This window comes from Bufo gargarizans, chromosome 5 (assembly GCF_014858855.1).
Source record: "Bufo gargarizans isolate SCDJY-AF-19 chromosome 5, ASM1485885v1, whole genome shotgun sequence".
In the NCBI taxonomy this organism is placed as follows: Eukaryota; Metazoa; Chordata; class Amphibia; order Anura; family Bufonidae; genus Bufo; species Bufo gargarizans.
The window spans coordinates 47,750,771-47,894,949 of NC_058084.1; the positions used below are offsets into that span (position 1 = coordinate 47,750,771).

At 45.4% G+C, this 144,179-nt stretch overlaps 1 protein-coding gene across 1 annotated transcript; it reads right to left on the reverse strand.

The window, feature by feature from the left end:
• Nucleotides 1–36,624: 36,624 nt before the first annotated feature.
• Nucleotides 36,625–71,977, reverse strand: TRHR (thyrotropin releasing hormone receptor). Its single transcript, XM_044295281.1, has 2 exons — nucleotides 71,189–71,977; nucleotides 36,625–37,050 (listed from the first exon to the last, which is right to left on the reverse strand). The coding sequence occupies exons 1-2, from the start codon at nucleotides 71,975–71,977 to the stop codon at nucleotides 36,625–36,627; spliced, it is 1,215 nt and encodes a 404-aa protein (XP_044151216.1).
• Nucleotides 71,978–144,179: the final 72,202 nt, after the last annotated feature.

A 144,179-nucleotide genomic window follows, 5' to 3' on the forward strand; every position in this document is an offset into this window, starting at 1 on the left:
TGTTCTAAAGCCCTTTTTGGCATGTATTAGTGGCAAAAAAAAGTATTTGCGTTGTGTGGTGAAATGAGAAATTTACAGCCCCTTTTGGCGCTTATAGTGGCAAAAAAATATATATTTGCTGTTCAGCGGTGCAGTTATATACTCTAAAGCCCTTTTTAGCGTGTATTAGTTGCAAACAAATATATATTATTTGCTGTTTAGCTGTGCAGTTATATGTTCTAAAGCCTTTTTCTGGTTTGTATAAGTGGAAAAAAGTAAGAGATTATTTGCCATTCAGGGGTGCAGTTATATGTTCTAAAGCCTTTTGTAACATGTATAAGTGGAAAAAGTAAGGGCCCATTTGCTGTTCAGCGGTGCAGTTATAAAGCCTTTAAGTGGTCAAGTGAGAAAATTACAGACTTTTTGTGGTGTTTTAATTTCTTTTTTATTTGTTTATTTGATCTAACAGTATGTCAGACAGAGAAGTGCAGAGGCCTAAATGTTTCTGGCACAGGCACAGGTCGTAGTAGAGTAAGGGGGCGTGGCAGCAGGAGTCGCAGCGAGAGGCCTGAGCTCCCGGTGTCATCTAGTGGTTGTGACTTGACCAGCAACCCAGCGGTTCTTGAATGGTTGACTTCGTCCCAAGTGACATCAGACACCCAGAGCCAAGAGTCGGTGGGTTCATCAGACACAACCCTTGGTTGGCATGGCCTGGGAGCAGGCCCTGTGCCCTCACCTGTCCTCAACCTGCCTCTGTCCTTTTCTGTTCCCTCAGCCAGACAAGTAATATATGCTGTGGGCTCAGCTCCACTATACAGCGAGGACGAGCTACTAGAGGATGGTCAGCAGCTACTTGCCAGCCAAGATGTGGAGGAGACATCCGCTGCTTCCTCTGGTAGGCGGGCAAGTAATGATGAGGAGAGTGGCGTGGGAGCTGGTGTTGTGAGCGGTCACGCTCCTGACCCAGAGACCGTTGAGGAGGACATCAGTGACGTGCAGACAGTATTCGATGATGATGATGTAACTGATCACACTTGGGAGCTGCGTGAATTAGGGGCTTCATCATCTCTGTGAGAAAAGGGGGGCAGCTTGTCTGTGAGTTAGCGGCGGGGCCAGCAAGTCGCTAGCATGGCCGGGAGTCAGTAGGGTGGCAGCAGTGGGAGGTCGGGAGCCAAACTTGTCCGGGGTAGACCACCCGCTTTTCAGGAGCCTACCTGCCCGGAAAGTAGTGGTGCAGGGGTTCACGGAAGCAGCAGCGGTAGCAGTTAGTAAGTGCGGAGTGTTGGGGGTAAAATGACCTACTTAGCAGTGTGGCAGTTTTTTGTTAAAACGCCGGAGGAGGTGAACATGGCCATTTGTAAAATCTGTGGGAAGAAGGTGAAATGTGGCCAGAGTGCCAATGTTGGCACCACGGCCCAGCGTCAACATAAGCAGCGTCACCATATGGAGATGGAGGCAGGGAGTCCCTCCAAGTCACTTGCTTGCATAGTGACAGCCGAATTGTCAGCATTCGGCAGAGGGATGACTTCTGGCTTGTTGGACCCTCGCTATCGGTCCAAAATGGGGGCCTTTTTTTACACCCGACGAGAGGGAGGACAAACTGAACTACTATAGAGACATCCTATGTAGTAAGTTGGCCGCTGCCTATCTGCGCCATCGTTTATCCTCTTGCAGGTCTGACTGGGGGGCCCTCTACGCTTACGTTCCTCTGCCATGGCTGCTGTGGCAGGGTAGGGGGGTAGGAGCAGTTCCAGCTTCATCATCAGCAACTTGAGTCTCCAGTCGCTGATGAGCAGCTTTCTTTACCGCCTAGTGAAGAAACTACTCACCAGCAGCAGCAGCAGCTAGACCTGGAGCAGGACCTCAACCAGCAGGTGGTGGCATACTTGGACAGCACCCTGCCACCCCACATTGAAGATCCACTGGACAGCCAAACTGGATTTGTGGCCGCAACTGGCAGAGTTTGCCCTGGAAAAGCTGTCCTGCCCGGCCAGTAGTGTGGCATCAGAGCGGGTGTTTAGTTCGGTGGAGGGCCAAAGTTACCCTAAGAAGAACTCGCCTGTCCACCCAAAATGTGGAGAAACTGACCTTTATCAAGATGAATCAGGCATGGATCAGCCAGGATTTCCACCCACCAATGCCTGATGCATCAGACTAGATCATCCATGGTGCCACACCAACAAAAGAGACCAGTTTCTTCTGGTTACCTGCCTCAGCTACTATTCTGATGCTGCCACCCACCTGATGCCACACATCTGATGCCAAGTGCTCCTTCTTTCACCCACCATCTTCAGCTGGTACTGGTATTGCAACCCACCTCCAAACTCTGTCAACGGGTCACTCTGTGGTCTCCTGATTCTGCTGCCACCTCACCACTCAGGTCTCCTGATGCTGCTGCCACCTCCACACTGTCATTGTGTCACATTGTGGCCTCCTCCTGATGCTGCTTCTGTCGCCACATCCACACTCTGTCATTGTTCCACTCTGTGGCCTCTTGATGCTGCTGCCACCTCCACACTGTCATTGTGCCACTCAGTGGCCTCCTCCTGATGCTGCTGCTGCCGACACCTTCACACTTTGTCATTGTGCCACTCTGTGGCCTCCTGATGCTGCTTCTGCCATCTCAACACTGTCATTGTGCTGGCCTGTGGCCTCCTCCTGATGCTGCCGCCACCTCCACACTCTGTCATTGTGCCACTCTGTGGCCTTCTGATGCTGCTGCCACCAGACTTTGTCATTGGGCCATTCTGTGGTCTCCTCATGCTGCTTCCACCTCACCACTATGTCATAGGGCCACCAGACTTTGTCATTGGGCCATTCTGTGGTCTCCTCATGCTGTTTCCACCCTCCCCACTTCATGACTGTCCACTACTTTGCCTTTCGGCCTGGCTGACATCATCATTTATTTGACCCTTTTTCTGATCTGTCAGAAGAAAGAAAAATGAGACGCACAACGGGTCCTGTCTGTGTAGTAGCTGTAAGGCCTGTATGGTCCCATCAGAATTGGCTTATGATTTCGTAGCCAAAAGCAGGAGTGGGTACAAAACAAATATTCCATTCATGTGTCATCTCTGTTTTGGATCCACTCCTGTTTTTTTTGCATTAGCAATACTGATGGATTACTGACCAAATGCTGACCGAGTGAAGGCGGATGCTCAACAGACAGGATCTGTTCTTTGAGGGGTTATTGTTCTGACCGATCAGAGGAAGGGCAAAATAATCAGTGACGTCAACACAATCTTACTGCTGACACCCACTCCACTCTGTTGGGGGGTCTCTACTTGTATAAGCGTTTAAAAGAACAGATTCTGTAGAAATCTATGTGGAATCAGTGAATTGGTGTAAAAGGAGTGCGCTCTTTCACGCTATTTTAGTATCTTGGGCCTCTGCACGGTTATTTATACCTGGCGTTAACATTGACCTGTAAGGCTGAGTTCACACTTGAGGTATTTGGTCAGTTTTGGCCCCGTAACTACCCAAATAAGTGAAGTGTGCAGTGATTCTAAGAGCGACGCCTGTCATCTACATGTTATACTGACTCACAGTATTGTTTCACTATCACAGCAGACTCCCTATGCGTGTTGCTGCAAGGCACAGTGATCTACACCACAATACAAGCTCTCTTTAGTTATTTTTTAACGCGGTTCACCACGAATAAATTCGGAACAAACCAAATTTTTTCGGAAAATTCGGCGAACCGTCCGAATCTAATTTTTGAGAAATTCACTCATCTCTACTGATGACTAAAGAGTTTTCAAAAATTCGTTTTGCCAGCTTCACCGAACTTTGTCAAGAAATTCGATTTGTTACGAATTACTTTGTCACAAATCGATTTTCGTTATATGGAGCGGGCGCAATGACGGGAAACGGTGATCGTGCCTCCCCCCTGTCATTTAACCCCTCAGATGCTGCGTTCAACACTGATCATGGCATCATGACTCACATTCAGGTGCTCAGGGGGTTAATCCGGGGTTAAAAAAAATATTTAAATTATACTCGCCTCATTTACTTGATCGTGGCGGGACTGTCCTCATGCGTGACGTCATCACTGATGACGTTACCCCGTGTGACCAGCGTGATTACATGGTGATGTCTTCACGCTCGCCACAGGTCCTTTGGTGGGTTTTCTTAAATCAAGACGAGAGCAGACGGCCTCAACCACCAATTTGATAAATTACCACGAAGCGCAAGGAATTTTTGCTTTGTGGCAAATCAAATTTTTCCTAAACTTCGGATTGAATTCTGCTTCCGATGCTTAAAAAAAACACTCAGCACTACTAATGACTAGAGATGAGCGAACTTGTGTTTTATATTCGGCGTCTAAAGTCCGGCTTCCGGTTAGCGGAGAATCCCGATATGGATTCCGAATACCGTTGTGGTCCCTGGTAGCGGAATCAATAATGGCCGATTATTGATTCCGCTACCACGGACCACAACGGAAGTCGGAATCCATATCGGGAACCATATCGGGATTCTCCGCTAACCGGAAGCCGAACTTTAGACGCCGAACTTAAAACAGAAGTTCGCTCATCACTACTAATGACCTATCCTGTCTTGTGTCAAAAAATTTTTTTTTTTCTAATTTAATCATTGCATAACCCCTTTAAGGTGTAGAAGAGCTTGCAAGTATTCCAATGAAGAGGACAGGAGTGGCGAGACAAAGAAAGATGTCAGCCATACAGTTATGTGGAGCGGTCAGTGTCTGGTTGCACATCCTCTATCGACACCCATTGCTTCATTAAGAAAAATAAAAAAACATTTCAAAAACTGCCCAAGGCTTCCAATGAGATTCCAGCTCTTCTAGGCCCTGACTTGATTTATTGCTATAGGCAACGTCACCACTTTTCTATTTATTAGCTTTCATAAAAAAAATTCCCACAAACTTATCAAGCCATGCAACAGAAACAGTTAACTGACAAACTGAGCTCTGCTACATCTGTACATTAGAAGGCATGTTTATAGCTGAGCTGCGCTTTATTATTCACAACACATCAGAGTATGAACAAAGACCAAGCCATAATGATTACAGAGACAAAACATAATTGAGTTTCTGCTGAAATAAAATCTGTTCCATAATTATTTCAATAGCAAAGCGCATTTAAAAGTCACTTTGAGCATATTTACTCCAGAAACAAATGGAGTCAAAGAAAATCAGGCGCTGTTCAGATGATGTCAAATCTAACCCCAGGAAACAACAGCAAACTGGTTCATAATGTGTTGTGCCCCAGAAGAGAAGGATTTGTCACCCGCATCCTATATGCAGCAACTTGCTATTATGAAAATCAATGCACTGCACTGCCTGTACTGCCGCTTGTCAACACACCGCCACATTGTGTACACGCTCAGGGATTGGTTTTGTTAGTTTTCACCCCATGTGGGAGGTTTATCACAAGGGGAGTCCGTTTTGCAGGAGTCTTTGTTGCCGTCGTTTGTGCCAAATTTATTAAATGTCACACACTGTCTGATAAATTTGGTGCCTCTTTAAAGAGGACCAGTCCCCTCTCCTGACATGTCTGTTTTAGTGACTACTTGCATATTCCCCATGTAATAACAACTCTGGTGTATCTATTTTATTGACTTTATGATGTGCCATTCCTATATTATTCCTGCTAGAACTTGTGAATGAATTGATAGCAGTTTGCAATGAAGGTTCAGCTGGGTGTTAGCAGTTGAAGGTATGTCCCTGCAGAGTCTGACCAATCAGTGCTGCCAGTGTCAGACTGTGCAGGGACACACACCGCCAACTGGTAACACCCATCTGGACCTTCATTCCAAACTTCTTGCAGGAATAATAAAGGAATGGCACATCATAGTGTGAGGATTTGCTCTGGTAGGCAGGGTAAGCGGACGCAGAACAGAGGCAAAAGAAGCAGTTTGTAAAACAAAACTTCAGTGTTTATAAACACACGAAAAATGCTAAGCAACAATTTCCAGTCTTAGTGTTTGTTCACACCAAGGAAAGTCCAAAGCACAAAACAGTCACCTTGTTAGCAGGTTTTTTCCAGTGCCCACAACAGGCTTTAGGGGCCCTGTTTCCCTGCATGCGGCTCTCAGCCCTCTAGCACAGCGCCATGCCACAGATCCCAAGACAGAGAGTGATTCTGAGCCCAGCTGCCTATTTAAAGGACAGCCAGGTGCTGCAAAAACCCGGACTGGCCCTTAAACTCCTGTCTTCCCAAACAAAACCCCTTGCTATGTAACATACCCCCCCTTTGTTCAACCCTGAGGGGGTGAACACAGGCCAAGCAGTGTACCCAGGACAGGGCATCCCCGTTTCCCTGTAACCAGCCTGCCCTGTGTTCTACTGTAAACTTAAAGTTTTGCAAGGACAAGAACCATCTGGTGACCCGAGCATTCCTCTCTTTAGCCTGGCTCATCCACTTGAGAGGAGAGTGGTCGGTCACCAGACGGAACTTTCTCCCCAACAGATAATAGCGGAGAGACTCGAGTGTCCACTTGATGGCCAGGTGTAACACCCCAGATTTGTGTTTCGAAACTCTTTTACCCCGCTACAACCTGTTAAGGGCATTAACTTTGTCATCTAATGTAATTTCACATCATATTCTCACAAATGTGCATTATAAGCCTTGCTAAATGTATTTTGTTGTCGTTCTTCATGTTCACCAGCAGGTGGCAGCAATGTTAGCAGGGACTTAAAGGGGTATTCTCATCTTGCTATTTCATCCTCACCTGCAAGGCAGCTCATTCACTTCCTGCTTTCCAGATTCTAAGGCTGGGCGGGCTTAGCCAGTTCAAGTGAAGACCAGCCACGCCTCCTTATGACATCACACTGAGAGCTCAGTCCTACGTGCTCGTTCATGTGAGTCATCAGTGTAGCAGCCTGCAGAGTGTGAGGCCCCTCCCCCCTGCTGGGGAATCGTCACTCAGAGAGCACTGGTCAGTTTATTTACACAGTGAAAGGTCACTGTCCTGCAGTCTAATGCAGTTTTACACATAGAACCTGTCTTATCTTTTACAAACCCATTCTGTGCAGCAAAACAATAATTCACTACAATACATTAGCCCACAAGCATGTCAGCCAGTAGCTATATGATCTGTTCTTTTGACTCCCATAAAACATGACCATCCCCCACCAACCAGCACTGATGCAGATTTTTTCCAATACAGCTCTACTACAGTTGTGTATAAACCATAGACCTTTTATCTGCTACATCTATCTTCTCCTCCCCAACCAGCACTGTGTCAGATCTGCGGCATATTCAGCTCTGCTACATCAGTGTGTTTCTCTATTCCATCCAGCACTGTGTCAGATCTGCGGCATATTCAGCTCTGCTACATCAGTGTGTTTCTCTATTCCATCCAGCACTGTGTCAGATCTGCGGCATATTCAGCTCTGCTACATCAGTGTGTTTCTCTATTCCATCCAGCACTGTGTCAGTTCTGCGGCATATTTAGCTCTGCTACATCAGTGTGTTTCTCTATTCCATCCAGCACTGTGTCAGATCTGCGGCATATTTAGCTCTGCTACATCAGTTGTGATTCTCTAATCCAACAACACTTTGCTTAAACTGCAGCATATTCAGCTCTGCTACATCAGTGTGTTTCTCTATTCCATCCAGCACTGTGTCAGTTACACAGAGCAGTGCAGCCCGTTCTCACCATTTACTGACCCTGGCTGCGCTTCTGAACGCTGACAGCTCCCCTCCTCCTCCACCACCTGAAAGGGGGGGGGGTCGGCACAGTTACACACAGCAGCACAGCCCTGTTCTCCTCACCATTCACTGATCGGAGCTGCGCTGCTGAAGGCTATGATGACTGAGCGGCAGGCAAGAAGAAAGAAGAGGAGCTTATGCACAAGCGCAGCCCAGGGACTCGCTCCAGAGAAGGTGGACATTTCTAGGGGAGACCAAAATAAAACACTGGGGTACAATCCACAATATTTGACCTAGAAAGGTAGACATTTAATAATAGTTTATATTGGCAAAAATTATAATTGGCACATACTTAATGAAATAAGGTATGATCATTAAGATGAGCATACCCCTTTAAGCCAGTTTAGTGTTTCTAGACTGGAATAGTACATTCCAGTTTAGCTCCCCCTCTGTGAGCAGAAATGGGCTGCGCCCACATTCTGCCTCATGGGGAGGGAAGGAAGTTGAGTTAGTGTGTCAGCCACCCTTGCTAGTGGAGGGCTGTGCGTGTAGGAGCTTCCAGATATAGGGATCCAAGCCAGGATCTTGTCTCGGCTGAGACATTTATCATCATCCCCAGCCTGAGCCTTGCAGCCTCAGCTGGAAGAAAGCAAGCAGACAACTTCAGTTCCAGGAAGAAGCGTACCCTGAGACAATAGCTGTGAGTACCGTCCAGAGACCCAGGAGAAGCCATATTCCTCCTTAGCTAGTCAGTCCCCAGACAGCAGAAGATAGAAAGCGCAGAAGCCACATTCCTGCCACATTACAGAGCTACTAAGCAGATGTCCTTTCCTGCAGAGCTCCAGGCACATGATAGAGCAGAAGATAAATTCCTGCCACACATTGCCAATACCTGCTGGGACCAAAGACTAATGCTGTACCTTGCTTGGATGAAAGCTACAACCAGTAAAGACAAGTTTGAACTTTACCAAAGGTCTGGATCTCAATTATTGCTGCAAATCCCTCTGTTACTCCTACTAGCACCACACTCATTTTATTGCAAGTGAGTCAGGATCCAGGAGTCCAGCCGTTCCCAGGACTTGCCGCCGGGTCCTGAGTTGGCAGACCTCTATGTCTCCAGGGATAATTTTGGTACCGCCCAACCCCGGGACCCAACACTATCCCGAGCCTGGGAAAATGTATTAATAGTAGATGGTGAACCACAACAACCAGGGGCAGAGTTGGTGTTCCCCCATTTTGTGGTTCATCAGGGTATGTTGTACCGGGTAAACCAGCTGCGAGGTGAATCCATTGAACAGTTGATGGTGCCCCAGGCTTATTTCAAACTCATGTTAGAGTTAGCCCACCAACATGTTCTCGGGGGTCATCTTGGAATGCAGAAGACACAGGACCGGATACTACAACGGTTTTACTGGCCCAGTGTGTTTAGGGAGGTGAAAGAATTCTGTGAATCTTGCCCAACCTCCCAGGCAACTAGCCCCCAACACCTTTTTCGCAGTCCCTTGGTACCTCTCCCGATCATTGAGGTGCCATTTGAGCAAATCGCTATGGACCTCGTAGGCCCAGTACCGAAGTCTGCTAGAGGACACCAACACACCTTGGTTGTCCTGGACTATGCCACTCGATACCCGGAGGCGGTGCCACTGCAACATACATCAGCGAAGCTTATAGCTAAGGAGCTAATGGAGATGTTCTCCCCAGTGGGGCTACCTAAAGACAGGGCCGGCACCAGGTTCATGTGGGCCCTTGGGCGATAAATCCCAGTGGGCCCCCATGAGGCATTTTTTTACATTGACATGTCCCCCTGTGGCTCCCACATGGTATAATGACCCCCAGTGGCCCCTATACAGTATAATGACTACTAGTGGCCCTTCACACAGTGTAATGAACCCCCAATTCCCCCCCCCCACACACTGTATAATGACCACCTGTGGCCCTGCATTCAGAATATTAACCCCCAGTCTCCCCCATTCAGAATAATGACCCCCAGTAGCCCCCACACTGGGGGAATACTGTATGGAGGGGGCTCTGGGGGGCATTATACTGAATGGAGGGTCATTGGGGATCATTATACTAAATGGGGGACACTGGGGGGTCATTATACTGTGTAAGGGGCCCTCACAGTGTGATGAATGACCCCCCAGTGGCCCCCTCACATACCTATCATTGCTGGAGAGCAGGGGAGTCGGCGGTCCTGTCCATCACTAACCGCAGCTCCCTGCGCTCCTTCTCTCCGGCGGCCCGCTGCAGCAGTGAGCCAGGCCTAGAGGAGAGAAGGAGATGTGCAGTGATGTAGCTAGAATTGACTGGGCCCCACAGCAAATTTTAGTACGCCCCCCTCCCCCCCATGTGTGTTCACATCACGTTTTTCCTATCGGTTTGATGTATACAAATGTGCAGCACTCCATTTTTTTGTATCCTGCAGAGTCAAGTAAAAAATGCATACGTTAACGTATATGTTTTTTCTACCATGGAACTGTATGGTGAACGGACGCCACTGTACGGCATCAGTCTGAGGCATCTGTTAATGTACGCATTTTTGGTATACAGTAAATGGATAGTACAAATGGGATGTGAACCCAGCCCTAGTGTCAGAATAAGCCCCAGTACACAGCGGAGCAGCGTGGCGGAGAGGGGAGGCCGCCATGTACTGACAGAGCGCTACCTGGTCCTGGTGGTCAGGGATGAGGATTGTGTTTCCCAAGGATCATTTTCTACTGGGAAATCCAGGGCACAGTATAATACACTAGAATCGATATACTATAAAGATATTAGCCCTACCCCCGAATAATAATACAATTAGGTGGTCATTTATTATTATCTAGGAATACTTCTATGTTAGGCGTATTTCTGACACAGATTGTGGCGCAAAGGTCCTTAGCACCGCAATCTGTATCTTTTCCCGCTCATGCCAGGTCTAAAAAAAGTGGTGTGGACATGGAAGGGGATACAGTTATGGCCATGCAGTTATTGGATACCACCGCCATACAGTGATAACACCTCCATACAATGATAAAACAACCATACAGTGACCGGATAAAAGGGTATAAGAGGGCACAGTACAGGGAATGACTAGGGGCACTGCAGAGGGTGTGGTAAGAGGACACAATGCAGGGTATAAAGGGGGTACAGTACGGGGTGGGGGCACAGTATAGGGTGGGGGGCACAGTCACATGACCCTGTGACGTTAGAAGATCCTTATGGTGAATGCGGTTCAGATGCCACCATAATGAGAGGCAGAGGAGTGAGACAGGGGCCCTGGATGGACAGGAGGGGTGGACACGTAGGTGGAAGGGGCTCTGAGGGAGATTCATACAACAAGTAGGGTCAGGAGGTCTGTGCGGGGCAGCAATAGGAGATAGGAGGGTGAAACAGGAGCTCTGGATACATGAGGGAGGAAAGGAGACAGCAGGGGCTCCATGAGGATGAGATAGGACAGGATATGGGGGGGGGGCAGGTGTCATGGAGACAAACTGCTTAATGAAACAGTAAAACAACTAAATAGAATGAAGCAGCAGCAGATCGAAGAGTCCCCCCCAGGGCCGGACTGGGACAAAAAATAGGCCCGGGCATTTTTGACTGAGCAGCCCAATCACATGACCCCAACAGGCCCCACCCCCTTGCAGTCTAGGGGCGGAGCCAAACCCGGAAGCACAATTGAGGGGCAGGGCCAGCCACCAGTAAGATAGGAAGGCTTCAGCCAACACACAAGCTTTGCAACAATATAGGAAGTGTAAGAAGGAACAAGGAGCCGTCTTTGACGGAAGATACGTGTCACCGAGGTTCCTGGCCTCGGTGAGGTAAGAACCGGGTTTTTTCCTGAAGTGTCAGGTCTGTAGTGCAATCTGACACTTCAACTGTTAGAATGGCTGTAAAGCCAATCCGGGCCGGTTCTTATTGGGAGCAGCCAAAGAGCAGGGTGGGTGGCTGTTCCCCACGGTCCCAGGCCGGGTTTTGGCTGGAATATAAAAAACCCAGCCAGCATGTTCAGGTGGTAAATTATCCTCCATGACAGAGGAGCTGAGGAGTCTGTGGTTTGAGACACTGAGGGATCTGTTTGTGTGAGCCATAGGCTGGGGAAACAGGCCACTAAAGACTGCTGCGGACTCTGGGTGAAAATCATCTTCTGACCAGGTGACGTCTTTTTGCACTGTGAACTTTGTGTGGTGTGAACAGGCACCAAGACTGAACACTTTCTTTTGGCTTGTTTTCTGGCTATGTGTGAATAAACACTGAACTTTGATTTAAACCTTGTTTTTTGCCTCTGTACTGCGTCCGCTTACCCTGCCTACCAAAGCGAATCCCCACAGAAGCTACAGAAAAGTCTTATAATATCCTCAGTGGATCTCAACCTCCCCATCCTCCACACCCTGTACAGGTCAGTGCCCCCGAAATTGCACTCACAGTTCTCCAGCAACTCTGGCAAATACCACCTATTCCGTACAGGGTGGGTTTACATCTGCGTTATGCCATTCCGTTATAGGTTCCGTTTCAAATGGAATATAACGGAATGGCCAGAGGGAATGAAAAACGGAAACCTTTAAGGGTCCATTCACACGTCCGTTGTTTCTTTCCTGATCTGTTCCGTTTTTTGCAGAACAGATCTGGACCAGTTCTGTACCCATTCATTTTCAATGGGTCCTGAAAAAAAATCAGACATTGAGCTGTCCGATTTTTTTTCAGGACCCATTGAAAATGAATGAGTCCAGATCTGTTCCGCAAAAAACGGAACAGATCAGGAAAGAAACAACGGACGTGTGAATGGACCCTAAGAGACATTCCGTTTTGCTCTGTCCTAATAGAAGTTTATGAGAAAGCATAACGGATCAGTCTGGGTCCCCTTATGCAAGACGGAAAACAAAGTCCTGTCGACAGGACTTTGTTTTCAGTCTTGCATAACAGTAACCAGATGGATCCGTTTTGATTCCCATAGACTTTTAAGAGGACGGAGAGCAAACTGAAAGCCTCTTGCAGAGTCTGCACTGTATGAGAGGTAGCAGTGGCTGTGAAGGGAAAAGTTCCAGAGCACAATGACAGCCCCAGAGCCTTTTTGCTGCCTGACCAACTGTATGCTGCCACAGCGCCAGCCCAGCCTGCAGGACATCAGAGAGGCCTGGGGTCCACATTATAGCACCACTACATTTACTTATTATCAAAAAGCATCATACATAACCAAGCAAAAGCCAGAATATAATAAAAGACAAAAACATTAAACTACATTTATAATAAAACAATTTACTTACAAAAGAAGCTGTTCAGTCGTCTGCTGTACCGTCCTCTGCTTGCTTCCACTGATTATTTGCCTTCCTTTCTGTCTCTCCTCAGTGCGCAGGCGCACTGTTATGGGGGATCTGTGGATGACAGTATGACACACTGTTATGGGGGACCTGTGGATGACACACTGTTATGGGGGACATGTGGATGACACACTGTTATGGGGGATCTGTGGACGACGCACTGTTATGGGGGATCTGTGGACGACGCACTGTTATGGGGGACCTGTGGATGACACACTGTTATGGGGGATCTGTGGGTGACACACTGTTATGGGGATCTTTGGATGACACACTGTTCTGGCGGACCTGTGGATGACACACGGTTATGGGGGAATCTGTGGATGACGTACTGTTATGGGGGATCTGTGAATGACACTATTAATGGGGCATCTGTGGAGGACACTCAAGTGTTATGGGCATCAGTGGATGACACACAGTTATGGGGGCATCTGTGGATGATGCACTGTTATTAACAGTGCGTCATCCACAGACCCCACCCCATAACAGTGTCATCCACAGATATCCCCTTAATAGACTGTTATGGGGATATCTGTGGATTGCATGGCACTGTTATGGCGGCATCTGTGGATGACACTGTTATGGGTGGCCGGGGGATCTGTGGATGACACACATATATGGCAGCGCAAGCATCTTGTGCTATATATATGTGTCATCATCCACATGATCCACAGATATCCCCCCCCCCCATAACAGTGTCCCTCCCTATTGTAAGACAGACCCCGCCGTTCCTTATGTAAGTGAGCTATTGAGCTTGTAAATAAACTTGTGCAAAGTATATGAGTAGTTAGTAACTACTCATATAGTTTGCAGTTTGCACAAGTTTATTTACAAGCTCAATAGCTCACCTCACTTACATAAGTTACTATCTAATATAATCTATCACTATCATCACTAACTTACTGCCTGGGACAGTCAGGAGGACTCCAAATTGTATTCACAACTTAGTACAATTCACTGTTTTTCACAGAGAGTGCAGTAGTCAATGTGCTGCAGTGCACAAAAGACTGCCTGTCAATCATTCACGGTTCACAAGTCCGTCTGTCCACAACATCCATTCACTGTCTGTGGCCGACTGTGGGCATGGGCAGGCGCCAGGCGGCAGCAACAGCCAGTTGGGCACTACTGGGGCGCAGGGGCGGGCACTGGCAGGCAGAAGCTGGTGGCGTGGCACTGGCAGTGCTCCAGTCCCGCTCTTCAACATTCAAACTTGGCGGCTGGCGGCAGCGTAACTGTAACGTGATGTGACGTCACTCACTACGTTACGTCGCACGCGCTGCTCCTCCCACACTGAAGGCGGAGCAGGCGCGTGACGTCGGAGTGAGCGACGTTACGCTGCTGGCCGCCGGAAGATGGGAGGCAGAGCTCGGAGGCGGAGCACAGGAGGCAGAGCACAGGAGGCGGAGCACAGGAGGCGGACTCAGTCTCACACAGTCAGTATATGTGTCTGCTCTTTGTGTCACAGTGGGCGGCCGGGGCTGGCAGGAGGCGGAGCAGTCACAGTGACAGGGGTGTGATTAGGCCATACCCGGCCGGCAGTCACGGCACACCCACTCGAACCCTGAGGCGGCCCCCCTGAGGCGGCCCGGCCCACCGGGCAAATGCCCGGTCTGCCCTATGGCCAGTCCGGCCCTGGTCCCCCCCCTTCTGTCCCACAGACAAGAGACAGTCACAGTGCAGACTCACTCACAGACTGTCTTCACACTTCTCTGCTCCAGCCCTCCGGTCTCTGTCCTCAGGCAGCATGTGTCCTGTGTAGAGGGGGCGTGTCCTGTGTAGAGGGGGCGTGTCTGAGTCTCTGCAGCTCAGAAGGCCCACCAGGGGGGTACTGCGCAAGTGAAATGACAGCAGTGAGAGCTCCCATCTGTATTGATGGGCCCCCCCCAGGAGCATTGGGCCCCGGCACTTGCCCGGGGATGCCGGGTTATGATGCCGGCCCTGCCTAAAAAGGTACTGACTGACCAGGGGACCCCTTTTATGTCCAAGGTCATGAGGGAACTCTGTAAGTTGCTGCATATCAGACAGTTACGGACGTCGGTGTACCATCCGCAACGGACGTCCGGGTACCTCTGAACTACACAGGTCACTCGCATGACCTTGATTTCATGTGGGGTGGAGGACCTCATCGTCCTCCACATCATCTTCCACCCAGTCTTCACCCCTGCCCTCCTTGTTGGTCTGCACACTTTCAAAAGCCCCAGCAGTTGGCACCTGTGTTTCGTCATCATCCGAGACGTGCTGAGATGGTCCTCCCAAGTACTCATCTTGAAACATAAGTGGTTGGGCATCAGTGCACTCAATCTCTTCCACATCTGGGGCAGGGCTAGGTGGATGGCCCTGGGAAACCCTGCTAACAGAGTCATCAAAAAGCAGAAGAGACTGCTCCATGACTTGGGACTCAAACTGCTTGGCTGATTTGCAAGGGGGTCAGATGAAAGACTGATGGACTTCGGCTGCAGGTGCCAACTCTGATCTTTCAGCAGGAGACTGGGTAGGAGACAATGTGAAGGAACTGTAGGCACTGTCAGCAACCCAATCTACTATCGCCTGTACTTGTTCTGGCCTCACCATTCGTAGAGCCGCATTAGGCCCGACCAAATACCACTGCAGGTTCTGTCGCCTACTCGCACCTGAGGAAGGTGTTTCACTTGTGCGTGTAGCTGGCACAGATCGACCACGTCCTCTCCCTGCAACAGGAGCTCAACCAGCAGCACCACGACCGGGGCCACGTCCCTTATGTGACGCTCTCCTCATATTTCTCAAATTTAGGATCTTGCCCTAAATGGGTGCTTTTTAAATAACCGAATAGAACAACAGTATCTAACAGGTGTATCTCAAAATGACAGATGCAGCAAAGGCTGCAAAATTAAGATTTTTGCCCTAAATGAGTGTTTTTTTAATACCAGAATAGCACAGCAGTATCTAAAGCGTGTATCTCACACGTACAGATACAGACAAGGCCGCAATCTAAGATTTTTGTCCAAAATGGGTGTTTTTATAATAGCAGAATAGAAGCACAGTATGTAAAGGGTGTATCTCACACGTACAGATGCAGACTAGGCCGCAATTAAAGATTTTTGCCTAAAATAGGTGTTTTATTAATAGCAGAATAGAACCACAGTATCTAAAGGGTGTATCTCACAATGACATATGCAGCAAAGGATGACAATTTAAGTTTTTTACCCAAAACGGGTGTTTTTCTAATAGCAGAATAGAACCACAGTATGTAAAGGGTGTATCTCACACGTACAGATGCAGACTAGGCCACAATTAAAGATTTTTGCCCAAAATGGGTGTTTTATTAATAGCAGAATAGAACCACAGTATCTAAAGGATGTATCTTACAATGACATATGCAACAAAGGCTGACAAATTAAGTTTTTTGCCCAAAATGGGTGTTTTTTTAATAGCAGAAAAAAACCACAGTATCTAAAGGGTGTATCTCACAATGACATATGCAGCAAAGGCTGCAAAATTTAGTTTTTTGCCCAAAATGGGTGTTTTTTTTATTAGCAGAATAGAACCACAGTATCTTAGGCTGAGTTCACACGGGCGAGATTTCCGCGCGGGTGCAATGCGGTAGGTGAACGTATTGCACCCGCACTGAATCCTGACCCATTCATTTCTATGGGGCTGTGCACATGAGCGATTTTTTTCACGCATCACTTCTGCAATGCTTTAAAATCGCAGCATGCTCTATATTCTGCGTTTGTAACGCAGGACAGGCCCCATAGAAATGAATGGGGCTGAGTGAAAATCGCAAGCATCCGCAAGCAAGTGCCGATGCGGTGCGATTTTCACTCATGGTTGCTAGGTGACAGTCTATTCACTGTATTATTTTCCCTTATAACATGGTTATAAGGGAAAATAATAGCATTCTGAATACAGAATGCTTAGTACAAGGTCAATTGAGGGTTAAAAAAAAATAAAAGAAATTAACTCACCTTGTCCTCTTCATCGCGCAGTTCCCGGTCTCTTCTGATGAGCTGTCGGCTAAAGGACCTTTGGTGACGTCAGCAGATCACATGCTCCAATCACATGGTACATCGTGATTGGAGCATGTGATCTGACGTCACCAAAGGTCCTTTAGCCGACAGCTCATCAGAAGAGACCGGGAACTGCGCGATGAAGAGGACAAGGTGAGTTAATTTCTTTTATTTTTTTTTAACCCTCAATTGACCTTGTACTAAGCATTCTGTATTCAGAATGCTATTATTTTCCCTTATAACCATGTTATAAGGGAAAATAATACAATCTACACTACAACTAACCCAAACCTGAACTTCTGTGAAGAAGTTCGGGTCTGGGTACCACAGTCGGTTTTTATCACGCGAGTGCAAAACACATTGCACCCGCGTGATAAAAACTGAACATCGGAACGCAATCGCAGTCAAAACTGACTGCAATTGCGTACCTAATCGCGCGGGTTTGCCGCAATACACCGGGACGCATCCGGACCTAATCCGGACACGCCCGTGTGAACCCAGCCTAAAGGGTGTATCTCACAATGACATATGCAGCAAAGGCTGCAAAATTAAGTTTTTTGCTCAAAATGGGTGTTTTTTTAATAGCAGAATAGAACCACAGTATGTAAAGGGTGTATCTCACACTGACATATGCAGCATAGGCTGCAAAATTATAATTTTTTGCCCAAAATGGGTGTTTTTTTTTATAGCAGAATAGAACCACAGTATATAAAGAGTGTATCTCACACGTACAGATGCAGACTAGGGCGCAGTTAAAGATTTTTGCCCAAAATGGGTGTTTTAATAATAGAATAGAACAACAGTATATAAAGGGTGTATCTCACAATAACATATGCAGCAAAGTCTGCTGAATTAAGTTTTTTGCCCAAAAAGGGTGCTTTTTTGACTAACAGAATATGACAGCTGTATATAACGCTTGAATTTCATACGTGCAGATGCAGCAAGGGTTGTAAAATTGTGTTTTTTAAAACCCAGAAAATTATAGCTGTATTTCTAGCTTAAATTGCACACTGACTAATGCGGCAGAGGCCCCAGATGGAGGATATTGCCAAAAATTTGTGTTTTTGCAAAGACAGAAAATTATTGAAGTACCGTATTTTTCGCCGTATAAGACGCACCGGCCTATAAGACGCACCTAGGTTTTTGAGGAGGAAAATAAGAAAAAAAATATTTTGAACCAAAAGGTGCACTTTTGGTGGGTTTTGAACTAATTGTGGTCTGTGGGTGACACTTATGGGGGATCTGTGGGTGACACTTATGGGGGATCTGTGGGTGACACTTATGGGGGATCTGTGGGTGACACTTATGGGGGATCTGTGGGTGACACTTATGGGGGATCTGTGGGTGACACTTATGGGGGGATCTGTGGGTGACACTTATGGGGGATCTGTGGGTGACACTTATGGGGGATCTGTGGGTGACACTTATGGGGGATCTGTGGGTGACACTCATGGGGGATCCTCTCTGGATGGCACTGTTATGAGGATGAGGATCTGTGAATGACAGTTATGGGGGGGATCTGTGGATGACACATATATAGCATCTTATGCTGTCATCCACAGATCCCCTCCATAAGTGTCCCTGTAGTGAATGACCCTCAATACAGGGGCTGGGGGTCGCATCTGCTTTAATAATGACAGCGGGGCCCGTGCAGTGACTATTCTACTACACGGGCCCCGCTTACTGTATAATCATATCTCTCTAATAGTTAATTGCTGTATGCATGTAATCGCATAATGAGCGCTAATGAGCGCTGTGTATTACCGTACTTAAAACTAGCAGCGCTCGCCGTTCGGAGCAGAGAGGAGGCAGAAGGCAGGCCAGGAGGACGGGCACTTGCAACGTGAGTCATACGTCACGCGCCTGCGCCGCCTGCTTCATTCATAAGTGGGCGGTGCAGGCGCGTGACGTATGACTCACGCTGCAAGTGCCCGTCCTCCTGGCCTGCCTCCTGCCTCCTCTCTGCTCCGAACGGCGAGCGCTGCTAGTTTTAAGTACGGTAATACACAGCGCTCATTAGCGCTCATTATGCGATTACATGCATACAGCAATGAACTATTAGAGAGATATGATTATACAGTGAGCGGGGCCCGTGTAGTAGAATAGTCACTGCACGGGCCCCGCTGTCATTATTAATGCAGATGCCGCCCCCAGCCCCTCCTCCCTCACAGCTGATACACCCGCCGCACGGCATCGCGGCGGGTGTATTATTGAAAACTGGGCAAAATCAGCTACATTCGCCGTATAAGACGCACTGCTATTTTCCCCCCACTTTTGGGGGGAAAAAAGTGCGTCTTATACGGCGAAAAATACGGTATTTCAAACTTGTTTTTAACAATCACAGATGCAGCAAGGCAGAGGCCCAAGATGACCGTATTGCCAAAAATGGGTGTTTTTTAAAACCGAGAAAATTATTGCTGTATTTCTAGCTTAAATTGCACAGTGACTAATGCTGCAAAGGCACCAGATGTAGGATATTGCCAAAAAAGGGTGTTTTTTTAAAACCAGATTATTATTGCAGTATTTCAAGCTTGGATTTGAATGTCACAAAAGCACATATGCAGTGCTGGTGCACTGAACTTGCATAAAATGGCCGCCGCCACCCACCTAACTAACAGACGGATAAAAGTAATTTTTCTCTGTCACTGGTCTCAGGGCAGGGTAAAAAGATTGTGCACTGCACCCACACAACAAAATCTATGTAGATCGCTGAGTTCAATTGGAGTTCTGATTATAGATTCTGTCCTATTCTCTCCCTGACAGCAGCAGCATCCTCTCCCTACACTAAGCACAGCAGAGTGACATGCAGCACTGGCCAATCACAGCCATTAGTAGGCATGGCTGTGATAGCTTCTAAGGGCACACAGTTAAATGCTTGTTGATTGGCTGCTCTGCAGCTTTTCAAAAAGCGCCAAAAAATCACTGAACCTGAAATTTTACAGAAATGTTCGGGTTTGGGTCCGGGGTCCAAAAATCCTAAAGTTCGAAATCCCCGCTTAGCCGGCAAGCAGGGAAAAAGAGACTCTCAATTGGCCGATTCCCATCACGTGACCGACTGGAGGAAGAGTCGATAACATGAGGGACGTCGAATTCTGATGGAAAATATCGCTCACACAAGAATAGAGGTGATACTCAACGAAATAAGGTTGGAAGCGGAGGTAAGCAAGACCCACACTGAAGATTAGTGTGGCAACGCTCTTTATACACATACCTCGCAGAGACCGACTGAACAGTGAGTACCTCTGGAATATAATCGTGTGATATCGAATATACGTTAACCGCTAGATCGATACGATCCCTAACCGTCTAAATATTTAATGCTATAATTTCGAGAGAAAAAGCAAAAGGTCTTATTAATCGAAATAATATAACTAAGGAGAACTGTTCTAATGAACTATTTGTCTTGAACTACCTCATCGATTTTATAGATGGACTAGATAATGAAAAGCACTGAATAGTAAGAGGATTAATGTGTATCAATGGACTAAATACCTTCCATACCAGGGTGGAGATAATTCTATATACATCGAGTTTATGGAGTAATCTAATATTATTTATTTTTATATTTATTCCTATCTCATTCATCATTTTAATTGTTCTTATAGATTGTTGTTATATTGTTGTGAATAAAATTGTGTATGCTGCATATACTCTAGATGTCCGTGTGCCTATCCAAGAAGTATTATAGTTTTTTAAGTTAATAGTGACTGAGGGGGCAAAAAGTCACAATATGAGCACCGGTACCATTCACTTGGAGGTAGAGCCACCCTAAGATTACATACATAACAAAGGTCCTTAGGAAAAATTGGAAAATACTTTCCCAATCCTTTCTGGAAATAGAAGAATTCCAAATGCCACCGTTGATGCCATACATAAGACAAAGGAATTTGGGAGATACATTAGTACGGGCAGATACACAAAATAATACCAAACAGAAAACCCTCAGAACAGGCTGTTTCACTTGTTTGGGCTGTTGCAATTGCAGCAGTCTCATCAAGGGCAATGCATTTTTCCATCCCCCAAACGGGCAGACAATATACTATTAAGGATTTTTACACCTGTTCCTCAGATTTTGTTATTTACACATTGCAATGCCCTTCTGGGTTGCTTTGCGTAGTGGAAACTACACAGCCATGTAAATTAATAATTAACCAACATAGGTATTACATGCTTAAATTATTGACTGGAAAGCAGGACATGAAGGAAGAGAATCAGGTGGAACTATCGGTACCAGAGCATTTTTTAAATTGTAAAGACAATGTTACACAATTTAGGTTCAGGATAATCGATGGCAGAGGTGGGGACCGGGAATGTTTGTTAAAGAGATTGGAATTAAAATGGATATTTGAATTGGATAAATTGGAACCTAAGGGCCTCAACCATGAATTCAAAGTGGGCTCCCTCTTCTAGATCCCCTTAAATCTGTTGGTTTTAATGTAACAAGTATAAGCCCAGCATAATGCTGTGTTTTTCTGTTTTAATGGCTTTTATGTTTTTTTCACTTTTAGGGATTACCAGACCCATGTCTACTCTATGAAACATCTGTTGTGGATTTTATATCTTTGGACATTCTCCCACATGGATTAAAAGGATGAACTACCCGCAAACAAACAAGGGAGGCTTGATACTTCTTTATCTACTAATTGTGAACACAACTCACTTGGAACTACTGATTATGGCTCCTCATTTAGTGGGTTTATATGACTGGTTCGTACTATTTAATTATCCTTGGCTAATTAGCAAATGAGGGTAATGGAATGTCCATTAAAGTGGACTACCTACAACTTACTCATAAATAAGGTTAGACCAATGAATGAGTATAATCTAGGCTGCTGGACTGTGTGTGCGAAATGCGTAGGTCGACCCCATGAGGATTCTCCCCCCGTAAATTGGGTGGCGGATCATCCTGCAATAATGGAACAACCCGGGTGGATGTCGTGATGGATGAGTCCTTATGTCCACGATTCAGTTCACTGGACAGTTGGAATTTTCCAAACTAATCATATCACATGAATGTGAGCAGCTTACAATATGGTCTTAGCCTCAGCCTAATTTATATATTTTTATGCCGATGTATATAACTCACTATTAAAGCTATATCCGAGTTCTTTCCATCTAAGTTGTTCCATATAAGGAAATTTTATTTGATTACTTTTTCATGAAGTATTACCGCCTTGTGAGAATAGAGGAGATTAATATTGTAGTAATTGTCACAAGAAATCAGGGATTATTTCCAGTGATCTTGGCCATGACAGGGTTAACATTGTTGTATTCCTGGAGTCAAAATTTCCTAAGTTGCACTAGAAAACTTTGATATAAAGATTACCTATGAACTTTGGCAACGCATATGCAATGGGGATTCAGAGACGCTGAGAGACGCCTTAAATGTCGGCTTTCTATGGGACATGGGGAACAAGTGTGGTATGTAAAATATATTATTTGATATACTGTATATGCACAAAGTGATTTATATTATAAGTTAAACACAGGTGTTATTTTATTATTTGGTACTAGGTGTATATAGGTGGGCTCTTCACTGTTATAATTCATATGCTTGAAAAAGACGAAGTCGAAACGTCGCACAGTTGGTGAATAAACCATATATGACTGAAGACAGAGAGGGCTGCAGTAATTATTCAATTCTATGGATTGCTGGGGGTCTGTCGGGTTTGGATTTAACACCGCTGGCACGGCCACCATTGGGACAGATGTTTGAATACATCCAGTGAGTAGTGCTGTTTTCTTCTCTAAATTTATTGTATGAAAGACCCATTTTTTCCCGCATATTCACCGTATATACTTCATACTTTTCTTTTACACAATAGCTCAAAAATTATCTGAATACAAAAATTTTTTGAATCAAAATTGCATCAAATAATGAAATAATATACAAGACAAGGTCCAAAATACCGATCAGAACCAGACAAACACTTTCTGGATCAAGATTGTAAATGTATTAATGCAAATCTATATCTCGGATCAAAAAGAGGGACATTTAAAGGCTATGTATATCTTTGGGGGCAATTGTTTTTTATTATTGCATTGTACTAATTTTGAGCTAAAAGTCATTTTTTCAATAGGTCTTTCTTAAAAATGTTGAGCCCTTTTCTGTGTACAGCCTTGAGATTCTCTAGTAGCAGGATCTGTATTTTTATTGTTTCCCATCAGGCAGCTCAGCTGACGGCTACTTATCTCTGATCCCTAACCTCCTAAACGCTCATTATAGCTCAGATCATATCTTACTGATAAGAATGTGGCTTAAATATGTGGTTATGGCCTTTTAGCAATTTAGAGATAAGGTTTATTAGATGTCCGGCACAAAGTTAAAGTACGATTCACACTGCTAGACAGTTAACCCTTTGTGTCTGAAAGGCTGAATATTTTTAATAAAGACCAATAAAAAAAATGATTTTAGCCCAAAATTAGTACGTCTAATTTCACACTCACATCTTGGCTTTCCGTTTGTGAGATCCGTTCAGGGCTCTCACAGGCGTTCCAAAACTGATCAGTTTGCATTTTGATGCATTCTGAATGAAAAGGATCCGCTCAGAATGCATCAGTTCAGTCTCCATTCCGCTTTAGAGACGGACACCAAAATGCTGCTTGCAGCGTTTTGGTGTCCGTCTGATGAAACTAAACCAAACGGATTCGTCCTGGCACACAGTGTAAGTCAATGGGGACGGATCCGTTTTCACTGACACAATCTGGCACAATAGAAAACGGATCCATCCTCCATTGACTTTCAATGGTGTTCATGTCTTGGCTATGTTAAAGAAAGTTGCATTACCTGAACAGATCCGTCCATTACGGATCCGCACAAAACACGAGTGTGAAAGTAGCCTAACATGCAATCATAAAAAAATTGCCTCCGAAGGTTACATAGCCTTTAAGGAGCAAAGAGGAAAAGAGGGACTTGGGTCAAAAATAGGGACTACCCTCCAAAAGAGGGACACTTGGGAGGTCTGGTCACTGCTGTTCCATGAAGATACACGTATAAGGCTACTTTCACACTAGCGTTCGATCGGATCCGTTCTGAACGGATCCGATCATATTAATGCAGACGGAGGCTCCGTTCAGTACGGATCCGTCTGCATTAATTACTTAGAAAATTTTCTAAGTGTGAAAGCAGCCTGAGCGGATCCGTCCAGACTTTCAATGTAAAGTCAATGGGGGACGGATCCGCTTGAAGATTGAGCCATATTGTGGCATCTTCAAACAGATCCGTCCCCATTGACTTACATTGTAAGTCTGGACGGATCCGCACGCCTCCGCACGGCCAGGCGGACACCCGAACGCTGCAAGCAGCGTTCAGCTGTCCGCCTGTCCGTGCGGAGGCGAGCGGAGCGGAGGCTGAACGGCGCCAGACTGATGCAGTCTGAGCGGATCCGCATCCATTCAGACTGCATCAGGGCTGGACGGAAGCGTTCGGGTCCGCTCGTGAGCCCCTTCAAACGGAGCTCACGAGCGGACAGCCGAACGCTAGTGTGAAAGTAGCCTAAAACTTATTGTTCAGTTATAAGTTTTGTCACTTGCATGATGGAAGGGGGAGCCTTCTCGTTATATAACTGTCTATTTCCAGAGTGTAATGGAGCTTGTCATTTGCATGATGAGTAACTCCTGACATATTTTATATAATTTACAATATTGCTATTAATACATCTTGTATCCTTCTATGAAAAGCAACAACAAAGTAGATTTTTAATAGAATATTATGCATCTGATGTCTCTCTCCAGTACATCATGTCATTCATTTGATTACAACTTGCTTTCTTTAGCCCAAGTACTAACCTGGTCAAGCAGGCCTTTAGTCATTGTCAATGATGAGAAAGGTAGAGACACAGCTGAGCTTGTCATTTAATATAATCTTGTATGCATTGTATTAAAGGGGTTTTCTAGGATTTTCATATAGACTATCCTCAGGAGTTGGATCCCCGCCGATCACCTTTTTGCAGATGCCACAGACCTTTGGTGAGTGCTGCAGCCTCATCACAGCTTATCATCCACAGCTCTATCCATTCGATGGCGACAGTGTCTGTGCAACATGCCGCCCCCCAGGGCTGATTGTGTCCCCGGTCTATAGGAATGCCGAGTTGTGTGGTGCGGCCTTAAGAGTCTCTGTGTGTGTCACGGTGCTCCTATCTAAATATCATCGCTCCCCAGGGCCTGGCTCCGAAGCAATAAAAGGAATGAGTAATGGTGGAGGTGGAGAATATGTCGAGACCAGACATTTATAAAGTTCAACAGCTTTACTTGCATCAACTGGTATTTAGGCTTTCTCTTGGTTACAGCAGGCTTTGGCATAAACTGGCAGGCAAACTTGAGTACTCTGCTTTCTCTTTCTGCTGTGCTAAACTTGGCTCTATTGCGGTAGCTGGACTTTAGGACTGTTCTGGTACCTCTGGAGTGGGAGGCCTTTGGCTGTTGACCCCATCTCAATATTCTGTCTGTAAATCTGTAAGGAGTCAGGGTGCTTTATGAGCTGCTTCACTCAGAGAGACTCCTGCTGCAGGAGGGGGGCCTCCCCTCGCTGCTACATCTTTGGCACATCTGCATCTGACACTAGCTTAACTAAGACTGACTAGACACTTCCTGCTGTCCCTTTGGTAGGAAATGGGACTAGCCCACTTCTGCCAAAAAAGGGGGAGAAGGGAATGGTGAGTTCCATTCTATCTAAAGATCTCTCTGCCATATATCTGCTGCCACCTGATGGTGGACCAGGCACATTACCTGTAGTAAACAGTTGCATAAAAAGATTATGAATGCACAATGTAGGAGGACCTGGAATAAATACACAGAGGATAATATGGTTAGCCCATTAGAGACAGTAGCAGGGTGTAGGAATGGTAATACCACTCTGAAGTATTACACATGGCAGGGGCGTTGCTAGGTTAAACCCTGATGTTTTGTTCGAGGCCCCGAATGTACTGCCTGCCAGATAGATCCAACTGTATTGCCATCCTCAGGACAGCAATACAATTGAATCTAATGCCCTGCAAGAGCTGAAGGACCTGTGATGACCTCACAGTCCATGTGATCAGTTCTAAATGCAGTAGCGGAAAAGGACCTGCGATGATGTCACCATCATGTGACTAGTGCAGGAGAGGACGACGCAGCAGTGATGAGAAGTACTGGGAAGGAGCTGTGGTGAGGTCTGCTACATCAGGAGAGGTAAGTTAAGGGGTAGATTACTTAGTGTGAGAGGCAGAGCAATGTTGGGAGTTATACTTATTTAACTGGGACTGTATGTTAGGGCTGAAGTTATTTACGAGGGACAGTGGGGTGGAGTGATGTTATTTACATGGGACTGAATATTTAGGGGTGATGTTATTATCATGGGACTGTATGTTGAAGGTGGCTGGGAAGGGGGTAATGTTATTTACGTGGGACTGTTTTTTGGAGGGGGCTGTAAATAGAGAGGGATGTTATTTAAATGGGACTGTATATTGGAGGGGCTGGGGAGATGGTGTGATGGTATTTACATGGGACTCTATGGCGGAGGAGGAAAATAATATTATTTACATGGGACTGTATGGTGGAGGGGCTGAGGAATTATAATTTCTGAGGACAGTAAACAGAGGAATATAACTACACGGGGCACTGCAAGGGGCATTATAAATACTGGGGGCCCTGCAAGGCGAGCATTATAACAGTAGGGGGCAATATAAATACTAGAGGCACTGTGTGGGCATTATAACAGTGGTGGGTGATATAAATACTGGGGCACTTCAGGGTGAGCATTATAACAGTAGGGGGTATTATAAATACTGGGGGCACTGTGGGGACATTTTAAATTCAGGGGACATTAAGCGTTGTTATTACTACTGGGGGCTCTATAGGAGGGACTTATAGATCCACATTATTTCTATTAAGAGCATTATGGGGGGCCTTATTACTACTGAGGGGTCTGTAGAGAGCTTTATTACCACTGGGATAACAATAGGGGGGCCTTATTTCAACTAGAGGCTCTGTAAGGACATTATTAATACCGGAGGGCTCTTCTACTAATGGAGGCACTCTTGGGGAGCATTATCACTGTTGGGGACACTGTAGGGGGCAGAATTACTAATGAGGGCATTCTAGAAGGGAATTACTATTGGTGGGACTATGAGGAGTACTATTACTATGGGGGTCACTCCTTTTTCTTCAGGATAGTATTTGGGGGTAGAGAAAAGTGAGGAAGCTCAGATGTCTGTGTGTCACACTCTGCAGAGACGAGGCGCGGCTGATAGAAGTTATCCGGATTGAATGGAGATGATGATGACAGAGAAGATCTACATCAGAGGAGATGTCACCTGGGAGGCACTGGATGTGAAAGGTACGTGCTGCTGTATAGCAATTACAGTAAAATGTCTCCAGTGCTAGTGTTTGCCAGCGGAGGGGTTGGGGAGGGAGATTGGTTGACTTAGAGAATTGGACAATATTCATTGGGGCTTGGGTCCCAGATATTTTGAGACCCTAGCAACGCCCCTGACACCTGGTATTGTGCTCAGCCCCAAATTCCCATATTCACGTCTGATATTGATGACCTAAGGATAGGTTATCCATAAGTTCATCCTGGAAATCGCCTTTCAGGCACTGTAATGGGTTTTTATGCCGTTCTACCCCTGTCTATGCTGTCATGTGTCCTATTAACATGCCCCATTTATACAAATCTTTTCCCAATCATGTCAATAACATTGATCTGGTGTCACCTAAATACTTACAGTTTAGACACAGAGCTAATAGATCTATAGTTCATATACTCAGGATTGTAGCCAGACTTCCCTTTACCCAGGCAAAGACTCAATTTTCTACCCTAGATCCGTATAAAAATACCCTAGATAAGTGTGCATTGTTTGCAACCCCCTTTCCCCTAGCGCCCAGCATGCAGGGCACATGCATTAAAGCCCCCTCATCATTGGAACCATCATTAATTATAAAAGGGGATTTTACACCTTTGAAACCTTTTTGAGCACCAGCCCACTCCCCACCAGATTTGTGGAGGGAAGCATCCTTACCTACTCCCCGCTGCTTGGTTTCGACTCCTTTTGACTGCCGCTGTTCCCCGCTTGTTAACTTCTGGAGTGGATGGTGTTCACATGTGCCGCTGCATCCAATTTCTGACTGACGAGTCTCCAAGTGGCATGTAAACTAGTAATGTGACCCTTGGGGGACACATCATCGCTTTAGCCAGTCACTGGCTGTATCCGCACACGTGAACCCCATCAACTCTGGAGGTTATCGAGCATGAAACTGGAGGACAGCAGACTGAAGCAACCGGAACCGAGTGGTGGGGAACAAATCAGTATGCTTCCCTCCACAGGCTCTGCGGGCGGAAGGGCTGCCTGTAAGGGTTTCAAAGGTGGACTTCCCTTTTGATAATTCCTAGCCTGAGTCTTCTATAGCTTTTATTAATGTCTTAAAATCTATGGACATATTTGAATACACATTGTATTACTGTATTGTACTTATTTTGACCTAAAACCATTTTTGCAATAGGTCTGTGTATTCAGCAGCTTGCGTTCTTTCACCTTCATGATGAAATCTGTCAGATAACCTGCTCTGATGGCTCGATCTGTACCATTGTGCTCTCCTAAGAGATCTTAAACACTCTTTTTTAAGCTTAAATGTGTTGTGCACCATTGGAGGGTTTTTGGCAGCTCCCCACCCTTTTGGCAGACCTGTGAAGGGAATTATACTTAGCTGCTTCCTAGCGTTGGCTCCCAGTTTCTTCTTTTCTTGGCCTCGGCTTCTCCACTCGACTCCACAGGATGTAAACTTCAGTTTTGATGCCACTGCAGCCAATCGCTGGCTGCAGTGTCGACCTGGCCTCTTTGCATAACATGTCTATTTGATATGATATTAGGGGAGCAGGTCACCTTCATGGCCAGCGATTGGCTGCAACGGCATCAAAATAGAAGTTTACAACCTGGGAGCCGAGCGGAGAAGCCGAGGCCATGAAGAGAAGTATCGGAGCCAGCGCCGGGCAGCCGGTAAGTACAATTCCCTTCACAGGATTACGAAAGAGTTTTTTTTTCCCAAAACCCCCAATGGTGCACAACCCATTTAATTCATATCAGTGAATCGCCTGTAGTAACCAATTAGAATGTTTCTTCAACTGTGTTCTACCGATATGTCTTCAATTTCTCTCAAGAATAATCCCATGATAGTGATTGTAAGGGTATTTTTAAGCACTGATTGGTTCTGTCCCCTTTAATTCTGTCCTCTTTTACATTATGTTTAATACTCTGTGTAATAATTTACAAAGTTTTTCTTGTAATGTAGTGGGTTAGAGATAGTACCCGTCCTCCATTGTGCTGATAAGAACACATTTCTGAGTGATCTCAGAGACATGAGTGATGCACACAGGAGGATGGATAGAAGAGAATAACTGTGGTTTGCACTAACAATTAATTGGGATTCCAACTGGAATTTCATCCTAGGTAGGATGTAAGTATTAATTTACCCTATCTCTTGTACACTTGGGGTGTCGGTTATGTGTCATAACGTGGTAGACAGCCTTGTGTTATAGCATAACAGAGTAATATCTACACCCCATTTAGGATAGTGATGTTTATTTACTTTTTATTATTCAGTATTGTATATTTAATCACACTTAGTAAATACATTTATTCACTTAGCCTGTGTAAGCTTATTCATTCTCAAATCTTTTGAATTCACATTACATTACAGTGGCATATCCACAGGGCATGCCAAAAATGTCACCTCTATTTCTCTCACTGCCGCAGTGAGGTAGCTGCAGGCCTTGTGTACTGCCTTCTCCAGTGGGGTCTGTAGGAATTACTGAAAAGAGGGGAGCAAGGAAACTCCCATAGACTTTAAAAGATGGGGACCGCCACTTTGCTATTGCAGCGTATAGAAAATGCAACACTAAACAATAATAAATAAAAAAACAGACCCGTGACATCATCTTTTCTTTTATTTTATAGCACAAACATAAAAACTCCAGGATGTTCCACAGAGAAGCATATTCAGATTTATCACACAGGGATATTTACAGCAGGGCATCACATCCTCATCACCATACAAAAGTATGTTTTCTGCCAATAAAATGATTTGGATCTTGGCAATTACATAGGAACTCATACATTTTTTTTTTTTTTACAATTCCTATATTAACCGTCAATTTCTATAAAACATAACTAATGCTAATATTTGATACTTTCAAAGGCTATTAAAAATTGGCATTAATGCTCTCCAAGTAGTGAATCCCCTTCATAGTCAGGGATGCAATATCCACAGGACTCCATCAGATCACTCAGTATCACCATGGTCATACATTTATTTTAATGGGCAACATGTAATACCGTGAAAAAGAGGATATTTTCTGGCTGGCCTCTGTCCATAGATGTCATCTCAGCCACCCCATGTGTTTAGAATAGTAAATTGGGTGAAATTATCTATATGGACATAGGCTGGTTGAGCTGCTGTACGCTGCCTGTAATGCAGTCAGTGTGCCGTGCCATGTGCCACTTGTGCCGGATGAGAGGTCCGGGGGCTATAGAGGAAGGGGCCCAGCCTTCCCTCAGGACCTTTAGGGGAAATCACCTGTTCCCCTGTGGGCCAGTCCAAACCTGAATTGGTATATCAAAGAACCTATGGTGATGTGCTTGCAGATCTTGCAGTTTCCAAAGGAATCTTGTGTCAGTACCTCTCTACTACCGACTGTCGACACTTTAAGGTATCAATGCTCAGGGAAATGATGGGGACGCCTTTCAGTATCTGTGAGCATATTATCTGGCGATCAGTCAAGGCCTGAGTAGAAGAAAAGTGACTGGTGATGAGGATTGCTATCAAACAAGTCAAAATTTATATTAATTTATGTACAATTTTCAAGTTACCGTTTGCCATATCTTAATTTACGTTAAACCGCAAAATAATGCGTCATTTATGACATGAAGATTGAGATAGCTAAAGGGGTCGTCTCACTTCAGCAAATGGCTTTAATCATGTAGAGAAAGTTAATACAAGGCACTTACTAATGTATTGTGATTGTCCATATTGTCTCCTTTGCTCTGGAGTTCTCTGGTGGCCGGGACCGTGGAGCGCGCATAGGCACGCATGCGCAGTAGCTTCTGTCGTATCTGCGCTGCAGAGGTGGCCGTAACTAGAGAGGAGCGAAGTACTGTATTCATAAATTCAACTCGCCTGCTTCGACGACTTTTACGAAAAAATTTGCTTTGTGATGAATTACTTTGTCACGAAGCGCATTTCTTTGTAAGTAGCAGGTGCAATGACAGGGAGCGGCGATTGCGCCGTTCACATCATTGTACCCCTCAGATACCGCGTTCATCGCTGATCGTGGCATCTGACAGTAATAACAATAATAAACATTAGTAAAAATGTAAAAAATAATAAATTACATCATACTTTCCTCATCTATTTGCTCGTGACAGGTCGGTCACCGCCATCTTGCTTGAAGATCTGGTGCAAAATCTTGTGTGGCCCGTGATGATGTCATCACGTCGGCCGCCGTGGTGACGTCATACGTCACTGCGCACAGGATTCTGTGCGAGATCTTCAATCAAGATGTCGGCGGCCGGCCCGTTGCTAACCAATAGATGAGGTAAGTATGATTATTTTTTGTTTGTTAAACCATCTCAGGGAAAATCGATTCGCTACCACGAAGCACGAGGAAATTTGGCTTTACGGAGAATCGAATTTTCCCTGCAATTTGGATCGAAGCCCACTTTGTGGACTTCTAATCGCTAAACACTAGCAATAACCTGTGGAAACGAGCAGTGTATAACGTGATGGAAAAATGAATCAAACCAGCAGAGGAGACAATATGGACAATCACAATACATTAGTAAGTGTCTTGTATTAACTTTCTCTACATGATAAATGCCATTGGCTGAAGTGAGAGACAACCCCTTTAACTCTTACTGCAAACAGTGAGGCAACAAGGCATAAAACTAAATATACATGGGACTAGGATACTTATGTGTTACCTAAACTTCACTAAAGTGAAACATAGGACACATTTGTCCTCAGTAAGACAGATCGATAATGCACTTTCATTTCATGACTTTAAAGCAGCATCAAAAAGCAGATAAAAGGTCATAAGCAAGATTTACAAACCGAGCAACACATAATAAACCCGGGAAATTACTTCAATGATGTGTAAGTCCAATGAGGTATCGTCACACAACCACTTCTATCACTTGTCACATGTACGGTATGTATAAATCCATAAATGTCTCCACACACGTAAATACAGAGAATATATTAGAAATACTGGTAATGACCTCCCGTGCCCACATACACATCAGGTGTGCACTTTCCTACATCAGGGGTTCTTAACCTGGACTCAAAGAAACCATTGGGGCCAGTTATAAGATATTTTAGTCCATGATCTTCTATATTGTGTCATTTCACGTAATTCTACTTATCAGGTTTCGTTACATACATGTACAGGAGACTGTTCATTAAAACCATAAAAATAATCATACTACATCAAAAGAGAAATTAAATTGTGTGACCCACTAGCTAGTGTTCACCAACTATTGGTTCCTTAGAGGGGTATTCCAGATATTTTTATTTTTTTCATTTATTTGTTTATATAATAGGAAATCATACGATTTTCTAATATACATGTATTTACAATTCTGCATACATGCCTTTCTTATATTAGGTGGTTGACCCCTATAGGTAGTAGAATGGTATAGCCCATGTATCAGTCCTGTGTAATGTATCCATGGTCATGTGACACTCTTTACATCATATGATCCCTGACATTTACTAAGCAGCGGTGTTACATGACATACATGTGCAGCGTCAACACACAGGACACATTCATGTGATAACTAAATAAGACTAGGGGTGGAATCATGAGTTTTATTGGGGTTATTACAGTAACTACATTATTGTGTGTATTTACATGGCTACCGCTCCTTAGGTGATGTTATCATGTTTTTAATAAAGTTTAGTTAAAAAAAAAAAAAGATCCTAACACACAGAACTACATAGACACTGACAGCCATGATGAGGAGCTTCTGGAGGCAGTAATACTGTATATACTGTACAAGTTATGCTCTGCAAAACACTACTATTCACCTGATAGATAACTAAGAGCCAGGTCACAGAATACTTGTGAGGGCCATGTTTAGTCCTATCCAGCTCTCCTATGGATGCATTTTACATGACTAAAATGGACTGTACCATTTTTCTTCTTTAGGGGAGGCTACTTTATGGATATAATAAAGGTCTGCGAACAAAAGTTTAAATAGATGTATATTCGAAAAAATTGTTCAACATCCTATTCTCTAAATAAATAAATGTAATCATTACAATTGGAATACCTCTTTAACACTTGGCTGCCCTTAAAGGGAATCTTTCAGCAGTTTTGATCATGCTGAACTGCTGTCAGCACTAGGCTGGAGCTTGGGAGAGTAGGACAGACATACTCTTTATAAAGGTGTTTTTGTATCAGTAGTGTGAATGTTAACTTTTATGCTGCCAGATTCTGCTCCTGCAAGTGCTCAGGAGGCAGGGCTTCACTATGAAGTGCTCTCTGTATTGAGATCGTTCATGGTGTTTCCCCTCTGCTCCTGGTGGGATGCTATAGCTGTCAGGGGCAGTACAGCAGCTTAATGCAGAGAGCACTTTACAATGAAGCTCTGCCTCCAGTGTGCTTACAAGAGCAGAATCGGCAGAATAAAAGTTCATATTCTCACTACTCCTGATGATAGAAATTTCACAGAATGTATGTTTGTCCTGCTAGTGCTGTCATAAGTTTAGCATGATCAAAAATGCTGACAGCTGCTGGGAACCCCACCACTAAGCAAAGCAGAGCAAATGGGAACCCCACCACTCAGCAAAGCAGAGCACATGGGAACCACATCGGTCAGCAAAGCAGAGCACATGGGAACCACATCGCTCAGCAAAGCAGAGCACATGGAAACCACACCGCTCAGCAAAGCAGAGCACATGGAAACCACACCGCTCAGCAAAGCAGAGCACATGGGAACCACATCACTCAGCAAAGCAGAGCACATGGGAACCACATCGCTCAGCAAAGCAGAGCACATGGAAACCACACCGCTCAGCAAAGCAGAGCACATGGGAACCACATCACTCAGCAAAGCAGAGCACATGGGAACCACATCGGTCAGCAAAGCAGAGCACATGGGAACCACATCGCTCAGCAAAGCAGAGCACATGGGAACCACATCGGTCAGCAAAGCAGAGCACATGGGAACCACACCGCTCAGCAAAGCAAAGCTCATGGGAACCACATCGCTCAGCAATGCAAAGCACATGGGAACCACATCGCTCAGCAAAGCAGAGCACATGGGAACCACACTGCTCAGCAACATGGGGATCATTCTAATTTAAAGTGGTATTATACCTACTATAAATGGAAAAATGGAAGCTCTTAGCGCGCATTTTTGATCAAACGTGTGTCGGGCCCATCTACCAGGCGTCAAGGTGGTCTCCGCTTCTGCGGAAGCCACCTTGACGCCTGGTAGATGGGCCCGACACACGCTTGATCAAAAATGTGCGCTAAGAGCTTCCATTTTTCCATTTATAGTAGGTATAATACCACTTTAAATTAGAATGATCCCCATTTCTCAGGTCTATTGTTTGTATGTGTAAAGTTGTGCAGCCATTTCTTTATCAACCATGTTTGCTTGATGGATATGCTCCTGTGACTATGTATATGAATGTGCTAGTCTAAATTTTCTTGTAGTATTTGTTGTATGAGCATCATTTATTATTTAACTGGATTTGGAAAAGATGCACAACATAGATAGCAGAGCCATCAATGTCACCCCATATACTGTACAGTACGAACACAGCCAAACACTGGGTCCCAGCGATCACTGATTTGTCGATAGGGGACCAGGAAAAAAAGATCAGTGAAGACCCAGTAAGTGCTGGAATGGGAATAGTGGGGGATCAGCAAATGATTATCTCATTTTTAATATATTTTTTTTAACCCACTTTGAATCCTGTGCTACAACCAAGATTAGGGGGAACAAACTACATATGGATGGGAGCTATAAAAAATCTCAGTGCAGTGAGCTCCCCCTAGTGGTGGCTGCGTTGTTATAAACCACTGGTGCTAGTGAGACTGCATCTTGGTTTGCAGTTTTAAGTAGCAACAGGTGTCACGGTTCTTGGACTCATGGGTCAGTTTGCAATTTAGTGATTTTAATCCTGATTTCTTGGCTACATTACGTATATTTAAAAAAAAATTAGAGCAGCTCATGTGCTACTAATTTTGTAATAGCAAAAAAGTCCCCTTTGTGGTAAGAGGCAGCCTACAGCGCAAGCCGAGATTGTTTCATACTAGACTAATGATTGTCGCCATTTTCACTAAAATACAGAGGTAGCAGAGATAATCTTTCAAGAGAGAAGTGCATGCAGCTCTCAGGGTGAGCTGTGTATAAAGACATCACTGTATGGAGCTTGTCCTGAGATCTTCATACACAGGCGAGGCTATTACACACACAGGCATTGTTTCTTCAGAGAGACCCAGGCTATTGCAGACAAAGAATGGCCCCAGGAGCGCAGTGCTCTCAGGGAAAGCCACCTCAACTGATCACTACATCTGAGGTATTTAATGTCTGCAATCGGTGTTGTCGCCGATTGCAGACATTAGCCCAGGTGTCTGCTTTTTAAAACATTAAAAAGTCACCAGTTATGGTGCCTGCTGAGCTAGCAAGTGGAAGCCATCTTTTACGACCCAACTTCGTCTGGAATGGGTATATTCCAGACGAATATGGTATATCGTTAGTGGTGAACAGTGGGTGGCCGCATTTTCACCATGCACTCTCCTACTTCAGAGGTGGGACCATTTTGGAGATAGGAGCAGGTCTCAGAGGTGGGACCCACACCTGCACCTATCTAACATTGATGGCATATCCTAGCGATATGCCATCAATGTCTGAAATGGAATTACCCCTTAAGATCATCTGTCGGGGGCGAGTTGGGACACTCTTCCACATACGATAATTTTCAGGTGGGTTCAGCCACTTTGATCTTATGTTTTTTTCTAGAAGAAGAAGTTAAAGGGACCCTCCAGTTCAAGAAAAAGAATCACATTACCTGGGGAATGAACAGAATACCAAATTACACCTCCTACTGCGTCAGATTGGCCAGCTTTGCTCATGTGAATAGTGCTGGCCAATTCAAGAGCAGGGCTGGAAAAGCAGGAACTACCAAATGCACACTATGCATCAGGCAGTCTGAGAAGCGTTGCAACCATCTTGGATGGCAGAAGAACCCAGAAATTGGCGAATCTGCAGCTCAAATGATGGTAAGGAGGTCACCATGTAAGGGTTCTGTTTAGGGATAAGCAAACTTGTTTTTCAAGTATGACTTACAAGGTTTGGGTTCTGGTTCTCTAAGAATCCCGTTATGGATTCTGCTACTACGGACCATAAGTTATAGTTTCTGGTAGTGGAATCCATAATGGAGTTCTTAGAGAACCTGAACCCGAACCTTGTACACCATACTTGAAACACAAGTTCGCTCAACAATAGTTCTGTTTATTCCCCAGTTAATGTGAATTTCTTTTCTTGAACTGGAGGGTCGCTTTAATACTTCAGGTTTCCATTCGACCTTGTGAGTTTGCACGCAGTCCCATGTAAAACCCCAGATAACACATTGTAGTACTACCTTAAGTCGTGACACATTATAAACTCAGTGCTCCTGCATCTGAGAAACTCTGCTCTGCTACATCTGTAGATTTTAGGCTGGTTTCCCTGGTATTTTTAATAAACAACCTTCACGTACAGTGGTTGCCTATGTACTTCTGTAGGTGACATCTGCAGGCAGGCACGTGTCATCAAAGGACATTTTTGCACCAGACAAGTAGGTGTCTGTCACAGTAATGTCATCTAGCTCCGTGCTGAAATGATCTGGACTTCCTCCGTTTGACGATTCCTTGATAACGCTGTAATTAAGAGCCACCCCGTAATTAGCAGGCTTCTCTGTTCGCTTCTTGTTGCACTTGCAGAGTTTCTTGAAAGCAGCTCTGAACTTCTGAGACATCAGGTTATAAATCACAGGGTTGATGGCGCTGTTCAGGTAAATACAAATTCTGCAGAATAAAACAAACCAGTTTTCAAGGTAGGGGCTGGACAGGAACGAATTGACAACGACCAGCGTCCTGTAGGGCATCCACAGAAACGCAAACAGGATCACCACGACGGCCAACATTTTGGTAACCTGCGGAGATAAAAAGGGAGAAAAGAGAATAAATACTGCAGGGATGAGAAAGGCACAGAGCTATGGTTAGACATGAGCGATTGTTCTCTGACAGTTCTTGTCTCTTCTTCTGACAAGTAGAACAAGGTATCAAATCATATGGAACATAACATAATAACGTAACTAATAATAATGCAAAAAATAAATATGTTCTGTATTTTTCGCTTCATAAGACACACTATTTCCTCCAAAAAAGGGTAAGAAATGGCAGTAGGAAAATACTAATGAGCGCTTTCATTATGGAAGTGCTCTTTAGTATGTAGGAGAAGCAGGGAGTGGTGACTGTAGAGCTGCTAACACTGGCTGTACTCACTGCTCCCTGGTCTTCTTTTGGGGGTCGCACTGTGTCCTGAGTGTTAGGACGTAATACATGTAGTCGCGCACTATGACCTAGCGCTATGACGCCGGCAAAAGACAGGGGAGTTGTAAGTGCAGCAAGAGCGCAGTGGATCTGCCCAGTGGCGGCACTGTCCAGAGCAGGAGAGGTAAGTTTGTTAATTTATTTTATGTCTGATGAGGATTGGGGGTCTGATGCAGATTTGGGGGGTCTGATAAAGTTTTGGGGTCTGATTGAGCTGGTCTGATACAGACTGAGGGTTTGATCTGTGGGTATGATAAAGATTTAGGGTCTGATCTGGGGTCTAATAAAAATTGGGGGTCTGATAAAGATTGAGGGTCTGAATTGAGGTGAGATGAAGACTGGGGTCTGATGAAGACTGGGGGTTTGATCTGAGGTCTGATGCAGACTGGGGGTTTGATTGGGGGGGTCTGATCTGAGATCTGATAAAGTTTGGAGGTCTTATTTGGTGGTCTTATCTGAGGTCTGATAAAGTTGGGGGTCTGATTGGAGGTCTGATACAGATTGAGGGTCTGATCTGAGGTCTAATAAAGACTGGGTATCTGATTTGGGGGCCCTATGAAGATTGGGGTCTGATCTAAGGTCTGATGAAGATTGGGCGTCTGATCTGAAGTCTATGCCGTCTATGAACTGTCTATGGCTCTTTAATACAGAGCTGCAGGGACCCCACACCCTTCTGTACAGCCTTAACTTGACAGGTGATTTTTTTTTTATAATTAGAATTTTGCTCAATGGAATAAAATGGAGGTCATTTCACCTGCCGCCTGGACACACAATGGCCATTTGCAAATTTCTCTGCCACCAAATAAAGCAATGACTACCAAAATCATAAAGATAAAAGAATGGATTGTAATGTGGCTCCAGAACAAGCACTTTTCTTAAATGTACCGCAATAATAGAATTAAATGTACCGCAATAATAGACTTAAATGTACTGCAATTTTAGCAGCTTGTGCCAACTCTAAACGGTATAATCGCTCCAAATACAATCAATCCCGGCTTCCTCGTGTCTTCTGAGCACCGCTTCATACCTTCTGCTGTGTTTCTATGATTCTTGGGAACGTGGCCAAGAGGCTTTCATCTATAATGGAAACTTTTCAGCCAAAAATTAGGATAAAAATGTGTTTAAACATGATTTTACCCCCCATCTTATCGGGAAATATAATGGATTTGTTACAATTGCTGTACCCAAGTACTGTATATCGCCCTGTATATCCCTTGAATAAAGTGTATACCTGCTGTCAATGGTGTGCAGGTTATCATAGGTTAACAGTGATCTTTAACCAGTTCTATTATAATATTACGGTGAAGAATGGGCTATATATAGAGTAACATTGTTCACTGTGGTGCAGATATTTCAGGTTTGCATGGGGTTGTACCTGCATAGGAGAATGCATTATAGCACAGGGGAAGCAGAATAAGCCTTCCCTGTAGGCCCGTGAGACTAGTCAGTGAGGGGAATGGGGATCACATGGGGCAATGGCGGGCGGCATCTAAGCTCATCTTCTGCAATATAGTCACCAGTGCGCCAATTAAAGGGGCTGTCCAGCTTTTACTAAGAGATGGTGTATTCTCATCATAGGCCATCACTAGCTGATCAGCGAAGGTTTGAAGCCCCGCACCCCTGAGAAAAAACTGTTCGGGCATAGATCTGTTGCTAAAAGTTGGGTCTGGAACTACAGAGTTGCGTCAACTGTATAGTGACAAGTGGTAATTGCAGCGCTGCTCCCATTGGGCTGAGTAGTTCCAGAGCTGATTTCCTGTGCAAGTGCTGCACCCAAACAGTTGATCAGGGGTGTTGACTAGAGATGGCCTTGCGGTTTGCCCAGTGGTCATTTTGCGGCGAACTTTGCGTGTTCGCGATGCGATGCGAAAATATGGAGAAATTTGCGCCCGCCATATTCTTTTACATTGTAAAGAACTTTGACCCATGACACATTCATCAGGTGCTACAGGACAGCCAATTGAGACGTTTCAGCACATGGACATACCCCCTACCTTATAAATAGACCTGATCTGGCCGCCATTTTACATTCAGTGTTTTGCCAGTGTAGGGAGAGGTTGCTGTGTGGAGCAGGGACAGACTGTTAGGGACACCAATCACTAGCTAATAGGGCCACAAAAGTTTTTTTAAGCACTAGTATAGGTGTACTATCGATATGTGTGATACACAGAGGGGTGCGATATACTTATACATTTATAATGAGTCAAAAACACATAGATCTATATAGTGATCACCTGGAAGTTAGGGGCCTAGGGGCTAGGGGCTTACTAGGGCCATTTTTATACAGGGTAAGGTTCCGGACAGGGTCGCTCTTATCAGGGCGGGTGGTCTGTGGTTAGGCTATCAGGGCCAGAATAGCACCCCCCATTAGGGCAATATCAGGGACAGTTCTTTGCCCACCCTGTCCTTCAATACCACATCATCATTGAGCCCAGGGATAGATGTTTTTTGCTTTCCCTCTGGGATTCATGGATGTGCACTGGAACCCCCCGGATTGTGGTAGGACATATGGTTTCTGATTTAGTGCCGTCGAGCACTTGTTATTGCCGACCACATCTATGCTTTTTGCTTAACTTTAAAATTTTTATTTATTTTCGTTTTGAGGGATATCTGTTCCATTTACACGTCCGCAAAATGGGTCCGCATCCGTTCTAAAATTTTGCGGAACAGGTGCAGACCTATTTATTTTCAATGGGGCCGGAATGTGCTGTCCGCATCCACATTTGCGGATCCACATCCGCATTTGCGGATCCGCACTTCCGCATCTGTGCTTCCGTTTCCGCCAAAAAATAGAACATGTCCTATTCTTGTCCGCAATTGCAGACAAGGGTAGGCATTTTCTATTATAGCGCCGGCGATATGCGGTCCGCAAATTGCGGAATGCAAATTGCCGGTGTCTGTGTTTTGCGGATACGCAAAACACTTAGGGACATGTAAATGGACCCTCATAGTAACATTATTAAAGGTTACGTTTTATCTTTGTGGTCGTGGCAACCAAGAGAATGCACCCCGTCCCACCTGAGACTACCCTGCCCCTAAGCGGTTAGAGTTATGCCGCAACCGCGCCGTAGTAGGGACACCTGAAAGAGGGCAAAAGACATACTGAGTAGCAGGAGTAATTATTACAGCATAGATCACAAAACCAGACTTTGGAAAGCCATTGACATCTTAGTTTTGGGGTAAGGTATATAGCGGCTAAAAACACGAGGGGCGCCAACGGCCCAACTTCTGGATGGCATGCGCTAGTACCTGATTCTTGTAGGCTGTGGATGCTGCACCTATACGAATAGATGTCCTGAGATCGTAGCTGGGTCGCCGCCCAAACTGGCAACTGAGGAGCGTATGTGAGACATGAACTGGTGAGAAGCGAGCGGTACCACCCCGAATGGCAATAGTGGACTATCTGGCCTGAACCTGCAGCTGATGAAGAACTCTGACAGGGCACCATCGATGAGACATAGGGAACTAGAACGTTGGGACTGGGGGACCTGTCTGCGAGGTCTTGGTTGTCCTCAGCAGCAGCACGTAACCCTCGGGACCCTGGACCAACTGGCTGACTGTGAGAAACTTGCTACTATCCCCAGGCCTCAAGAAACCATAGAAGGCTAAATAAACAGCGGATTTAAGCACCAGGCTGGGCAAAACCCCGAAAGAGTTCCTATCCAGGATGTCAGATAGGTTACGAAAAGCAGTCCAGTAACAGCTTGTCTGCGTACTTGGCCTCCTGGTCCACATCTGCTCAAACCCTTCAACGTAGCTTTGACAGCAAGCACAGAGAACGCCGATGCCCGTTCAGGATGACTGACAGAGAGGAAATGCTGCACCCCCGACAAGTACGACTTCACCGTGTTGTGGGACAGCTTGAGCTCCGAGTGGCAGTAGCCAATGAAGGCAAGGATGTATTCAACAAAACTGGACTCCCTTTGAGGGCATATTCCCTAAAACCTGCAAATGCCCTCCACCCACTGCGATACGCCCTTGCGAAAGGGGCTTGGCTAGTAAGGAGTGTGCCGTCTCTAGGTGACCATTTAAACCAGTATTAGTGACTCGTGAAGGGGGACGGTAGCGCCCACAACATCCGCCTATGCCATGACCTGCGAAAAGGGAGAAATTAGCCCTCGATAAAGCATCAGCTGCCACATTTTGAGAACCTGGCACATGCGTACTACTAACACAAAAATGATGTCGCAAGGAGAGTTGAACTAGACGTCTCAAGAGACATATGACATAAGACGACTTAGACAACCCATTGGTTAAGATATCTACCACCGCAGCGTTGTCGGTTACAAACAAAACAGTGCGATTTACCCAGCTGCTGCCCCAAACACGGGCGGCCACCACAATGGGGTACAGCTCGAAAAGTGCTGAGGTTTGCAGGAAACCTGGGATTTGTCTCACCTCAGCAGGCCACTCGCCTGCGACCAAGTGGGTGCCAAAATAGCAGCAAAACCTGAGCTAGCAGGTCTCTTGGGGGAGACCGGGACACCTAACTGGGAAAACAGCTCAACAATCTCCCCAGCCCTAAGGGGGCTGACCCTGGCCTCTAGATCAGCAGGAAGTCATCTAAATAATGAATAACAAATTCAGAGCGTACCTTATATTCTAAAACCCAATGGAGGCCTGAGCCAACTGATCAAAGAGCCACGGGCTGCTCCTAGAACAGAAAGTGAGTTTGGTGGAAAAGTAGTATCGGACCTTCCACTTATCAATAGAAGAATACCTCATGCCCACTTCCTCTGAAGGAATGAGGAAGTTAAGACTAGGGACGTGTGAACCATGTGGGGCTGACAGGTCGATGATAAGTCTCTCCTTCTTGCTAAACTTACCTGTGACCACCCCATCAGGACTAACTCTCCACCGCTGAAAGGGGGGCACTTTAAAAGGACCGATCAAAACCCTTCTCCAACTCGAACAGACACCCAGAAAGTAACACCCAGAGGGTGACCATGCACTTACCTGCTCAGAATACCTACGGACTGACAACCGCAGAACGGTAGTAACACAGCACGACCTGGACGTGAGACAGTGCATGAGACACAAACCAAGCTTCCTCCCCCCTCCCCGACGTGTACCCCTACTACCTTGCCGATAAGCCAAATTTCAGGATGTAAATTGAGACAAGGTTTGGACCTAGAAACAAAACAATTAAGGCATCAACACTGGATTGTGCACATTGTCGTGAGGAAACCCTGCAAATGTGTAAAACGTGAATGATGGAACAAGAGCAGCATTTATTTTATTTTTTTACAAATTAACCCTTTACCAATTAAAATTTACTTAACCTGGAAACCTAGAGAGGGTAAAATACCATGGGCAAGCCGCATCTACTAAGCCCCCGTACTGGCTTAACACTGACACCAGCAAACCTAGGCCCCTGACCTGCAGCCTTCGCTAGGATTGCTCACAGCGGACCAGGCCTGTAGACCGTGCGGTACTCTGTAACCCGCTCTTCCCCATGGAGACCTTGCTTCGCCAACTATGAATTCCCTTTTTTAAACCCGTCCCTACTAAACCAGACCCAACACACCCGTCTAAGATCCCTGGTAATCACCTGCATGGATTCAATAACACCCTGTACCTAAATAACTCCCTGGGAAACCTTATGTACGGGTAGCAGAAGGAAGCCAGCCACCGCCTATGAGCTGTTCCACCTGACCGAGCCTAGTTCTCCCAGCCACGATCCCTGCCTAACTAATGGCACGGCGGACCGTGCCAGACTTTGTTGAAGACAAGGAGCGGGGACATGCTGTCCCCTGTACTTTTACGCAATTGCCGCACGGGGAGCTCGCGCTGCTCCATGGCAGAATGCAAGACGTGCGGACAGCATTATTATCTTTTTTTTTTTTTGTTATGAAATCAACCCTTTGCAAATTAAAATAAATCACTTGCATGGACTCATAACACCCTGTATCTAAATAACCCACTGGGAAACCTTATGTACGGCTGGCAGAAGGAAGGCAGCCACCATCTATAACGTGCTCACCCTAACCAAGCTTAGTTCTCCCACCCCTGAAACCTGCCTAACTAACGGCATGGCGGCCCGTGCCAGACTTTATCCAAGCTTGTGACTTCTCTCCTCACCCCCCCCCCCCCCCGACATGTACAAGTCGATGCCGCGTGGGGAGCCACGAAGCTCCCTGGCAGAGTGCACCAGTGCGGGGGTGCCCCCCATCAGCCAGGGGCCGACCCACCGCCGGCTGGTCACTCCTGCCGCGTGGGGAGCAGCGCAGCTCCCTGGCATTATGAACCCTGGCATTTTGAAGTCAATGCCGCGTGGGGAGCCACGAAGCTCCCTGGCAGAGTGCACCAGTGCGGGGAAGCCCCCATCAGTCAGGGGCCGACCCACCGCCGGCTGGACACCCGTACCGCGTGGGGAGCCGCGCAACTCCCTGGCATTATGCTCCGGTGCGGGGGAGCCCCCCCCTCACCTAGGGGAACGAGCCCCCCGCTGACCGGACCCTAACACTGTGCGCTGCAGAGAAACAGCTTCTCACCCTCACCGACGTCAGGATATCCAGATATGCTGAACTCCTCTCACTGGGAAGCCAGGTGTGGCTCATCAAACGCTGTAACGACGTACAGAGTGAGAGGGACGCTGGCTGTTGAAGTAGGCAGCCATGCCCCTCCCACAAATACAGGCCAATGAATCGGCCTTACACTTATGTATATTCTAATGGATTGCCTTCCTTGTACAATGTTGTAATATACTTTCTATGTTATAGTGCATTTGTATTGTGCAGCAGTTGTGTGCGGTTCTGCTGCGATACTGCAGGTATATAGAGGGACAAGCGTTATTGGAACAAATAATTTCTACTGGTGTGATATACCAGTCCCCCCCAAAAAAAAAACTGATTGAAGCGGGGTGTTATATACCAATATACTTTCTTTATAGTGCATTTTGGTACTGTATAGTGCATTTGTGCATGCGCGTACGCAAAACTTATATTGCCGATATTTCGGATTGAAAAAAAAAATGAATGGAGATCGGAAATTCGAATAATGCATCTGGTATGTCACTGTCCATGTTGTGGGACTATTTGTGCACTTCTAGTAATTATTTTTTGGCTGCAAATATGAGCTGAAGGTTTTTCAGGTTCGCCTGCCATTAAAATGAATGGGACCCGCCGCAAACTTGCGGTTTGCAAACATTTGATCGTGTTCGCGAACCGTCCCGGCAGATGTTCGTCCATCACTAGTGTGTACTTATCACGAGGATAGAAAGCTGGACAACCCCTTTAATTGCACTACTCTATCCCTTATGTACTTTTTAAATTGCAGTTTCCATGACTAACTCATTGTTGACCTATCAGATCGCCAGTGGTCTTACCCCCACCACCCTCACTGATCAGCTGTTTGACACTGCAGTTACACAGCGCCATGCATCGTGCAGAGGCCGTGCCCGGTTACTCCAGCACTACTTCCACTGCAGCATATATATAATACAGGAGCCCATTCGTATATGGAAAATTCTACGAACATTCTGTGGAATATGTGTACTTATGTTGTAAATGTAAATTCTATGAAAGGGAATGGTACAGTCTCCTTTTAAGTACACAATTTTGAATCCTTGAATTTGGAAAAGTGCATTTGCATTATCATTATGGTACTGATGATAATTGGAGATAATTAGAGATTCTTTTTTTCTACTAAATGGAAATGGAAAATTTGCAGTGAATACATGATGCACTTGCTAATTCTCATCTGCTGTATTAGATCTGCTCCTTATGAAGAAAGACTCCAGTGACGTCCATAATTCTCTGCTTATAAATTCTTATGTAACTATTGGAGATGGGGCCACTGATGGCGCTAGACTGGTAAAAATCGTTTAGTTTTTTTTTTTAACTTTCCAGACTGCAAGGTCGAGCCATACGTTTTTTGTTAACCTGCGGCTCCCCAGTTAATCCATCCAATGGTTTTCTTGCTTCATCCGTTGACGTTGAATTGCTGCCTTCATTTCCTGCTTGTACTAGATATTTCCGAGCACCAGACTGAAGCTATTTTGTTCTATTCAGTTTTAGGTTCCATGATAAAGACGGGTACAGGCTGAGCCACATGCCATACTAGCGTATGTGCTGTATATAGAGAGAAGGGCGTCTTCTGCTTGGGACTCTTGCAGTGTCCTGAAAGACCACTGCAAAATGCCCATGTATTGTATTTAATGCATTTTATGTGCCCAAAAACTGTGTATGGAAAGGGGGGGATACCCAGTTAGTAGCTAGGCAGGGCTGGCTCCACCCTTCCTCTCTAGGAGAAATTAGTTACTCAAGTGCTGACTGCCGACAAGTGGACACCTCGGAGCAGTAAAGAGCAGAGTCACAGGAAATCTCTCTGCCCTGTGCATCACCAAGTAACAAACTTGCCAGCCCCTTGTGGGAACAGAGTTACTAAAAGCAGCAGAGAGTTCAGAGACCATAAGGAGGATTGCAGAGCATTTGTCAGAGAAGGTAACTGCCTATACTGAGGTTACAGACAGTGTTACTATGGCACCCAGGACGCTATTAAAGTCCTGGTTGCCATAGTAGGAGCGAGGGAGCGGTATACTTACAGTCCGCGCGGCTCCCGGGGCGCTCCAAAATTACGTCAGAGCGCCCCATGCGCATGGATGATGTGCCATGCGATCACGTGATCCATGCGCTTGGGGCGCCCTGACGTCACTCTGGAGCGCCCCGGGAGCCGCACGGACGGTAAGTATGCTGCTCCCCCGCTCCCCGCTACACTTTACCATGGCGTCCCGGCAGCCATGGTAACCATTCTAAAAAAGCTAAACGTCGGATCCGGCAATGCGCCGAAACGACATTTAGCTTAAGGCCGGATCCGGATCAATGCCTTTCAATGGGCATTCATTCCGGATCCGGCCTTGCGGCAAGTCTTCAGGATTTTTGGCCAGAGCAAAAAGCGCAGCATGCTGCGGTATTTTCTCCGGCCAAAAAACGTTCCGTTCCGGAACTGAAGACATCCTGATGCATCCTGAACGGATTTCTCTCCATTCAGAATGCATGGGGATAATCCTGATCAGGATTCTTCCGGCATAGAGCCCCGACGACGGAACTCTATGCCGGAAGACAAGAACGCAGGTGTGAAAGAGCCCTAAGGGGGCACCAAGGTCCCTCTGTTACAAAATAAACACCAATATTATAAAAGACTCACATCTCCTCAGCTGTCACCTATATGGGGATATTCTGGGGGCTTCTTTCAAGGATTAAAAATATTTTCTAACCCCTACCAATAAGCCTAGTTTGCTACAAAAAAAGAACAAACTGTAATATACTGTACTTACCTTTTCAGTTCCAAACCTTCAACACCCTAGTATGTCTACATTTACAATGGTGTATTGCACATGGACACATGACCACCGCAGTCTATTGCTGGGTCTGTGGGTCAGTATGCATGATATGTTATCTATGTGTCCATCGTTCCCTTGCACTGCCATGTAAAAACTAAAGCTGCCAGAGGACCATAGCACTGGTGGCAAGAGGACAAAAGGAAAGAAGACAAAACACTGTCCAGCCCCCCACCAGGGTACAGGGAGTCTTTCTGTGCATGGTAGGACCAAGGGTAAGTAATATAAACAGATAAATCTAGCAAATTATAGGGATTCCAATAAAACAATTCGTAAACATTAAATTATTGAATACAAACAACACAAATTTAACCCTTTAACTATTTCCCCCATGAAGCCCTCTTTATTGTTATACGCTCTTCAACATTGAAATTGCAACATGATAAGTCATCAATATTAAATACCCAGAAACCCCCTTTAAACCTCCTGCATATAAATAGGCAAAGAGAGTCTTGGTAATCAAGAGACACAAGTGACATACACTCACCTAAAGAATTATTAGGAACACCTGTTCTATTTCTCATTAATGCGATTATCTAGTCAACCAATCACATGGCAGTTGCTTCAATGCATGTAGGGTTGTGGTCCTGGTCAAGACAATCTCCTAAACTCCAAACTGAATGTCAGAATAGGAAAGAAAGGTGGGCTACAACAGCAGAAGACCCCACCGGGTGCCACTCATCTCCACTACAAATAGGAAAAAGAGGCTACAATTTGCACGAGCTCACCAAAATTGGACTGTTGAAGACTGGAAAAATGTTGCCTGGTCTGATGAGTCTCGATTTCTGTTGAGACATTCAAATGGTAGAGACCGAATTTGGCGTAAACAGAATGAGAACATGTATCCATCATGCCTTGTTACCACTGTGCAGGCTGGTGGTGGTGGTGTAATGGTGTGGGGGATGTTTTCTGGCACACTTTAGGCCCCTTAGTGCCAATTGGCCATCGTTTAAATGCCACGGGCTACCTGAGCATTGTTTCTGACCATGTCCATCCCTTCATGACCACCGTGTACCCATCCTCTGATGGCTACTTCCAGCAGGATAATGCACCATGTCACAAAGCTCGAATAATTTCAAATTGGTTTCTCGAACATGACAATGAGTTCACTGTACTAAAATGGCCCCCACAGTCACCAGATCTCAACCCAATAGAGCATCTTTGGGATGTTGTGGAACGGGAGCTTCGTGCCCTGGATGTGCATTCCTCAAATCTCCATCAACTGCAAGATGCTATCCTATCAATATGGGCCAACATTTCTAAAGAATGCTATCAGCACCTTGTTTAATCAATGCCACGTAGAATTAAGGCAGTTCTGAAGGCAAAAGGGGGTCCAACACCGTATTAGTATGGTGTTCCTAATAATTCTTTAGGTGAGTGTATAATTTAGTGGAAAAAGCTCAGTTCATGGAAACAGAGACTGAATTGCCTACATTTATTGCTCATCAAAATCCCCGGTTATCACAACATCCTAAAGAAGGAAATGTTTATTTTATTTTTATTTTTTTTGTTAACTTTCATAATAGAAACAAATCTTTTTGCTATTTTGTATGATGAATGCTGAAGTGATCTGCTTTGTATATCTAAAAGTATAAATGGACTACAGTAAGTAAATGTTCTCATATCAAATTCCATCTACAGAAAAGAGCAGAAGTCAAGGTCCGCCCATCCACTTAGTTTTCAGTCAAAATGGTTTTAAGTACAAGTTATTTATTCTTCTAGTTAAAATAAAGCTGGAAATGTACATTTATACACATAAAAAGTTATAAAGTCTTCAATATTAAAGTGTGTTTACAGTCTATAGATATTGACTCCCGACACCCTCGCTGATCATCTGTTTCGGGCAGCTGCCCCTTTGATGTTCACTGCCTGGCCCTGTCAATCATTGTGCAGAGGGTGCGACAGATGCAGAGAGATCAGAGCCTCTGGGTGTAGAGACTCATTTGCATATAATAAAACACAATTTTTCGCAGCAATGCGGACACATATGGACATGGGACCAACAGAGACGCCTTCAGCTGCCAAGTGCACATGTAACAGGTCAGCCAGTGTTATAGGTACAAATCTGCTGACAGGTGCCCTTTAAAACTAGTGCATACCATTGATTGTTTCTTTGTTTAGTTTTTGCTGTGGTTTTCATTATGGCTTTTCCTAGAAGCAGTAGCTGACTATTTTCATTAGTCTGTGTGAATTATGTGAATGACAGTATCCATAGGCATTTACATTTTTTGCTGCAGCTTTTTAAGCACAGCAGTGCGGAAACTTTCTGCCATCTCACTGCTAGTGATGAGCGGCAGGGGTCATATTCGAATTCGCGATAGTTCGCAAATATTTAGTAGAATATTTGCAAATTTGAATATTCGTTATGTTCTACTTCAAGATTGTGAAAACTCAGATCCAATGGTATATTCTAACCCCCAGGCATTACCATGGTGACGGGGACGCTTGTTGGGGAGGAGTATGCCGAAGTGGAACAACTGTACAGATTGATTAAAAAAAAAGACGAATATTCACAGTCCTCCTTCTGCGGAGGACTGTGAAGAGCTGGTTCAGGAGCCATAAGTGATTGGTTAGTGTATGTCCGGTCAGGTTCCTGCATGCAGTTTTGGAAGCCATGAAAATGAGGATAGGTTATATGTGTCCTTCATACTATCTCTCCTTTTAGGATCTACCCTGGATCTTGGCTTCCAAAACTGCATGCAGAAACCTGACCATGTTGTCGTACATTTAAAGAGGTTATCCCATGATTAAAGGGCTTCTGTCACCCCACTAAACCGTTTTTTTGTTTACTTATAATCCCTATACTGCGATTTATGCCTATATAATCTAATTCATCATTTTGGTTCAGTAGATTGTGTTAAAGGGTTTCTACCACTTCGGTTTCACATATTTAGCTGTCAGACACTAGCGATCCGCTAGTGTCTGCTCTGCCCAACCATCCTAATATAATTGCTTTTGGGGCAGCCGTTTTGCTAAAAAAAGAACTTTTATTAATATGCTAATGAGCCTCTAGGTGCTATGGGGGCGTCATTAGCACCTAGAGGCTCCGTCTACCTTCAGAAACTGCCGCCGCCCAGCGCGTCCCTCCAGCCCGCCCATCTCCTCCTGAATGCGATCCTCCTTGTGAGCGTATGTATTCTGCGCATGCACAGTGAATGTCTGACAGCTTCCCTGCTCAGACATCTCCACTGCGCCTGTTCCTCGGAGCATTATGGCGTCATCGCGCAGGCGCAGTGGAGATGTCTGAGCAAGGAAGCTCATTAGCATATTAATAAAAGTTCTTTTTTTAGCAAAACGGCTGCCCCAAAAGCAATTATATTAGGATGGTTGGGCAGAGCAGACACTAGCGGATCGCTAGTGTCTGACAGCTAAATTTGTGAAACCGAAGTGGTAGAAACCCTTTAAAAACGTGCTTTTATAATATGTAAATTACCTTGCTACCAGCAAGTAGGGCGGCTACTTGCTAGTCGCAGCCGCATCCTCCGATCCTAAAGACGCCCACTCCTCATGTTGATTGACAGGGCCAGGGAATGGGATCGTTCTCTGCTGGCCCTGTTTGCATTCAAAATCTGGCGCCTGCGCTGTACCTGTCTTCAATCGGCGCAGGCGCACTGAGAGGCAGACGCTCGCTCGGCCACTTTATCCGCAATGCGCCTGCGCCGGGTGTAGATGTGACGTCGTCGGCACAGGCGCATTGAGGATGGAGCGGCCGAGCAAGCGGCCGTCTCTCAGTGCGCCTGCGCCGATTGAATACCGTTACGGCGCAGGCGCGAGATCTTGATAGCAGACGGGGCCAGCAGAGGACGATCCCGTTCACTGGCCCTGTCAATCACCATGCGGAGGGGGCGTCTTTAGGATCGGAGGATGCGGCTGCTACCAGCAAGTAGCCGCCCTACTTGCTGGTAGCAAGGTAATTTGGATATTTTAAAACCACGTTTTTAACACAATCTACTGGACCAAAATGATTAATTAGATTATGTAGGCATAGATCGCAGTATAGGGATTATAAGTAAAAAAAAAACAAAAACGGTTTAGTGGGGTGACAGAAGCCCTTTAATGTAAAAAATGAAAATGAGCCATCAGACATGACAGTCTCTCTCTAATAAAAAAAACTAGAAGCAGCTTGTAACTCACATAGATCCAGAGATCTCCCCATTCATTGCAATGCTAGATATATAGCAAGATGACAGTTTAAGGGGAGTGTCCTTTCTGCTGCGGATAAGGAGGCAGGAGCTCAGGAGGCAGTTGAAGGATGAAACTGAGCATGTGCGGCCATCTCAGTGAGCAGGACAAAGAAATAAGAAAAAGACTAACAGAAGGTGGCGCTATACCGATAGATTTTATTAAAGGGACTCTGTCACCACTTTCTAACCCCCCCTTTTAAAACTATTGTTCTCTCCATGCCGCCCTTGTGATTACAAAGGTGTTGTTATAACATAAATTTGCCGTCTCGTTTTGATAAAAATACCTTTTATGTAACCTGTCAATCTCTTTGGATAAGGTGCCCAGGGCGTTTCTGAGGGTCTGAAGCTGCCGCCCGCCGCCGCCGCCGTTGGTGCCCAGCTCCTCCCCTGATCCTTTCAGCGCTGCCTGAATGTAAAGAAATCCGGCTCTCGCTCAGTGCCCCCTCCTCCTTTTCAAAGATCGCGCGCGCACTTCGCTCAATGAGGCTGATTCTAAATGTCCGCACCGGCGCATCAGGCACAGGCCTGTGCGCACGCGCGCGATCTTTGAAAAGGAGGGGGCACTGAGCGAGAGCCGGATTTCTTTACATTCAGGCGGCGCTGAAAGGATCAGGGGAGGAGCTGGGCACCAACGGCGGCGGCGGCGGGCGGCAGCTTCAGACCCTCAGAAACGCCCTGGGCACCTTATCCAAAGAGATTGACAGGTTACATAAAAGGTATTTTTATCAAAACGAGACGGCGAATTTATGTTATAACAACACCTTTGTAATCACAAGGGCGGCATGGAGAGAACAATAGTTTTAAAAGGGGGGGTTAGAAAGTGGTGACAGAGTCCCTTTAAATAACTCAGTGGCTATGCTACATTTTAATTACATGCAATTACAAAAGTATTCAGATCCAGGTGCTGGTTCGAAAACTGTAGAATATTTTTCGTGGGACAACCCCTTTAAGCAAAAGCTGTTTTAAAAAAATGCAAATGGCTGGACAATCCCTTTATGTAAAAAAGAGTGTGCCAGGTATAAGGTCTCCCTAAAGCTGGTGGCACCATATTATCCTGTAGATCATATCCACAAGTGACAGACCTCCAGTGCAGACATTCACAACAGATTATGCTACAATACTGTAAATGGGGTTTTCAATATCCCCATACACATGTAGAGAATAAATCTGCAAGGAATTCAAGGCGCGCTGCATATATTTGATACAGCAGTTTTCACATCTTCATCAGACTTCTTAAGTTGCAGGATTGGTGTGGATTTCACCATTTACATTGCAGGAGGTGAAATCTTCAGTGAATCCACATGTAATGCCTACTGTATGGATTCCGAAGTGAATTCACCGGGAGCAACTCTGCCACATATGAAAATATTCTTTAGGAATACTGTTGGTTTGAAGATCCGCAACGTGTCCTAATTCGCCCACTGGTGGAAACTCCATTCACACAAGGACCACATACAACAATAAAGAATGGCGGCAAGTGTCAATCTCCTGTCCTGGCAACATGCAGGGTTGGACTTGGGACAGGAGCAGAGATTGATTTCTTGCCAGGAGATTTAAACCCAGCCCAGGCAGCAGGATGGCGTCTGACTATTTAGTATGTTCAGAGTCCCTGCTGTTCAATGTTAGATTAGTAGCTCTGCTATATTGTTCCTGACTTTGCTCCACCTCTACTACATCCAGCTCTGCTACATGAGTCCTGCCTCTGCTCCATCTCTACTACATCCAACTCTTCTACATGAGTCCGGCCACTGCTCCAGCTGTACGACATCGAGCTCTGGTGGATCCTGCCACCACTTTAACCCTGCTTCACCACAGCCTCAACCCTGCTACATTGCAGCCTCAAACCCTGCTACATCACAACATCTATTCTGCTACACCACAGCATCACCCCTAACTTATTGCAGCATTTTCCCCTGCTACGCTGCAACCTCAACTCCACTTCTCCTTTTTGACTATGCATCAGGTCTGTATGCTGCCACAACGGGTCCCCAGCCTGCTATATCTGTCTCAACCTTGCTGCTATCCATGAGGCACAGGACCTGCTAACCCGGACAAGTGGATCCACCTCACTAGGTGAGGACATAACAGCAAGGTTCTCTTGGCTCAGAATTCTGATCCATCACATGATGGATTGACTAAAGAGTCATAGTAAAGAATAAGGGCCACCATAAATGCAGCAAGGGGCCCGTACACTATTCTGGATCAGGGGCCTCTATTCTCCATATCCATCCCAGTAGTCACAGATATTGTACTGTAGTTTGTCAGAGATATTGGTGTGTAAATCTTCAGCAAATAATCCATGTTTAACTGTGGCCCTATAGTGCAAAAGTTTTTTTTTAAGGACTTTCAGAATTTTGCCATGGTGCCCTGTAATTCCATTCTGTACCTATAACTATCAGGGTGAATTTCGGGGAGGACATATTTCACTCAGGAAGGGAAAGCTTTACAAATTCTTCTCCTAGGCGTAATGTACACAGTAAGAATTATATGCCAGGACATACGTAAGGGAATGTTAACTATACTGCTCTGTAAATAATAAACCGCACTGTGTGGCACTGAAGAATTATGAACATAACCTTTGTAAGAACAAAAATAAATTCAATATGAAAATATTTATCTAATGGTGGAAATGAACAGGTCCGTGAAACAGTCGCATCCAGCATATACTGGTATCATTCACTGCTGTTAGGGGTCCTGATCCTACCCCAGGCTGTAAGAGCATATAAAGATACGTGTGCAGTACCCCACACCAGGCTGTACCAGCAGTTCTACATAGTTATGCATTGTAATGTTTTGTATTTTATTGTTGTGGTTATGTATTCCAGCAGATGAAGCTATGGTTGGCAGGAACAGGGCTAACCATCCTGCCCCCCCCCCCTTTGGTAGGAGTGGGTTGGTCCCAGGGGAGTTCCTGTCTAGCTGCAGAGAGGAGAGGAAGCACATGTCAGAGCTTCAACTCCATGGGAACCACAGATTCGTCTCCTGTGAAACCAAAACTCCAGAGAGATCTGCAAATTCTGCTTCCAGAAAGTACCTGAGAGACAGCAGACTGATCGGCGAAATATAGCTTTACAGACACTGCTGCAAAGTGAGGGACTACGGCTCAGACACCCATCACCTATACCACCATTAGGTCAGACAAAGCTCAAGTCTGAATCTTACAGTGAACATCTATACCCACAAGTGCCAATATATAGTCATCCATCCTGCCATTATACCTCCTCAACTGGTGCCAGAAACTGCACTTTGTCAATTCTTGCTGGATGTACCACAGGTTATATATTGCATTTAGTAATAAGAGACTGTAATAAGTTTTCTTCTAGCCAGATTCTCCAAACTATATTTCTACAGCACGATCCCCAGGGAGCAATGACAGGAAGGAGTACACCCTGACCCAGCATCTCATCAGGGCCACTTCAACTCCCATCCTCTGCACCAGCTCCTCAGGAGCTTGCTGCTCATGCAGTAGGATGGACATTTAATACCCTCATGTAAGAGAGCCAAACATTCAAGTTGACTGCCTCTGTGCCAAGTGCAATACTAGATAATTCTGCATTGCAGGTTAACATCACATACAGTTTATAGGCTGTGGGGGAATAGCTCTCTTTCGGGGGTCATTCTCACAATTAGCTTCACCACAGCCGGATTGTAGGTCCAAACGTGAGATTTATTTTCACAGCAACAACAAAACAGTACAAAATAAAAGCCTGCCCGTCTGGGCTCTACCTAAATATAATATAACATAAACCCTAACTTAACTACAGGTTACAGTTCATACCTGGCATCAGGCCCGGCTTTCTAATCCTAACAGTTCCCCAGCCTCCAGGCTGTACAAGTAAGAGTTCCTTTTGGGGAATTGGGATCCAGCAGTCCTCCCGACTCTGACCTAGTGACCCTAGTACTACAGGCGTCGCTGCGTCCCCCAAAGTCCAGGCTATCACCTAGCCTCGTGGCCCCTCAGACAGCCCGGCTGAGACCACTCTTAGGGCTCTTTCACATCTGCGTTCTTTTCTTCCGGCATAGAGTTCCGTCGTCGGGGCTCTATGCCGGAAGAATACTGATCAGGATTATCCTAATGCATTCTGAATGGACAGTCCGTCCTTCAGGATGCATCAGGATGTCTTCCGTTCCGGAACGGAACGTTTTTTGGCCGCAGCAAATAGCGCAGCATGCTGCGCTTTTTGCTCCGGCCAAAAATCCGGAACACTTGCCGCAAGGCCGGATCCGGAATGAATGCCCATTGAAAGGCATTCATCCGGATCCGGCCTTAAGCTAAACGTCGTTTCGGCGCATTGCCGGATGCGACGTTTAGCTTTTTCTCAATGGTTACCATGGCTGCCAGGACGCTAAAGTCCTGGCAGCCATGGTAAAGTGTAGTAGGGAGCGGGGAGCAGCATACTTACCGTCCGTGCGGCTCCCGGGGCGCTCCAGAGTGACGTCAGGGCGCCCCAAGCGCATGGATCACATGATCCATGCGCATGGGGCGCTCTGACGTCATTCTGGAGCGCCCCGGGAGCCGCACGGACTGTAAGTATACCGCTCCCCCGCTCCCCGCTCCTACTATGGCAACCAGGACTTTAATAGCGTCCTGGGTGCCATAGTAACACTGAAAGCATTTTGAAGACGGATCCGTCTTCAAATGCTTTCAGTACACTTGCGTTATTCCGGATCCGGCGTGTAATTCCGGCAAGTGGAGTACACGCCGGATCCGGACAACGCAAGTGTGAAAGAGGCCTTACAGAGCCTCCAGCAGGACTCTGTTCCACAAAGAATCTTCCTTTGACTGACAGTCTGGCATGGGCTCTTATCCCAGACTGATTGTGGCACCTGGTGCTGCCTCAGACCTCATGACTGACGGGGAAGACAGGGAAACTCCAGCCATAATTCTCCCCTGACTGCTGAGGCCCGTCCATACCTCACAAGGCATAAAGGCCCTTTAGCAGTTCCCACCTTGAAGGAATGCCATTAAGATTTCCCCTTATGTCCTTTATTCTTGGGTCGAGGCCAGAGATCAGTACATACCGTCCCACAATCAGCGGCAATTGAGCTTCACAATACTCACACAGTTCCTATAGAAATCCAAAACTTTACATACTCCACTTATGATGATCCACTCAGAAGTAATGAGCAATATGCACATCCCCTGTTCACACAGCAGAAATACACATTAGAAATATTCGTCATATATTTGTGCAGAAAACGGAGTCTGACTCTCTGATATCTGCAATGGATTTGTAGTTTAAATGCTGTGGATTCAGCTGCACATCTGTCCCATTTAAAAAGGTTGTCCCATCTCAACATTTATGGCATATCGCTAAAATATGTCATCAGTGTAAGGCCTCATGCACACGACCGCTGTGTGCATCCGCGGCCGTTGTTCTGTTTTCCGTTTTTTTCCGCGGACCCATTGACTTTCAATGGGTCTGTGGAAAAATCGGAAAATGCACCGTTTGGCATCCGCGTCCGTGATCCGTGTTTCCAGCTCGGGAAAAAAATAGGACCTGTCCTATTTTTTTCATGGCCAACAGTTCACGGACCCATTCAAGTCAATGGGTCCGTGAAAAATCACGGATGCACACAAGATTGTCATCCGCGTCCGTGATCAGTGTCCGGGATCCGTGTCCGTTTTTTCCTATCATTTCAAAGGCAAACTTGACTTAGATTTTTTTTTCATTTTTCATGTTTGTGGATCCTCCAAAAATCAAGGAAGACCCACGGAAGAAAAAACAGACACGGATCACGGAACAACGGAAACCGTTTTTGCGGACCGCAAAAAAAAAATGTCCGTGTGAATGAGGCCTTAGATAGGAGTGAGTCCCTGAGGTAGGACCATCCTGAGGTAGGATGTCAAGGAGGGCCTACAGATATTCATTCACTGTTATGGGACTTCTGAAAATAGCAGAGTGAGCGTGTTCAGCTATGTTGGAAGTCCCATAACGGTCAATAGGGAAAAAGCCAAACTCTAAAGGTGGTAAATGGAGGGTGTCAGTGCTTGCGTGGCTGCTCTCCCTTAACTTCGGGGGTTCCATTCTGGAGATAGGAGTGGGTCTCATACATGGGACCTGCACCCATCTGACATTTGTGTCATACCCTAATGATATGCCATAAATACTGAGATGGGACAACCCTTTTAATGAGGCTAATCCTCATTAGTGATGAACGGCAGGGGCAATATTCAAATTCACGATATTTCACGAATATTTTGTAGAATATTCATCATATATTCGCTAATTCGAGAATTTGCTATTATTTTATTGATTGCATAAATCGGCAATGTAATATTCACGTAAAGCGCACGCAATACAGGCGTGGGTCACGTTTGCTACATTTTCCAAGCTGCTAGAAGTTTCCTGAGACTGGAGTAAATGGTTGGCACAGCAGAAAATTACAATAGCTTTATATGCAGATAGAGTCAAGTGCTCCAATATATTCGCGATTGCGCTAATCGGCAATTAATGATGCGCACATTTTGGCGCAATACGTGAAACTTCTAATTTTATCAGGTCTGACTACATATTACTGATTGGTGCACTGAGTATTGTTGTGACATCACAGCACTATGTCTGTAGCATGTATGTATGGACAGCAGAGAACGGTAATCCCTATCACACCTACCTAACACCCTGCACTGGAACCTATCAGCTACACTATATCAGCATCTAACCTACACTGACTCCCACTAACTATCTGTATTATATATAAGCTAAAGTACCTAACCATCTATCTAATGTAGTGAAGAAAGCACAGAGCAATGTCACTGCTCTCTCTCACAGAACTTTAAACAACTGCAGAAAATGGCTGCTGGGGAGGTCCTTATATAGTAAGGGGTAGGCAGCTTTCCTATTGGTTGCTAGGGATGTTGCTAAGCTCAGACAAAGATACTGCAGCCTTCTCATTGACCCACGAGTAAGAAGCAGGGAGGGATCATGGGTTCAGATGAAAAAAAATCTAGAATATTTGAAAATACGAATATATATCACTATATTCTAAATATTCACGAAGTTCTTGAAGTGCCGATATTCGCGATTAATATTCGCTATTTGAATATTTGCGCCCAACACTACTCCTCATATGTACACTCTTCGTAGTTTCAGGCTGCCATCAGTGTCAGATAGGAGTGATTCCCTGAGGTAGGACCTGCACCTATATCCAAACAGATCTCTCAAAGTGAAGGAGACCATACCAGAGCATGTCTGGCGTCCAGTCCCTTCATCGTTATGGGACTACTGAAAATAGCAGAGTGAGCGTGTTCAGCTATGTTTGGAAGTCCTATAATGGTCAATGGTAAACAAGCTGAACTCGCATGGTGGTAAATGGAGGGTGTCAGTGCTTGCGTGGCTGCTCTCCTTTCACTTTGGGGGTTCCATTCTGGAGATAGGAAGTTGGATCTCATAGGTGGGACCTGCACCCATCTGACATTTGTGTCATACCCTAATGATATGCCATAAATACTGGGATGGGACAACCGTTTTAATGAGGCTAATCCTCATGTGGACACTCTTCGTAGTTTCAGGCTGAAGAAACTACTCCAAGGAGGGGCATGTCCCTTATTGGAAGGATTTTTGAATCTGCATGGAAAAAACAATGGGAGGTGGATTCAATGCAGAATACTTGCCAAAATCTGCATGCAAAACCCTCCGTGTGAACATGCCCTAAGGCTGGACCAGACAATTAACATAAGCTTTCGTGAGGGGTTTTCCAGCCTTTTTATTCCTTTCTTTTTAAATTTTAACCCCAGCCAGCTGGACCCATCAAAATGGGAACCGGTTAGGAGAGCCAGGAATCCAAAACGCATGGTTGAGTATGTTTTAAAATTTAAAAAAGTTTTTAAAAAAGTGGTTTATTCATTGCCTGTTGGCATATCCGCAAACACCAGATTTTGCCAGTAGAAGCCATTTCTGGTTAAATAAATGGCCATCAATGTAAAAGGTTTGAGTTCACACAGAGTCTCCCTATTTTGGCTCATAAAAGGGGGTCCAAGCAGGGAACCCTTCGCTACGATGCCTATACACCCTTACAGGACAGGGTTGTCATCTTGAGATAAGCCCTGTAACAGGATAATACTGTAATTTATCGAATTTACATGTCATATAGTTAGACAAATCTGAAGTAGCCTCACTGTTTTCTCAGGATTTGGTCAAAGTCACGGTGCACTCTTCAGGGTTTGTTAGCAAACACAGACTTTTGATCTGCAATATATGAATTACCGTCATACGGAATGGAACATATCTTTTGAGCTGCAATTATGCTTTTTTTCTTTCATATGGGCTTAATGGCACTATGCATTCTGCGTTTCTCTATTTCTGCTGGTTGCCGTTCAGGAACGGGTTTCTATGGAAATCACAAATTAAATGTGTGCTTGCTGCAGAAGAAATTGAAAATATATATATATATATATCTGTGCTTCTCTAATGAATACTTTATGTAGAAAAGGTGAATCAGTCCAGTGTACAAGGGTTTTATGAATCACTTTGGCTCTTAACAGGTTTTTCATGTTTTATTTTTAAATTTACCTTCATCAAATAAAACCGGAAAATATAATTGTGTCTAATAGGAATGAACTCAAGAATATTCATTCATTGGTAAAACACTCAAAGGATAACCAGCAAGCTGAGCTGGGATGGAAAGAACTAAACACACTCCAACGAATAATGGTTTCCATGTCTAGCACTGATGAGGCCTGACAAGCCTGAAACAGGACGGCTTTGTTATTTCAGGCTGTATATACTGTATGCTATATTGTAGTGGTCTCTAACCAGTGGCCCTCCAGCTACACTATAACAACAACTCCCCCCATGCCTAGAGTTGGGTTTTGCAACAGCTGGTTTCTGGCATGAGTGTCTGGATTTGGCCAGATGAAAACCAGTGCACGGAACTCCGGCAGGCTGTTCCTCTGCTGGAAAAGCCTGTCAGATAGTTTTAACTCTAGCCTTATCCATAGGATAGGTCATCAATATCAGATTGGTGGGTCTCCAACACCTGGCACCCGCCCGATCACCTGTAATAGTACCTGAGAATCTCCACTACACATTTTATGGAGCTGTGGTGTTCTGTCTCTGTACACTGTTTACTCTCTGAAGCTTTGGCTGCTGCTAACAGTTGATCTGTCGAGGCTGGGGCGCTGGGTGTTTGACCCCCACTGATCTGATACTAATGTCCCATATGAAGGATAAGTCATCAATATCTTAGTCCAGAAACCAAGCAACCAAGGAACTTAGTACAGGAACCAAGTCTTCTCAACGAGTTCCACAGTAGTATTAAAGATGGCTGTGAGGTGTTCCATTCTTCTTTTCTCCTATGGATATGGATCAATATTTTAGTCCCTAAAAACTCTTAGGGATTGTTCAGCATGAGAAAAACATGACTGATCTATTCCAAGTACAGTGCCTTACTTGTCTACAGGATGCGTATGATATTGCAGTTCACCTCCATTCCTTTCAATGGAGCTAAGTTGTAATACCAGACACAACCCGTGGGCAGGTGTGATTCTGGAGGAAAGCAGACATGTTTTCCTAACCAGCAGGCGCCATACTCGGTGTTTTCCCAAGCAACAGGTGTAATTAAAGCCGGGTTTCTATTGTTTTTAACAGCAGACACCTGGGACTAATATTTTACACAGTAGAAAACAAATCCAGCTCACCCTGCATGCTGAATCTCCTGTGCGTGGACCGAACCAGGTGAGTTCTTCAATCAGCAGCAGTAGAAAAAATAGTCTAGCACTAGAGAGAAGACTATCAAAACTCCGTCTTTATTAGTTGAATTCAAGATAACATATAGTGGACCCCACAGCACACTTGCTCCTCCAAGTTGATGCGTTTTGACCAACAACTGGTCTTAGTCGTAACTGTTACTGACTAAGACCAGTTGTTGGTCGAAACGCGTCAACTTGGAGGAGCAAGTGTGCTGTGGGGTCCACTATATGTTATCTTGAATTCAACCAATAAAGACAGAGTTTTGATAGTCTTCTCTGAAGTGCTGGACTATCTTTTCTACTGTACCTGGACTAATGTCTGCAATTAGCAATAACGTTGATTGCAGACATTTTACCCCTCAGATGCCCTGGTTAAATGTAAACATGGCATCTCAGAGACGAACCTGGAAACGCTGCATTTCTGGGCCTGGAACAGCTTCCCAATGCGGCGATCAGTGAAACTGTTCATTCATTGTGAAAGGGCTGAGCCTGCTGGAGACTATCAGGCCTTTCACAGGTATATTCCAATGTAGGCCTGTAGGTGGCGGCACTACATTGACGTATACTGAATTTTCTATTTAGCAATGTACTGAAATGCCATTGTTGCCCGGAGAACAAATAAAAAGTTAAAAAAGCTTTTAAAATATAGAAAAAAGTAAAAGAGTAAAATCACCCCCTTTTCCCATAAAAATAATAAATGGCTTATCATAGGCATAACTGCATCCCAAAATGTCCATACTATAAAAATATTTATCCCATACAGCAAAGGCGTAACAGGAGAAATCAAAACAGCCAATTCACCATGTTTTCTTCACATCACCTCCCAAAAAACTTGAATACAAATTGATCAAAAAGTCATACACAGTCCAAAATAGTGTTAATAAAAACTACCGATCATCCCGCAAAAAATGAGCTTTCACACAGCTCCATAGATATAACTATAAAAAAACATGGGGGGATCAGAATATGGCGATGAAAAGTAAAAATAAATTTTTCAAAAAGTTTTTATTTTTTGTATTTTCAGTATTAACCCCTTCAGGACCCTGCCATTTTTCACCTTAAAGACCAGGCCATTTTTTGCATATCTGACATGTTATAAGGCCGATTTATTGGCCTGTACTTGTGGGAGGGGCTCTGCCCCGCTATTTAGGGTCATTCCTCCCTCCCCTACATCCTACGTCTGTTAAGCACAGAGCGTGGCTACATCCCTCTGCGACGTTACTAACAGTGCCTTACTGCCTCGTGAGTCTCCGCAGTGCGCCCGCTTGTCAGGTAAGATGTCGCCTCAGTCAGCGGCCGTGTTGCTTAAAGTCCGGCCAGCGGCGCCGGCTCCCCAGGTAAGGGGGAGTCATGCTGCACCAGAACGATCTACCTGGATGCATTGGCTCCCACGCGGCAGTGTAGGCAGGTTGCAGGGGTCAGCGTGATCCCGAACTCGGTACGCAAATGTCTGGCATGGGCCGCTGTGCCATTAGTGAGGCAGGTTTTGTTTTACTCACGCTGCTGGTGTCCTCTCCTGTTGCCGCCGGCCTGCTGCTCCTGGTCTCCCGCGCAGTATCTCAGGCTGTGTTCCTGTTAGGGTCTTGCGCCCCTGGTGGCCACAGTAGGGAATGCAGGTCGGGGGTTCACAGGACAGATCGTTGCAGGCTAGGAGATTAGCGCCCTCTGTTGGTCACTCCTGCTACTGCAGGGAGAAAAAAAAACACATGCTCTGTACGGCGCGACCGCAGGGAGGAATAAGATCTTTATTTGTTCAGGGTAACTGAGTTGGGGTACAAATATGGTGGTAGTTCGTTCTACGATTATCACTGTTCCTTTTCCGCCAAGGCTGCGGCAGCCCTCAGGCAATTTCAATTCCTCACAAACTGGGCTAATATCGACACTGAGATATTTTGCAGACACTTTGCTGGCCTTAGGGCTCCTGCTTGTTTTCTGTGTCAGTCCATCTACCACACAGCAGAATGGTGTCACAAGGCTGCCTCAAGTGTCGATAGTAGCCTTTCCGCACAGCCATCTAGGTACCCTGAACCCCAGAATTGCTCAGGTTTAGTTAGGAAGGCCCATTCAATACCTCTGCCGATCCCAGATCTGCAAAAATTTTAATTTTTCCTCCTGCAATTATAGTCAGTGTAGGCTGTTACATGTTTGTGTTAATTGCTTCAGAGCCCATCCCAAATCGGTCTGTACATTAAAGGCGGATAAGTCATATTTGAATTGTCGTTAACGTTGATTGCTTGCTGCATTTCCTACGCAACCACCACGACCCTAGCTTCGTACAGTTCCTCATGTCAGGATTTAGGTCAGGTTTCCACACTGGCCTAAGTGCCCTGCCCGAATCGTCTTATAATTGCAGGAATTTATTATTGTCAGCAGAGCGTCACCCTCAGCAGCAGATGAACTGATTTCTGTCGAGTTGGCCAAGGGGTTCCTGATAGGCCCCTTTTCTTTCCCTCCTTTTGATCAGTGGAGAGTCAGTCCTTCAGGCGTAGTCACAGGGAAGTTTAGCAATAAAGAAAGATTGATCATCGATTTATCAGCCCCACACAGTCACTCCATTCCTAGTATCAACTCTCTCATACCCTCCAAAGAAGTCAGTATGAAATATTACTCCATAGATCAGGCTATTGCCATGATACTGCAGTTAGGCCGTAACACTATCCTCTCAAAAGCTGATATTTCTGACGCCTTTAAACTACTCCCCATCAGTCCAACTCTGTGGCAGTGGCATGGTATAAAGTGTAGAGATCTTTATTACTTTGCCTCTAAACTTACCTTCGGATCCAAAAGCAGCCCATGGTTGTTTGACAAATTGGCTCAGGCTCTCCACTGGATACTAGTCAACGAGTTTAATTGTAGTTTTGTTATCCATTACCTGGATGACTTTCTACTGTTGGAACACCCCGGTGCCAATCCAAAAGCACTACAGTCGCTTCTAAGCTGTTTCCACCAACTTGGTATTCCCGTGTCCCCAAAAAAGGTCGAAGGTCCATCCCCAGTTATCACTTTCCTAGGCATCATTCTGGACACAATAAACATGGTCGCAAAAATACCCAAAAACAAATTGGGCAGGATTAGGGTCGTCCATCACAATTTCACGCAGACCAGAACTATTAAGAAAGTTGAATTACAGTCTCTTTTAGGTATGTTAAACTTTGCTATGCGAGTCATGCCCCAAGGTAGGCCATTTGTTTCACGAATACTAGCCCTCCTTCCTTCAGCTCCTTCCCATGACCGCCTCATATGCCTTGACGACCAAACAGTAGCCGATCTAGCCATGTGGGACTATTTTCTTAGTAACTGGAATGGTATTTCACTCCTCATCCCTGTAGTGTCCAACAGTTCTCCTATAGTTTTCTCCGATGCCGCTCCTGTTCTGGGTTCGCAGCCATTTTTGGCACACATTGGCTAGCGAACGTGTGGCCTGATGAGGTCAAGACACTGCTGGGGTTTCTTCAGTCTTCAGCTTCCTTTGAGATTTACCCCTTAGTTGCAGCTGCTCATGTTTGGGGTCACGAGTGGACCGGTCACACCGTGTTATTTGTTTCCGATAACGCAGCGGTAATAGATATCTTAAATAATGGGTCATCTAAATCCTCTCTGGTGTGATTGTTCTTCAGACGTCTAGTGCTTCTTTCTTTGCAGCACCAGTTTCGATACATATGTTCACATATAGCTGGGCAAAAGAATGTCGCAGCTGATGCCCTGATGCGCTAATTTTGGCCTTTTCTCACAGGTATTTCCCGATGCAGATGTCAATGGTGCTACAGTTCCTCCGTTCCCGTCACTGATCTGGGTTTAAACTGTCATCTAGCTACAGCTCGTTCACTACTAGCCAAGTCCCTGCCACCCAACACGGCCAAGACCTACCACACAGGTTGGAGGGCGTTTCTCAAATTCCAAGACAGGTTTCCCCAAGGCGGTCTCGATTTTACCAACTACATCTTGGCTTTCATCGGTTATTGTCATTCTGACTTGAATCTGTCATACTCCACAGTTAAGTCTTACTTAGCCGGTGTACAGAATTTCCGAGCCACGAGTCCACCAGAAGCTCCCTCACTGTTCTCCATTAATGTAGTTAAGGCTACTCTCAGGGGTCTTGATAAATGCAGTCAAAATATACGTCCGGGCCATCTGGCCATCACCGGCCAAACATTTCGTCAGTTATCTGACATGTTAGACAATAGCCCTTTTGGCGCCCAACAGAGTCTAGTGATCAAAGCAGCCATACACCTGGCTTACTATGGCTTCCTGAGACCAGGAGAGTTTACCTCAGCCCGTAATAGCCACAGGTATTTGACTGTCGGTCAACTGAAGGCCAATAGAGATAGCTTCATTCTCTCACTCACGTCCACCAAGACATCACAGTCAGGCCCACCTACCCAGATCACTTACTACCCTACCACCCACTGCTGGTGCCCTGTTCAAGTGCTACATCAGTTAAAAAGTCTTGACAGTACACCACCCCATAGTCCACTGTTGCCATTCAATGCAGCGCAGTACACCACCCCAATTTGTTTCTCATATCCGTTCCCTGGTGACCAACCTAGGTATAGACCCAGCATCTGTCTCTGGCCACTCCTTTCGTATTCCGCAGCATCCAAGAACCAAGTTCCTGCTCACGTCATCAGGAAATTAGGGTGGTGACAGTCCTCCTGTTATACCAGATACATACCTCACCCGAACGTTGAGATGTCTCTTGCCTTTCAGAACCTGTACTGTAAGTGCGAATTGTAATAAAGTGTTCTGATTACATGTCGTTCCTTTTTGGCCTCCTTCAGTCATCCCTACAACGTTGCGGTTACAGCACAAATCAAACCGTTTTAGGTAACTACTAATTAGCATTCCGTTCCAGGTGTAGCCCCGACCACAAGTTATAAGGCAGATTTATTGGCCTGTATTTGCGGGAGAGGCTCTGCCCCGCTATTTAGGGTCGTTCCTCCCTCCCCTACATCCTACGTCTGTTCAGCACACCCACCCTTCCCACCCTCCATTTCATTGTCACACCAGGGGATGGCCTCCTTCAGTCATCCCTACAACATTGCGGTTACGGCACAAATCAAACCATTTTAGGTAACTACTAATTAGCATTCCGTTCCAGGTGTATCCCCGACCACAAGTGTCACTTTAAGTGGTAATAACTTTAAAACTCTTTTACTTACCCAGCCATTCTGAGATTGTTTTATCGTCACATATTGTACTTCATAACAGTGGTAAATTTGAGTCAAAATATTTCATTTTTATTTATAAAAAATACAAAATTTACCAAAAATATAGAAAAATTTGCAATTTTCAAAATTTTAATTTCTCTGCTTTTAAAACAGATAGTTATAGTAATAACAGTTAATACTTTACATTTCCCATATGTCTACATCATTTTTGGATCATTTTGTAAATTACATTTTCTTTTTTTTGGGACGTTAGAAGGCTTAGAATTTTAGAAGCAAATCTTAAAATTTTTAAGAAAATTTCCTAAACCCAATTTTTAAGGACCAGTTCAGGTCTGAAGTCACTTTGTGGGCCTTACATAATAGAAACCACCCATAAATGGCCCCATTTTAGAAACTACACCCCGCAAGGTATTCAAACTTTGTTAACCCTTTTAACCATTTTTTCCAGTAACAAATCAAGGGTCAGCCAATCAAAACTCAATATATTTATTACCCTCATTCTGTAGTTTACAGAAACACCCCATATCTGGTCGTAAACTGCTGTATGGGCACACAGCAGGGCGCAGAAGGAAAGGAACGCCATATGGTTTTTGGAGGGAAGATTTCACTGGGATAATTTTAAGTTGCCAAGTCATATTTGAAGACCCCTTGTGACCACATTTTGGAAACTACAGGATAAGGTGGCAGTTTTGTTGGTACTATTTTAGGGTTACTCTATATTTTTAGTTGCTCTATATTTTGGCACCATTTTTATTTTCAGATTTTTTAAAATGTTCATCTGACAGGTTAGAGCATGTGCTATTTTTATAGAGCAGGTTGTTACTGACGTGACAATACCAAATATGACTAATATTTTTGGTTGTTTGTTTCAGTTTTACATAAAAAAGCATTTTTGAAAAAAAATGATTTTTTAGTGTTTCCATATTCTGAAAGCCATATTTATTTTTTATTTTTTGGGCAACTGTCTTATATAGAGGCTCATTTTTTGTGGGATGATATGACGGCTTGATTGGTACTATTTTGGGTTGTGTATGACTTTTTGATCGCTTGGTATTACACTTTTTGTGAGGTAAGGTGACCAAAAATGGCTTCTTTGACACCGTTTTTAAAAATATTTTTTTTTACAGTGTTCACCTAGGTCATGTGATATTTTAATAGACCTGGTTGTTACGGACACGGCAATACCTAATATGTCAACTTTCTTTAATTTTCTCACTTTTAACACAATAAAAGCATTTTTGAGACCAAAAAAAAAATAATATTTTTTTCTGAGAGCCATTTTTTTTATGTTTTGCCCAATTGTTTTATGTAGGGGCTCATTTTTTGTGATGGTTTGATTGTTACTATTTTGGGTGGCATACGCCTTTTTGATCACTTGATGTTGCACTTTTTGTGATGTAAGGTGACAAAAAATGGTTGTTTTAACACATTTTTTTTTTCTACGACGTTCAGGTGAGGGGTTGGATCATGTGCTATTTTTATAGAGCCGGTTGTTACGGACGTGGCAATACCCAATATGTCTCTTTTTTTCCCCACAATTTTATGTCTTTTATTTTTGATTATTTTTTTTTACTTGAAATTTATTATGAAAAACACTTGTTTTAACTTTTTTTTTTTGTCCCACTATGGGACTTCAACCTCTGGGGTCTAATCCCCTCTGCAATGCATTACAATACAACCTTATGCTGACAGCCTGCTTGTGAGACCCAGCCTAAGGGCTGGATCTCACAGGCTTCCGTAGGAAGGCATAGGGCTTGCCCTCTCTGCCATTGGGTCCCCGCCACTGCAGCGTGGGGACCCGATGGAGATGCGGAGTGCATCTGTACCCTCCACAAACCCTCTGCATGCAAGGGTCAGCTTTCACAGCGGCATACAAGGAGTTAATACGCCGGCAACTGTGTTTTCAACGATGCCAGCGTATGCAGCAGGGACCCGGCTGTAAGTGCTTCTCCATTCCACCCCTCCCACTAGAAGGTTCTAGTTCAGCCACAAATTGTATATAAGGAGAGCAATCAGAGCCCCTAGTGTTCTACAGTTAGGGATCAGTGTTTAGAAGAGGAGACTCTGCCAGACAGTATAGATGACCAGAAGAAGATACCAAAGGGGATACTTTGCTACAGACCCTGGGCCTCCAGCCTTTGTTCAGGGTACCAGCATTCTAAGAGAGAGGGACAGCTTGCTCGGGCCTTTCCTTAGCATCAAACCATTCTTATGCCAGGGAGGAGACTGGAGAAGCCAGCCCTATGCCTTGCCTATATTGTTTTGCACTTGAGTTCCTCCAGTAAAGAAGCACCCTGGTTTACTGTAGACCTTGACTCTCTGGACCTATTTCCTACTGGGTGCACCACGCCTTACCATTTCTTCTAGAGAGTAGCAACACGTGGTGACACCTTGACAGTGCCAGGGGACGTTGACACCTCGACTTGGGCCAATGTGGTCCAGAGGGAACATTTTAGAGCACAAGAAGGCTACCGCCAGTCATTAAGGGTGACATAAGGATCCAGTGCTTATCATTTTTTTTTAAACATCCAACCAGCATGAAACTATAATGACTAGGATGTATGAGACCTGGATGGTCATTTAGTCTGGTCATTGTGTAACTGGATAATGGACTTCCTCACCTGCACACAGCAGTCTGTTAGGATTGTGACCATACCTCACCCTCTCTCACACTTAGCATAGGATGCCCAAAAGGCTTTGTCCTCTCTGCCACTGGATACCTATGACTGCACTGCAAAATATATCTCCAATAGCATCATCACGATATAACAACAATCAGCAATATTACCCACAATGATGAAGGACCGTATAGAGAGCAAGTGAAGCTTCTTACAGAGTAGAGAAAACTTCAGGAAAGTCACGGCACTCTTAGTCTTGAATCAAAACTTAGTGTTTAATCACACCGAAAAATACAGCAACGTTTCGACACACAGGTCTTTCGCAAGCTACAGAGTAGCTGCACTAACAACAACCTCTCACTTAGGTCTCATGCACATGATCGTTTTTGTGGTCAGCATCCGAGCCGCATTTTTTGCGGCTCGGGTGTGGACCCGTTCACTTCAATGGGTTTGCAAAAGATGCGGACAGCTGTCCGCATCCGTTGCACCGTTCCGTGGCCCCGCAAAAAAAATATAGCATGTCCTATTCTTGTCCATTTTGCAGATAAGAATAGGCATTTCTACAATGGGCCAACCGTTCCGTTCCGCAAATTGCGGAAGGCACACATGTGGCTTCCGTTTTTTGCGGATCCGCGGTTTGCGGACCGCAAAAAACAGCATGGTAGTGTGCATGATGCCTTAACATTAGTAAAACAAAGGACATGGTTCTTAACTTTAGGAAGAGGAACAGAGTGCATGAACCTTTAAAGAGCATGTGTCAGTCTGCCTGGTAGGATTGATAATGCTGTTTAAAATGATACCTCTTTTATGTCTATATAATGCACCATTTCACTGAAAACTGCACTTTTATCTCTTATATATATATATATAAAAATGAATTTCTGTCTGTCTAGATGTCTGTCTGTCTAGACGTTCTTTATGCGCGCCCAAACAGCTGGACCGATCTTCACCAAATTTGGCACACAGGTACATCAGGTGTCCAGGAAGGTTTTAGACCCGGTTTCAGCTTTCTAGGACTTACCGTTTCCTGAGATATTCCCCCAAAATGACCTGCATTAGCCAATAGAAGCCAGCAAGCCTTTCACTTAAATCCGAACTGCCATTTACACGGTCACATGTTCCTTATTAGCCAATAGAAGCTCGCAGGTCCTACTCCAGGTTTCCATAACAACTGATAACAGGTTTTAGCAGTTCGCAGGTCCTTAAATATTCAGTCATATGACGTATGACGGCACAACTACACTGCTACATGCAGTGGTGGGCACTGTGAAAGTCATTGTTAAAGGGACGGGTACTATAGAGGTCACTGTTATGGGGGAAACTATTGATATCTTTATACGACACAATGAAACACAAAATGAAATAAATGAAATATACCCATGCGAAGCCGGGTACTTTTGCTAGTCTCTTATATTATAAAAATTAGTTTCTGTCTGTTCTTTATGCGCAACCAAACGACTGGACCGATCCTGAGATATTCCCAAAATATGACCTGCATTAGCCAATACAAGCCTGCAATTCTTTCTATTCATATCCCAACTGCCATACACACGGTCACGTGTCCCTTATCAGCCAATAGAAGCTCTCAGGCTCTTAGTCTCCACATACACACAGTTTTACTCCAGGTTTCCATAACAACCCAGCCATTTTTCTTCACTGCTGTGGGTCCCCTTTAGGCTAGGGCTACAGGACAACATGTGTTGGTCGACACTTAGGGCACAACTACAATGCGATATTGATGTCGCACTACAATTTTTATAATGATAGGCTATGGTGTCGCACTGCGACATGCGACATGCTGAGACTGCAAGATGGATTTTTTGGTGACTTTCGTGTCACAGTTGCAGCATGTCGCAGTGCAGCACCATAGACTGTCATTATAAAAATTGTAGTGCGACATCAATGATAGTCTATGGTGTTGCACTGCGACATGCGACATGCTGCGACTGTGACGCGAAAGTCACCAAAAAATCCATCTTGCAGTCTCAGCATGTCGCATGTCGCAGTGCGACACCATAGCCTATCATTATAAAAATTGTTGTGCGACATTGATGCGACAAAATGTCACGTGACACATGTCATCGTGTAGCCCTAGCCTTAAAGGGGCAGGGTGCTGTGGAGGTCACTGTTAAAGGGGATGGTTCACTTTGGATGGTACTGTTAAGGGGGCAGGCCGCTGTGGAGGTCACTGTTAAAGGGGTGGGCACTGCAGAGGTCACTGTTAAGGGGGCAGGGTACTGTAAGGTCACTGTTAAGAGAGAATGGTACTGTGGAGGTCACTGTTAAGGGGACGGGTGCTGTGGAGTCTCTGTTAAGGGGGCAGGGAACAGTGGAGGTCACAGATAAGGGGACAGTCCCCCTATGGAGGTCAGTGTAAAGGGATGGGGTGCTGTATAGGTCACTGTTAAGGGGGCAGACCCCTGAGGCGGACAATGTCAAGGCATTGGGGTGCTGTGAAACTCACTGTTAAAGGGGCAGGCTGCTGTGAAGGTCACAGTTAAGGGATGGCGCTGCTGTGAAGATCCCATTTTAAGGAGGTGGGGCACTGTGGGGGGTCAGTGTTAAGGGGTGGGGGGCTGTGGAGGGGGAGGGGTGCTGTAGAGGTCACAGTTATGGGGGATACTTTTGATATCTTTTAACGACACACACAAACATTAAATGAAATAGATAAAATATATAACCCGGGTCCTTTTGCTAGAGTATATATATATATATATCATGAATTAAAACCATTTACCTGTCTTCTGGAGGATATTGTGTTATTAGAACACCTACTGGACATTTTGGAGTTGTAAACCTTCTTCTGATGAGTCGAGCCATTTCTCCAGGTCTTTGAGTTTTCCTTTGGATCAGATGGTAGGGGGTTTAGAAACAGAATTCTTGCAATAAGTCCATAAAGCACTGTGGCTAATGTCATTGGTACAGCATAAAATATACCAAAGTCAATCAAATAGATCGGAGAATAGTAACTGCGGTTGACTCTATAGCCACAGGTCACGACAGTAGCATCTCTGTAGATGATTGTGTTGAGATCAAGTAGAAAAAACCACATCATACAGTAGAGTGACGTGAAGACCCAAACAAACACAATGATCTTCTTTGCTCTAGAAATAGTGCATAAAAACTGAGCTTTGATAGGATGGCAGATCGCAAGGTATCTTTCAATGGTGAAAGCAGTGATAGAACAAGATGAAGCATTAATGCCCAAATACTGAAGGTAAGTAATGCACAGACATCCCATATATCCATAGACCCAAGAGCTATAGACGCTATCGGTGATGTTGGGAAGTCCTGCTGCCACCAAGACCATTAGATCAGCTATGGCAAGGCTCACAAGATAACAGTTGGTAGGAGTCCTCATGTGCTTAGTCCTAAGAACCACCAGAACCACCATGATGTTGCCAACAATACCAAGTCCACAGATAACAACCATCATGAAAATGGTGACCACTTGATACTCCACGCTATGCCATTCCATGTCTTGGAGGTTTGAGCTATTTTGTTCAGTGAAATTTTGATTTTCCATGTTCACAAGGATGGATAAGCTTTGAGGTACAAAATCTTTCTTTGCTACATCATTTTAAAGAAGAGGTTCATCCAATGGTTACCTAAAGAAAAAAAAAAAGATTAACATCTCTTATAAAAATTGTATAATATAGACCAATATAATGACATCTAAAGTCGATACGAGAACGGTTTCCATCTTTTACTAGACTGAAATTACAGTCAAACTTCTTCTCTGTGAATACGACCACCACCTTGTACAGAAAAAATATTGTGTGCCAGATTTTTGGTTCCACCATACATTATACAAACTAACCATCTTTTTTGAGAAGACCACTGCCCAGAAGACCACTTTTCAATGCAATTTTAGGTGGTTGTCTTAGACTACTTTTACACTAGCGTTTTTGCTGGATCCGGCAGGGTTCCGCAAAAACGCTTCCGTTACTCATAATACAACCGTCTCCATCCGTTCTGAACAGATCTGGTTGTATTATCTTTAACATAGCCAAGACGGATCCGTCACGAACTCCATTGAAAGTCAATAGGGGAAGGATCCGTTTCCTATTGTGTCAGATTGTGTCAGAGAAAATGGATCCGTACCCATTGACTTGCATTGTGGGTCATGACAGATACGTCTTGCTCCGCATCCCAGGACGGAAAGCATGCTGTGGTTTGTTCTCCGGTATGAGAATGGAACGGAATGCATTTTGGAGCATTACGTTCTGTTCAGTTACATTTTGTCTCCATTGAGAATGAATGGGGACAAAACGGAAGTGTTTTTTTTTTTTTTCTGTATTAAGACCCTATGACGGATCTCAATACCGGAAAATAGAAATGCTAGTGTGAAAGTAGCTTTAAAGGGAACCTGTCATGTGGATATTTGATTATAATCTAACTAATTATATACAATCATTAACTACTAAAAAGTGCCTTATATGTATTCACTTACTGGTGTGACAGATGGTTACCTCATAATATACACACAAAGAAGCTGCATGGCGCATGCTAATGAGCTGATTTGAGTCCGGCGTGATGTCATTGAGTCCAGCGTATTTTTAATTCAGAGATATAGCCACTCCCCCGCCCACCTGCTGCTGATTCATATGGAAAATAACTGTCATTCAGCAGCAGGTGGGCGGGGAGAGTCAGGAGCTCATGAATATTCATGACTCATCATTATCAGCTGGAGCTTTTCAATACAAGATGTTGGCAGATTGACTGGGTCAATTAAAGAAAGTGACCCAGCATTTTGCTAAGAGAATCAGTCACTTATTTATGTTGCCCTTAGTTAGGACACCATAAAACTGGTGACAGGTTCCCTTTAAAGAGGCTTCACTGTATGTTATTCAGCAAATACTCAAAGTAACATAAAGCAATTCCATATACAATATGCAACAGCGAATTTTGAAGAATATTCTGTGCTGAAGTCCATGTGGAACCCACTCAGAATCCATTGTTGTCAGTGGGAAATCCTCACTGTAGAGTGTAAAGTGCAGGATTTTTCTGTTTCTTCCATCTAAAATCAGCAAGCTATCCCATAAAACCTTAAAAGCTTTGGTTTTAATACATAACCTTTAAACGGAGTTTTGTATGACTACAAAGTACAAGTACATTTGGTTCTTTGTGTGTGTGAGTGATGCACCCCATTATTTTAACTATTGTACATAAAAAAATAAAAATAAATGCTGTCCAGTGTGATTTTTAGCTTTTTTGTGCTTTTTCTATCCAAATTATCTAGAGTACCTCTCTTTCTGTGGGTGGGCAGCATCTCTTCAAGTACCTCCAACCCACGGAGTGCATTGCAGCAAGCATAAAAAAATAGTACCGCACAGCCAGCACCACAGCGCGGTATGCAATTACTGTTTTCACTGTCCAGAGAGAGATATAGCTATATACAGATCTATGAATGTAGAAGTGTGCAGGCAGGAATACAAGGTGTCTAGACAGCTTCACTATGCCAATACCGAGGGGAAGGGAAGCTACTGAGCATGTTAGCCCACCACTGCATGCAGGGGAAGGTGGACTAGAAGGATAAACAGCAGGGGGCGCTGCTGTAATACTTCATTTGAAATGCTCTATTCATTTGATAGCAGTAAGGATTTTCTATTTGCACCCCTGTGCAGGTCACCTAAGCGTATGTTCACACAGGGCACGTTCTGTGCTGAATCCACATCAGGTTATTTCGGGATGCGTTTTATCCTGCTGCGTTTTTGACGTGGATTTTGATTCCTGCTTATTTCAATGGGAGATCTTGAGGCCGATGGCCTGCGGAATCCGTGTCAAGAATTGATAGGTCTCTTCTTTTTTCTGCGGTTCGGTTTTTAAAACCATGCACAGAAAAAAAGCAATGTTTGAATTAACAGGCAGATTCCCAATTGAAATCCCTGTGGAAGATCTGCAAGCATTTTTCTGACTCAGATTTCATGCGGAAAAACTATAGTCTTAGGCCTCGTTCACACTTCAGTGTTTAGTCAGTGATTTCCATCAGTGATTTGTGAGCCAAAACCAGGTACAATCTAAACACAGAACAGGAGCAGATCTTTCCCTTCTACCTCATGTCTGTGGAGGCTCCACTTCTGGTTTTGGCTCACAAATCACTGATGGAAATCACTGACCAAACACTGAAGTGTGAACGAGGCCTTAGGCCTCATGCACACGATCGTTGTTTCATTCCGTGTCCGTTGTTCCGTTTTTCATGATTTTCTGCGGACCCATTGACTTTCAATGGGTCAGTTGAAAACTCGGCTAATGCGCCGTTTGTCATCCGCGTCCATGATCCGTGGTTCCAGTCCGTCAAAAAAATATAACCTGTCCTATTTTTTTCACGGAAAATGGTTCGCGGACCCATTCGAGTCAATGGGACCGGGAAATAACATGGAGGCACACAAGATTGTCATCCACGTCCGCGCATCCGCGTCCGTTTTCTTCCTATCATTTGCATGGCAAACTTGACTTACACTTTTTTTTACTTTCCTTCATGTCTGGTGATCCTCCAAAAATAAAGGAAGACACACGGAAACAAAAACGGAAACGGAACAACGGAACCCCATTTTGCGGAACGGAACACAACAACAGTCGTGTGCATGAGGCCTAATACAGTATCGGCAAAGTGAATGAGATTTGACAAATTCTCATGTACACTTTGCTTTTTTTTTCGTAGGTGCGGAAACTAACCTGATTTTAAAATCCGCAGCATGTCAATTGTTCATGTGATTCTTCTGTAGAGTGGTTTTCCCATAGACTTCAGTGGGGATGTTAAAGGGGTTATCCAGGTGTTGATAATGATGACCGTTCCTCTTAATAGGTCAACATTATCAGATCGGCGAGTCCGGCACCCCCGCCGATAGGCTATTACAAAGAGCCGCCGCACTCACAGAAGCTCTGTGAAGTGCAACACGCTCCAGCAGCTCACCAAGCACAGCGCCGTGCATTGTATAGTGGCTGTGCTTGGTATTGCAACTCAGCCCCATTCACTTCAATGGGGTTGAGATGCAACTAGGCCATGTGACCGAGTGTTGGACCCTGGCCGATCTAGATTGATGAACCATCTTGAGGATAGGTCATCAATAAAAATTGCTGGATAACCCCTTTAAAATAAACAGAAAAAGTGCATGAAAATCCACAACTGCATAAAAACTGAACAAAAAATTAACTAAAACCGCAATAAATAGGGCAGATTTATGTACATTTCTTCTGTGCAGTTTTTTTTGTGGATTTCATCTGAACCATATGCAGGCACCCTAAGAGTTTTTCATGGTTGTAAGCCTGTCTAGCCAGCTTCCATGTGTTGCTTTGCAGACACAAAAGACATAGGTTTTCTGGAAGATTGCAAATAGCTGGGGTTACATGGCCATCTTGGCTCTGCCACTTTGCCACCATTGTTCCATTGAACTGAATGAGGTTGCAGAATGATCGCGCCTTAAAAAGCAGACTCTGAGACCCCATTCAGTTCAATGGCTGCACAACTCAGCGATCTTTGGTCACAAAACGGGTAGATCGCCATGTAGCCCCAGCCTAACAGGCACTGAACCATAAAGCAAAGGTTAGTGCAAAGCAAATAAAATAGAGCGAATAGATCCAATCGATGTGCGTGAAGTGGACTTCGATCTGAATTTCAGGGCAAATTCGATTTGCAGCGAAGCCGATATTCCTTGTGCTTCGTGGTTACGAATCGATTTTTCCCTTAAATGGGATAAAAAAGAAAAAAAATCATACTTACCTTATCCATTTGAGTGCGAAGAGCGCACCACCAATACCATGCACGGTGACATATGACGCCACCACGTCACCCGACATGATGACATCATCACGGGCCGTGCAAGATTTCGCACTGGATCTCCAATCAAGATGGTGGTGGCGGTCTCTCCGTGCCTCAAACGGATGGCGTAAGTATGATTTTATTTATAATTTTTTTTATTATCGACTTAAATATTAAAGTCAGATGCCGCCATCAGCGATGACTGCGGCATCTAAGGGATACAATGCGCTTTGTGTTGAAGTAATTCGTCACAAAGGAATTTTTTATTCGGTGAAGAAGCCAAATTGCATTTTATAGAACTTCGCTCAACACTATATGAAATGTAGACTAGATCTTGAGCCACCAGCACGTCCCTATACCCTCTATAGATTTTGGAGCTATTCCTTTAATGTCAGCATCAGACAGACCATAACGTGAAGCTCCGGGTAGCAGCCGCGTCATAAACTCGAGTTTATTAGGAAATTACATAAATGACAATTCTTCAACATTATATTAACTGTTAGCAATGCTCCATTTCCAAGCAGCGGCCATCCTATAATAGCAAGCAGGGATGTAAAATTGTCCTGTGTCAGCCACCAGCAGGACAGGCTGTCGTAACATGACATAAAACCAGTGTCAGCACCGCCTGCAGGCTACACAGGCTGCCCTAAACGCTGGCAGTGTACTGGCTACTGACAGCATCTGCAGGGTTTGAGTAAAAGGAACGACTTATGTAGAAGAGCTGATTCTGTCATTTAACAGAGTTTATGATGGCTCAGGAGCCTAGCCAGTGGGGGGACTGGTGAGACGTGTCCTGGGTGATGGGAGACAGGAGCAGACAAAGGGTAACTACAGAACTGCAGGCTATGGCATACCTATTGGTTAGGATAATGTAAAAAAACACCCGATATTCCATTGAGCAGGCTGAAAAGGCAAGTTTATCTCTGCTGCACTGACAAACTCAGCTCTGTACCATCTCTATGACAGTAGATTAGGGAGTTGTTGGTTACACAGCACCTAGAGCCTCTTCTGACGTGTCTAATAACTTGCTTTCCCCATATAAAAACAAATCTGCAGCATCTACTCTTATGAACCTATGTTGTACTGTTCTTCTGTTATTCCTACTAGAAGCTTGTGAATGAATTGCCAGCAGTCTACAATGAAGATCCAACTGGGCGTTATGGATTTGGGCTGTGCCCCTGACATTATCCAATCAGTGCTGCCAGAGTCAGACTGCGCAGGGACACACCCCCCTAGCTGGTAACACCCAATTGGACTTTTTTATTGCAGACTGCTGGTAATGCTTCCATAAGCTCATATTGGGAATAATATAGGAACATTCACAGGCACAACATACAATCATAAGAATAGATGCTCCAGATTTGTTATGACTATTGGGGAATGCAAGTAGTTACTAATATAGACATGTCAGAAGAGGTATTCCCATTTCAGACATTGGTGGCATATCGCTAGGATATGCCGCCATTGTCAGATAGGTGTGGGTCCCGCACCTATCTCCAGAATTGGCCACCCCAAAGTAAAGGAGTGTGCACAGCACTGGCTCGGCTAGTTCTGGAAATCCCATAGTGATGAATGTAGAGGTGGCCATCTATGTGGTGCACTCTCCTTTTGCAGCTATGGGACTTCAAAAAATATTAAATAACATTTTTGGAACTCCTATAGAAGGCTGGATATTGTATGAAGTCTATAATGCTGGATATTACACAAGGTATATTACATTAGGTGTACAGCCCTGGATGTTATGTTAGGTCTACACCGAAAAATGTTCTATTAGGTGTATGATTTTGGAAATTGTCCTAGATCTACAGGTGAAACTCGAAAAAAAATTGAATATTGTGCAAAGTTCATTTATTTCAGTAATGCAACTTAAAAGGTGAAACTAACATATGAGACTCATTACATGCAAAGCGAGATATTTCAAGCCTTTATTTGTTATAATTTGGATGATTATGGCTTACAACTTATGAAACCCCAAAGTCACAATTTTGAGGTCCCCTTTGCTCAGGGGGTATGGATTAATTAGCTGACTAGAGTGTGACACTGTAAGCCTAGAATATTGAACCTTTTCACAAAATTCTAATTTTAAGCTGCATTAATGCAATTCCTTTGCAATAATTTGCATTACTGAAATAAATGGACTTTTGCACAATATTCTTAATTTTCGAGTTTCACCTGTATAAGGCTGGGTAACATTTTAGGTCTATAAGGCTGGGTAACATTTTAGGTCTATAAGTCTAGGTAATATTTTAGGTCTTTAATGATGGATTTTTATAGGGAGCTATGATGCTGGATATTTAACTATAGTGTGCCTATAATCCTGAATATTATATCTGTAATGCTGAATGTTATTTGAGGTCTATTACCCCAGATATTAGATTATATTTAATAATACTTAGATGCTAGATGTGATAGGTGTAGATGTTACTCCAAATCTTGTGCTTACCCTTACCAATACAAGCTACATAATCCTGCTAAATACGTGCAATCAAATCTTCATTCCCAACCAACTAAATCTCTCATGGCACTAAAATCCAGAAAGATGCCAACTAAAAATTTACGAATGAACAGTATCAACGGCAAAACTGACCTCCTACCGCTCCATGTCCAGGAATCCAAAGTGAAGTCAACTTCTTGAGATGTTCTCCAGAGCTGAGCACAAAGTGATGCCTTGTCCTTGCCAGCAAAATTACTTCCAACTTCTTCTTCTTGAATGAATGGAGAATACTGAGGTGTAAAAGTTACAAATCAAAGATTCAATAACAATTCACTGCTAGATTCCTGATGTGTCTCCTCTCAAGCAGAAGAGATTAGGAGTGACCCTCCAGCTCCCTGTAGAGCAGCTGTAGTAACAGCTATGTGATACAAGGTGCTTTCTGGCAGATCTTAAGATCTGTAATTCATTTGAACACTACCGAGGCCAAAAGGAATCAAACCTCATTGGCACAGGTCTGACAGTGATGAGGAATAGCTCCCTCCTCACCAGCCCCTTCCCCCCACATTCGGCATTCAGCAGTGAAATGCAAGTATAATATAGGCAGCAAGAAGAGCGAACATCACATCTAAGAAACCGCCTTGATTAATCCTGCACTGCCTAAACCAAAAAATATTCTGTACTTGACATTAAAAGGGAGATTAGTACAAAGCCTTGTGTTCTGTATATTCAATAGTCAGTAAGCAAATACTGCTATAAGCATAGTAAAAGAATACTATAAAAATAATAATGAATGATAATAATTGGGAGTAATATTATAATATTTATAAAACATTTCTGTTCTTTTTCTTTTTGTAAAAATAAATAAATAAATAATTAATGTACTTGGTGCAGCTTGACAGGTATGTGAGCTACCTACAGCATCTCATGGCTGGCCTCCCTATACACCAGGAGTGCACAACCTTTTCTGGTCCAAGGGCCAGAGGATCAGACTTTACTATTCCCCGAGGTTACATTTGTGGCATATCAACAATATATACAACACACCTGACAGAACAATGGGGTCGGTGCTCCACTGACGAGGTGGTCGGCTATTACCATTGTCCTGTATTAGAGTTATAGAAACAGATGGGTTCTTTGCAACTCAAGTGGCCCCACTGGAAATTTACAGGCTGTTGAATTTTTCACTTGGGCTCAGGCACCTAGGGCGTCGCAAAGGCTCTCACACTACATAAGTGTCACGGCTGAGGATGGGGAAAACCCTCAGCCGTGCGATGCCCGATGATGTTGTGGCTGCTCGGCCAGGAGAACAGGATAGGGAGCAGGTCACCTCCTCAAGCATCCCTAACCTGACCCTAACTCCTACCTGCATGGGCCGACCCTTAAGGTAGGAGGACCCATGCGCAGGAACCTCGGAGCCCTGACTTACCCTCCGCAGATCCCTGAGCTAGGAGCTGGGTAAGACGACCTACTCCTCCAAGGTACGGAGGAGCAGGAGTCTCAATGGCCAAGCTGCTGGGAAAAAGGGGAACCGAAACAGACTAATGGAAATGGCAGGTGAACTAAGGAGTTCCACCAACCTGCCACAGCCTTGCTGACTGGATCCCAGAGCACACACATAATCCAGAACCATTAGCTGCACAAACCAAACGAACAAAGGTCCCAACAGTACATCACATGGACATCACATACAACATGACATAAAACATAAAGTGACATTCTCTTTATGACCACAGGGGTGGCTCTCACTGGCAGGTCATATGCACAGGAGGCTGCTCCAGCCAAGCATGACTGAAGCAACCTACTGAGCCATGCCAAACACCAAGGCTATATAGGCCAAGAAGCCACACCCCACAGTCGGACACACCCAGTGACACAACACACACACTGGGAAGGGAGTTAACCCTTCCAGCACCAGAGAAGGGAAAATACCACTTAAAAGGGAAGTGTCCAAAACACGAACACACTGTGGCTGTTGCCGCAGGCAACGACATGGGTGGCAACCGTGTCCTGGGAGTCAGCCGAAAGGCCGGGACAATGCCACCACATGTACACTAATAACCAAACGTTGCCACGGACAGCCACAGTGAAAGGAAGATGTCCGTGCGCACCAAACAACACCAAGTGCACACCAGACATACAAACACAATGCATACACACACAGACACCTAACATAGAGGTTGCTAGGTGCAACCGCATGCACAGCAGGAAAGCTGCCACATAACTAGCGTTGTCAGCGGCAACCACAGGTGAGGCAAATACCACTGCCCTCACCTGTGATTGACAACAAAACCAAACCGCTGACAAACACATGCGGTTGAAGAGTCACGGTCATAGCCATGGCCGTGACAATAAGAGAACAGCAGAAGGGGAATGTGGCCATATGATGGTATTTTGTTGCACCTGTAGTTGCTGTTTCTTTAGATACATATCTCACTTTTATAAAACATACAGATCCTACCTTGTGTAAAGTCATAGTATCCGATAGCATGTTGTGGTTAGTAGGTAAAACCTGGTACAAGATCTAGTTTACCCCTCCGTTTGCAATCCTTCTGAACAGTTCCCCCCTTTGACTTGCTGAAGCTGCTTGCACAATGGTCTCATACTTTCTGCTGCTTGTGTGGTAGAACTATGTGTAGCATGTGCACAGTAGTGATGAGCGGGAGGTGCCATATTCGATTTCGCGATATTTCGCGAATATTCGAATGAATATTCGTGTCATATTAGTCGAAATCGAATATTCGTAATTATTCCAATTATCGCAAATAATATGCGATTTATTTTTCGCGTATTGCGATTATTTATCTTGATAGTATAAGGCAACGTTCCTATGCTAATTGACTATTGCTAGGCTAATATGTGTATTTTACGAAATTTCGTAATATTGCTCTAACTTCGTCTCTTAGAATATTACGAATATTCTAAAAGAAGAAGTTAGAGCAATATTACGAAATTTCGTAAAATACACATATAGATTGTAATTTAGCTAATATAGTGTTATAATCCCTTTTTTTTCCTCAAATTTTTTTTTGCCTCTTCTGAACTTAAGTTTTGTAAAATATGTACACTATTAAAAAATATTACTAGAGCAGTATATTAGCTTAAATACAATCTATGTGTATTTTACGAAATTTTGTAATATTGCTCTAACTTCGTCTTTTAGAATATTCGTAATATTGCTCTAACTTCGTCTTTTAGAATATTCGTAATATTGCTCTAACTTCGTCTTTCAGAATATTACGAATATTCTAAAAGACGAAGTTAGACCAATATTAAGAACATTTGCAAAAGTCGAAATTGCGATGCGAGTAATATAACACGAAATAATCGCATGAAGATTTCAACTTAGCACTGCTATATTCCATATTCTAGCCTAATATGGAATATAGCAGTGCTAACTTAGCACAGCTATATTCCATATTAGGCTAGAATATGGAATATAGCAGTGTTAAGTTGAAATCTTCATGCGATTATTTTGTGTTATATTACTCGCATCGCAATTTCGACTTTCGTAAAATACACATATAGATTAGATTGTAATTTAGCTAATATGGAATATAGCAGTAAGTTGAAAACGCCACTGACTGGAGCAGCCAGGAAGCCAGGAATCCAAAGGACAGGTAAGAACAACTTTAGGGAAGTGGGAAAGAAAAAAATATAATAATAAAAAAAAAAAAAAAAAGAATATTCGATTTCGCGAATATATAGAACGATATTCTAAATATTCGCGAAATCTCGAAATTGCCATATTCGAGAAAAAAATTTGCAATTCGAATATTCGCGCTCAACACTAGTGCACAGAGTCCAGGAGAAGAGAGCAGAGGAGAAGAGTGATAGTAGCCAGGATGGTGGTTGTAGTTGGTACTTACTCTGACTCACCCCTGGGCAGTGCAGTGATGGGAAAGGTGCATCTTTCTTCCCTTCGGGCACAGCCTGTCTTTGGTAATTCTTCTGACCGATGGTGGATTGGGGTGCCCTTGATGGTGATGAATTGTTAGGTGCAAGGCAGGGTCCCCTGCAGCAGTGGAGGAGGCAATAATCAGGTAGTTGTGCAGTAGAACAGTTCTTTACTAACAATTTAAGTTCAAGTATATTACAGTTCTCAGCATGCATGGACTGTTAGATTTAACACAAGTGCCCTTTAAGCTGGTTAATAGGAAAAGCCCAACTTATCACACTGCACTTCTGTAGCTGAATCTTGGATAACACTTCTATTTCTGCAATGGAACCATAGGGCGGACACCAATGTTAGACTATGCTATACACTTTTTTTTTTTTTACAAGTTACGACACTTGCAATATATGCTTCCACAATGTGCACTGCGGAATGTGGATATTTTCTTATTATGCAGGTGATCAAGGATGTGTCCAGGCGCTATAAGACTTTAAACTCCTTGAGACGTGGCTTTGGAGACTAAGTGCTCCTTGTAAGACAGCAATTTTTCAAAGAACTTCTTTCTGCACATCTTTTTTACACCTGTCATGCTTTCTGAGATTTTTGCCCTGTCTCTTGCTTTGCCCTGGGTGGTACCTAATCCAAGGCTGGTTTTTATTTCAGCTACCACACTTAAAGGGGTTGTCCAGGTTCAGAGCTGAAACATACCCATATTTTCACCCAGGGCAGACCCCTGAGATGCTCCGATGCGCTCCCTTGCCCTGCGCGATCTAGCGCAGCTGGTATTCCACTTCTGCCCTCTGCTGCTCACAAAGCCTGGCCAACATGTGGAACGTCGAGTTCCAGGGCGTGCACAAGTCGCACAACAGTAGTTGAGCTGGCAATTGCAAGGTTGCTGCAGCGTTGCCAGACCAGCCGAAGCTGTTGATAACTAGCGGAAATGGGCACACAAACGGTGCACCTTTACCAGTAGCTCAGGCAAATTGGGGTAGGTTTTGAGAAACTACTGAACCACTAGGTTAAACACATGGGCTAGGCATGGTATGTGTGTGAGCTTGCTGAGCTCCAAAGCTGCCACCAAGTTACGGCCATGATCAGACACAACCATGCCTGGTTGTAGGTTGAGTGGCGAGAGCCACAGTTCAGTCTGGTCCCTTATCCACTGCCACAGCTCTGCGGCGGTGTGCTGTTTGTCACCTAAGCAGATAAGTTTAGGCACGACCTGTTGCCGCTTTCCCACTGCAGTGCTACACTGCTTCCAGCTACTGAATGATGGCTGACTGGTGCTGCAAGATGATAATTCAGAGGTGGAAGTTGAGAACGAGGCGGAGGAGGAGAAGGGGGGGGTTGCAGCCACTAACATATGTGGCGGAAACCTTGATGGAAGTAGGACCCGCAATCCTTAGCGTTGGTAGCACCTGTGCCATCCCATGTTACGATTTGCTCCCGGCCTCCACAACGATCACCCAGTGTGCTGTCAGGGAAATGTAGCGTTCCTGGCCAAATGCACTTGTCCATGTGTCCGTGGTTAAGTGGACCTTCCCAATAACTTTATTGGTCAGGGCACGGGTGATGTTACGGAACACATGCTCGTGTCAGGCGGCCATGGCACACCGTGAAAATTAGTGGCGGCTGGGGACAAAGTACAGCGGGACAGCCGCCGCCATCAGCCTCATTGTCCACAAGCCTAAATGACAACATTTCCAGGGCCAGCAATTTGGAAAGGTGCGCATTTAGTGCTATGGTCTGTGGGTCTGTGGCTGGGTATTTGCGCTTTCGTTCAAAGGCCTGGGGTATAGACATCTGTACGATGCACTGGGACACAGAAGTGGATGTGCTAGCTGATGGTGCTTGTGAAGGTCCAGGTGCATGGTGGAAGGCATCCAGGCCTGCGTCTTGGACAGGGGATTGGCCAGCACGTAACACAGGGGAAGAGGAGGAAGTGGTGTGACCTACAGACACTGGTTGTGGACCCAGGCGTTTGTCCGACCTATTAGGGTGCTTTGATGCCATGTGGCAGATCATGCTGGTTTTGGTGAGGTTGCTAGTCTTCACGCCCCTGCTCATTTTGGTACGGCACAGGTTACAAATGACAATTCTTTTATCATCCGCACTTTCCTCAAAAAAGCGCCAGACTGCGGAACACCTACCCCTTGGCAAGGGAGATTGCCGCAAGGGGGTGCTCCGGGGAACAGTTGTGGGCCTGTTTGTTGTGGCCCGCCTTCTACCTTTTGCCACCCCACTGCCTCTTCCAGCCTGTTGCAGTGCTGCAGATTCCTTCCCCTCTGTACTGCTGTCCTCGCTCGGCTTCTCACCTTCCCAGGTTGGGTCAGTGACTTAATCGTCCAGCACGCAGATAATTCAAAGGTGGAAGTGGAAGAGGAGGCGGAAAAGGAGAAGTGGGGGTTGGAGCCACTAATGTAGGTGCTGGCCGAAACCCTGATCGACGCAGGGCCTGCAATCCTTGGCGTCAGTAGCACCTGTGCAATCCCAGGGTACGACTTTCTCCTGGCCTCCACTACGTTCACCCAGTGTGCCATCAGGGAACTGTAGCGTCCCTGGCCGAATGAACTTGTCCATGTGTCCGTGGTTAAGTGGAACTTCCCAGTAACTGCATTGGTCAGGGCACGTGTGATGCTACAGGACACATGTTTGCATTCAAAAGCCGGGGGTAAGGAAATTTGGACGCTGCGCTGGGACACGGAAGTGGATATGGTCGCTGATGGTGCTTGCAAAGGTCCAGGTGCAGGGCGGAAGGCATCCGGGCCTGCGCCTTCGACAGGGGATTGGCCAGCACGTAACACAGGGGAAGAGGAGGCAGTGGTGTGACCCACAGACACAGATTGTGGACCCAGGCGTTCGTCCCACTTATTATGGTGCTTGGATGCCATGTGGCGGATCATGCTGGTGGTGGTGAGGTTGTAAGTGTTCACACCCCGGCTCATTTTGGTACAGCACAGGTTGCAAACTACTATTCTTTTGTCGTCCACACTTTCCTAAAAAAAATGCCATACTGCGAAACACCTACCCCTTAGCATAGGAGCTTTCCGCAAGGGAGTGCTCCGTGAAACAGTTGCGGGCCTGTTTGGTGTGGCCCGCCTTCTCCCTTTTGCCACCCCACTGCTTCTTCCAGCCTGTTCCGGTGCTGCAGATCCATCCCCCTCTGTACTGCTGTCCTCGCTTGGCTTTCCACCTTCCCAGGTTGGCTCAGTGACTTCATCGTCCACCACCTCCTCTTCCACTTCCTCACTCTGGTCATCCTCCTGACTTGTTGACCTAACAACAATCTCAGTTATTGACAACTGTGTCTCATCATCAACCTCTTGTGACACTAATTGCGGTTGACTTATTGGCAACTGTGTCTCATCATCATCATCCACCTCGTGAAACACTAATTGCCATTCCTCACCATCATCTTCTTCTGACTGTAGATACTCCAGAGTTTGGGAATCAGGGCACAAGATCTCCTCATGTCCCTCTTCAAGCGGGCTTGGCGAGAGGCCCAAATTAAAGAATGGCGATGATAACAGCTCCTCGGAAAATCCGAGTGTGGGATCACTTGTTTGCTGAGACTCTCCATGGTAGGTGGAAGGAGGATCAGGGTGAGGATTGGGTTGAGGAGACTCTTGGCTAATGAGACTGGACTTTGTGGAAGACAGGGTGGTGCTTAAAAGGTTTCTACCACTTGCTGTGGACACATTTCGTTTTCAGACACTAGCGATCCGCTAGTGTCTGATGTACCATACAAGCCAAGTATTATATTCCTCCGTTCCGTCGTTTTCTTTAAAAAAGCACTTTTATATTTATGCAAATGAGCCTCTAGGTGCTATGTGGGTGTCTTTTCAGCACCTAGAGGCTCCGCCTACCTTCATAAACTGCCGCCCAGCTCCTCGCTCCAGCACGCCCATCTCCTAGTGAAATCGATCCTCCCCCTTCTTCTGGTGTCCGAAATCTCGCGCCTGTGCCGTTCGTCTCAGAAGCAGGGGGAGGATCGATTTCGCTAGGAGATGGGCGTGCTGGAGCGAGGAGCTGGGCGGCAGTTTATGAAGGTAGACGGAGCCTCTAGGTGCTGAAAAGACGCCCACATAGCACCTAGAGGCTCATTTGCATAACTATAAAAGTGCTTTTTTAAGGAAAACGGCGGAACGGAGGAATATAATACTTGGCTTGTATGGTACATCAGACACTAGCGGATCGCTAGTGTCTGAAAACGAAATGTGTCCACAGCAAGTGGTAGAAACCCTTTAACCGACTGGAAGCATTATCTGCTGCAATCCAACCAACCACCTGGTCGCAATGGTCTGATTTCAAGAGTGGTGTCCTGCGCCGCCGTGCAAACTGGAACATGAAGCTAGGTAACGTGGATGAGTGTGTTTCTTGTGCTCTGGCAGCAGGCACAGTTTCACCGCGGCAAGGGGCCACAGCCTCTGCATGCACCATCAGCAGCACGGCCACTTCCCAATCCCTTACTGCTCCCCTTGCGCATATTAAATGGTATATCTGCTTGCAAGTATGTCACACGTACAGTACCACAGGTTTTGTAAGTGTATGCGCAAATAAAGTACACAGAATGTCACAGATATTTTTAGGATGCGCATACGTTAAACAGGAGGTATAGCGCAAGTAATGTCGCTGTCACCACCGCCTAATAAAAAATTACACTGAATGAATGTCACTGATATTTAGGATGCACAAACGTTATACAGGAGATATAGCGCAAGTAATGTCGCTGTCACCACCCCCTAATAAAAAATTACACTGTATTAATGTCACTAATATTTAAGATGTGGATACAGGAGATGTAGCGCAGGTAATGTAACTGTCCGCAGAGGACACAGTCTACGGAAAAAGTACACTGGATGCCACAGATATTTTTAGGCTGCACACACGTTACATAGGAGATGTAGCGCAGATAATGTCGCTGTCTGCAGCAGCCAAACAATTGCAAGCTATTTGCGCAGGTTACGCTAAAAATATATATTGCTGCCAGATACAACTATAGTCTTTAAAAGGAGTTTTGGGTCTCTAACAAGTTTTAGCAATTTTGTGCAGGTTGCACTAAAAATATATATTGCTGCCACACAATAGTCCTTAAAGGGAACCTGTCACCCAAAAATCGCCTATTAAGCTGTTTACAGTACCTTATAGTGCTGTATAGTCGTTTCCTGATGCACTTTTTGTTAGTTTTGCAGCATGTATGCTCAGTCAGAAATCGATGTTATATTCAGCTGCTGCCCCGTGCTTCAAGTCAGGCTTGAAGTCACGGGGGCAGCGGCCTCGGCGTCTTACATGGCCCTCTCCCCGCCCCCTGCCTCTGTGCCTGACAGCCGAAATCCGATTCCGGGACCGCGCTCAACGGCCGCATGCGCAGTAAAGGGCGGCAGGAGCGCGGTCCCGGCTGCCGCGCGTACTACGCGCCGTCTTACTTTCGCCGCACTGCGCATGCGCCCGACATCCTGTATCAAACGCGCCCGCGCCCGGCATCTGGGCGCGGGCGCGTTTGATACAGGATGTCGGGCGCATGCGCAGTGCGGCGAAAGTAAGACGGCGCGTAGTACGCGCGGCAGCCGGGACCGCGCTCCTGCCGCCCTTTACTGCGCATGCGGCCGTTGAGCGCGGTCCCGGAATCGGATTTCGGCTGTCAGTCACAGAGGCAGGGGGCGGGGAGAGGGCCATGTAAGACGCCGAGGCCGCTGCCCCCGTGACTTCAAGCCTGACTTGAAGCACGGGGCAGCAGCTGAATATAACATCGATTTCTGACTGAGCATACATGCTGCAAAACTAACAAAAAGTGCATCAGGAAACGACTATACAGCACTATAAGGTACTGTAAACAGCTTAATAGGCGATTTTTGGGTGACAGGTTCCCTTTAAAAGGACTTTTGGGTCTATAAAAGTATAAAAACTAAAATATTCCTATTTCACTTCCTACACTATCTGTCCCTTCTTCAGCACAGCTCTACCTAAGACTGAGCTGAACCCGTGTCATCGGGTGCTATATAGCACCCGATGACGCGTTCCGGCCAGCTAATCACTGTAATTCCAGTAGCCAACATGGCTGGACGTTTATTGGCTGTGTAGCAGCTAACAAATGTGCGGGGAGGATACTTGAGCATCGCACTCGAGTACACGCGGTATTCGGCCGAACACCGCGATATGCCAAGCATCGCGATGCTCGAGTAAAATTAGTGTTCGCCCGAGCATGCTCGCCCAACACTATTTTTTAACCGTTATTTTCTATACAGAGATTTAGTCTTTGCTACGGGAAAGTGCTCAGGTTCTGTCTGCAGAGTAGTCACTGACTCGTGGAGCAAATAGGTAAAGAGTAAATTCCAAACAAAGCCAAGTGTCGAGTACGGAGGACAGGAAGAAAAAAATCTAAGAGTTAAATCAGAATCCAAGATCATAGATGCGGACAGAGCAGGATCAAACTAGCACAACAAGTAACAGAACAGCAGACAAATGGGAGGTCATGAAATCCCATAATACAAAGAAGCAAAGGAGGATGGAGAAAGTTGGAAAGATGCGCTAACGTACAGTATGTTAGGGCACTGAGGATTCAGTTCTAACACTTGTGTGGCCCTATAGATTATTCTTACACAGCCGGTGAAGACATTCCTTTTACCACCCCATAATTTATATCCAGATGTTCCTAATACACTAGAGAACAAAGCTGACATGTTTGACAGCGAATATCTATACATCCTGCAGCATATCCTTTACAGCAGACAATTACAATATGTTGCCATGAGGCAACTCATTAAACAAACACCCAGAGCATAAAATAAATGAACACCGCATACTGTAAATGGAGAAGATCAAGAGAAAGCAGTATGAACAAACGGGTGAAATGTCTTAACTGAGTGCACATTTCTGTGTATATGTCATAAAAATATTTTTATATACTGTATACTGTAGAAGAAAATGAAAACGAAAAGCCGGAAAACAATGCGATTGAGCTGAGAGTGAAAAAGTAAAAAACTGCTGGTGGGCCTCCATCAATGGTCACACAACCAAGATGATGTACCCTTTATTTAAGATTCTGCAGCAGGGTCACATTAATACATTTCCCCTTGTTGAAATACAGGGGCTACCATTCTGGCATGGTAATGGTCATACAGATGCCGTATATCCCCTTGGGGAATGTCATTCCAAGCTCCTTCAATTGTGAACCACAGTTTAGCCAAGATGCTATACATGGGTGATACGCAACCCCATCACGATATTATCCAAATGTTCTCCATCGAGATATTGTCCAGATTCCCAGATATTCTTGATGGGGGAGAGATCTGACTATTGAGCTGGCCAAAGGATCTTCTAGATACCCTGAAGAGCACGTTGTGTAGCGCAGGCAGTGTGTGGTGGGCATTATGTTCTTGGAATATCTCGTCTCACAACTTAGTCAGAATGGCAGCAGGACTGGTTCTACAATGCCCTTAACATACCAAAGGCTGGTCAGTGTTACTTCCAAGAATACCAGATGGGAATGGCCATGGTAACTAATGGTTCCCCACACCATGAAACCTCATGTTGGTCCTGTGTGTCCCCATACTACGCATGATGGAAGCACATGTAGGTACTCTCCAGCCCTCTTGTGGACTCTGGTGTTGTCATCATTAGTGTTGATCTTGATGCTCGGCACATGGCGGTATTCAGCCGAATACCACATGTTCTCGAGTGCAATGCTTGAGTCTCCTCCCCACACGTTTCTTGGCTTCTACGCAACCAAAAAACGTGCAGGTAAGTACTGCCCTCACTGTAATGCCATAGCCATATTGGTTACTGGCATTACAGTGATTGACTGGCCGGAACGCGTCATCGGGTGCTATATAGTAACCCATGACGCGTGTTTGACTCAGTCTTAGTCAGGGATAGAGATGGCCTTGCGGTTTTTCCGGCGGTCATTTCGTGGCAAACTTTGCGCATTCACGATTTGCCAAACATACGAACATATGGCGATATTCACGGCCGCCATATTCTTTAACATTGTGAAGAACTTTGACCCATGACACATTCATCAGGTGGTACAGGACAGCCAATTGAGACGTTTCAGCACATGGACGTACCCCCTACCTTATAAATAAACCTGATCTGGCTGCTATTTTACATCCTGTGTTTTGCCAGTGTAGGGAGAGGTTGCCGTGTGCAGCAGGGACAGACTGTTAGGGACACAAAACGCTAGCTAATAGGGCCACAAAAGTCCTTTTAAGGACTGGTATAGGTGTGCTATCGATAGGTGTGACTTACTGAGGAGTGTTATATACTTATAATATACTTTCTAACATAGAAAGTATATTATAGTGCATTTGTATTGTGCAGCAGTTCTGTACGGTTCTGCTGCAATACCGCAGCTACATAGAGTGCCAAACGCTATTGGAACAAATAATTTCTACTGGTGTGATATACCAGTTCCCCCCCTAAAAAAACTGATTGAGGCAGGGGCGTTATATAAAAATAATATACTTTCTATATAGTGCATTTCGGTAGTGCAGCATTTGTTTGCAGTTTTTCTGCGTTACCGCATCTACACAGAGTGACAAACACTATTGGAACACATAATTTCTACTGGTCCGAAAGGACGTTCAGCGCAGCAGGGGATCGTGACCGATAAGCGCACTCGCCTAGCTCACGACAGTGTGGACTACCTCACATTTTTAAAAATGAATGAGGCATGGATCTTGGAGGAATTGAACACATGTGACGAGTCGACCACGTTTGATTGAATTTCCTCATGACAGCCCACAAATATCCGCCACCACCCACAACAAATCATGGTCCCTGTCTTAGGTAAATACAGCTGCATAAAATGCCTTTTATGTCAGTTGAATGCCTATTTTTTGTGGCCTGTACTGGCCGACAGTTACATTTTTATCCTGTGACCGCCTAATGTCCTACAAAGTTGTGTGCTGTCAGGTGAATGCCTATTGGCTAATTTTTGGGGCCTGTACTGGCAAGTTCTCACAACAATACTTAGTTCACCAATCACTAATATCTCATGAGACCTTATAAAACGTGAAGTTGTGTGTACCGCGAAAAAAAAAATTGCATCATTAGGGATTTTCGCAATGGCGCTTTTTTTTAAACACTCAATCTGCATATACAGCGATTGTTCTAACATGCATGTTACATTTAATCAAATACACTGCTTTAATGTCAAATTGCTTACAGTGAGAATTTCTTCCTCAACTTTGCGAAAATTGTTGCTAACCATCTTTTCTGATCACAACCAACTTCGGTGGGGTGAAGACCAGTTGCTGTAGTAGGCCGCGCCTATTTTGTGCATACGTGAAAATTACATTGCCAATATTTCGCATTGAAAAAAAAATAATGAATGGAGATCGCACATTCGAATAATAATACATCTGGTATGTCACTTTCCATGTTGTGGGACTATTTGTGCACTTCTAGTAATTATTTGGTGGCTGCAAATATGACCTGAAGTTTTTCTAAGTTCACCTGCCAATTAAGTCTATAGGGCCTGCTGCGAACACACGCAATGTTCGTCCATCACTAGTCAGGGAGAGCTGTGCTGAAGAAGGGACAGACAGTGTAGGGAGTGATATAGGAATATTTTTATTAGAAAAACTTTTCAGAGACCCAAAAGTCCTTTTAAGGACTATTGTGTGTGTGGCAGCAATATATATTTTTAGCGCAAACTGCGCTAAATAGCGTGCAATAGTTAGGCCGCTGTAGACAGCGACATTAGCTGCGCCACATCTCCTGTGTAAAGTGTGTGCATCCAAAAAATATCTGTGACATCCAATTTACTTTTTCCGTAGAACATGTCCGCTGCGGACAGTGACATTAGCTGCGCCACATCTCCTGTGTAAAGTGTGCGCATCCCAAAAATATCTGTGACATCCAGTTACTTTTTCCGTAGATGGTGTCCGCTGCAGACAGTGACATTATCTGCGCCACATCTCCAGTGTAAAGTGTGCGCATCCCAAAAATATCTGTGACATCCAATTTACTTTTTCCGTAGACTGTGTCCGCTGCGGACAGTGACATTAGCTGCGCCACAAAGGATCTAGGAATTTTAATAAACAGCAAACTAAGCTGCAAAAACCAGTGTCAGGCAGCTGCTGCCAAGGCCAACAAGATAATGGGTTGCATCAGAAGGGGCATAGATTCCCGTGATAAGAACATAGTCCTACCACTTTACAAATCGCTAGTCAGACTGCACATGGAGTACTGTGTACAGTTCTGGGCTCCTGTAAACAAGGCAGAAATAGCAGAGCTGGAGAAGGTCCAGAGGAGGGCATCTAAAGTAATAACTGGAATGGGGCAACTACAGTACCCTGAAAGATGATCAAAATTAGGGTTATTCACTTTAGAAAAAAGACGACTGAGGGGAGATCTAATAACTATGTATAAATATATCAGGGGTCAGTACAGAGATCTCTCCCATCAGCTATTTATCCCCAGGACTGTGACTGTGACGAGGGGACATCCTCTGCGTCTGGAGGAAACAAGGTTTGTACACAAACATAGAAGAGGATTCTTTACGGTAAGAGCAGTGAGACTATGGAACTCTCTGCCTGAGGAGGTGGTGATGGGGAGTACAATAAAGGAATTCAAGAGGGGCCTGGATGTATTTCTGGAGCGTAATAATATTACAGGCTATAGCTACTAGAGAGGGGTCTTCCTCTGGATCAACTTGCGGGATAACAGGCCGAACTGGATGGACAAATGTCTTTTTTCGGCATTATGTACTATGTTACTATGTTACTATGTTACATCTCCTTTGTAAAGTGGGCGCATCCCAAAAATATCTGTGACATCCAGTTACTTTTTCCGTAGATGGTGTCCGCTGCGGACAGTGACATTAGCTGCGCCACATCTCCTGTGTAAAGTGGGCGCATCCCAAAAATATCTGTGACATCCAGTTACTTTTTCCGTAGATGGTGTCCGCTGCAGACAGTGACATTATCTGCGCCACATCTCCAGTGTAAAGTGTGCGCATCCCAAAAATATCTGTGACATCCAATTTACTTTTTCCGTAGACTGTGTCCGCTGCGGACAGTGACATTAGCTGCGCCACATCTCCTTTGTAAAGTGGGCGCATCCCAAAAATATCTGTGACATCCAGTGTGCTTTTTCCATAGGCGGTGTCCGCAGCGACCAGTGACAGCGTGCGCATCCAAAAAATATTTGTGACGTCTAGTGTACTTTTTCCATAGACAGTGTCTTCTGCGGACAGTGACATTAGCAGCGCCACATCTGCAGTGTAACGTGTGCACTTAAAAAATGTATCTGTGACATCCAGTGTACTTTTTAGACGTTGTCCGCTTCTGGCAGTGACATTACCAGTGCCACACCTGCAGTGTAACGCGTGCGCTTAATTTTTTTTACTGTGACAAACATTGTACTTTTTTAATAGACGGTGTCCACTTCTGACAGTGACATTACCAGTGCCACATCTCCAGTGTAACGTGTGCGCATACATTTTTTACCTGTGACATACAGTGTACTTTTTCCATAAAAGCTGCGGACAGCGACTTTACTGGTGGTACCTATCCTCTATGACGTTTCCGCATCCCAAATACCTGTGACATTCCCTGTAATTTTTTATTAGCTGCTGGTGACAGCATTGACATTATCTGCGGGATATCTGCTGTGTGACGTTTCCACATCCCAAATACCTTTTTAAATTTGTTTGCGCATACACTTCCAAATCCTACGTTACTGTACCTGTGACATACTTTTAAGCATATATAACATTTAATATGAAGAAGGCGAGCAGTAAGGGATGGGGAAGTGGCCATGATGCTGATAGTGCACGCAGAGGCCGTGGCCCTGTGCACGTTGAAACTGTGTCTCCTGCCAGAGCACAAGAAAAACAATCATCCACGATACCTAGCTTCATGTCCCAGTTTGTAGTGTGGCGCAGGACACCACTTTTGAAGTCAGACCAGGTGGTCGGTTGGATTGCAGCATTGCAGATAATGCTTCCAGTCGGTTAAGCACCACCCTGTCTTCCATCAAGTCAAGTCTCAGTAGCTAAGAGTCTCCTCAACACAATAAGTGTTGATGAAGTGGATGAGTTTAGCTCACCTGCAGGCCCTCACCTACAATCTTTTACAGGGTCAGCTCACCTGCAGGCCCTTGCATATAATGTTTTACAGGGTCAGCTCAACTACAGGCCCCTTACCTACAACCTTTTAGAGGGTCAGCTCACCAGCAGGCCCTCAACCATAATTTTTTCGATGGTCAGCTGAGCAGCAGACCCTCACCCCTAATGTTTTATAGGGTCAGCTCAGCAGCAGGCCCTCGCCCCTAATGTTTTAGATGGTCAGATCAGCAGGCCCTTGTTCCAAATGTTTTTGAGGGTCACCAGCAGGCCATCAATCATCATTTTTCAAGGGTGTGTATGATGCCCTCCTTTATGTGTAACAAAGGGGGTATTGGAGTGCTGATTCCTTGTAATTTTTGGCAGCCCTTTCACTTAGTGCATAGGCTTTATCAGTGTAGGAGTCCCACTACCTGAACAATTGTACCACAATGTGAATGAGGCCCTCCTTTATGTTATATATAGGTTGTATCGGAGTGCCTCTTGCTTGCAATTTCTGGCAGCACTTGCACTTTATATTCAAGTAAATATACAGGAAAGAATGTTTCCTAACAATTTTTTCGCTAAAATGAACTTTATCTTCGGTTTTGGGTGTATTAGTGTCAGTTACCAACAACATCGTTCCCAGCAGCGACCCGGGAGTCCAAGACGCATCCAGACATCCTCCCCATGCTGTTCCCAAACCATTTTGGTGGTGTTCCCTTCAATTTCTGACATTTTCCTATGATCCAGACACCCTCCCCACTTCAGAGCAGGGGGTGCCTGGTTTAATGCTCGGGTTCTCCCATTGACTTCTATTGAGCTCGGGTGCTCGGTAGAGCACCCAAGCATCCTGAGGTGTTCGGCCCGAGCACCCGAGCACTTTGGTGCTTGATCAACACTAGTCATCATTAGTGCCAAGGCAAGACCTGCTTTCATCACTGAACACTATTGTTTTCCATTCACGCCTCCAGTGGGTGCTGCAGCGAGCCCAGGAGGATCCAGACCAGATATTGGGAATAGTAGTGGCTCTGGCTGTTACAGTCAATCACAGTGGCTTTCCTCACACCATCAGAAAGAAGGGAAGTGTCGGCACATAACTGAAACCAATGTAGCCGAACAGACCCCATTGACTATACGCTATTTTAGTGGGAAAAAAAAGATTCTGCATGCAGGACTTGTGAACATGCCTTAACCCTGCCACTGACGTTGACTCTATTCAATCTACAAGGTGAACCACCTTGGCTCATCTCCTAAGGTTTCCGGGAGATGGACCTGTGTAGTGAGAGTCTAGCTATGCTATAGTTAAGATCTACATGTGGCCATTAGACCCAAGCTCAAAGACCCCTCATCTCCGAGACTTCTACAGCCAAAGAAGGAACTTTACCATAAAAAGTGCTCCACTGAGAAGGAAATCAGAAGATTCGGAATCTACAAGCCCGTAGATTGGAGAAAAAGACAGCAAGGTATTATATGCATGTTTATGGCAGAGAGAGACTTTGCTGCTGTAAGAGGGAACATTGCTAACACACCCTTCTACACTTGGAGATGGTTTGGCCAGCCGTATCTTAAAGGGGTTGGCCCATCTCATACACTGGGAACATATCCTAAAAGGGAACCCACAAAGTGAAGGAGAGGGGACTGTGCATGAGCGACCACCCTCCATTCAAAGTCCCATAAAAATAAATGGAAAGTGCATCATGCAAGCGTGGCCACCACTACATTCACTTCTCACTAATAGCACTAGGCTATTTTCAGCAGTCCCATAGTAATGGGTTGTGTCCTCCACAGACAATAAAAAAGGTATGGCAGCACAACATTACGCATACAAACAATAAAACTGGGAATGGGGATTATTTTAAATTAAAATGGTATTTTACCTACTATACATGATAAAAATGGAAGCTCTCTGCGCACATTTTTGATCAAACGTGTGTCGGGCCCATCTACCAGGCGTCAAGGTGGCTTCTGCAGATGGGTACCTAACATTAATAGAACTTCCTCTCCTGGGCTTGACTAAGCCTACAATGTTCAGGGCGGTGTAAGAACCAGCTACATTATACTCTGCTCAGAAGCCCTGGGCAGATGGGCAGGAAGTGCTTAATCTAAAAGAGGCAGCTACCCTCAATATATATATATTCTATTTTTTCATGTCTAGTAGGTATAATACCACTTTAATTCAGAATAATCCCTATGCCCCAGTTTTATTGTTTGTATGTGTAATGTTGTGCTGCCATACGTTTTTTTGTTTGCTTTCTGCATGCTAGCTTTATGGATGTGCACCTGTGACTATGAATGTGTTGTACTCCACAGACAATAGACCTAACATTGCACGCTTATCTATGGGTTTACCTGAAGGATTCATGAAGCCAATCCCCAGACATTGCCGGAACTGAAACAGCAAATAGGAATACATGCCCAGAATAAGGAAGGTGCTGCAGGAGATTTTGCATAGCTGCTGATGAAAAAAAACAAGGAGGTAAGTATCATACTTTCATTATTTCATGCAAACCACACAGGGGTCTTCCATGGGCCACCATATATAATGCATTATGATATAGTTATGGGTTGACCCAATTGGCAAACTCAGTTCAGCAACAACTGTAGCAGGATGGATGTGAAGAAGAGAGAGGATATTAAACCCTATAATACACCTGAATGGAAATGTCCCAATGTCATGTGTGTAAATAATTACACATCCTGATGTCAGAGGCTGACAATTATATGGAGAAGAGCTGACTGCTGTGCTAACCACCAAGAGCAAAGCTAAAGGCTCAGCAGCCCTTGTGCAAAAGTATAGTTTACCTCCCCTTGCAGAGATTCCATTTAAGACCTCCTGCCTCAGATCACTTGTAACGTTCAGCTGCATTTCAGGCACGTTCCTCTAAGCCTATGCATCCCTAGGGCAATGAATGGATTAATGTCTGTATGCTTGGATGTCTATGGCAGTAAAGGTGTTAGTGTTCGCATTCCTGGTGATCTAGGAAAGTGAAATCGTTAATGTCATAATCCTTAGTGATATAGAGCAGTGAATGGGTTAGTGTAAATAAACCCAGTAGTCTAGAACAGTTAGGGGGATATCCTAGTGTCTTGGGCAGTAAAGGGGTTAGTTTCAGGATCCCTGGTGGGCTACTGCAGTTAAGGTGTTAATATCAGTATGCCTAGTGGTCTAGAGTAGTGAGGGGGTAAATGTCAGTCTACCTGGTGATGGAGTTATTGTCAATATAACTAGCGGTCTACGCCAGTGAAGGAGTAAATATCAGTATGCCTGGTGTTCTAGGGCATTGAAGGCATTAATGTCAGCATAGTTGGTCATCTAGAGCAGTGAAGGGGTAAATGTCAGCATACCTAGTGTTGTAGGGCAGTGAAAAGGATAATATCAGTTTACTTAATGTTCTAATACAGTGAAGGAGTTCATGTCAGTATAACTGGTGGTCTAGGACAGTGAAAGTGTAACTGTCAGTATATCTGGTGAGCTTGTGCAGTAAAGGGCTTGATATCGGTATAACTGGTTGTCTAGGACACAAGAATAGTCACAAAAATAAGACACACAAAGAGAAGAGATAGATTATAAAGTAATCATGTTAATCTCGAATTTCACAAAATTGAATCTGAATCTGAATCTTTTTGTGTTTTGATTCAAATGAATCTCTCAAAATGGTGATGACCATTTTACAGGTCAGAAGACAGAAGAGAAAAAGGCATCTGCCACTAAAAATGGATAATTGACTGACCATTCTTTATAAAAAAAAAAAAATCTGACAGTGTAGTGTATTAAACAAGCAGTTTGTTACCACTGGCTCCCATCCATGTACCTGATAGAGATGTGGCCATCATTCTTTGAATCAGCTAAGAAAGTTCCCATATACTTCAGCTCTCTGACAACGCCTTATCTTCTCCAGAGCATGAAGGTTCCATCCTACCCAAGATGACACACCTCCTTACTAGTGTTGGTCAAGCACCAAAGTGCTTGTTTGCTCTGGTGCTCAAGTGGAACACTTCCAAATGCTCGGGTGCTCTACAGAGCACCCGAGCACAATGGAAGTCAATGGGTGAACCCGAGCATTAAACCAGGCACCCCCTGCTCTGAAGAGGGGAGGGTGTCAGGACTCTAGTTCGGCTTAGAAGTCTCTGCTCTGACTCCATATATAGCTGTGTCCATATATGGAGTCAGTGCTTGGGGACACCCTGTGTATTTAAATCAAATTTAGCCTCTATTTCTGAAAAGTTTCTGGCAGGATTCGAACTCACAAACTTCTACATTACAGCCAAGAATCTTGTCTACTACACTATAAAGCTACATGGCCAGTTACTTTAAAAAAAAAAGAAAAAGAAAAGAAAAGAGAATTCTGCTGCATAGGAATACTTACTACTAGTAAGTATTCCTATACAGCAGAAGTCTCATTTTTTTTATTTTTTATTAAGTAACTGGCCATGCAGCTCTTCAGTGTAGTGGTTAACATTCTTGGCTGTAATGTAGACGAGTACGAGTTTGAATCCCACCAGAAACTTTTCAGAAATAGAGGCTAAATTAGATTTAAAGGGCTTCTGTCACCCCACTAAAGTGTTTTTTTTTTTTTGGGCTGGTGAAATTAGTTATATTGCGATATCTGACAATATAATTGTGTCACTTACTTTGATCCAGCAGTTTCTTCAAAAAACGAAGTTTTATCATATGTAAATCCGGTCTCTACCAGCAAGTAGGGCGGCTACTTGCTGGTAGCTGCTGCAGAAATCCGCCCTCTCGTCGTGTTGATTGACAGGGCCAGCCGGGATCTCCTCCTCCGGCCAGCCCTGTCGGCATTTCAAAAATCGCGCGCCTCTGTGGATTCGGCGCAGGCGCTCTGAGATGAGGAGGCTCGTCTCCTCAGCACTCCCTCAGTGCGCCTGCGCCGATGACGTCTTCTATTTCGGTGATGTCATCGGCGCAGGCGCACTGAGGGAGTTCTGAGGAGACGAGCCTCCTCATCTCAGAGCGCCTGCGCCGAATCCACAGAGGCGCGCGATTTTTGAAATGCCGACAGGGCTGGCCGGAGGAGGAGATCCCGGCTGGCCCTGTCAATCAACACGACGAGAGGGCGGATTTCTGCAGCAGCTACCAGCAAGTAGCCGCCCTACTTGCTGGTAGAGACCGGATTTACATATGATAAAACTTCGTTTTTTGAAGAAACTGCTGGATCAAAGTAAGTGACACAATTATATTGTGATATATCGCAATATAACTAATTTCACCAGCCCAAAAAAAAAAAATCACTTTAGTGGGGTGACAGAAGCCCTTTAAATACATTGACTCGAGCATCGGGCTCGAGCATACGCGATATACGGCTGAGCAAAGCAATGCTCGAGCCGAACTGGTGTTCGGCCAAGCATGCCCGCCCAACACTACTCCTTACTACGTCATATATGCTATTCTGCTCTTAGTGAAGACTCCATTACATTATGACGCTTACAGCTGGATATTTACATAGTTCACATACCACAGTTAGTAAAACAATGCACAATGCGCAGATGCCAAGTGTTATCTCTTTCTTATTTTCATATTTTAGCCAATGTAACAATGCCACGAGCCTCAGGCAAGAGAGAGACAACGACTAGAACACAAATATGTGTGTCTCAACAGTATATATGTGTTTTAATACACCAAAAAGTTACTAAGTTAACAGTTAATAACTGACCCCGAACATGGATTTATTGTGTTGATTATTTGTTCTACCAACTAATATATGGGACCATTCTAGATAATATTATCTTTATAGAATTGTTTATCACAGAATTCCAGCTATTGTAATCTCTTCCATCAACCTATTCATCAAAATATTGTGCCCATCAGGGATATTATTGGGTTGATGTATGATCATCCACTTTTTTTTTTTTTGATTAATGTAATGTTTTCATTGACAAAGAGTATTCATATGACACCTGAAATGTCCAAAGATGTAATATTTTGCCTCTGGAGCAAGGGGGGAGGGAGGGCACTTAAACTTTTTTCCAGACTTCCAGATCCAGAGGAAAATGCTCATGATTGTTTGCAGATGATGTCACAAGGGACAGCAGGATTTGATAAATCAGCTATTAGATAATCCAGATCATGTGCTCTTTGTGGATGGATCGAGGTATGGCCAGGATGGCAGGTACTACATACAGTCATGTGAAAAAATTAGGACACCCTTTGAAAGCATGTGGTTTTTTGTAACATTTTTAATAAAAGGTTATTTCATCTCCGTTTCAACAATACAGAGAGATTAAAGTAATCCAACTAAACAAAGAAAACTGAAGAAAAGTCTTTTCAAGATCTTCTGTAAATGTCATTCTACAAAAATGCCTATTCTAACTGAGGAAAAAGATAGGACACCCTCACATGTATTCCCTCTTAAATTGGCTCAGATCTCACACAGGTATATCACACCAGGTGCACATAATTAGTAGATCGTTACTCTGCATGTTGAATGAGGCTTGCCCTATTTAAACCTCAGACATTTAGTTTGGTGTGCTCCTGACTGTTGAAGTGAGAGTGAGCACCATGGTGAGAGCAAAAGAGCTGTCAGAGGACTTCAGAAAAAAGATTGTAGCAGCCTATGAGTCTGGGAAGGGATTTAAAAAGATCTCAAAAGATTTTGAAATCAGCCATTCCACTGTCCGGAAGATAGTCTACAAGTGGAGGGCTTTCAAAACAACTGCCAACATGCCCAGGACTGGTCGCCCCAGCAAGTTCACCCCAAGAGCAGACCGCAAGATGCTAAAAGAGGTCTCCAAAAACCCTAAAGTGTCATCTCGAGAACTACAGCAGGCTATGGCTACTGTTGATGTAGAAGTACATGCCTCTACAATCAGAAAGAGACTGTACAAGTTTAACTTGCATGGGAGGTGTGCAAGGAGGAAACCTTTGCTTTCCAAGAGAAACATCGAGGCCAGACTGACATTTGCCATAGATAAAGTTGACAAAGACCAGGACTTCTGGAATAATGTTCTTTGGACAGATGAGTCCAAAATTGAATTATTTGGACACAACAGCAGAGGACATGTTTGGCGTAAACCAAACACAGCATTCCAAGAAAAGAACCTCATACCAACTGTGAAGCATGGAGGTGGAAGTGTCATGGTTTGGGGCTGCTTTGCTGCAGCAGGACCTGGTCAGCTCACCATCATAGAATCCACGATGAATTCTACTGTGTATCAGAAGGTGCTTGAAGAACATGTGAGACCATCAGTTAGAAAATTAAAGCTGAAGCGGAACTGGACCATGCAACATGACAATGACCCAAAACATACTAGTAAATCAACCAAAGATTGGCTGAAAAAGAAGAAATGGAGAGTCCTGGAATGGCCAAGTCAAAGTCCAGATTTGAATCCCATTGAGATGCTGTGGGGTGACTTGAAAAGGGCTGTACGTGCAAGAAACCCCTCAAACATCTCACAGCTGAAAAAGTTCTGCATTGAGGAGTGGGGTAAAATTTCCTCAGACCGATGTCGAAGACTGGTAGATGGCTACAAGAACCGTCTCACTGCAGTTATTTCAGCCAAAGGAGGTAACACTCGCTATTAGGGGCAAGGGTGTCCTATCTTTTTCCTCAGTTAGAATAGGCATTTTTGTAGAATGACATTTACAGAAGATCTTGAAAAGACTTTTCTTCAGTTTTCTTTGTTTAGTCGGATTACTTTAATCTCTCTGTATTGTTGAAACGGAGATGAAATAACCTTTTATTAAAAATGTTACAAAAAACCACATGCTTTCAAAGGGTGTCCTAATTTTTTCACATGACTGTAGGTTGGGCAGCGGTGATTAAACATGACACTAAAAAGCATAGTCCTTACCACCACACATGTCTGCCCAAGAAGCAGAGCTAAGGGCTCTGGAGATGGCTTGCAGATATGCAGATGCCAAAGCAGCCAACATTTACGCTTATTCCAGGTATAGCCCATGACTATAGGCCCATTTGGAAGCCAGAGGCTTCCTGACCGTTTCAGGTAAACCCATTAAAATGGGGAATCAGTGAGGTCTCTGATAGAAGCCCTCATGTTGCCTACTTTGGTGGCAGTGATAAAAACAAAGGTTACTGTAAAACAGACTCAGAGGGGGCAAAGGGAAAAGCCACGGCATATCAGGCGGCAACAATGGCTGCCAAATTGCTTAGGCAGACCCCTGCCTTAGTGGACAAAGCTCAGGTCCCTGAAATAACTCCTAGACCAACCTATAAAGAAGAACTCACTCAAATGGTATGTAAGATAACACTGGGGTCTGGTATACTATACTCAACCAAACAAAAGAACCAGACCAATAACCCCAAAGAAGATGAAAAATGCACATATAAAATATATGTAATTTATTAAGACATAATCAAATAACAAAAAATAGAATGACATAAGGCACAAGGATAAAGGAGGGTGGGGGACTCCCGTGTAGCAGGGTCAAAAGCAACCACCCTCACAAAACCCAACTGACAGGGGAATAAAGGGTCACAGCCCTGGGTATGAGACCGCATAGGTATGGGTGAACTGTAGGTACACCCAAAGTGACATATAATAGTAAGTATGCTGCATGCTTATACAAGGTAAAAAAAGGTCACACGTAGCCAAGATTGCCCACCCCAGAATAATAAAAAGACTGCATGGAATTGCAGGTGGCCAAATCACACAGAATAAGGCAGGGCAAAAGTGCTAGGTGTGATCAGTATCCTTAAAGGGGTATTCCCATCTTCATGATCAGGTTTCAAATGTTTACACTGATCCCATACTTCATTTTTCTAAATTGCTTCTATTATTTATAATGCACCCATTTAGCTAAATTGCCTTCCCACCGATCCATTGTTTACACTTGGCAACCCATAGATACGGCCACCGCTCCAGGGCCGCATCTATGTGCCGCGCTTGCGCAGACCGCACTTACTTTTCACCCAGGCAGCCGATCATTCCCACGAGAGCGCGCACGTCTGCTACAGAGCCACGCATGCGCTCCCCATCTTTCTTCAGGGGAGGAAAATTAGCGGAGGAGCAGGGGCTTTGTGATCTATTGGCAGCGTTCAGCAGCGCAGCCCTGATGTCCTCTGTGAGTGGTGAAGAGATCGGAGGTGCGCTCCTGTTTATAACTAGGAACTTTGTATCGGGTGAGGGCAGCTGGCAGCTGAGCCGGAGAGGCGGGGGAGGGTAGTGCAGAGAGGAGATCCCGGGGAGAGAAGTCCTGCTGCTGCCGCTGCTGCCACAGTCCAGGATTTTGACCCTGAAACACAGGTGTCAGTGACAAACAATCATGATAATGGGCAGGAGAGGCTGTGAGTAATGGACTGTTTATATTTATAAGACCTCCGTACAGATAGCGAACTCAGTCAATGCAGCAAGAACCCCCCCCCCCCCATAAGGATTATAAAAGTGCAGTTTAACCCCTTAAAGGGTTTCTACCACCTCATTTGGACCTGCTAGTGTCTGCTCTACCTAACCATGCTATTCTAAGACCTCTGTATTCCGCCCCGCTCGTCCGTCAAACCCGTCCATCTCCTTTAGATTGCCAGCCTCCATCTCATTCGTTCGCCGAATTCTCGCGCCTGCGTCTGTATTCAGCGCAGGCGCAGTGACTATCTGAACGCTCCCTGCGCCGACATCTCCACTGCGCCGATTACGTCCGAGTGCTCCGAGGAACAGACGGCGCAGACGCAGTGGAGATGCCGGCGCAGGGAGCATTCAGACAGTCACTGCGCCTGCGCTGAATACAGACGCACACGGCGCAGGCGCGAGAATTCGGCGAATGAATGAGATGGAGGCTGGCAATCTAAAGGAGATGGGCGGCTTGACGGACGAGCGGGGCGGAATACAGGGTGAGTAGACAGAGCCTCTAGGTGCTGAAAAGACGCCCCCATAGCACCCAGAGGCTCAATTGCATAGCAATAAAAGTAGTTTTTTTTTGTGTAACGGCTGCACACAAAGGTCTTAGGCTCCTTTCACACTAGCGTTCGCTGGTCCGCTCGTGAGCTCCGTTTGAAGGGGCTCACGAGCGGACCCGAACGCAGCCGTCCAGCCCTGATGCAGTCTGAATGGAGCGGATCCGCTCAGACTGCATCAGTCTGGCGGCGTTCAGCCTCCGCTCCGCTCGCCTCCGCACGGACAGGCGGACAGCTGAACGCTGCTTGCAGCGTTCGGGTGTCCGCCTGGCCGTGCGGAGGCGTGCGGATCCGTGCGGATCCATCCAGACTTACAATGTAAGTCAATGGGGACGGATCCGTTTGAAGATGCCACAATATGGCTCAATCTTCAGGCGGATCCGTCCCCCATTGACTTTACATTGAAAGTCTGGACGGATCCGTACGAGGCTATTTTCACACTTAGCTTTTTTTTTTGCCATTTTAATGCAGACTGATCCGTTCTGAACGGAGCCTCCGTCTGCATTATTATGAGCGGATCCGTTCAGAACGGATCCGCCCGAACGCTAGTGTGAAAGTAGCCTAAGAATAGCATGGTTAGGTAGAGCAGACATAGGTCCAAATGAGGTGGTAGAAACCCTTTAACCGCCGACACGCCAGTGAAGACTAGAACCAGTAATAATTAATCGGGCCAAACAGTGCGGCTATAGGCTGAACATTGTGTATAGGGGAGGCCGCAGGATCCTCGCCATGGGATCCAACTACAGATTAGGGGATTGCATTCTAAGCAATTTCCTTGTATAATAAGGGTGGAGGAGTAATAGCAGAGCAGCTGGCAGAGCCGTCCTGCCGGCCATTTACAGAATACAGGCTGCCCTAAACAGCACTCGCTAGACGGTGAAGGGCACAATGCCACCCGGTTCTGTGCTGGTATTATTCCTGCGTGTAAAGGGGCCACTCTGATAATAATGTTCTATGAGGCAACTACTCAGAAACAGGTTTTTTTAATTTTTTATTTGGGTTGGGGGGAGGCATTTTTATAACTCTTGGTGCGTTTTTTTGAGTCCATGCCATTTTTTTCAAGCCTTTTCCCATAAACTTTCCTACTAGAATAAAATGACTAAAAGAAAAGTATAAAAAAAATGTGAACAAAAACTGCGGCAACAATAAGCTGCTGTTCAGCCACAGTACTAATGGTGAAGGAAATGGACGGAATTAGCAGAGATGTGTATGTGGCGGTTTAGAATCAATGCATGTGAAAGATAGAATCAGATGTAGCAGAGCTGAATGAGCGGCTGTTCAGCCACAGTACTAATGGTGAAGGAAATAGACGGAATTAGCAGAGATGTGTATGTGGCGGTTTAGAATCAATGCATGTGAAAGATAGAATCAGATGTAGCAGAGCTGAATGAGCGGCTGTTCAGCCACAGTACTAATGGTGAAGGAAATAGACGGAATTAGCAGAGATGTGTATGTGGCGGTTTAGAATCAATGCATGTGAAAGATAGATTCAGATGTAGCAGAGCTGAATGAGCGGCTGTTCAGCCACAGTACTAATGGTGAAGGAAATAGACGGAATTAGCAGAGATGTGTATGTGGCGGTTTAGAATCAATGCTGGTGAAAGAGACACAGATGAAGAAGAGCTGTATATGTCGCAGGTCAGCATCAATGCTGGTGAAAGAGAAACAGATGTAGCAGAGCTGAATATGCGGGTGTTCTGACACAGTGCTGTTTGAAGAGAGAAACAGATGTAGTAGAGCTGAATATGCGGCTGTTCTGACGCAGTGCTGGTTGAATAGAAAAACAGATGTAGCAGAGCTGTATATGTGGCAGGTCAGCATCAATGCTGGTGAAAGAGAAACAGATGTAGTAGAGCTGAATATGCGACTGTTCTGATACAGTGCTGTTTGAAGAGAGAAACAGATGTAGTAGAGCTGAATATGCGCTGTTCTGATACAGTGCTGTTTGAAGAGAGAAACAGATGTAGTAGAGCTGACTATGCGACTGTTCTGATACAGTGCTGTTTGAAGAGAGAAACAGATGTAGTAGAGCTGACTATGCGACTGTTCTGATACAGTGCTGGTTGAAGAGATAAACAGACAGATGTAGCAGAGCTGTATATGAAGCTTTTCAGACACTGGAGAAGACATATGTAGCTGAGCTGTATATGCATCTATAAAGATACATAGTGTGAGGTTTATACACAACTGGAGCACAGCTGTAATGGAAACAAATCTGCATCAGTGCTGGTGGGTGGGGGTTGGTCAAGCTTTTGGGCTAATGTATAATATGGAATTATAGTTTTTAATGCACAGAATGGGTTTGTAAAAGATCAGACAGATATTTTATGTGTAAAACTGTGCACTGAGCTCACTTCACATGGCTCTCTGAGTGACCATTCCCCTCAGACACTGCAGACTGATGAGTCATACTCTTCACATGAACTAGCACGCAGGACTCAGCTCTCAGTGTGATGTCATAAGGAGGCGTGGCCGTCCTTCACTCTAGCTGCCTAAGCCCGCCCAGCCTTATCTGCAGAAAAGCAGGAAGTTACCAGCTAGCTGGCAGCAATTGAGAATGAAGTAGCAAGATGGGAATACCCCTTTAAGATAACAAACTAACTAACAAGGCATGACAACAGATGCAAAGTTAGGTCCCCCATCCTCCTCTATCCTTATGTAATTCTATTTTTTGTTATTTGACCCTGAAATAACTCCTCCTGTCTCGCTGGAAGTTCTTAAGACCTTACAGAACCAGGCGGAGAAGGAGGAAAGGGACTGGATGAAAAATGGGGGGACTGCAAATGAGGAATGCCTAAAACAAGGAAACTCTGCCTTCCCAGGTCCCTCTAATCCACGATGGCACACGCAACCCATGGGGTGACGCACCAGTCAAAAAACTATGTTGTGTGATATAGTACATGGGACGCCCCAGGGCTCAGCACTGTAGCAGCCAGATATACTCAAGGATGTATGATTTGTGCCCAGAACAATGTGGGCAAGGTGGTTAAGGTACCCCAAAAACACGTCTTGCCCTTTGTATCTGTTTCAACGCTTGCAGGCTACCTTCAGCTACCCAAGGTGGGCATGTATAAGTATGTATTGGTGTGTGATAACTTGTTTTCAGGATGGCCAGAAGCATACCCGGTAGCTAAGACCACAGCAAAGAAGATTATGGCCAAAGTTGTATGCAGGTATGGGGTACCTAAGACCATTGAACGTGACAGAGGTGTTCACAGGTGAAGTGATGCAGAAGATGATAAAGGATTTGGATGTACAACAGGCCTTACATGCTTCCTACCATCCAAAAAACAACGGTAAGGTAGGAAAAAAGGAGCTAAACATGACACTAAAGTTAAAGATTCAAGAAGCCATAAGCAGAGTGCCTGCTGGTAGCCCTCTTTTCAGTAAGGTAAACCCCTAACCGTAAGACAGGTCTTAGTCCCTATACAGGGGCGAACATAGAAATCACTGGGCCCCACCCACTACCCACCCCTGGCCCATCCCACCTCCTGTCTTGGCTCCTCCCCTGCCACACCCCTATTTGCCAATAAAGAAATGTATACATATGTTCGTACGTATTCGTACTGACCCAGAGAATGAAGGGCACAGGTCAGTTTTGTGGCAAAGGGAATGCCATAGGAACAAAACTCTGTGGTATCTGAATATATGGGACTCCTGTGGATATTCCATAAAAGTTTTATCTGCAGTCCTATGTAACATTTCAAATAACACAGTGATAACTCTCTGAGTACAGATAATGTAGTAAATGTCACCTGTAGTCCTATGTAGTGATGTCCCGAATAGTTCGCCGGCGAATAGTTCCCGGCGAACATTGCTTGTTCGCGTTCGCCGCTGCGGGCAAACATATGCGATGTTCGGTCCGCCCCCTATACATCATCATTGAGTAAACTTTGACCCTGTACCTCACAGTCAGCAGACACATTCCAGCCAATCAGCAGCAGACCCTCCCTCCCAGACCCTCCCACCTCCTGGACAGCATCCATTTTAGATTCATTCGGAAGCTGCATTCACAGTGAGAGGAGGGAGAGTGTAGCTGCTGCTGATTCAATAGGGAAAGCGTTAGCTAGGGCAGTGTTCTGTGTCCACAGACACATCTGCTGTAAGGACAGCGTCCTGACAGCACCCCAAAAAGCCCTTTTCAGGGCTGGTACATCAGTGTGCTTTTTTTTTTTTTTTTTCTCATATATATATATTGCAGTTGCCTGGCTGCCCGTGTGTGAGAGGCTGCAGGCTTAGCTATAGACAGCACTGTGTGCACACCATTCATACAGGGTGTGACAGAAAATACCTCACAGATAAAAAAATTATATTTAATATTTTTCTGTGACATAATCACATTTGCAAGCCCGTGTGTGTCAGGCCCACACAGACTGTATTGTGGCCACTGGCTAGGCCTGCACTCATACCGTTACAGGGTGTCATTCACTCAAATACCTTGTAGATAAAAAAAATTCTATTAAAATTTTTCTGTGATATAATCACATTTGCTAATTGCAAGGCCGTGTGTGTCAGGCCCACACAGACTGTATTGTGGCCACTGGCTAGGCCTTCACTCAAACCGTTACAGGGTGTCATTCACTCAAATACCTTGCACGCATAAACCACTTATCTAAATAAAAATGTCAGGCAGAGGCAGGCCACCCCGCAGAGGCCGTCGTGGTCGTGGTGCTGTGATTTCCACTGGCCTTGGAATAATGCCCAGTGTTCAGAGGCCACGTACCCTGAACCCCAAAAATTCTGAGAAAATAGTTGACTGGCTTACACAGGACACCCAATCTTCAACAGCTTCCGCTAAGAACCTTGACGCACCATCCTCCTCCAGCTCAGCTTTGGTCACCACTCTCCCGCCCGCCGCCACCACCACCACCACTACCACCACAGCCACCACAGCCGCTTCACTTGATCCCTCAGAGGAGTTATTTACACATCAGTTGGATGAAATTAGTGATGCCCACCATTATTGCCAGGGAATGTAGATAACAGGGATATGTCTCAGTCAGGCAGCATTACACACATGGACGTACAGTGTGATGATTATGATGATGTTGTACCCTCTGCTGCTTCCTTTGCTGAGGTGTCAGATACAAGTGAAGTGGTTGATGATGACAATGTGTCCGTGGATGCCACGTGGGAGCCTGCTCGAAGAAAAGAAGAAGAGGAAGAAAGTTCAGAAGGGGAGACAGAGAGAAGGAGGAGACGAGTTGGAAGCAGGGGGATGTCGTCGCAAGGAGCTAGTGGCACAGTCAGACAGCATGTATCGGCATCCGGGGTCAGCCAGAAGGCACGCCAATCAACGCATGCTGTTGCCACCACCAGAATGCCGTCATTGCAAAGCTCAGCAGTGTGGCATTTTTTGTGTGTGTCTGCCTCTGACAACAGCGATGCCATTTGCAACCTGTGGTAAAAGAAACTGAGTTGTGGGAAATCCAACACCCACCTAGGTACAACTGCTTAGCGAAGGTACATGATCGCACATCACAAACGCCTATGGGATCAACACATGATGACGAGTAGAAGCAGCACACAAGCTCAAAGCCACCATCCTCCTCCTGGTCAAGCATCTTCAGCCACGTCAACCACTGCTGTCCTCCTTGCCCCCTCTCAACCACCCGCCACTCCGCCTCTCACCTTCAGCAGTTCCATCTCATCTGCCCACAGTCAGGTGTCTGTAAAGGAAATGTTTGAGCATAAGAAGCCAATGTCACAGAGTCACCCCCTTGCCCGGCATCTGACAGCTGGCTTGACAGAACTCTTAGCCTGCCAGCTTTTACCATACCAGCTGGTGGAGTCTGAGGCCCTCAAAAAATTTGTCGCTATTGGGACACCACAGTGGGAGGTATCCGGACGAATTTTTTTTTCAAATAAGGCAATCCCAAACCTCTACTCAGTGATTGAAAAGGAAGTCATGGCATCTCTGGCATACAGTGTTGGGGCAAGGGTACATCTGACCACTGATACCTGGTCTGCAAAGCACGGTCAGGGCAGGTATATCACCTACACTGTGCATTGGGTCAACCTGCTGACGGCTGCCAAGCATGGAATGCGTGGCTCTGCAGCGGAGTTGGTGACACTGCCACGACTTGCAGGCAGGCCTACTGGCATCTCCTCTACTCCTCCTACTCCATCCTCTTCCATAACCTCCTCGGCTAAGTCCTCTTCTGCTGCGGCGTCTGGCTGCACATCAACTGAATCCCCCCAGCTGCCCAGGGGCTATTCCACATCCCGGATACGACAGTGTCACGCTGTCTTGGGGTTGACTTGCCTGAAAGCAGAGAGCCACACCGGACCAGCACTCCTGTCCGCCCTGAACGCACAGGTGGATCAGTGGCTGACTCCGCACCAACTGGAGATCGGCAAAGTGGTGTAGAAGCAATTTGTTGGCGGCATTGAATTTGGGCAAGTTGTCACATGTGCCGTGCATGGTACATGTGTTGAATCTCATCGTACAACGCTTTGTGTCTAAGTACCCAGGCTTACAGGACGTCCTCAAGCAGGCCAGGAAGGTGTGTGGCCATTTCAGGCATTCCTACACGGTCATGGCGCACTTTTCAGACATTCAGCGCCGAAACAACATGCCAGTGAGGCGCTTGATTTGCGACAGCCCGACACATTAGAATTCAACACTCCTAACGTTCGACCGCCTGCTCCAACAAGAAAAAGCCGTCAACGAGTATTTGTATGACCGGGGTGCTAGGACAGCCTCTGTGGAGCTGGGAATTTTTTTGCCACGTTACTGGACGCTCATGCGCAATGCCTGTAGGCTCATGCGTCCTTTTGAGGAGGTGACAAACCTAGTCAGTCGCACCGAAGGCACCATCAGCGACCTCATCCCATTTGTTTTCTTCCTGGAGCGTGCCCTGCGAAGAGTGCTAGATCAGGCTGTAGATGAGCATGAAGAGGAAGAGTTGTGGTCACCATCACCACCAGAAACAGCCTTGTCATCATCGCTTGCCGGACCTGCAGCAACGCTTCAAGAGGAGTATGAGGAAGAGGAGTTAGAGGAGGAATGTGGCTTTGAGGAGGAGGAAGACCAACCACAGCAGGCATCCCAGGGTGCTCGTTGTTGTCACAACAATGACATCAGTGAGGACGAGGAACGGGAAATGAGTAGCTCGGCATCCAACCTTGTGCAAATGGGGTCTTTCATGCTGTCATGTCTGTTGAGGGACCCTCGTATAAAAAGGATGAAGGAGAACGACCTGTACTGGGTGGCCACGCTACTAGACCCCCAGTATAAGCAGAAAGTGGCGGAAATGTTACCAAATTACCGTAAGTCAGAAAGGATGCAGCAGTTCAAAACCAAACTAAAAAGTATGCTTTACACAGCTTAGGGCTCTTTCACACCTGCGTTCTTGTCTTCCGGCATAGAGTTCCGTCGTCGGGGCTCTATGCCGGAAGAATCCTGATCAGTTTTATCCTAATGCATTCTGAATGGAGTGGAACGTTTTTTGGCTGGAGAAAATACCGCAGCATGCTGCACTTTTTGCTCCGGACAAGAATCCTGAAGACTTGCCGCAAGGCCGGATCCGGAATTAATGCCCATTGAAAGGCATTGATCCGGATCCGGCCTTAAGCTAAACGTCGTTTCGGCGCATTGCCGGATACGACGTTTAGCTTTTTCTCAATGGTTACCATGGCTGCCGGGACGCTAAAGTCCTGGCAGCCATGGTAAAGTGTAGCGGGGAGCGGGGGAGCAGCATACTTACCGTCCGTGCGGCTCCCAGGGGGGCTCCAGAGTGACATCAGGGCGCCCCACGCGCATGGATGGCGTGATCGCATGGCACGTCATCCATGCGCATGGGGCGCTCTGACATTACTCTGGAGCGCCCCGGGAGCCGCACGGACTGTAAGTATACCGCTCCCTCGCTCCCCGCTCCTACTATGGTAACCAGGACTTTAATAGCGTCCTGGCTGCCATAGTAACACTGAAAGCATTTTGAAGACGGATCCGTCTTCAAATGCTTTCAGAAAACTTGCATTTTTCCGGATCCGGCGTGTAATTCCGGCAAGTGGAGTACACGCCGGATCCGGACAACGCAAGTGTGAAAGAGGCCTTATAAGGGGGATGTCACAGCACAACGGGAATCTAACAGGGGAAGAGGTGAAAGTAATCCTCCTCCTACCACGATTACGGCGGCAAGGACAGGACGCTTTACAGATGTGTTGTTGATGGAGGACACGCAGAGCTTTTTCAGCAGCGGCTGCAACAATACCGAGTTTTTCAGGCATGTGTACATGCCTAATTTTTCTGGCCTCTAGTGCTGCACTGTGGCTGCAAAAAAAAAAAAAAAAAAGGCACATACATGTGTCAATTCCCCTTTGTGATCGGTACCTTGTTGTGGTGAAGGGGCTTGTGTATCACAATGAAGCGATCATCACCTCTATGAGTGTGTTGGCAATGTTGCCACACCCTAGATGATAAGGCTGTTGCTTCATTATGATCAGACTAAAAGTGATCGGCTGGATAATTTTTCATAGAAAAAAACATTATTTTTCTTTTTTTTTTTAAGTTGTATAGGTTTTTAATACATAAAATAATATATTAAGAGACTTTATTATGATTTTTTTATTAGAAATAATGCAGACAATTTAAAAAATCCCCATCAATGCCAATACAAAGCAAGTACAGAGCTCAGAACAAAATTATTTCAGGATGTCGTTAATTCGACAATGATTAATCAATTCGACACACGTCCCCGGATAGGGGACGTAAAAGGGATTAAACTGATAAGAATAGTACTACAGAAAATACCACTCATATCGGGTGTGACAGTAAATTGCACGGCACAGACGCAGTGACCGTGGCGTGGATTCAAACAAAGGGGAGGGAGCCAGCGTTTTTTTAACCATCTCCCCATTCGAAAAATCTATTCAATTCACCTTTCGGGGACCCTTTGTGTTGTACGTGGCTGGGTGGAGGAAGAAACCTTCAATGACATCAACGGGACATGGCTAGCTTGGTATCCAACCTTGTGCAAATGGGAAGTTTGCTGTTGGGCAAATGGACTGTTTGCGGTTGTTTGCGTTGCATTAAAAGGGGAGTTTGGTCTGTCAATGTCTGTGAAGCGGGCGTAACCCTTACACTACCTGATCGATACAACATCATACCTGATCGAATACACACACTGGATGTTTTAAACCACGTTGTTTTAAAAAAAATTGGATTGTTAGGTGATTTATGCCCTTTATGGATTAAAACCTGACTCTGCGTCAACTACGTAATTTTCCATGGGAGTTTTGCCATGGATCCCCCTCCGGCATGCCACAGTCCAGGTGTTAGTCCCCTTGAAACAACTTTTCCATCACTACTGTGGCTAGAAAGAGTCCCTGTGGGTTTTAAAATTCGCCTGCCTATTGAAGTCAATGGCGGTTCGCCCGTTCGCAAACATTTGCAGAAATTCGCCGATCGCGAACAGAAAATTTTATGTTCGCGACATCTCTAGTCCTATGTAACACCACAAATAGCTCTCTGAATACAGATAACACAGTGATGGCTCTCTCTGATTACCGAAAATGTAGTAGTGTTACCTGCAGTCCTATGTAAAACCACAGATACCACTAGTGCTGATAATGTGGTAGTGTTACCTGCAGTTCTATGAATAAAACCACAGATAGCGCTAGTGCTGATGTGGTAGTGTTACCTGCAGTCCTATGTAAAACCACAGATACCACTAGTGCTGATAATGTGGTAGTGTTACCTGCAGTTCTATGAATAAAACCACAGATAGCGCTAGTGCTGATGTGGTAGTGTTACCTGCAGTCCTATGTAAAACCACAGATAATACTAGTGTAGATCATGTGATAGTGTTACCTGTGTCCTTAGTGTGCCTCCCTGTGCCTCTCCCACGGACTCCATGCTGGCGGTGCTGCCTCCTCTTTCTTCTTCTTTCTCTTGCCCCACACAGAACGTCCTGATGCAGCTGCGTCAAAACATAGGAACACTGTGGGCATGGTGATGGTGAAACAAACACAGACACAGGGACAGACACACACACATACATACAATAAATATGATTACTTCACACATCACTGCTCCTGCCTGTCTGCTTTGGTAAAGCCGGGCATAGATGGGCTATGTCAGGTTTTAGCAGAGTGGGCACAGGACAGTGGACACAGGGCACGATATGTATGTGAGCACAGCTGAACGAGTGCAGGGCAGGAGCACGCATACACATTGCACCTCCTTCCTGTGTCCACTGTGCTAAAGCGAGACGTCACCATTCATATGCCCCCTCCCTAAAGGTGACTGATGTGTTGGGGGAATATGATTGGTGGCTATGTGTACACTCAGCATCAGCAGCAAGGAGTTAGAGGGGTTATCCAACCCCTAATGCCCCCGAAATGTCTGGGTGGGGGAGTAAGGGGAAAGCACACTGTTTTCTATGAGCCTCACCCCCCCTGAGTCCTCTATGAGCCTATATGAGCCCCTCCAACCCCTAATGCCCCCCAAAATGCTCAGGACAGTGTGCTTTCCTCCTACTCCCCCCCCCCTGGGCATTTTAGGGGGCATTAGGGGTTGGGGGGCTTATTGAGGACTCAGGGGGGATTCATAGAGGACAGTGTTCTTTCCTCCTACTCTGTCATTTATCTACCTCCCCCATCCTCTATGACCCTCTATGAGTCCCCCCCCCACCCCTAATGCCCACCAAAATGCCAAGGGGGGGGGGGGACTCATAGAGGCTCATAGAGGATGGGGGAGGTAGATAAATGACAGAGTAGGAGGAAAGAACACTGTCCTCTATGAGCCCCCCCATCCCTATGAGTTCTCATACTGCATCATGAACCAACTAGACCTTGCCCAGTCAGGAGCGGTCCTTCAGTCTGGGCCAGGGCCTTGGGCTGTACTCACTGCCACTGCACTTGCTGTCGGTTGATGACTTTAGCCAGGCGGGCGGTGAGAAAGGATGCCGGGGCCCGGGCCGGGTGCAGGGTGCAGCACGTGTCCTTTTTGGGTCAGCCCCTAGGACAGGATTGTATTTGCAGTGACCAGGAACGGGTTGGCTGACGCCACTTTTAGTGCAGTGGCCGGTTCAGGTGGATAATATATCCTGTATTTGTCGTGACGCCAATTGCAGCGTGCGCAGGGTACTATCCCAGGGCCCTTCCAAGGTGTTATAACGCACGTCCCAGATTAGGAATGCCAGAGTGGTGTAATGGCCTATAAGGTCTCTATAGTTTTGTGGTAGTTGTGTCACGGTGTCTCCTACCTGGGTACGGCCGGACTCCTGGCTCCTGTCTCACTTGCAATAAATTTGAGTGTGGTGATAGTAGGAGTAATAGAGGGATTTTGCAGAAGAAATTATGTCCAGACCTTTAGATGAAGTTCAAACGTTTCTTTACTTGAGGTAACTTTCATCCAAGCAGTATGCAGCTTTGGTCTCTTGGTCCCAGCAGTTTTTGGCAATTATTGGTAGGAATGAGTACTGCTTTACATGTGGAGCTTGCAGTCTGAACGTCTGTTTGGTAGCTCTGTAACTGTGGCAGGATTAGCTTCTGCACTTATCTGGTACTTTCTGCTGTGTGGGGACAGACTATCTGAGGAGGAATTGGCTTCTCCTAGGTACTGGACTTAACTCACAGATATATTCTTAGGGAATGGATTCTTCCTGGAACTCTGGAGGTTGTCTGTAGTTTCTGCTTTCCTCATCTAGCAGAGCTGAAGGTGCTCAGACTAGGTATATGGCCAAGTCTCAGCCGAGACTAGGTCCTTGCTGTCTTCCCTATGCAGGGGGTTTCCTGGACACTATCACACAGCCTTCTCCTAGTAGGGGGGGGGTGGGCTACAATAACTCTAACTTCCTTCTCCACCCATGCTTCAGGATGTGGGACCAGCCCACCTCTCCACAGAGGGGGCTAAGCTGGAATAAACCATTCCAGCTCAGATACACTAAACTGTAGCTTGTACCTGCCAATGTGTTGCTGCCACTTACTGGTAACCAGGCAAATTACATGAACAATTGCTTTTAACATAGTATTGTATGCACATTTGTGGAGGACATAATATAAATTACGTCAGATGACAGTGTAAAGGCTCTTAGAAGATAGTAGCGGGATAGAGGCGTGTAGTAACACAACTCTAGGGTGTTACATATTTCCCACAGCAGCTCCAGATGCAACATGGTTGTCTGACAGATTATTTGATCAGTTTGCTCAAGCATTTGACTAAAATACACTCTCGAGTTTTTGCTTCACTTCCAGATCTTGATAAAGTACCAGAAACCGACCCACTTGTGTCTGGAGATTGGATGGTAGTAAAAAGACACAATCCTGGTTTGATGGTCCATTCCAAGTGTTGCTGACCACAAGCACATCAGTGAAGCTTGAAGGAAAGCCTAATTCGTGTCACGTCAAGAAATTGTTGAGTTGGGAGACTTGAAAGGATATTTCCTATATCCCTTTGTGTGACTAAAAGAATATGGATTCTTATTGAGATAATAAAAATGGGGTTTTGGGTTGGGGAAAAGTTGTGCAAAAGGAAGAACAAAGTTGTTACAGTCCGATACTTCTGCCCAGTGAGCCATTGATAGTATTGCTCAAGGATTCTCAGCATTAATATTTCTTATGTTCACAATAATGAATGGCCAGGTCATGAATGTCATGAATGCCCTAAAAGGGCTTACTTCCTATTTCTGAATTTATCTTTAATTCTGCTGTTTGTGTTAATTGTTTGTTGTGTCATCCCCTGTATTAGGAGGCTTTTGTTCAAAATCATAGCTGAGGCTACCCCAGAGATGAGGATGGGAGACAAGGTTCACTTCGTTCTGTTGGTCTTCCCCCCTCCCTATGACACCACCTGGAGATCATCAAAACATAGGGACAGACATATAACTTCCCCTTGGTCAAGTCCAGTGTCATGGGAGGCTATACATTAGGATAGGTTGTCATGGAAGCTGGTGAAGAGAATGTCGGAGCACTGGGATAGATGTGCTAGGCTTTCATTAGGGAAAGAATGAGGTCCAAGAGGTGACTGATAGAGATGTGGCCATCATTTTTTTTAATCAGCTATGAAAGCTCCCATATATTCCAGCTCTCAGACAACTCCATATCTTCTCCAGAGCACGAAGGTTCAATCCTACCCAAGATGACACGCCTCCTTACTATGTCATATATGCTTTTCTGCTGTATGGCACTTACAGTTAGATATTTACATAGTTCACATACCACAGTTAGTAAAACAATGCACAATGCGCAGATGCCAAGTGTTATCTCTTTCTTATTTTTATATTTTAGCCAATGTAACAATGCCATGAGCCTCAGGGGAATGCTCCTCTGATATCAAGGGGAGAAAAAGAGAAATGGATAGCACATCCACAATGCTATGCTTAGATCTAATTGAACTCGCTTCTCAGCGCAATATTAAAGTGTACAGCCCCCCATACTACATGCTGTACAAGAGGCATTAGTGTACATTTTGATCAAAAGGCATAAGCCCCCTCACCACGCCAAGGTCGCCTCTTTGAGTGGGACCTACTCCAAGAAAAAAGGCGCAGCACAGTGCGGTGACAAAGCGGCACTGCCCTAGTAGGCGGCAGGACCCAGGAGTCAAACAGCAACCCCGCTGTCTGACAATGCCACCCATGGCCCTGGGTTCCACCAACCCACCATCACAGCGCCACAAAAACAAAGGCCACATGCAGTACTGCACCATGTGAACAGTTGTCTAACACAACATGTCCATGTCTATCAGGAACTGCAGGTCAATTACCACTGTCTTGGCATTGAAAATCATGAAGGGGTTAGATACAGTCCTAGAAGACCTTGGAGTTTCATACATGACTTTTCAGGGCTATTTGGGGTCGAATTTATATATACCCAAAGAGTAAGAAGGTGGAGGAGAATCAGGAGGTCACCATGCACTTCAGATGGTTGGCATAAACACTCAAACATGGCAGGTTTGGCAATACTCATGTATGGAGGCTGCTAGATTACCAGAAAGGTTGGTGATACCAATATAATAAATAGAGGATAGTAGATAAACACTAGTTAGCAGCAATAGATAGGAGCCTCCTGGCCATGATGGCAAAGGCTATATACAGAGATTGACCTGGTGTTTTTTTATTAGAATTTTCAGATGTAGCAGAGTTGAGTTTGTTAATGCAGCTCTTATGTAACATGTTTCCTGCTATCAGTATTCTACAGGAGATAAGATAGGACTGGAAATTAAACTATTGATATATTCTTATCCTAACACAGAAAATAAATAGTTAAACCACAGCACTGCTACATCAGTATGGGCTTTTATTACTTAATTGCAGCCTTCCTAGACTGTTATCACTGGTGTCTTATAGGTCTTATCTCTCATACAGGATCTGCTCTCTTTCTATTTGTACATGTACTAAATACATATATACAGTATATACAAATATTAACGATAACAGCTAAAAGGGGAGAGATTGAAAAATGCTAAAGAAATGGTATAATAAAAATGACTCATATCCTGCACTTATTCTATTAAAAACTGTAAAACCTGTAATATGTGACTGTCATGGGCACCATAGTTCTACCAAAGACATAACATAATATAGTAACATAGGCTGAAAAAAGACATCTGTCCATCCAGTTCAGCCTGTTATCCTGCAAGTTGATCCAGTGGAAGGCAGAAACCCTCATGAAGTAAAAGTAAATTTTCCTAATTTTAGGGAAAAAAATAGCTTCCCGACTAGTAACTATAATCTGTAATATTATTACACTCCAGAAATACATCCAGGTCCCTTTTGAACTCTTTTAGGGCTCTTTCACACCTGCGTTCTTTTCTTCCGGCATAGAGTTCCGTCGTCGGGGCTCTATGCCGGAAGAATCCTGATCAGTTTTATCCTAATGCATTCTGAATGGAGTGAAATCCGTTCAGGATGCATCAGGATGTCTTCAGTTCCGGAACGGAACGTTTTTTGGCCAGAGAAAATACCGCAGCATGCTGCGCTTTTTGCTCCGGCCAAAAATCCTGAAGACTTGCCGCAAGGCCGGATCCGGAATTAATGCCCATTGAAAGGCATTGATCCGGATCCGGCCTTAAGCTAAACGTCGTTTCGGCGCATTGCCGGATACGACGTTTAGCTTTTTCTCAATGGTTACCATGGCTGCCGGGATGCTAAAGTCCTGGCAGCCATGGTAAAGTGTAGTGGGGAGCGGGGGAGCAGCATACTTACCATCCGTGCGGCTCCCGGGGGGCTCCAGAGTGACGTAAGGGCGCCCCAAGCGCATGGATCACGTGATCGCATGGACACGTCATCCATGCGCATGGGGCGCTCTGACGTCATTCTGGAGCGCCCCGGGAGCCGCGCGGACTGTAAGTATACTGCTCCCCCGCTCCCCGCTCCTACTATGGCAACCAGGACTTTAATAGCGTCCTGGGTGCCATAGTAACACTGAAAGCATTTTGAAGACGGATCCGTCTTCAAATGCTTTCAGTACACTTGCGTTTTTCCGGATCCGGCGTGTAATTCCGGCAAGTGGAGTACACGCCGGATCCGGACAATGCAAGTGTGAAAGAGGCCTTAGTGACTACGTTCACTGGCCATCTTCCTAGGTCAGTGATAGCTTACCTCTGGCACTCCAGCTGTGGTGAAACTACGACTCCCAGCATGCTCCATTCATTTCTATAGACTTATGAGAACAGCCAAGCAAGTGTGCATCTTGGGAGTTATATTCACCACAGCAGGAGTGCTGTAGGTTAGCCATCACAGCCCTAGTCCCTAGAGGTCCGCACAGTCTCATCCACATACATCTTCACCCTCATTTTCTCCCTCTTGTCCTTCCATTCCTCCAGGAAATCTGTTGTGTTAGAAGAAGATGGGGTGTGTGACCACTCGCCATGTTCTCTCGCAGTGTCTTCCTGGCTCTAGACTCTCCAGAAGTGAAGAACATGAAATGGGCACCTAACTAGGCAAAGATAGGCAGACAGAAGATGTCAGCCTGTGTTATGGAAAGGCGGTCGAGCTGGCACACAGTTATCAGTCACCAAGATCACAAACTCCAGGGCAAGGCACGTCTCATTCACTTACCTCTTGATGAGAGAGAGGCAGAGAAACAGAATGAGAGAGGGAGAGGATATGTTTGTCCTGGGTATGTCATGTATGTAAATGAGTAATAACATTTTGTTAGCAGTTTACCCCTCTGCAGGCTCCATCTCTAATTCTTGCCTCTCCATGAGTTAGTGCGTGGAGACTAGCTACTATGATGTCTACCCATAGAGTAGACATGGAGAAAACAGGAGATTCTGCCCCTTAATTATATCTCCCTCACTTAGAATCACCCAGAAGCACCAAAAAGGACATGATAGATATCCAAAAATGTACACTTCCAGCTCACCTTATTTACGAATGCTCCGCGTGCTAGGAATTAACAGGTAGTCCTTGAAACATCAAAAAGTAAACGTTTCCGGCACTGTAGTGTTTTTCAGTAAAATCTTCCTCTTTATTAACGTAACATAAATCCATGTACAGACAAATCCTTAAACCATGCGGTAGTTTACACATTTCGGACACAATGTTCTTAATAGTAATGGATAAACATCTGCCGGGACGATTCGCAAACGCGATCAAATGTTCCCAAACTGCAAGTTCGCGGCGGGCCCCATTCACTTTAATGGCAGGCGAACCTGTAAAACATTCAGGTCATATTTGCAGCCACCAAATACTTACTAGAAGTGCACAAATCGTCCCACAATATGGACAGTGACATACCAGAGGGGGATCAGTTGCAAAAAATCCCACAAAAAATATGTTTTTTAACCAGGGGCTTTTTTTATGCGTCTTAAAGGGAAACTCTCAAAAATGTGCCCTGCTAGAGCCTAGAAACATTTTATTTTAGACCACGGGACTACATGCCCCAAACATTAGGCATTCACCGGACAGAAAACATCAAGTGATTATGTGGCTGGAGGTATATTAGACGGTCGATGGATATCAATTTTACCTCAGGCCAGTGGACTACAGGCCCCAAATATTATTCATTCACCGTACAGAAAAGAACAATTGATAATGTGGCTGGAGGTACATTAGGTGGTCACCGTATAACAATTTTACTGTTGGCCAGTTAGATTACAGGCCCCAAAAATTATGCATTCACCATACATAAAAGATCAAGTGAATATGTGGCTGGAGGTACTGTATATTAGACGGTCGATGGATATAAATTTTACTGCAGGCCAGTGGACTACAGGCCCCAAAAATTATTCATTCACCGGACAGAAAACATCAAGTGATTTTGTGGCTGGAGGTATATTAGACGGTCACTGAATATCAATTTTAATGCAGGCCAGTGGAGTACAGGCCTCAAACATTATGCATTCACCGTACAGAAAAGAACAATTGATAATGTGGCTGGAGGTACATTAGGCGGTCACCGTATAACAACTTTACTGTTGGCCAGTTAGATTACAGGCCCCAAAAATTATGCATTCACCATACATAAAAGATCAAGTGAATATGTGGCTGGAGGTACTGTATATTAGACGGTCGATGAATATAAATTTTACCGCAGGACAGTGGACTACAGGCCCCAAAAATAGTTCATTCACCAGACAGAAAACATCAAGTGATTTTGTGGCTGGAGGTATATTAGACAGTCATTGGATATAAATTAAATGCAGGCCAGTGGACTATAGGCTCCAAAAATTATTCATACACTGTACAAAAAGAACAATTGATAATGTGGCTGGAGGTAAATTAGGTGGTCACCGTATAACAATTTTACTGCTGGCCAGTTAAATTACAGGCCCCAAAAATTATGCATTCACTGTACAGAAAAGATCAAGTGATTATGTGACTGGAGGTATATTAGACGGTCAATGGATATCAATTTTACTGCATGGCAGTGGACTACAGGCCCTAAAAATTATTCATTCACCGGACAGAAAACATCAAGTGATTATGTGGCTGGAGGTACATTAGGGGGTCACCATATAACAATTTTACTGTTGGCCAGTTAGATTACAGGCCCCAAAAATTATGCATTTAACGTACATAAAAGATCAAGTGATTATGTGGCTGATGGTATATTAGACGGTCATTGGATATCAATTTTACTGCAGGCCAGTACAAATACATGTTTAAAAGAACTAAAAATATAAATTTGGATTAAAAACATGGCTAACAAAATCCCCCCTCATTGAAAAAAACCCAAATGATAATAGTTAAAATTCCATTACACCTGGTCGTAACAGGTGTTGAATTCCTTTGTGGCACCAAACATTAGGCATTCACCGGACAGGTCTTTTATGTTGTTGTATTTACATAAGACAGGGTCCATTATTTGTTCTGGTTGATGGCGGATATGTGTGGGCTGGCATGAGGAAATTTAATTAATGTGGTCATCACAGGTGTTGAATTCCTCCGAGATCCATGCCTCATTCATTTTTAGAAATGTGAGGTAGTCCACATTGTCGTGAGCTAGGCGAGTGAGCTTATCGGTCACGATCCCCCCTGCTGCGCTGAACGTTCTTTCGGACAGGACACTCGGTGAGAGGCAAGACAAGGGTTTCATGGCAAATTGTGCCAGCTCTGGCCACAGGTCAAGCCTGCACACCCAGTAGTCAAGGGGTTCCTCGCTTCTCAGAGAGTCCACATTGGCCGTTAACCCTGTGTAGTCGGACACCTGTCGGTCTAGGCGTTCCCTAAGGATGAATCCAGAAGGTGGCTGTCGATGGGTTGGCTGCAAGAATTATTTCATATCCGAAGTGACCAACACATCTTCAAACCGCCCTCTTCTTGCATGCGCTGTTGGTTTGGTACCCGCAACTGTTTCTCTGTCGGTGGAAATTTCACTGCCAGTGCCCGCAGCAGCAGAATGCAGTATCTCTCAAAGCAAGGCCTGGAAATGCTGCATTCTGACAGCCCTCTGTGATGCTGGTAACATATCCACCATTTTTTGCTTGTACTGGGGTCTAAGTACGTTGCCACCCAGTACAGGTCATTGCCCTTTATGCTTTTTATACTGGGGTCCCTCTTCAAACACTGGAGCATGAAGGCCCCCATTTGCACTAAATTGGAAGCGGTGGAGCGGCCTGGCTCCTGCTCATCGCCCAGGAGAATGTCGTCCTCGGGAGGAGAAGAAGAGGCAGGCCTGCATGCAATCCACACGAGTGCCACGGGTTGCATGCTTGACAGCCGTCAGAAGGTTCACCCAGTGGGCAGTAAAAGTTATGTACCTTCCCTGCCCGTGTTTGCTAGACCACGTGTCTATGGTCAGATGTATCTTGGCACCGACACTGTGTGCCAGAGATACATTCACTTGCCGCTGAACATGGCCATATAGCTCTGAGATGCCCTTCTGGGAGAAATATTTCTTTCCGGGGACCTTCCATTGCACTGTACTAATGGCCACAAATTTTCTAAAGGCCTCCAAGTCCACCAGTTTATATGGCAGTAGTTGGCAAGCCGGAGGTCAGCCGTTGGGCAAGAGGGTTATCCGGCGACATCAACTTTTTACATTCAAACATTTGGGCCATGGAAGCCTGTCTTTTGCCAGATAAATGCAACAATGGCAATGTGGAAGGTGGAGTGGAGGAAAAATGGGAGGAGAGAGGAGAAGGAGAAGAGGCAGGATGTGGCGCTTCGGGAGTGTGGCTTTGTGGGTTCTGACAGTGTTGCTCCCACTGGGCTAGGTGATGGGAGGCCAGGTGCCTTCTTAAGGCGTTCGTCCCTAGGTGAGTGTTGGGCTTATCGCGACTTATGCGTTGACAGCACAGGCTGCAGATGGCACTACTATTGTCAGCAGCTGACACGTTTAAAAAATCCCACACTGCGGAGCCATGTGCCGGCGTCCTGGGAGCGCAAGATGTGACCGTGTATGGTGGATGGCTCGCTCCAGATACATTTGCGGTCTGCTTTTTGCCTCCTGTGCTCTGCGAGTTCTGCCTGCTTCTCCTCCCTATCTGCTGCTCCGTCTCTCCCTCTGAACTCCCCTCCTCTTTCTCTCTTGTGGGCATCCACGTGACATCCATCGACACGTCATCATCGCCACCTTCACCACCACTGACATTAGAGATCTTGGAGGAGGCAGCAACAGCGGGGACCTCCCTTTCTTCGGGCTGATCTGGGTACTGTCATCAAACCGCTGGGTGGCGGCCGTTGCTACCTCCTCTACCTCATCCGATGCCAAAAATAGCTGTGCATCAGTAAGGTCTGGGAATGGATGGAAAAATCATTCCTCTGACTCAAGTGGAGGGGCTATGGTGGTGGTGATGGTGGTATCTTTGGGGGTGCACACAGCAGAGAGCGAGGAGGGTGCTGATACAGAGGATGAAGATGGTGCAGAAGCGGAAGGCTGAGTGAGCCACTCAACCAAGTCTGGTGCGTCCTTCGACGTAATCGTGCACACCTTCTCCAACTTCCCACTTAGGCTCCGGCCTGGTGCACCTGCCCGACCCCTACCACCCCTGCGGAATGGCCTGCCTCTTCCTCTGCCTGTCATTTTCAAAATTACCCTGTGACAAAGTCCCTATAGAAGAGCAGTATTTGTGGAAGCAGGTATATCAAGCCACTCTATCAGTATTTTGTGGAAACAGGTAAATAGAACCAAATAATGAGTATTTGCTGGAAGCTGGTAAATCAAACCCCTTAATCAATATTTAGTGGAAGCTTGTGTATCGCAGGCCTAAATCAATATTTGGTGGAAGCCGGTATATCAATACCCTGTATCAGTATTTTATAGAAACAGGTATATAGAACCCAATAATGAGTATTTGCTAGAAGCCGGCAAATCAAACCCCTTAATTGATATTTGGTGGAAGCTGGTGTATCGCAGGCCTCAATCAATTTTTGGTGGAAGTCGGTATATCAATACCCTGTATCAGTATTTTATGGAAACAGGTATATAGAACCCAATAATGAGTATTTGCTGGAAACTGGTAAATCAAACCCCTTAATCAATATTTCGTAGAAGCTGGTGTATCTGTAATGACCGGCGTCACGCACAGGGAGGGAAAAGAGAAAGCCCTGCCCAAGGGAGAGGGAAAGGTGGTGACCCCTGACTCACCTTGCGGCTGGCACCTGACTGCCCTGACGTCCCTAGACGGGTTTCTCACCCGTGCGGCGATCACGTGCCTAAACCCTGGCTTTCCCTAAAATGAGCCCTAGATAGTGAACGGGCCGGTGGGATCGCTAGTCCGCACCACTGACACTAAGAGGGAAACACCAGGGAGAGGACAGACAATACAGACAAACATATAAACCCAGGTGGGCGACCACAGCAGACCACAAAGGTCCAACAGGGATCCGGAGGGAAACGCTCTGGACCAACAACCAGAGAACGCAGCAACACAGCTCAAGTGGGTCAGTATAGAAGTCCAGGCAGGAAGCTCTATATCTGGCAACCAGAGAAGTGGGAGAGGGGAATATAAGGAGGTTGGGAGTGCTGGACAAGGAACAGCTGAGGAGAAGGAGCTACGGATCCCTGAGTGAGCCAAAAAGGGTTGCAAAGCAAACCCAGAAAGCTACCATAAGGAAACAGCCCTATCTTACATAGAGCGCGCAGCCAACCGCTGCGACTTCCTGACCCCGGGTATAACGGAGTCAGGCGTGGGTCTTGACACCCTCGTGACAGTATCGCAGGCCTCAATCAATATTTGCTGGAAGCAGGAATATCAATCCCCTTAATCAGTATTTTGTGGAGGCAGGTGTATCGCAGACCTCAATCAATATTTGGTGGAAGCCAGTGTATCACACCCCTCAATCAATATTTTGTGGAAGATGGTGTATCACACCCCTCAATCAGTATTTTGTGGAAGCAGGTATATCGCACCCCTTAATCCGTTTTTTTGGGGGCAACAGGTATATCACACCAGTTGTAATTAGTTATTCGAATAGCGTTTCGCCCTCTATATAGCTGCGGTATCTCAGCAGAACCGCACATAACAGCTGCACAATACAAATGCACTATAATATACTTTCTGTGTTAGAAGGTATATTATAGGTATATCACACCCCTCTATCAGTTTTTTTTGGGGGGCAACAGGTATATCACACCAGTTGCAATTAGTTATTCCAATTGCGTTTGTCCCTCTATCTAGCTGTGGTATCTCAGCAGAACCTCACACAACTGCTGCACAGTACAAATGCACTATAAAATACTTTCTATGTTAGAAAGTATATTCTAAGTATATCACACCTCTCTGTATGTCACTCCTATCGATAGCACACCTATACCAGTCCTTATAAGGACCTTTGGGGCCCTATTAGCTAGTGTTTGGTGTCCCTTACAGTCTGTCCCTGCTCCACACAGCAACCTCTCCCTACACTGGCAAAAAACAGAATGTAAAATGTCTGCCAGATCGGGTTTATTTATAGGGTAGGGGGTATGTCCATGTGCTGAAACATCTCAATTGGCTGTCCTGTCCCACCTGATGGATGTGTCATGGGTCAACATTCTGCACAACATTCTGGCGGACATCGCCATATGTTCGACTGTTCAGCGAACCGCAAATGAGCAAAGTTTCCCGCGAAACAACCGCCGGGCGAACCGCAAGGCCATCTCTATTTGGAATCAAAGAAACAGATCGCAGTGGGAAGTCAGGTCCAAGTGAAATTTTACTCCTGGACCTTTGGGGCACACTAAGACTTCAGAGACTGGGCCTACCAGAGAATCATCTGGTACTTTTCTGGGCCAGTCCGACCCAGTTGATTTTCAGTTGTTGTTAAGTGTCTATTTAAAGAGGACCTTTCACCGATCCTGACATTGTAAACTAAGTATACAGACATGGAGAGCGGCGCCCGGGGATCTCACTGCACTTACTATTATCCCTGGGCGCCGCTCCGTTCTCCCGCTATGCCCTCCGGTATCTCCGGCCACTAAGTTATGGTAGGCGGAGTCTGCCTTTGTTCTGCTGTAGCGCTGGCCAATCGCATTGCAGAGCTCACAGCCTGGGAGGTTATTTTCTCCCAGGCTGTGAGCTCTGCGATTGGCCAGCGCTACAGCAGAACAAGGGCAGACTCCTCCTACCTTAACTTAGTGACCGGAGATACCGGAGGGCATAGCAGGAGAACGGAGCGGCACCCAGGGATAATAGTTAGTGCAGTGAGATCCCCGGGCGCTGCTCTCCATGTCTGTATACTTAGTTCACAATGTCAGGATCGGTGAAAGGTCCTCTTTAAAGTTTACGGCAACTGAGTTTTTAATGCATTAAATGTCAAATAAAAGGTTGTGTGGGGATTCGCTTTGGTAGGCAGGGTAAGCGGACGCAGTACAGAGGCAAAAAACAAGGTTTAAATCAAAGTTCAGTGTTTATTCACACATAGCAAGAAAACAAGCCAAAAGAAAGTGTTCAGTTTTGGTGCCTGTTCACACCACACAAAGTTCACAGTGCAAAAAGACGTCACCTGGTCAGCAGATGATTTTCACCCAGAGTCCGCAGCAGTCTTTAGTGGCCTGTTTCCCCAGCCTATGGCTCACACAAACAGATGCCTCAGTGTCTCAAACCACAGACTCCTCAGCTCCTCTGTCATGGAGGATAATCCACCACCTGAACATGCTGGCTGGGTTTTTTATATTCCAGCCAAAACCCGGCCTGGAACCGTGGGGAACAGCCACCCACCCTGCTCTTTGGCTGCTCCCAATAAGAACCGGCCCCGGATTGGCTTTACAGCCATTCTAACAGTTGAAGTGTCAGATTGCACTACAGACCTGACACTTCAGGAAAAAACTCGGTTCTTACCTCACCAAGGCCAGGAACCTCGGTGACACATATCTTCCGTCAAAGACGGCTCCTTGTTCCTTCTTACATACCTCCCCCCTTTGTTCAACCCTGAGGGGGTGAACACTTGCCAGACAGTGTACGCGGGATAGGGCATCTGCGTTTCCCTGTAACCTTCCTGCCCTGTGTTCCACGGAAAACTAAAAATTTTGCAAAGATAAGAACCACCTGGTGACCCGAGCATTCCTCTCTTTGGCCTGGCTCATCCATTTCAAAGGGGAGTGGTCAGTCACCAGACGGAACCTTCTCCCCAAAAGGTAGTAGCGGAGAGACTTGAGTGCCCACTTGATGGCCAGGCACTCTCTCTCCACTATACTGTACCTAGTCTCGGCTGGGGTGAGCTTCCGGCTGAGGAAGACAACGGGATGCTCCTCCCCGTCAATATCTTGAGATAGTACAGCACCGAGACCTACCTCGGAGGCATCGGTCTGCACTATAAACTCCCTTTTGAAGTCGGGCGTCACCAAAACCGGGGACCCACACAGGGCCGACTTCAAAGCGGAGAAAGCCTTTTCCGCCTGCTCATTCCAGTGGACCGTCACTGACTTGCGTCCCTTCAAAAGGCCTGTCAATGGTGCGGCGACTGTAGCAAAATTGGGGACAAACCTCATATAGTACCCCACCATACCCAGGAACGACTTTACTTGCCGAGTAGAGACAGGTCGGGGCCAATTCCTAATTGCCTCAATTTTGTTCACCTGAGGTTTGATCACTCCGCGCCCAATGACATACCCCAGGTACTTGGTCTCTTCTAACCCTATCGAGCACTTTTTTGGGTTAGCGGTTAAGCCAGCCTTCCTAAGGGAGTCCACTACAGCCTGGACCTTAGGCAAGTGACTTTCCCAGTCGGTGCTATGGACAACGATATCGTCCAGGTACGCTGAAGCGTATCGACGATGTGGACGGAGTACAACATCCATTAACCTTTCAAACGTGGCGGGAGCGCCATGTAGACCAAAGGGTAATACCTTGTACTGATACAGCCCCTCTGGCGTGACGAAAGCCGTTTTTTTCTTTGGCAGCCTCAGTCAAGGGTACCTGCCAGTGCCCTTTGGTGAGGTCCAACACAGAAAAATACCGGGCTTGGCCCAACTTTTCATTAAGCTCATCCACTCGGGGCATGGGATACGTGTCAAACTTGGACACCTCATTAAGTTTGCGGAAGTCATTACAAAACCGCAATGTCCCGCCTGGCTTGGGTATTAATACTATCGGACTGGCCCACTCACTTTTTGACTCCTCGATGACACCCAGCTGGAGCATTAGCTGCACTTCCTCCGTGATGGCTTGTCGCCTAGCCTCGGGTACCCGGTACGGTTTTAACCGGACTTTCGCCTGAGGCTCAGTGACAATGTCATGCCGGATTACGGACGTGCGTTTAGGGAGGTCTGAGAACACATCCGTATTCCGACTAATGAACTATCTGGCTTCCTGAGCCTGTTTAGAGGAGAGGCTGTCAGCAATTTTCACTGTGACAGCCGCTTCCCCTGCTTCAGACTGAGGGGCCAAAACCGCTTCCCCTAGGAACCCTGGTCGTGGGCTGTCTTCCGTACAGGTTTCCCTTTCCTTCCACGGCTTGAGCAGATTCACATGGTACACCTGCTCTGGCTTTCGCCTCCCTGGCTGGTGTACTTTGTAATCTACTGGTCCAATTTTTTCTAGTACCTCGTAGGGCCCCTGCCACCTAGCTAGGAACTTACTATCTACCGTTGGTACCAGAACCAACACCCGATCACCCGGGTTAAAGTTTCGGACCCGAGCCTGCCGATTATAGACCTTACTCTGGGCTCGCTGCGCTGCCTCCATATGCTCCCTAACCAGAGGTAACACTGTTTCTATCCGTCCCTGCATCTGGGTGACATACTCAACTACACTTTTGTGCGGTGTGGTTTGTTGTTCCCATGCCTCTTTGGCGACGTCTAATAAACCACGAGGGTGTCTGCCGTATAGTAGTTCGAAGGGCGAGAACCCAGTAGAGGCCTGGGGCACTTCTCGCACTGCGAAAATGAGATAGGGCAGAAGAAGGTCCCAGTCCCTCCCATCCTTAGACACCACTCTTTTCAGCATATTTTTTAACGTCTGGTTAAACCTCTCTACCAGGCCATCGGTTTGCGGATGATACACGGATGTCCGTAACTGTTTTATTTGGAGCAACTTACAGAGTTCCCTCATGACCTTGGACATGAATGGGGTCCCTTGGTCAGTTAGAACCTCCTTAGGCAGACCCACTCTAGAAAACATTTCCATTAACTCCTTAGCTATGAGTTTGGCTGACGTATGACAAAGTGGCACCGCCTCCGGGTACCGAGTGGCGTAGTCGAGGATGACCAGGATGTGCTGGTGCCCTCTAGCTGACTTCGGTACTGGGCCTACAAGATCCATAGCGATCCGCTCGAAGGGAACCTCAATAATCGGGAGAGGGACCAGAGGACTACGGAAATGTGGCTGGGGGCTGGTTATCTGGCAGGTTGGGCAAGACTTGCAAAACTCTTCTACCTCTCTGAACACACTGGGACAGTAAAACCGCTGTAAAATCCGGTCCTGCATTTTCTGCTGGCCCAGGTGTCCCCCAAGAACATGTTGGTGGGCTAATTTCAACACGAGCTTGCGATATGCCTGGGGCACCACCAGCTGTTCAATATGTTCACCCCGTAGTTTATTTACCCGGTACAGCATCTCCTGTTGAACCACAAAACGGGGGAACATAGATTCGGCCCCCGGTTGTTGCGGCTCACCCTCAACTACTACCACATTTTCCCAGGCTCGAGATAGAGTCGGATCCTGGTGTTGTGCTGTACCGAAATTATCCCTAGAGACATTGAGGTCTGCCAGCTCAGGACCCGGCGGCAAATCCTCTACGTCTCCCACCATCACACTTAACGGGGTTGTCTCCCCCTCTTCCACCGAAGTGGCGGTCACCCCTACTGCTGGTCCTTCTGACTCAGGTTCCCAAGGTTCTGGCCTCCCCCCTGAGTCAGGCCACTCAGCTAGGGGTACATCTGTCTCCCGGGTAACTTTCGTATCCGGCCAGAGTGCCGGGAACCCGGGGAAGTCTCTCCCAATGATCAATTCATATGGTAGCTTTGTGGCGACGGCCACCTCATGCATCCACCTGCCGGCCACCATTGACAGAGAGACCAGGGCGGTGGGATACTCCTTTAAGTCCCCATGTATGCAAACAACACCGACTCTTCGGCCAGTATACTCAGCCGGCCGCACCAGGGCAGCTCTTACCAGGGACACCAGGCTCCCTGAATCCAGCAGAGCCACCGCCAGAGTGCCCCCCACTTCCACCTGGCACAGGTGGCTATTGTCCATAGTCTCTGAAGTTCCTGTGGCACACAACATCCTGGCATATAATGAGTGGCGGAAGCCATAGTTGGCGTCCATGGGTTCCCCCCGATGGGGGCAGTCCGCCCTTATGTGTCCAGGCTCCTGACAACGCCAGCAGACCACCGGGTTTGGGTCGGCAGGGGGTACATCCCGGGCGGGTCTAGCTGGCACCGGCTGCCGGGTCTGGGGTGGAGTTTTCCGGGGTTTGACTGGCCCCCTCCCAAAAGAACCCCCCTGTAGATTTCTGGTGGCCTCATAGCGCTCCACCAGGTCGACCATCTCCAGGGCATTATTCGGAGACACCTGGCCGATCCAGTGCTGGAGAGGGTACGGCAAAGCCCTCCAAAACACATCCGCCAACAGCCGATCCAACATAGCAGTGGGAGTCAACATGTCCGGCTGCAGCCATTTGTGCAAACGGTGCAGCAGATCATAATATTGTGGTTTAGCGGGTTCAGCCGGGTTAAATTCCCACTGATGCACCCTCTGGGCCCGGACCAATACATTCACCCCGAGTCTCGCCAGGATCTCACCTTTTACTGTCGGGTAGTCGGCCGCCTGATCATCGGGGAGATCAAACAATACTTGCTGGGGACTGGATGCCAGGAACGGAGCAACGACCTCAGCCCACTGGTCTCGGGGTAACTTTTCCCTCACGGCCACTTTTTCGAAGACCGCCAGATAGGTCTCAACGTCATCCGAGGGGGTCTCTTCGGAATCGCCACGCGGACAGCTTTCCGGGCATCGTGGACATTCTGGGACGCTCCTGACGCCTGCAACGCCATCACATGTTGCAATAGCAGCTGGTTCGTTTCTTGTTGCTGCTTGTTAGACTCCCGCTGCTGCAAGTTAGCCTCCACGAGGGCCTTCACGACCGCCTCCATTTTGTCAGGGGATACGGGTCGTAACCTTGCCGGCTTAATGTAGGACATGCACTTGTGCCCGGATAAACAAAAACTTTTCGGCCTTCAGGCCTGCCTCACTGCGTTTGCCCGCGTCCTCCACCAAATGTGGGGATTCGCTTTGGTAGGCAGGGTAAGCGGACGCAGTACAGAGGCAAAAAACAAGGTTTAAATCAAAGTTCAGTGTTTATTCACACATAGCAAGAAAACAAGCCAAAAGAAAGTGTTCAGTTTTGGTGCCTGTTCACACCACACAAAGTTCACAGTGCAAAAATACGTCACCTGGTCAACAGATGATTTTCACCCAGAGTCCGCAGCAGTCTTTAGTGGCCTGTTTCCCCAGCCTATGGCTCACACAAACAGATGCCTCAGTGTCTCAAACCACAGACTCCTCAGCTCCTCTGTCATGGAGGATAATCCACCGCCTGAACATGCTGGCTGGGTTTTTTATATTCCAGCCAAAACCCGGCCTGGAACCGTGGGGAACAGCCACCCACCCTGCTCTTTGGCTGCTCCCAATAAGAACCGGCCCGGATTGGCTTTACAGCCATTCTAACAGTTGAAGTGTCAGATTGCACTACAGACCTGACAGTTCAGGAAAAAACCCGGTTCTTACCTCACCGAGGCCAGGAACCTCGGTGACACGTATCTTCCGTCAAAGACGGCTCCTTGTTCCTTCTTACAGTTGCTACAACCCTCACAGGGGTTTTTTGCCTTCCTCTGGATCAACTTGCAGGATGACAGGCCGAACTGGATGGACAAATGTCTTTTTTCAGCCTTATGTACTATGTTACTATGTTACATCTGTAAATCTCTGACACGATGTGATGTGTGAGCCAGATAACAAGCTGGACACCAAAGGAAAGGTGCACACAATGGCCCCTGAAATTCAATTTGAATAAAAATATTGGTCTCATTGGTTTTGATTTCTAGATAATTATTTTTCTCTTCCTGTCTTGTTTATTATTATGCTCAGAAAAATGATGGCGCTCAGTTCGAAGGTCTACTCCTTTACATGTCAAGTGATCTTTTTGCCTCGTGATAAATTATACCGTTGTGTCTTTCATAAAAGTTCATCTCTGTCACAGGTGATTGTCTCCATTCTCTCATGTAATTATCAGAATCTGACAGATGTGAATGTTACATTTCTTCAAGTCAGAATGAGTACAATTTAGCTCCGGTATGTGACATTAACGTTCCGGGCTTTTTCTTATGTAAAATATTTTTGCAGAGATGTAGGAGGATTGCTGTGTATCTAATTTTGGAAAAGTATTTTAAAAACACATTTCCCCGAGTTTGCTTACTTTGTAAATTCTTTAAATAATCCATGCGTTTCAAGATAAATATTTCTGTGCGGTGCCCAAATAATTTGCCATGGAACAGCCGAATCCACAGCACTGCACGTCCTCCAGGTATGTTGCTTTATAAAACATTCAGTTAAGTACAGGTCCTTCTCAAAAAATTTGCATATTGTGATAAAGTTCATTATTTTCTGTAATGTACTGATAAACATTAGACTTTCATATATTTTAGATTCATTACACACCAACTGAAGTAGTTCAAGCCTTTTATTGTTTTAATATTGATGATTTTGGCATACAGCTCATGAAAACCCAAAATTCCTATCTCAAAAAATTTGCATATCATGAAAAGGTTCTCTAAACGAGCTATTAACCTAATCATCTGAATCAACTAATTAACTCTAAACACCTGCAAAAGATTCCTGAGGCTTTTAAAAACTCCCAGCCTGGTTCATTACTCAAAATCACAATCATGGGTAAGACTGGCGGCCTGACTGCTGTCCAGAAGGCCATCATTGACACCCTCAAGCAAGAGGGTAAGACACAGAAAGAAATTTCTGAACGAATAGGCTGTTCCCAGAGTGCTGTATTAAGGCACCTCAGTGGGAAGTCTGTGGGAAGGAAAAAGTGTGGCAGAAAACGCTGCACAACGAGAAGAGGTGACCGGACCCTGAGGAAGATTGTGGAGAAGGACCGATTCCAGACCTTGGGGGACCTGCGGAAGCAGTGGACTGAGTCTGGAGTAGAAACATCCAGAGCCACCGTGTACAGGCGTGTGCAAGAAATGGGCTACAGGTGCCGCATTCCCCAGGTCAAGCCACTTTTGAACCAGAAACAGCGGCAGAAGCGCCTGACCTGGGCTACAGAGAAGCAGCACTGGACTGTTGCATGTCATTCGGAAATCAAGGTGCCAGAGTCTGGAGGAAGACTGGGGAGAGGGAAATGCCAAAATGCCTGAAGTCCAGTGTCAAGTACCCACAGTCAGTGATGGTCTGGGGTGCCATGTCAGCTGCTGGTGTTGGTCCACTGTCTTTTATCAAGGGCAGGGTCAATGCAGCTAGCTATCAGGAGATTTTGGAGCACTTCATGCTTCCATCTGCTGAAAAGCTTTATGGAGATGAAGATTTCATTTTTCAGCACGACCTGGCACCTGCTCACAGTGCCAAAACCACTGGTAAATGGTTTACTGACCATGGTATTACTGTGCTCAATTGGCCTGCCAACTCTCCTGACCTGAACCCCATAGAGAATCTGTGGGATATTGGGAAGAGAAAGTTGAGAGACGCAAGACCCAACACTCTGGATGAGCTTAAGGCCGCTATCGAAGCATCCTGGGCCTCCATAACACCTCAGCAGTGCCACAGGCAGATTGCCTCCATGCCACGCCGCATTGAAGCAGTCATTTCTGCAAAAGGATTCCCGACCAAGTATTGAGTGCATAACTGAACATAATTATTTGAAGGTTGACTTTTTTTGTATTAAAAACACTTTTCTTTTATTGGTCGGATGAAATATGCTAATTTTTTTAGATTTGGGTTTTCATGAGCTGTATGCCAAAATCATCAATATTAAAACAATAAAAGGCTTGAACTACTTCAGTTGTGTGTAATGAATCTAAAATATATGAAAGTCTAATGTTTATCAGTACATTACAGAAAATAATGAACTTTATCACAATATGCAAATTTTTTTAGAAGGACCTGTAGGTCCGCCTAGAACATAGACAATATAAACCTGTAGGAAATTGTAAGTAATGATGGATGTTTAGGCTACTTTCACACCAGCGTTTTCAATTCGCTATTGAGATCCATCATAGGATCTTAATAGCTGTAAAAACACTTCAGTTTTGTCCCCATTTATTGTCAATGAGGACAAAACTGAACTGAACGAAATGGAATGCACCAAAATGCATTCCGTTCTGTTTGGTTGTGTCCCCATAGTGGGCAGAAAAATGCTGCAAGCAGCGTTTTTCTGTCTGCGATGTGGTGCAGAGCAAGACGGATCCGTCCTGACACACAATGTAAGGCCTCTTTCACACAACCGTGTTTTGCGGGATGTTTTTTCCGGATCCGTTGTTCCGTTTTTTGTTTCCTTTGTGTTTCCGTTTCGGTTCCGTTCCGTTTTTCCGTATGGCCTATACAGTATACAGTAATTACATAGAAAAAATTTGGCTGGGCATAACATTTTCAATAGATGGTTCTGCAAAAAACACGAAACGGATACGGAAGACATATGGATGCATTTCCGTATGTGTTCAGTTTTTTTGGCGGACCCATTGACATTCAAGTCACGGACCGTGATTTGTGGACAAGAATAGGACAAGACTTAAAATCTAGCGGAACGGAATAGCGAACATACGGAAATGGAATGCTCACGTTCCGTTTTTTCTGCGGACCCATTGAAATGAACGGTTCCGTATACGGACCGTATGCGGAATGCAATAAACGTTTGTGTGAACGAGCCCCAAGTCAACAAATTTGTGTGAACGAGCCCCAAGTGGGGACAAATCAGTTTTCTCTGACATCCGTCATGGCTATATAAGACATAATACAACCGGATCCGTTCATGATAGATGCATGCAGTTGTTTTATTGTAACAGAAGCGTTTTTGCAGATCCATGACGGACCTGCAATAAACGCTAGTGTGAAAGCAGCTTTATATAGGTAAATGGTTCAAAGCCACTGACCCCTTCAATACCCTAGACCACAATGGAGATAGGTATACCTTTGCTACTGTAGATTGCTAGTGATTTTGGTACTAACTAGAAATGAGTGAATCAAAGTTGACGAAATGGAATTCGATCCCAATTTCAGGAAAAATTCGATTTGCACCAGCCAGTCAGCCCTGTGATATCACAGCCCTATAAATAGCCTCAGCCATCTTGGATTCAGCCTTTTTCAAGTGTACTTAGTGCAGAGAGAGACGTCAGCAGGCGCTAGGGACAGTGCTAGGAAAGACTTTAAAACTTTTGCTGTATAGAAGTTCAGGGAAAGGATAGGGAGGAATCATTCCACAGTATTGAAGCAGAACAGGGTTCAGTAGGGGAGTTTACAGGCTGGGTAATAGGAACATACACCTTGCTGCACTGACAAATGCCATTATACAGCTCTGTTATTCCAGCAAACCGTTCTTGTTATTAGGGTGCAAGTGCTGTGTGATACAGCCATTTACAGGGTTTATTACAAGGAAATATTTCTACATCTTATTTGCCCTTGTGCGGTGCAGTTATATGTTCTAAAGCATTTTTTGGCTTGTATTAGTGGGAAAAAAAGGACTTATTATCCGTTGTATGGTGAAGTGAGAAAATTACAGCCCTTTTTAGTGTGTATTAGTGGCAAAAAAATATATATTATTTGCCGTTCAGCTGTGCAGTCATATGTTCTGAAGCCCTTTTTGGCATTCATTAGTCGCAAAAAAATATATTATTTGCCATTCAGAGGTGCAGTTGAATGTTCTAAAGCCCTTTTTGGTGTGTATTAGTAGAAAAAAAAAATATTATTTGCCATTCAACTGTGCAGTTATATGTTCTAATGCCTTTTGTGGCGTGTATAAGTTGAAAAAAGTAAGGGCCTATTTGCCGTTCAGTGGTGCAGTCAGGCTTGGACTGGCCCACCGGGTAGGCGGGGGATTCCTCGGTGGGCCCCCAGTCTCCTGCGCCTGGAGATAAGATGGAGTAATTATTTCTCCTTTCTCAGGAGAGATAATTATTGTAGCCACTAGGTGGCAGTATCACACAGTGATGCAGCCTCCTACTGGTGTAAATTGTACAGGAGGCCCCACAGTATCTTCTAAACCTCTCAGGGTGCTGGCAGTGAAGGAGGAGAAAACATGTCTGGACATCCTCCTGTCCTCCCTGCTGTCAGAAAACTGTGGTTGCTGGAGAGAAGGACTCCTCTGCGGTGTTGGGCTGATTTATCAGGTGTGTGACAGTAGTGAGCTGTAGGAGACTGTAAGGGGGAAATAGGGGATTTGTTTATAGTAGACTCAGAACTAGGAATGTGTGCTGCTTTCTGCATAGTTCAGAGTAGCATTGGGAGGACTCTGCTTTAGGTGCACCCCCATAAATGCCCCAGCTCCAGATGCCCCCTAATGCCCCCACTCCCAGTCTAAATGCACCCTTAATATTGCCTCTTCTCCAGTTGCCCCCTAATATCCCTTCTTCAGAATCCCCACTATTACACTGCCTCAGGTGACCCTAATGCCTCTGTTTTAGGTGCACCCCCATAAGTGCCCCAGCTTCAGATGCCCCCACTCTAAATGCACCTCTAATATTGCCTCTTCTCCAGTTACCCCTGCTCCAGGATCCCCACTATTACCCTGCCTCAGTACAGGAGTTCTCCCCTGTGTAACTTCGATGTCAGACTGTGGCAGCTCATGTGTGACATCTGCCATTTGCTCAGGCCTTTTGAGGATGCCACGTTATTTGTCAGTCGCCAGGACTACGGGATGAACAACGTCATTCCACTGTTTCATGTTTTGGAACAGATGCTGGTAAATCTGGCTGGTCAGGGGACTGCAGACATGGCGCCTAGATTTCATGGCCACATGAGCCCTGAGAGGGCTGAACTGGAGGAGGAGGAGTACATTGGAGCACAAGCAATGTGTAGCGAAATGGGTGTTTTTTCTACAGAGTTGACAGGAGAGGAGTAGCAGGAGCAGACAGAGGAGCTACAGGGTGATGAAGATGAAGCAGAGAACCCAAACACACAGTAGCAATATGCAGTGGAGATGGAGGCAGGGAGTCCCACCAAGTCACTTGGACAAATGGCCTGATGCATGCTCACTTGCTTGCGTAGTGACAGAGGGATGACTTCTGGCTCTCCACCTTGTTGGACCCTCGCTACCGGTCCAAAATGGGGGAATTTATTTAGAGAGGACAAACTGAACTACTATAGAGACATCCTATGTAGTCAGTTGGCCGCTGCCTATTTTCGCCATCGTCCATCCTCTCGCAGTTCTGACCAGGGGAGCTCTCTGCCCTCACGTTCCTCTGCCATGGCTGCTGTGGAAAGGTGGGAGCAGTTCCAGCTCTATCAGCAGCAGCTTGAGTCTAGAGTCGCTGATGAGCAGCTTTCTTCACCCGTCAAGTGAAGAAACTACTCACCAGTAGCAGTAGCTAGACCTGGAGCAGGACCTGAACCAGCAGGTGGCGGCATACTTGGACAGCACCCTGCCACCCCACATTGAAGATCCGTTGGACTACTGGGCAGCCAAACTGGATTTGTGGCCGCTCTGGAAAAGCTGTCCTGCCTGGCCAGTGGTATGGCATCAGAGCAGGGGCCATAGTTACCCCAAGAAGAACTCGCCGGTCCACCCAAAATGTGGAGAGACTGACCTTTGTCAAGATGAATCAGGCGTGAATCAGCTAGGATTTTCACCCACCAATGCCTGATTCATCAGACTAGATCATCCATGGTGCCTCACCAACACTTTGACAAAAGACACTGGTTTCTTATGGCTACCTGACTCAGTTACTATTCTGATGCTGCCACTTGCCCGATGCCACAGATCTGATGCCAAGTGCTCCTTCTTTCATCCAGCATTTTCAGCTGGTACTGGTATTTCCAACCACCTCCCCACTCTGTCAACGGGTCACTCTGTGGTCTCCTAATGCTGCTGCCACCTCCACACTGTCATTGTGCCACCCTGTGGACTCCTCCTAATGCTGCTGCCACCTCCACACTCTGTCATTGTGCCACTCTGTGGCCTCCTGCTGCTGCTGACACCTCCACACTGTCATTGTGCCACTTTGTGGCCTCCTGAAGCTGCTGCCACCTCGACACTGTCATTGTGCCACCCTGTGGCCTCCTCCTGATGTTGCTGCTGCTGCCGCCACCTCCACACTCTGTCATTGTGCCACTCTGTGGCCTCCTGCTGCTGCTGCTGACACCTCCACACTGTCATTGTGCCACTTTGTGGCCTCCTGATGCTGCTGCCACCTCCACACTGTCATTGATCCACTCTGTGGCCTCCTGATGCTGCTGCTGCCACCTTCACACTGTCATTGTGCCACTCTGTGGCCTCCTCTTGATGCTGCTGCTTTCGCCACCTCCACACTGTCATTGTGCCACTCTGTGGCCTCCTAATGCTGCTGTCACCTCACCACTATATCATAGGGCAACTCTGTAGACTTCTCATGCTGTTCCATACCCTCCCCACTTAATGAATCGGCCACTATTTTGCCTTTCGGCCTGGCTGACATCATCATTTATTTCCTGATTTTACATTCAACTTGAATCTACTCCAAACTTTAGGATTTGCGAAGGTACCATATAAAGGAGGGCTAAATTATTTTGCGGGTCACCACTGAGGAAGGGGCCGGGAATAGATGATGGACTCATACCCTCCAATGTAATTTTGTTTTCATGAACATTCGCCTAACTCACATGCAGAGTCCGCAACAATAGATACCGTCCCCGCACCCCACTTGATACACGTGGGGCGCCGTGACCTTAATCTCCCATTTTAAAGAGAACTGGAGACGCCATACAAGCAGTTAAAGTGGCCGGTAATCATCCAAACAGAGACAGCAGCAAACTCAAGTGACAAAGCGAGGAGACAAGTGACTATGATCACAACGCAGAAGCAGCTGATAACTCCAGGACAGGTACCTCTGTACACAACACTGCAGCCACGTGGGACACCACTGTGAGCGCAGGTCAAATATCGCAATATTGTATTTACCTGACATATGAGGTTATACAAATAACATGTGTACCTAAACTCGAGTCTTACTACTACTGGGCAGCATATGAGTACAAATTATCTCTGTGTTCTAGACACATAGAACTACATACGTACTGCTTTATTACGGCTGTTCTCCACTTACGGGAGTGAATATATCCGAATCTGCATATGTGAGGAATGATTGAGAGGATTTCTTAAATGCCTAATAATCCACATCGTCTGGATCGGATAGTATATGAATATTTATGTTTTTTACATCATCTGTGCATGTAATCTTATGCAGATTACCTCTAACATTCTTTCTACCTCTTCTACCGTTTTTTACAAATATATGAATATTTTTATATATTTTACATCGTCTGTGCATGTAACCGCATGAAGATTACTTCCAACAACATTTCCGCCTTTTACAAATTTTATGATGAATTAATCACTGCACATATATATATCTTTATATATATCTACATATATATATCTTTATATTTCTATTGTGTTCTTATGCAAATACAGGAAAATCATTTCCAATTTTTTTTCCTTTTCCTGCTTTTTACAAAATCACATGATGAAGTAACCCCCATTTATTTTTTTATTGCATTTATTCTGATGCATCGTGTGCATGTATAGTTTATTTTTTATTTTTTTGCACAGATTGTGCTTTTTTAACTATTAAATTACCTAGCTACCTCTTTACTTTGAAGTGTTTTGTTTCTATTGTCCAAGTGGTGAGTGCTCAGCCCTTACTATTAACATGTGATTTATACTAAAATGAGCGCGCTGATTCCAAATATGAACTCGGAATTTGCCTGACACGTCTAGATTTTAAGTTATACATGCAAAGCCTATTCAGTTAAAATATGAATGCATTATATTAGAAATATTTCAATGGACATGTCAAGAAGACCTGTCCAGACGCACTTAGGCTGATGTCAGCAGTAAGTACAGGTGAAACTCAAAAAATTAGAATATCGTGCAAAGTTCATTTATTTCAATAATGCAACTTTAAAGGTGGAACTAACATGTGAGATAGACTCATTACATGCAAAGCGAGATGAATGGAGGCTATTCATAGACTCTAGAAAAACAAGTTTGAAAGCTGTCTTGTTGCACAATGGTAACGATAAAACCATCTGTTCCATTGAAATTTTGCCCATCTTACTTCCCAAAAAAGGTAATAAAAGTGATCAAAAAAGTCATATATACGTCAAAATGGTACCAATCAAATCGGCACCTCATCCCGCAAAAAATGAGCCCCTACATAAGACAATTGCCCAAAAAGTTAAAAAAGAATATGACTCTCAGACTATGGACACACTAAAACATGATTATTGTTTTTCTAAAAGCCCAAACTGCATGCCCTCAGGTCACATCCAAACTTGCATTAGCCAGCAGCTTCCTGCCAGCCAATCAGATTGGATTACTGAGAGACACGCCTCCTCACTCTGAAACCTAATGCAGGCATGCAGTGTGAAGGACCGCCCCTCCGTCTTCCTAGCTGGAGACAGATGAGCCACAGCAATGGTCTATTAAGGGAGTAGTGGAAAGGGACAGAGGACATTAGTGAAAGCTGTTATTATAAGGTAATTACAGATCTTTTGACAATCATTGACAGACTAACTCAGGTATACATAACTAGCTCTAATAAACTAGCAAATAAAATAAAAATATGACAGTTATCCTTTAAGGAAAGGGGTAACCCAACAACAACACAGTCCCCTAATCCAAACAGCAACACCGTCTCTGAACAATTTTAGCACTGGCTATATCTCTGGGTATTGCCTTGACCTAATCTAAAATTTTTTGATGCCCCCCAATACAATTGAACAACCACATGTAGGAATGGAGTGTCAGTACAGTCTCAGAACACTATATGCTTTTTCTGGTTGACTTTTTCAGCCTGTTGTTGCATCACACTATTTACCTTGCTGGTTCTCCAAGGTTCTGGTCCAGGGTTGAGGCCAATGTCTCACAGGGTCCACTACTTCAAACTAAAAGATTGTAAGGCTGCCATGCCATTGCCTTACCACTGGTCCTCCATTCCCTCAATCTACTTCGGCTCTGATTGCCTCTGTAGGCTCTGCACTGTTATCTTCTTCCATGCTGCCCCTTCTGACTATGCACTGAATCTGCTTCTTCTTGACTCCACCCCTCTCACTTCCTCCAAGTACCCTTACCCCAGGAAATATCAACTGCCTTCTTGCATTATAAGCTACACCTTAATTCCTGGTTGTCTAGAGTAGTAGTAAGGTTAAAGGTAGTATCCTGGAACATTGAAGGGATTAATAATTATGTTGCTTGAAAAAGCCTGTAACATCCTGTTTTTCTGTAACATCCTGTTCTCCGGTTACATCCTGTTCTTCTGTAACATCCTGTTATTCTGTAACATCCTGTTCTCCTGTAACATCCTGTTATTCTGTAACATCCTGTTCTTCTGTAACATCCTGTTATTCTGTAACATCCTGTTCTCCTGTAACATCCTGTTATTCTGTAACATCCTGTTCTCCTGTAACATCCTGTTATTCTGTAACATCCTGTTCTCCTGTAACATCCTGTTATTCTGTAACATCCTGTTCTTCTGTAATATACTGTTATTCGATTGTTTTAACTTATTATTTCATTTTATTATTATTCTCCGCCCCCCCTTTTTCTATACAATCACTCCTCCTACAGTTTTGGGGTTACAAACGCCAAACTTTCAACACTTCTTCGACCTATAGTGAGCTAAGTTGCATGTGCTTTAATAAGTGATCCTACCTTCCCTGTTGACTTCAATGAGAAAATTTAAATTGCTGCCATTCTCAGAGTATTTAAGCCAGAATACCCAAACTTGGCACCGTGGGTGACTGGGGTTAAAATTTATAAAAAGTGGGTGGAGTCTACAATGGCCAATCAAATTTCAGCCATTTGTTTAAATGGGAAAATTTGTAACTGCCGCTGCTCTTAGGCTACTTTCACACTCGCATTTTGGCTTTCCGTTTGTGGCAAAATAAAATGTAATGTTGATAAGTGCAAGATAATGCACCTGGGGTGTAAAAACCCAAGCGCAGAATATAAAATCAGTGATACAGTCCTAACCTCAATATCTGAGGAAAGGGATTTAGGGGTCATTATTTCAGAAGACTTAAAGGTAGGCAGACAATGTCATAGAGCAGCAGGAAATGCTAGCAGAATGCTTGGGTGTATAGGGAGAGGCATTACAAGTAGAAAGAGGGAGATGTATGCCGCTCTCCAGAGCACTAGTGAGACCTCATTTGGAGTATTGTGCTCAGTACTGGAGACCATATCTCCAGAAGGATATTAATATTTTGGAGAGAGTTCAGAGAAGAGCTACTAAACTAGTACATGGATTGCAGGATAAAACTTACCAGGAAAGATTAAAGGACCTTAACATGTATAACTTGGAAGAAAGATGAGACAGAGGGGATATGATAGAAACCTTTAAATACATAAAGAGAATCAACAAGGTAAAAGAGGAGAGAATATTTATAGAAGAATAACTGCTACAAAAGGACATCATTTTAAATTAGAGGGGCAAAGGTTTAAAAGTAATATCAGGAAGTATTACTTTACTGAGAGAGTAGTGGATGCATGGAATAGCCTTCCTGCAGAAGTGGTAGCTGCAAATACAGTGAAGGAGTTTAAGCATGCATGGGATAGGCATAAGGCCATCCTTCATATAATATAGGTCCAGGGGCTATTCATAGTATTCAGTATATTGGGCAGACTAGATGGGCCATATGGTTCTTATCTGCCGATACACTCTATGTTTCTATTTTTCTATGATAGGGCTGCAGGCCTAGTGCCTGCAGC

Bases quoted from the DNA above. Each gene is read 5' to 3' on its own strand.
- TRHR (XM_044295281.1), bottom strand. From the start codon at position 71,977: ATGGAAAATCAAAATTTCACTGAACAAAATAGCTCAAACCTCCAAGAC. The intron at 37,051-71,188 runs GTAAATGGTTTT...TTATCTCCGCAG, and splicing joins CAATATCCTCCAGAAGACAG to GTTACCAAAATGTTGGCCGT.